Source organism: Carcharodon carcharias, chromosome 21 (genome assembly GCF_017639515.1).
Source record: "Carcharodon carcharias isolate sCarCar2 chromosome 21, sCarCar2.pri, whole genome shotgun sequence".
Classification (NCBI taxonomy): Eukaryota; Metazoa; Chordata; class Chondrichthyes; order Lamniformes; family Lamnidae; genus Carcharodon; species Carcharodon carcharias.
The window spans coordinates 78,369,492-78,502,055 of NC_054487.1; the positions used below are offsets into that span (position 1 = coordinate 78,369,492).

Here is a 132,564-nt window from a genome sequence, read left to right on the forward strand (position 1 = left end):
CACTCCCTCAGCTACACTCCCTCAGCAACATCCCCTCAGCAGCACTCCCTCAGCTACACCTCCTCAGCTACACTCCCTCAGCTACACACCCTCAGCCACACTCCCTCAGCTACACACTCTCAGCAACAACCCCTCAGCTAAACTCCCTCAGCTACACTCCCTCAGCTACACTCCCTCAGCTACACCTCCTCAGCAACACACCCTCAGCTACACTCCCTCATCAACACTCCCTCAGCTACACTCCCTCAGCTACAGCCCCTCAGCAACATCCCCTCAGCTACACTCCCTCACCTACACACCTCAGCTACACCTCCTCAGCTACACTCCCTCAGCTACACTCCCTCAGCTACACTCCCTCAGCAACATCCCCTCAGCAGCACTACCTCAGCTACACCTCCTCAGCTACACTCCCTCAGCTACACTCCCTCATCTTCACTCCCTCAGCTACACCAGTTCAGCTACACTCCCTCAGCTACAGCCCCTCAGCAACATCCCCTCAGCTACACTCCCTATACCTACACACCTCAGCTACACCTCCTCAGATACACTCCCTCAGCTACACTCCCTCAGCTACACTCCCTCAGCAACATCCCCTCAGCAGCACTCCCTCAGCTACACCTCCTCAGCTACACTCCCTCAGCTACACTCCCTCAGCCACACTCCCTCAGCTACACTCTCTCAGCAACAACCCCTCAGGTACACTCCCTCAGCTACAATCCCTCATCTTCTCTCCCTCAGCTACACTCCCTCAGCTAAACTCCCTCATTTTATCTCCCTCAGCTACACTCCCTCAGCTACACCTCCTCAGCTACACTCCCTCAGCTACACTCCCTCAGCTACACATCCTCAGCTACACTCCCTCATCTACACTCCCTCAGCTACACCAGATCAGCTACACTCCCTCAGCTACAGCCCCTCAGCAACATCCCCTCAGCTACACTCACTCACCTACACACCTCAGCTACACCTCCTCAGCTACACTCCCTCAGCTACACTCCCTCATCTTCACTCCCTCAGCTACAGCAGTTCAGCTACACTCCCTCAGCTACAGCCCCTCAGCAACATCCCCTCAGCTACACTCCCTATGCCTACACACCTCAGCTACACCTCCTCAGATACACTCCCTCAGCTACACTCCCTCAGCTACACTCCCTCAGCAACATCCCCTCAGCAGCACTCCCTCAGCTACATCTCCTCAGCTACACTCCCTCAGCTACACTCCCTCAGCCACACTCCCTCAGCTACACTCTCTCAGCAACAACCCCTCAGCTAAACTCCCTCAGCTACACTCCCTCAGCTACACTCCCTCAGCTACACCTCCTCAGCAACACACCCTCAGCTACACTCCCTCATCAACACTCCCTCAGCTACACTCCCTCAGCTGCAGCCCCTCAGCAACATCCCCTCAGCTACACTCCCTCACCTACACACCTCAGCTACACCTCCTCAGCTACACTCCCTCAGCTACACTCCCTCAGCTACACTCCCTCAGCAACATCCCCTCAGCAGCACTACCTCAGCTACACCTCCTCAGCTACACTCCCTCAGCTACACTCCCTCATCTTCACTCCCTCAGCTACACCAGTTCAGCTACACTCCCTCAGCTACAGCCCCTCAGCAACATCCCCTCAGCTACACTCCCTATACCTACACACCTCTGCTACACCTCCTCAGATACACTCCCTCAGCTACACTCCCTCAGCTACACTCCCTCAGCAACATCCCCTCAGCAGCACTCCCTCAGCTACACCTCCTCAGCTACACTCCCTCAGCTACACTCCCTCAGCCACACTCCCTCAGCTACACTCTCTCAGCAACAACCCCTCAGCTAAACTCCCTCAGCTACACTCCCTCAGCTACACTCCCTCAGCTACACCTCCTCAGCAACACACCCTCAGCTACACTCCCTCAGCAACACTCCCTCAGCTACACTCCCTCAGCTACACTCCCTCAGCTACATTCCCTCAGCAACACCTCCTCAGCTACACCTCCTCAGCAACACTCCCTCAGCAACACTCCCTCAGCGACACTCCCTCAGCAACACTCCAGCAACTACACTCCCTCAGCTGCACCTCCTCAGCTACGCTCCCTCAGCAACACTCCCTCAGCTACACTCCCTCAGCAACACTCCCTCAGCTACACTCCCTCATCTTCTCTCCCTCAGCTACACTCCCTCAGCTACAATCCCTCATCTTCTCTCCCTCAGCTACACTCCCTCAGCTAAACTCCCTCATTTTATCTCCCTCAGCTACACTCCCTCAGCTACACCTCCTCAGCTACACTCCCTCAGCTACACTCCCACAGCTACACATCCTCAGCTACACTCCCTCAGCAACACTCCCTCAGATACACTCCCTCAGCAACGCACCCTCAGATACACTCCCTCAGCAACGCACCCTCAGCTACAATCCCTCAGCAACACACCCTCAGCTACACTCCCTCAGCTACACCTCCTCAGCTACACTCCCTCAGCTACACTCCCTCTGCAACACTCCCTCAGCTACACCTCCTCAGCTACACTCCCTCAGCAACACTCCCTCAGGAACACTCCCTCAGCTACAACCGCTCATCAACACTCCCTCAGCTACACTCCCTCAGCAACACTCCCTCAGCTACACTCCCTCAGATACACTCCCTCAGCTACACTCCCTCAGCAACACTCCCTCAGCTACACTCCCTCAGCAACACTCCCTCAGCCACACTTCCTCAGCTACACCTCCTCAGCTACACTCCCTCAGCAACACTCCCTCAGCAACGCTCCCTCAGCAACACCCCCTCAGATGCGCTCCCTCAACAACACTCCCTCAGCAACACCCCCTCAGCTACTCTCCCTCAACAACACTCCCTCAGCAACACCCCCTCAACATCACTCCCTCAGCTACACTCCCTCAGCTACACTCCCTCAGCTACACCACCCCAACAACACACCCTCAGCAACACTCCCTCAGCAACACCCCCTCAGATACGCTCCCTCAACAACAGTCCCTCTGCAACACTCCCTCAGCTACTCCTCCTCAGCTACACTCCCTCAGCAACACTCCCTCAGCTACACCTCCTCAGCTACACTCCCTCAGCTACACTCCCTCATCTTCACTCCCTCAGCTACACCAGTTCAGCTACACTCCCTCAGCTACAGCCCCTCAGCAACATCCCCTCAGCTACACTCCCTATACCTACACACCTCAGCTACACCTCCTCAGATACACTCCCTCAGCTACACCTCCTCAGCTACACTCCCTCAGCTACACTCCCTCAGCCACACTCCCTCAGCTACAGGCCCTCAGCCACACTCCCTCAGCTACACTCCCTCAGCAACAAACCCTCAGCTAAACTCCCTCAGCTACACTCCCTCAGCTACACTCCCTCAGCTACACCTCCTCAGCAACACACCCTCAGCTACACTCCCTCATCAACACCCCCTCAGCTACAATCCCTCAGCTACACTCCCTCAGATACACTCCCTCAGCAGCACTCCCTGAGCTACACTCCCTCATCTTCACTCCCTCAGCTACACCAGTTCAGCTACACTCCCTCAGCTACAGCCCCTCAGCAACATCCCCTCAGCTACACTCCCTCACCTACACACCTCAGCTACACCTCCTCAGCTACACTCCCTCAGCTACACTCCCTCATCTTCACTCCCTCAGCTACACCAGTTCAGCTACACTCCCTCAGCTACAGCCCCTCAGCAACATCCCCTCAGCTACACTCCCTATACCTACACACCTCAGCTACACCTCCTCAGATACACTCCCTCAGCTACACTCCCTCAGCTACACTCCCTCAGCAACATCCCCTCAGCAGCACTCCCTCAGCTACACCTCCTCAGCTACACTCCCTCAGCTACACACCCTCAGCCACACTCCCTCAGCTACACACTCTCAGCAACAACCCCTCAGCTAAACTCCCTCAGCTACACTCCCTCAGCTACACTCCCTCAGCTACACCTCCTCAGCAACACACCCTCAGCTACACTCCCTCATCAACACTCCCTCAGCTACACTCCCTCAGCTACAGCCCCTCAGCAACATCCCCTCAGCTACACTCCCTCACCTACACACCTCAGCTACACCTCCTCAGCTACACTCCCTCAGCTACACTCCCTCAGCTACACTCCCTCAGCAACATCCCCTCAGCAGCACTACCTCAGCTACACCTCCTCAGCTACACTCCCTCAGCTACACTCCCTCATCTTCACTCCCTCAGCTACACCAGTTCAGCTACACTCCCTCAGCTACAGCCCCTCAGCAACATCCCCTCAGCTACACTCCCTATACCTACACACCTCAGCTACACCTCCTCAGATACACTCCCTCAGCTACACTCCCTCAGCTACACTCCCTCAGCAACATCCCCTCAGCAGCACTCCCTCAGCTACACCTCCTCAGCTACACTCCCTCAGCTACACTCCCTCAGCCACACTCCCTCAGCTACACTCTCTCAGCAACAACCCCTCAGGTACACTCCCTCAGCTACAATCCCTCATCTTCTCTCCCTCAGCTACACTCCCTCAGCTAAACTCCCTCATTTTATCTCCCTCAGCTACACTCCCTCAGCTACACCTCCTCAGCTACACTCCCTCAGCTACACTCCCTCAGCTACACATCCTCAGCTACACTCCCTCATCTTCAATCCCTCAGCTACACCAGTTCAGCTACACTCCCTCAGCTACAGCCCCTCAGCAACATCCCCTCAGCTACACTCACTCACCTACACACCTCAGCTACACCTCCTCAGCTACACTCCCTCAGCTACACTCCCTCATCTTCACTCCCTCAGCTACAGCAGTTCAGCTACACTCCCTCAGCTACAGCCCCTCAGCAACATCCCCTCAGCTACACTCCCTATGCCTACACACCTCAGCTACACCTCCTCAGATACACTCCCTCAGCTACACTCCCTCAGCTACACTCCCTCAGCAACATCCCCTCAGCAGCACTCCCTCAGCTACATCTCCTCAGCTACACTCCCTCAGCTACACTCCCTCAGCCACACTCCCTCAGCTACACTCTCTCAGCAACAACCCCTCAGCTAAACTCCCTCAGCTACACTCCCTCAGCTACACTCCCTCAGCTACACCTCCTCAGCAACACACCCTCAGCTACACTCCCTCATCAACACTCCCTCAGCTACACTCCCTCAGCTACAGCCCCTCAGCAACATCCCCTCAGCTACACTCCCTCACCTACACACCTCAGCTACACCTCCTCAGCTACACTCCCTCAGCTACACTCCCTCAGCTACACTCCCTCAGCAACATCCCCTCAGCAGCACTACCTCAGCTACACCTCCTCAGCTACACTCCCTCAGCTACACTCCCTCATCTTCACTCCCTCAGCTACACCAGTTCAGCTACACTCCCTCAGCTACAGCCCCTCAGCAACATCCCCTCAGCTACACTCCCTATACCTACACACCTCTGCTACACCTCCTCAGATACACTCCCTCAGCTACACTCCCTCAGCTACACTCCCTCAGCAACATCCCCTCAGCAGCACTCCCTCAGCTACACCTCCTCAGCTACACTCCCTCAGCTACACTCCCTCAGCCACACTCCCTCAGCTACACTCTCTCAGCAACAACCCCTCAGCTAAACTCTCTCAGCTACACTCCCTCAGCTACACTCCCTCAGCTACACCTCCTCAGCAACACACCCTCAGCTACACTCCCTCAGCAACACTCCCTCAGCTACACTCCCTCAGCTACACTCCGTCAGCTACATTCCCTCAGCAACACCTCCTCAGCTAAACCTCCTCAGCAACACTCCCTCAGCAACACTCCCTCAGCGACACTCCCTCAGCAACACTCCAGCAACTACACTCCCTCAGCTGCACCTCCTCAGCTACGCTCCCTCAGCAACACTCCCTCAGCTACACTCCCTCAGCAACACTCCCTCAGCTACACTCCCTCATCTTCTCTCCCTCAGCTACACTCCCTCAGCTACAATCCCTCATCTTCTCTCCCTCAGCTACACTCCCTCAGCTAAACTCCCTCATTTAATCTCCCTCAGCTACACTCCCTCAGCTACACCTCCTCAGCTACACTCCCTCAGCTACACTCCCACAGCTACACATCCTCAGCTACACTCCCTCAGCAACACTCCCTCAGATACACTCCCTCAGCAACGCACCCTCAGATACACTCCCTCAGCAACGCACCCTCAGCTACACTCCCTCAGCAACACACCCTCAGCTACACTCCCTCAGCTACACCTCCTCAGCTACACTCCCTCAGCTACACTCCCTCTGCAACACTCCCTCAGCTACACCTCCTCAGCTACACTCCCTCAGCAACACTCCCTCAGGAACACTCCCTCAGCTACAACCGCTCATCAACACTCCCTCAGCTACACTCCCTCAGCAACACTCCCTCAGCTACACTCCCTCAGATACACTCCCTCAGCTACACTCCCTCAGCAACACTCCCTCAGCTACACTCCCTCAGCAACACTCCCTCAGCCACACTTCCTCAGCTACACCTCCTCAGCTACACTCCCTCAGCAACACTCCCTCAGCAACGCTCCCTCAGCAACACCCCCTCAGATGCGCTCCCTCAACAACACTCCCTCAGCAACACCCCCTCAGCTACTCTCCCTCAACAACACTCCCTCAGCAACACCCCCTCAACATCACTCCCTCAGCTACACTCCCTCAGCTACACTCCCTCAGCTACACCACCCCAACAACACACCCTCAGCAACACTCCCTCAGCAACACCCCCTCAGATACGCTCCCTCAACAACAGTCCCTCTGCAACACTCCCTCAGCTACTCCTCCTCAGCTACACTCCCTCAGCAACACTCCCTCAGCTACACCTCCTCAGCTACACTCCCTCAGCAACACTCCCTCACCAACACTCCCTCAGCTACAACCGCTCATCAACACTCCCTCAGCTACACTCCCTCAGCAACACTCCCTCAGCTACACTCCCTCAGATACACTCCCTCAGCTACACTCCCTCAGCAACACTCCCTCAGCAACACTCCAGCAACTACACTCCCTCAGCTACTCTCCCTCAGCTACACCATCTCAGATACACTCCCTCAGCTACACTCTTCAGCTACACTCCCTCAACTACACCACCTCAGCTACAATCCCTCAGCTACATTCCCTCAGCAACAAAGCCTCAGCTACACTGCCTCAGCTGCACTCCCTCATCAACACTCCCTCGGCAACACGACCTCAGCTACACTCCCTCAGCTACACTCCCTCAGATACACTCCCTCAGCAACACTCCCTCAGCTACACTCCCTCAGCAACACTCCCTCAGCAACAACCCCTCAGCTGCACTCCCTCAGCTACACTCCCTCAGCGACACTCCCTCAGCAACACTCCAGCAACTACACTCCCTCAGCTACACCTCCTCAGCTACGCTCCCTCAGCAATACTCCCTCAGCTACACTCCCTCAGCAACATCCCCTCAGCAGCACTACCTCAGCTACACCTCCTCAGCTACACCTCCTCAGCTACGCTCCCTCAGCAATACTCCCTCAGCTACACTCCCTCAGCAACATCCCCTCAGCAGCACTACCTCAGCTACAGCCCCTCAGCAACATCCCCTCAGCTACATTCCCTATACCTACACACCTCAGCTACACCTCCTCAGATACACTCCCTCAGCTACACTCCCTCAGCTACACTCCCTCAGCAACATCCCCTCAGCAGCACTCCCTCAGCTACACCTCCTCAGCTACACTCCCTCAGCTACACTCCCTCAGCCACACTCCCTCAGCTACACTCTCTCAGCAACAACCCCTCAGCTAAACTCCCTCAGCTACACTCCCTCAGCTACACTCCCTCAGCTACACCTCCTCAGCAACACAGCCTCAGCTACACTCCCTCATCAACACTCCCTCAGATACACTCCCTCAGCTACACTCCGTCAGCTACACTCCCTCAGCAACATCCCCTCAGCTACACCTCCTCAGCTACACTCCCTCAGCAACATTCCCTCAGCGACACTCCCTCAGCAACACTCCAGCAACTACACTCCCTCAGCTACACCTCCTCAGCTACGCTCCCTCAGCAACACTCCCTCAGCTACACTCCCTCAGCAACACTCCCTCAGCTACACTCCCTCAGCTACACTCCCTCAGCTACACTCCCTCAACTCTCCCTCAGCTACACTCCCTCAGCTAAACTTCCTCAGCTACACTCCCTCATCTTCTCTACCTCAGCTACACTCCCTCAGCTACACTCCCTCATCTTCTCTCCCTCAGCTACACTCCCTCAGCAACACTCCCTCAGCTACACTCCCTCAGCTACACTCCCTCAGATACACTCCCTCAGCAGCACTCCCTCAGCTACACTCCCTCATCTTCACTCCCTCAGCTACACCAGTTCAGCTACACTCCCTCAGCTACAGCCCCTCAGCAACATCCCCTCAGCTACACTCCCTCACCTACACACCTCAGCTACACCTCCTCAGCTACACTCCCTCAGCTACACTCCGTCAGCTACACTCCCTCAGCAACACCCCCTCAGCTACACCTCCTCATTACACTCCCTCAGCAACACTCCCTCAGCGACACTCCCTCAGCAACACTCCAGCAACTACACTCCCTCAGCTACACCTCCTCAGCTACGCTCCCTCAGCAATACTCCCTCAGCTACACTCCCTCAGCAACACTCCCTCAGCTACACTCCCTCAGCTACACTTCCTCAGCTACACTCCCTCATCTTCTCTACCTCAGCTACACTCCCTCAGCTACACTCCCTCATCTTCTCTCCCTCAGCTACACTCCCTCAGCAACACTCCCTCAGCTACACTCCCTCAGCTACACTCCCTCAGATACACTCCCTCAGCAGCACTCCCTCAGCTACACTCCCTCATCTTCACTCCCTCAGCTACACCAGTTCAGCTACACTCCCTCAGCTACAGCCCCTCAGCAACATCCCCTCAGCTACACTCCCTCACCTACACACCTCAGCTACACCTCCTCAGCTACACTCCCTCAGCTACACTCCCTCAGCTACACTCCCTCAGCAACATCCCCTCAGCAGCACTACCTCAGCTACACCTCCTCAGCTACACTCCCTCAGCTACACTCCCTCATCTTCACTCCCTCAGCTACACCAGTTCAGCTACACTCCCTCAGCTACAGCCCCTCAGCAACATCCCCTCAGCTACACTCCCTATACCTACACACCTCAGCTACACCTCCTCAGATACACTCCCTCAGCTACACTCCCTCAGCAACATCCCCTCAGCAGCACTCCCTCAGCTACACTCCCTCAGCCACACTCCCTCAGCTACACTCTCTCAGCAACAACCCCTCAGCTAAACTCCCTCAGCTACACTCCCTCAGCTACACTCCCTCAGCAACACTCCCTCAGCGACACTCCCTCAGCAACACTCCAGCAACTACACTCCCTCAGCTGCACCTGCTCAGCTACGCTCCCTCAGCAACACTCCCTCAGCTACACTCCCTCAGCAACACTCCCTCAGCTACACTCCCTCAGCTACACTCCCTCAGCTACACTCCCTCATCTCTCCCTCAGCTACACTCCCTCAGCTACACTTCCTCATCTACACTCCCTCATCTTCTCTACCTCAGCTACACTCCCTCAGCTACACTCCCTCATCTTCTCTCCCTCAGCTACATTCCCTCAGCAACACTCCCTCAGCTACACTCCCTCATCTTCTCTCCCTCAGCTACACTCCCTCAGCTCCAATCCCTCATCTTCTCTCCCTCAGCTACACTCCCTCAGCTAAACTCCCTCATTTTATCTCCCTCAGCTACACTCCCTCAGGTACACCTCCTCAGCTACACTCCCTCAGCTACACTCCCTCAGCTACACATCCTCAGCTACACTCCCTCAGCAACACTCCCTCAGATACACTCCCTCAGCAACGCACCCTCAGCTACACTCCCTCAGCAACACACCCTCAGCTACACTCCCTCAGCTACACCTCCTCAGCTACACTCCCTCAGCTACACTCCCTCTGCAACACTCCCTCAGCTACACCTCCTCAGCTACACTCCCTCAGCAACACTCCCTCAGCTACACCTCCTCAGCTACACTCCCTCAGCTACACTCCCTCTGCAACACTCCCTCAGCTACACCTCCTCAGCTACACTCCCTCAGCAACACTCCCTCAGCTACACCTCCTCAGCTACACTCCCTCAGCAACACTCCCTCAGGAACACTCCCTCAGCTACAACCGCTCATCAACACTCCCTCAGCTACACTCCCTCAGCAACACTCCCTCAGCTACACTCCCTCAGCAACACTCCCTCAGCCACACTTCCTCAGCTACACCTCCTCAGCTACACTCCCTCAGCAATACTCCCTCAGCAACGCTCCCTCAGCAACACCCCCTCAGATGCGTTCCCTCAACAACACTCCCTCAGCAACACCCCCTCAGCTACTCTCCCTCAACAACACTCCCTCAGCAACACCCCCTCAACATCACTCCCTCAGCTACACTCCCTCAGCTACACTCCCTCAGCTACACCACCCCAACAACACACCCTCAGCAACACTCCCTCAGCAACACCCCCTCAGATACGCTCCCTCAACAACACTCCCTCTGCAACACTCCCTCAGCTACACCTCCTCAGCTACGCTCCCTCAGCAACACTCCCTCAGCTACACCTCCTCAGCTACACTCCCTCAGCAACATTCCCTCAGCAACACTCCCTCAGCTACAACCGCTCATCAACACTCCCTCAGCTACACTCCCTCAGCAACACTCCCTCAGCTACACTCCCTCAGATACACTCCCTCAGCTACACTCCCTCAGCAACACTCCCTCAGCAACACTCCAGCAACTACACTCCCTCAGCTACTCTCCCTCAGCAACACCATCTCAGATACACTCCCTCAGCTACACTCTTCAGCTACACTCCCTCAACTACACCACCTCAGCTACACTCCCTCAGCTAAATTGCCTCAGCAACAAAGCCTCAGCTACACTCCCTCAGCTGCACTCCCTCATCAACACTCCCTCAGCAACACGACTCAGCTACACTCCCTCAGCTACACTCCCTCAGATACACTCCCTCAGCAACACTCCCTCAGCTACACTCCCTCAGCAACACTCCCTCAGCAACAACCCCTCAGCTGCACTCCCTCAGCTACACTCCCTCATATAGACTCCCTCAGCAGCACTCCCTCAGCTACACTCCTTCATCTTCACTCCCTCAGCTACACCACCTCAGCTACACTCCCTCAGGTACAGCCCCTCAACAACATCCCCTCAGCTACACTCCCTCACCTACACACCTCAGCTACACCTCCTCAGCTACACTCCCTCAGCTACACTCCCTCAGCTACACCTCCTCAGCTACACTCCCTCAGCAACACTCCCTCAGCAACACTCCCTCAGCTACACGCCCTCAGCTACACCTCCTCAGCTACACTCCCTCAGCAACACTCCCTCAGCAACGCTCCCTCAGCAACACCCCCTCAGATACGCTCCCTCAACAACACTCCCTCAGCAACACCCCCTCAGCTACTCTCCCTCAACAACACTCCCTCAGCAACACCCCCTCAACAACACTCCCTCAGCTACACTCCCTCAGCTACACTCCCTCAGCTACACCACCCCAACAACACACCCTCAGCAACACTCCTTCAGCAACACTCCCTCAGCAACACCCCCTCAGCTACTCTCCCTCAACGACACTCCCTCAGCAACACTCCCTCAGCAACACTCCCTCAGCTACACTCCCTCAGCTACACTACCTCAGCTACACCACCCTAACAACACACCCTCAGCAACACTCCCTCAGCAACACCCCCTCAGATACGTTCCCTCAACAACACTCCCTCAGCAACACGCCCTCAGCTACTCTCCCTCAACAACACTCCCTCAGCTACACTCCCTCAGCTACACTCCCTCAGCTACACTCCCTCAACTCTCCCTCAGCTACACTCCCTCAGCTAAACTTCCTCAGCTACACTCCCTCATCTTCTCTACCTCAGCTACACTCCCTCAGCTACACTCCCTCATCTTCTCTCCCTCAGCTACACTCCCTCAGCAACACTCCCTCAGCTACACTCCCTCAGCTACACTCCCTCAGATACACTCCCTCAGCAGCACTCCCTCAGCTACACTCCCTCATCTTCACTCCCTCAGCTACACCAGTTCAGCTACACTCCCTCAGCTACAGCCCCTCAGCAACATCCCCTCAGCTACACTCCCTCACCTACACACCTCAGCTACACCTCCTCAGCTACACTCCCTCAGCTACACTCCCTCAGCAACACTCCCTCAGCTACACTCCCTCAGCTACACTACCTCAGCTACACCACCCTAACAACACACCCTCAGCAACACTCCCTCAGCAACACCCCCTCAGATACGTTCCCTCAACAACACTCCCTCAGCAACACGCCCTCAGCTACTCTCCCTCAACAACACTCCATCAGCTACACTCCCTCAGCTACACTCCCTCAGCTACACTCCCTCAACTCTCCCTCAGCTACACTCCCTCAGCTAAACTTCCTCAGCTACACTCCCTCATCTTCTCTACCTCAGCTACACTCCCTCAGCTACACTCCCTCATCTTCTCTCCCTCAGCTACACTCCCTCAGCAACACTCCCTCAGCTACACTCCCTCAGCTACACTCCCTCAGATACACTCCCTCAGCAGCACTCCCTCAGCTACACTCCCTCATCTTCACTCCCTCAGCTACACCAGTTCAGCTACACTCCCTCAGCTACAGCCCCTCAGCAACATCCCCTCAGCTACACTCCCTCACCTACACACCTCAGCTACACCTCCTCAGCTACACTCCCTCAGCTACACTCCGTCAGCTACACTCCCTCAGCAACACCCCCTCAGCTACACCTCCTCATTACACTCCCTCAGCAACACTCCCTCAGCGACACTCCCTCAGCAACACTCCAGCAACTACACTCCCTCAGCTACACCTCCTCAGCTACGCTCCCTCAGCAATACTCCCTCAGCTACACTCCCTCAGCAACACTCCCTCAGCTACACTCCCTCAGCTACACTTCCTCAGCTACACTCCCTCATCTTCTCTACCTCAGCTACACTCCCTCAGCTACACTCCCTCATCTTCTCTCCCTCAGCTACACTCCCTCAGCAACACTCCCTCAGCTACACTCCCTCAGCTACACTCCCTCAGATACACTCCCTCAGCAGCACTCCCTCAGCTACACTCCCTCATCTTCACTCCCTCAGCTACACCAGTTCAGCTACACTCCCTCAGCTACAGCCCCTCAGCAACATCCCCTCAGCTACACTCCCTCACCTACACACCTCAGCTACACCTCCTCAGCTACACTCCCTCAGCTACACTCCCTCAGCTACACTCCCTCAGCAACATCCCCTCAGCAGCACTACCTCAGCTACACCTCCTCAGCTACACTCCCTCAGCTACACTCCCTCATCTTCACTCCCTCAGCTACACCAGTTCAGCTACACTCCCTCAGCTACAGCCCCTCAGCAACATCCCCTCAGCTACACTCCCTATACCTACACACCTCAGCTACACCTCCTCAGATACACTCCCTCAGCTACACTCCCTCAGCAACATCCCCTCAGCAGCACTCCCTCAGCTACACCTCCTCAGCTACACTCCCTCAGCTACACTCCCTCAGCCACACTCCCTCAGCTACACTCTCTCAGCAACAACCCCTCAGCTAAACTCCCTCAGCTACACTCCCTCAGCTACACTCCCTCAGCAACACTCCCTCAGCGACACTCCCTCAGCAACACTCCAGCAACTACACTCCCTCAGCTGCACCTCCTCAGCTACGCTCCCTCAGCAACACTCCCTCAGCTACACTCCCTCAGCAACACTCCCTCAGCTACACTCCCTCAGCTACACTCCCTCAGCTACACTCCCTCATCTCTCCCTCAGCTACACTCCCTCAGCTACACTTCCTCATCTACACTCCCTCATCTTCTCTACCTCAGCTACACTCCCTCAGCTACACTCCCTCATCTTCTCTCCCTCAGCTACATTCCCTCAGCAACACTCCCTCAGCTACACTCCCTCATCTTCTCTCCCTCAGCTACACTCCCTCAGCTCCAATCCCTCATCTTCTCTCCCTCAGCTACACTCCCTCAGCTAAACTCCCTCATTTTATCTCCCTCAGCTACACTCCCTCAGGTACACCTCCTCAGCTACACTCCCTCAGCTACACTCCCTCAGCTACACATCCTCAGCTACACTCCCTCAGCAACACTCCCTCAGATACACTCCCTCAGCAACGCACCCTCAGCTACACTCCCTCAGCAACACACCCTCAGCTACACTCCCTCAGCTACACCTCCTCAGCTACACTCCCTCAGCTACACTCCCTCTGCAACACTCCCTCAGCTACACCTCCTCAGCTACACTCCCTCAGCAACACTCCCTCAGCTACACCTCCTCAGCTACACTCCCTCAGCTACACTCCCTCTGCAACACTCCCTCAGCTACACCTCCTCAGCTACACTCCCTCAGCAACACTCCCTCAGCTAAACCTCCTCAGCTACACTCCCTCAGCAACACTCCCTCAGGAACACTCCCTCAGCTACAACCGCTCATCAACACTCCCTCAGCTACACTCCCTCAGCAACACTCCCTCAGCTACACTCCCTCAGCAACACCCCCTCAGCCACACTTCCTCAGCTACACCTCCTCAGCTACACTCCCTCAGCAATACTCCCTCAGCAACGCTCCCTCAGCAACACCCCCTCAGATGCGTTCCCTCAACAACACTCCCTCAGCAACACCCCCTCAGCTACTCTCCCTCAACAACACTCCCTCAGCAACACCCCCTCAACATCACTCCCTCAGCTACACTCCCTCAGCTACACTCCCTCAGCTACACCACCCCAACAACACACCCTCAGCAACACTCCCTCAGCAACACCCCCTCAGATACGCTCCCTCAACAACACTCCCTCTGCAACACTCCCTCAGCTACACCTCCTCAGCTATGCTCCCTCAGCAACACTCCCTCAGCTACACCTCCTCAGCTACACTCCCTCAGCAACACTCCCTCAGCAACACTCCCTCAGCTACAACCGCTCATCAACACTCCCTCAGCTACACTCCCTCAGCAACACTCCCTCAGCTACACTCCCTCAGATACACTCCCTCAGCTACACTCCCTCAGCAACACTCCCTCAGCAACACTCCAGCAACTACACTCCCTCAGCTACTCTCCCTCAGCAACACCATCTCAGATACACTCCCTCAGCTACACTCTTCAGCTACACTCCCTCAACTACACCACCTCAGCTACACTCCCTCAGCTACATTCCCTCAGCAACAAAGCCTCAGCTACACTCCCTCAGCTGCACTCCCTCATCAACACTCCCTCAGCAACACGACTCAGCTACACTCCCTCAGCTACACTCCCTCAGATACACTCCCTCAGCAACACTCCCTCAGCTACACTCCCTCAGCAACACTCCCTCAGCAACAACCCCTCAGCTGCACTCCCTCAGCTACACTCCCTCATATAGACTCCCTCAGCAGCACTCCCTCAGCTACACTCCTTCATCTTCACTCCCTCAGCTACACCACCTCAGCTACACTCCCTCAGGTACAGCCCCTCAACAACATCCCCTCAGCTACACTCCCTCACCTACACACCTCAGCTACACCTCCTCAGCTACACTCCCTCAGCTACACTCCCTCAGCTACACCTCCTCAGCTACACTCCCTCAGCAACACTCCCTCAGCAACACTCCCTCAGCTACACGCCCTCAGCTACACCTCCTCAGCTACACTCCCTCAGCAACACTCCCTCAGCAACGCTCCCTCAGCAACACCCCCTCAGATACGCTCCCTCAACAACACTCCCTCAGCAACACCCCCTCAGCTACTCTCCCTCAACAACACTCCCTCAGCAACACCCCCTCAACAACACTCCCTCAGCTACACTCCCTCAGCTACACTCCCTCAGCTACACCACCCCAACAACACACCCTCAGCAACACTCCTTCAGCAACACTCCCTCAGCAACACCCCCTCAGCTACTCTCCCTCAACGACACTCCCTCAGCAACACTCCCTCAGCAACACTCCCTCAGCTACACTCCCTCAGCTACACTACCTCAGCTACACCACCCTAACAACACACCCTCAGCAACACTCCCTCAGCAACACCCCCTCAGATACGTTCCCTCAACAACACTCCCTCAGCAACACGCCCTCAGCTACTCTCCCTCAACAACACTCCCTCAGCACCCCCCCTCAACAACGTTCCCTCAGCATCACTCCCTCAGCTACACTCCCTCAGTTACACTCCCTCAGTTACATTCACTCAGATACATTCCCTCAGCAACACTCCTTCAGCAACACCCCCTCAGACACACTCCCTCAACAACACTCCCTCAGCTACATTCCCTCAGCAACACTCCCTCAGCTACACCACCTCAGCTACACTCCCTCAGCTACAGCCCCTCAGCAACATCCCCTCAGCTACACTGCCTCAGCTACACTCCGTCAGCTACACTCCCTCAGCTACACTACCTCAGCTACACCACCTCAGCTACACTCCCTCAGCTGCATTCCCTCAGCAACACTCCCTCAGCTACACCACCTCAGCTACACTCCCTCAGCTACACTCCCTCAGCTACACTCCCTCAGCTACTCTCCCTCAGCAACACTCCCTCAGCTACACTCCCTCAGCTACACTCCCTCATCTTCACTCCATCAGCTACACACCCTCAGCTACACTCCCTCATCTTCTCTCCCTCAGCTACACTCCCTCAACTACACTCCCTCATCTTCTCTCCCTCAGCTACACTCCCTCAGCTAAACTCCCTCATCTTCTCTCCCTCAGCTACACTACCTCAGCTACACCCCCTCAGCTACACTCCCTCAGCTACACCTCCTCAGCTACACTCCCTCAGCTACACTCCCTCAGCAACACTCCCTCAGCTACACCTCCTTAGCTACACTCCCTCAACAACACTCCCTCAGCTACACCTCCTCAGCTACACTCCCACAGCAACACTCCATCAGCTACACTCCCTCAGCTACACTCCCTCAACTTCTCTCCCTCAGCTACACTCCCTCAACTACACTCCCTCATCCTCTCTCCCTCAGCTACACTCCCTCAGCTAAACTCCCGCATCTTCTCTCCCTCAGCTACACTCCCTCAGCTACACCTCCTCAGCTACACTCCCTCAGCTACACTCCCTCAGCTACACCTGCTCAGCTACACTCCATCAGCAACACTCCCTCAGCTACACTCCCTCAGCAACACACCCTCAGCTACACTCCCTCAGCAACACCCCCTCAGCTACACTCCCTCAGCTACACCTCCTCAGCTACACTCCCTCAGCTACACTCCCTCAGCAACACTCCCTCAGCTACACCTCCTTAGCTACACTCCCTCAGCAACACTCCCTCAGCTACACCTCCTCAGCTACACTCCCTCAGCTACACTCCCTCAGCAACATTCACTCAGCTACACTCTCTCAGCTACACTCCCTCAGCAACACTCCCTCAGCAACAATCCCTCAGCTACAACCCCTCAGCAACTCCCCCTCAGCTACACTCCCTCAGTAACACTCCCTCAGCTACACTCCCTCAGATACACTCCCTCAGCTACACTCCCTCAGCAACACTCCCTCAGCTACACTCCCTCCGCAACACTCCCTCAGCTACACTCCCTCAGCTACACCTCCTCAGCTACACTCCCTCAGCTTCACTCCCTCAGCAACACCCCCTCAGATACGCTCCCTCAACAACACTCCCTCAGCAACACCCCCTCATCTACTCTCCCTCAACAACACTCCCTCAGCAACACCCCCTCAACAACACTCCCTCAGCAACACTCCCTCAGCTACACTCCCTCAGCTACACTCCCTCAACAACACTCCCTCAGCTACACCTGCTCAGCTACACTCCATCAGCAACACTCCCTCAGCTACACTCCCTCAGCAACACACCCTCAGCTACACTCCCTCAGCAACACCCCCTCAGCTACACTCCCTCAGCTACACCTCCTCAGCTACACTCCCTCAGCTACACTCCCTCAGCAACACTCCCTCAGCTACACCTCCTTAGCTACACTCCCTCAGCAACACTCCCTCAGCTACACCTCCTCAGCTACACTCCCTCAGCAACACTCCCTCAGCAACATTCACTCAGCTACACCCCCTCAGCTACACTCCCTAAGCAACACTCCCTCAGCAACACTCCCTCAGCTACTTTCCCTCAGCAACACTCCCTCAGCTACACCAACTCAGCTACACTCCCTCAGCTACAGCCCCTCAGCAACATCCCCTCAGCTACACTACCTCAGCTACACCACCTCAGCTACACTCCCTCAGCTGCATTCCCTCAGCAACACTCCCTCAGCTACACCACCTCAGCTACAGTCCCTCAGCTACACTCCCTCATCTTCACTCCATCAGCTACACTCCCTCAGCTACACTCCCTCAGCTACACCTCCTCAGCTACACTCCCTCAGCAGCACTCCCTCAGCAACACTCCCTCAGCTACACTCCCTCAGCTACACTCACTCAGACTCCCTCAGCTACATCCCTCAGCAACACACCATCAGCTACACTCCCTCAGGAACACTCCCTCAGCAACATTCCCTCAGCAACACTCCCTCAGCTACACTCCCTCAACTACACCCCCTCAGCTACACTCACTCAGCAACACTCCCTCAGCTACTCTCCCTCAGCTACACTCCCTCAGCTACACTCCCTCAGCTACACTCCCTCAACTACACCACCTCAGCTACACTCCCTCAGCTACACTCTCTCAGCAACAACCCCACAGCTGCACTCCCTCAGCAAAACCCCCTCAGCAAAACCCCCTCAGCAACAACCCCTCAGCAACACTCACTCAGCAACATCCCCTCAGCAGCACTCCCTCAAAAACACTCCCTCAACAACACTCCCTCAGCTACACTCCCTCAACAACACCCCCTCAGCAACACTCCCTCAGAAACATACCCTCAGCAACAATCCCTCAGCTACACCTCCTCAGCTACACTCCCTCAGCTTCACTCCCTCAGCAACACCCCCTCAGATACGCTCCCTCAACAACACTCCCTCAGCAACACCCCCTCATCTACTCTCCCTCAACAACACTCCCTCAGCAACACCCCCTCAACAACACTCCCTCAGCAACACTCCCTCAGCTACACTCCCTCAGCTACACTCCCTCAGCTACACCACCCCAACAACACACCCTCAGCAACACTCCCTCAGCAACACCCCCTCAGATACGCTCCCTCAACAACACTCCCTCAGCAACACCCCCTCAGCTACTCTCCCTCAACAACACTCCCTCAGCAACACCCCCTCAACAACACTCCCTCAGCAACTCTCCCTCAGCTACACTCCCTCAGTTACACTCCCTCAGTTACACTCACTCAGATATATTCCCTCAGCAACACTCCTTCAGCAACACCCCCGCAGACACACTCGCTCAACAAGACTCCCTCAGCTACTTTCCCTCAGCAACACTCCCTCAGCTACACCAACTCAGCTACACTCCCTCAGCTACAGCCCCTCAGCAACATCCTCTCAGCTACACTACCTCAGCTACACCACCTCAGCTACACTCCCTCAGCTGCATTCCCTCAGCAACACTCCCTCAGCTACACCACCTCAGCTACACTCCCTCAGCTACACTCCCTCAGCTACACTCCCTCAGCTACTCTCCCTCAGCTACACTCCCTCAGCTGCAGTCCCTCAGCTACACTCCCTCATCTTCACTCCATCAGCTACACTCCCTCAGCTACACTCCCTCAGCTACACCTCCTCAGCTACACTCCCTCAGCAACACTCCCTCAGCTACAATCCCTCAGAAACATTCCCTCAGCACAGTCCCTCAGCTACACTCTCTCAGCTACACTCCCTCAGCTAGACTCCCTCAGCTACACTCCCTCAGCAGCACTCCCTCAGCAACACTCCCTCAGCTACACTCCCTCAGCTACACTCACTCAGACTCCCTCAGCTACATCCCTCAGCAACACACCATCAGCTACACTCCCTCAGGAACACTCCCTCAGCAACACTCCCTCAGCTACATCCCTCAGCAACACACCCTCAGCTACACTCCCTCAGGAACACTCCCTCAGCAACACTCCCTCAGCTACACTCCCTCAGCTACACTCCCTCAGCTACACCCCCTCAGCTACACTCCCTCAGCAACACTCCCTCAGCTACTCTCCCTCAGCTACACCATCCCAGCTACACTCACTCAGACTCCCTCAGCTACATCCCTCAGCAACACTCCCTCAGCTACACTCCCTCAACTACACTCCCTCAGCAACAACCCCTCAGCTACACTCCCTCAGCTACACTCCCTCAGCTACACACCCTCAACTACACCACCTCAGCTACACTCCCTCAGCTACACTCCCTCAGCAACAACCCCTCAGCTACACTCCCTCAGCAAAACCCCCTCAGCAAAACCCCCTCAGCAACAACCCCTCAGCAACACTCACTCAGCAACATCCCCTCAGCAGCACTCCCTCAAAAACACTCCCTCAACAACACTCCCTCAGCTACACTCCCTCAACAACACCCCCTCAGCAACACTCCCTCAGAAACATTCCCTCAGCAACAATCCCTCAGCTACACTCCCTCAGCAACACCCCCTCAGCAATACCCCCTCAACAACACCCCCTCAGCAACATCCCCTCAGCAGCACTCCCTCAGAAACACTCCCTCAACAACACTCCCTCAGCTACACTCCCTCAGCTACACTCCCTCAGCTACACTCATTCAGCTACATTCCCTCAGCAACACTCACTCAGCAACACTCCCTCAGCTACACCCCCTCAACAACACTCCCTCAGCTACACTCCCTCAACAACACTCCCTCAGCTACACTCCCTCAACAACACTCCCTCAGCAACACTCCCTCAACAACACTCCCTCAGCTACACTCCCTCAACAACACGTCCTCAGCTATGCTCACTCATCTACACTCCCTCAACAACACTCCCTCAGCAACAGTCCCTCAACAACACTCTCTCAGCTACACTCCCTCAACAACTCTTCCTCAGCTATGCTCGCTCAGCTACACTCCCTCAACAACATTCCCTCAGCTACACTCCCTCAACAACACTCCCTCAGCTACATTCCCTCAACAATACTCCCTCAGCATCACTCCAACAACAACCGTGCTTCAAAAACATTCCCTCAGCTACACCCCCTCAGCTGCACTCCCTCAGCTACACTCCCTCAGCTACACTCCCTCAACAACATTCCCTCAGCTAAACTCACTCAACAACACCCCCTCAGCTACACTCCATCAGCTACTCTCCCTGAACAACACTCACTCAGCTACACCCCCTCAGCTACACCCCCTCAGCTACACTCCTTCAGCTACACTTCCTCAGCTACACCCCCTCAGCTACACTCCATCAGCTACTCTCCCTGAACAACACTCCCTCAGCTACACTCCCTCAGCAACACTCCCTCAGCTACACCCCCTCAGCTACACTCCATCAGCTACTCTCCCTGAACAACACTCCCTCAGCTACACTCCCTCAGCAACACTCCCTCAGTTAGACTCCCTCAACAACACCCCTTCAGCTTCACTCCCTCAGCTACACTCCCTCAGCAACAATCCCTCAATTACACTCCCTCAACAACACCCCTTCAGCTACACTCCCTCAGCTACACTCCCTCAGCAACACTCCCTCAGTTACACCCCCTCAACTACACTCCCTCAACAACACTCCCTCAGCTACATTCCCTCAACAACACTCCCTCAGCATCACTCCCTCAGCTACTCTCCCTGAACAACTCTCCCTCATCTACACCCCCTCAGTTACACTCCTTCAGCAACACTCCCTCAACAACACCCCCTTAGCTACACTCCCTCAGCAGCGTCCCCTCAGTACTGCACCCCCTCAGTACTGCGCCCCCTCAGTACTGCACCCCCTCAGTACTGTGCCCCCTCAGTACTGTGCCCCCTCAGTACTGCGCCCCCTCAGTACTGTGCCCCCTCAGTACTGTACTGTCCCCGTGAAGTATCAGCCTTGATTATTGGGCTCAAGTCCTGGAGTGCATCTTAAAACAGGAACCCTGAGAGTCAGCGGCAAGGGTCGGGATTTTCTGGTCCCGTCTGTGGCTGGGCCGGAAATTTCCCTCCAAAGTCAATGGATCTTCGGCTGGTCTGTCAAATTTCCTCTCCTGCCCACGACCATTCCTGCCATAGACGGGACCGGAAAATCCCGGCCGAGAGTGATACCAACTGAGTTATAGCTGGTTAAAGTCTAAAGGAAGGGAAGCCGGAATGGGATCTTCCATACAAAAGCAATACTCAGCAAATTCCTATGCTCTGATTGCAATTCTAATCTTCAGGAATCATTCAGCTAATCAGTCGGTGTATTTACATCAAATCCTGTCAATTACTTCCTATTAATTAGGCAGAATAAACTTTATGATGTGTTATATTATGTGAATAAACTTTACAGGCGTTTCCATTCAATGCTAATGATTAAGCTGCCATGTGCCGTCGTCAAATGATTTCCTCTTCCCTTGATACACAAAGGCACATGACCGCCTGATAGTGAATACTTTACTCATTCACAGTATCCATTCATCTATGTGTTTCACGGCTGACAGATGCCTTTGAAGGGGAAACTAGATGAGCAGATGAGGGAGAAGGGGACTGCAGGCAACGCAGGCAGGCTGAGGTGAATTAAAGTGGGGGGACAGACGTTCCTCTGGAGTTTAATCAACAGCACAGGGCATAAACTCCAGAGGCTTGAAACTAACCTAACACTCCGAGTGCAGTACTGAGGGTGTGCAGCACTGTCAGAGATGCCGTCTTCCAGATGAGATGTTAAACTGAACCCCCTAAGGTCGACTCCAGGGGAGCTATCACCAGGGGCAGGGGAGCTATCTCCAGTGTCCTGGCCAATATTTTTCCCTCAATCCACATGTAGAACACCTGCGGTCTGTCCGCAAGAATGACCCAAACCTCCCTGTCGCTTGCCATTTTAACACTCCACCCTGCTCTCTTGCCCACATGTCTGTCCTTGGCTTGCTGCATTGTTCCAGTGAAGCCCAACGCAAACTGGAGGAACAACACCTCATCTTCCGACTAGGGACTTTACAGCCTTCCGGACTGAATATTGAATTCAACAACTTTAGGTCGTGAGCTCCCTCCCTCATCCCCACCCCCTTTCTGTTTCCCCCTTCCTTTTTTTTTCCAATAAATTATAAAGATTTTCCTTTTCCCACCTATTTCCATTATTAAAAAAAAACCCACTAGAGCTATACCTTGAGTGCCCTACCATCCATTCTTAATTAGCACATTCGTTTAGATAATATCACCAACTTTAACTTTAACACCTATGTGTTCTATTGTACTATTGTCATTGACATCTTTTGATGATCTGCTTCTATCACTGCTTGTTTGTCCCTACAACCACACCAACCCCCTCCACCTCTCTGTCTCTCTATCTCTCTGCCCCCCACACACACACCTTAAACCAGCTTATATTTCAGCTCTTTCCTGGACTCGAACTCAAGTTCTGTCGAAGGGTCATGAGGACTCGAAACGTCAACTCTTTTCTTCTCCGCCGATGCTGCCAGACCTGCTGAGTTTTTCCAGGTAATTCTGTTTTTGTTTTGGATTTCCAGCATCCGCAGTTTTTTTTGTTTTTATCTCTGTGTAAAAACAGATTATCTGGTCTTTATCACGTTGCTGTCTGTGGGAGCTTGCTGCGCGCAAATTGGCTGCTGTGCTTCCTGTGTTGAAGTGACTATGCTTTGAAAGTACTTCATCAGCTGTAAAGTGCTTCGCGATGTCCTGAGATTGTGAAAGGCGCTATATAAATGCAACTTGTTCTTTTGGATCAGTCTGGCCAAAAGGCCTACTTCTGTGCTGTAACTTCTATTCAATTCTGTGCAATTTTTAAAATTCTTTCATGGGATGTGTGTGTCACTGGCAAAGCCGGCATTTGTTGCCCATCCCTAATGGCCCCACTAAAATGAGTGGCTTTGTTGTAGGGCAGCCGAGTTGTGCCATTAGTGATAGAGTTGATCTTGGGCGGAGACACTGGGCAGAATTTAGCCCTCTGCTGGCGTGTGGGACCCACCGGCTCGGCGTCGGACGGACAGCCAACCCCCGCCATCGAAACGGGGCCTGCCGCCATTTTGAGTGGGGGGTGGGGTGGGGGACAATTAAGGCCCGTCCAGCGGCCTGCCCGACTGGAAGTGCTACGTGCTTCCTGTCCCAGGGCGGGGAGGGATTCCCCGTCTGTCAAAGTGCGCATTGTCTGGCATGCGCAGGAAAGAGAGCACTGCTCCCTGAGGCCACAGGGAGATTCGTGACGGGTAAATTAAGTGTAAAGATGGAAACATTAAAAAATTATTAACACGTCCGCCTCATGCGACAATGTCACACGGGATGGGACACGTTAATAAAAAAACACATAAATATTATAACTTTTGTACAAAACGGACATGAGACCTCATCCCGCCGGTGGATGAAGTTTCATGAATAATCTGCAGCCCGCTGGGGCTCCTGGCCTGCCCGCCAGCCTTAAGCTGGGACGGGCAGGGCCTTTAATTACTTTAATGAGCCTGGTCCATGGTCTCAATCGGTCATCGACAGGTCGATGGCGGGGGGACAGCTGATTTCGCTGTCCGCCCGCCTTCCTGAAAATTTAAAGGGACCAGGATGGCATCAGGGGTTCCTCCCGACATCATCCCGCGTCATTTTCCCCTCGGCGAGCGGGCCCCGCCCCCAAATCGCTGAGTGGAAAATCCTGGCTATTAAGTTTATCTACAATATACTCAGCAGCAACTACACGTGTGCTTTCAACTCCAACTCTATCGCTACACTGACTCTTAAGTAGCCTGCACTACTCTCCTATTCGTTACTACAAATTATGTGATCTCTCCTCACAAGTATTATTCTCAAAGGTACACTGCACACTAAATAAAACCATAATCGCTACATTCCTCCCCCTTTGACTCAGCTATACATACTATATTTACAAGTACTTATTTTTCAAGACAACATCACATTTACACTGGGTAAGGAATTTACAAGTTCAGTCTTTCAGGTGGTTTCCTGGTACGTGTGGAATGTCGCAGCTCCACAGCTTCAGATTCTGTGTCAGGAGCCTCCTTTTCCGGAGTTGCCTGAACATCAGGTGCTTCGGTGGGCGCGTTGCAGTTCTGTATCCTCAACTCTCACAGGAACATCAGACATGTCAGTCCTGGGTTGAGTATCCTCAACAGGAAACCCAGACCCGGTCATGGTCACTGGTGGAACCAAAACTTGATGATTTGTCTCTCTCTTCCTTAAATGGCCCACATGTTTACAGATGATCCAGCCTTCCACCTCCACGTGGTAAGACAGAGGTCCAGTCACCGCAATTATTTCACCCGGAAACCACTTTGGTCCTTCCCTGAAATTTTTCACGTATGCTGGCTCTCCCACGGTAAATTTCCTCTCATGAACATGCCAGTCGTGCCTAGTTTTCTGGCTTCCCTGTCTCCTTTCCACCTCCCCTCTAAATTCAGCATTATTAAGCTCAATCTTGACCTGAGACGGCGTTTCAACAATAACTCCGCAGGTGTGACACCTGTTGTTATGTGAGGGGTAGTCCCATGATGAAAAAGAAAGCATGCTGGCTTAGTTACCAAGGAATCACCAATTAGCTTTGTCATGCCTGCCTCAAACGTTTGAACCGCCCTTTCGGCCAGTCCGTTTGAGGAAGGGTGGTAGGGTGCAGGTTTTGCATGAGTGATACTGTTGAGGCTGATAAACCATTGAAACTCAGCACTCGTAAATGCCGTTACTGGAAGCAACTACTTCTGGTAGTTTGTGAATGGCAAAACTCTGATGTAGTTTCTCAATTGTAACGCCCAACGTTGGTGACTTCACCTCATATACGTCCAACCATTTTGAATGGGCGTCACCAGTGAGCAGAAACATTGTTCCCAGGAAAGGTCCAACATAGTCAATGTGTAACCGCACCCAGGGTCTACCTGGCCACTCCCATGGGTGTAATGGAGCTGTCGCTGGCAACTTTTGCAGTTGCTGACATTACACACAGTGCTTTACTAAACTCTCTAATTCGCCATCCATCCCAGGCCACCATAGATAGCTGTGTGTTATGGTCTACATTCAGGAAATTCCTGAATGGGCACTGTGTAGCTCAAATAAAAGAGGCTCCCTTCCCTTTGGAGGAACCATCACTCGTGCTCCCCACAATAAGATGCCATCCTGACTGGTTATTTCATGTCTTCTGTTGAAGTACGGTTTCATTCCATCAGATATGGGCTCCTGTGACCAACCAGGTAACACTTGTTCCTGTACCTGAGATAGAACTGGGTCCCGGCTTGTCCAGTCTCTGATCTCTCGAGCACATACTGGCAAGGAATCTGAGAAGTTTAACAGTAAAAAAAGTTCTTGTGGAACTGCGATGTGATCAGTATTTTCTTGTAAAGGCAAACGACCAAGGGCATCTGTATTTGTGATTTGATTGCCAGGCCTATGTATGAAAGTGTATTTGTATGTGCCAGAATTAAAGCCCTATTAGTATTTCTGTGTCTTCTTTCTACATACGTTCTTCTTTCTAGCGCAGACTTTAATCTCGGCCTTCTTTTTGACTTCACTGTTGGCCTGACTTCTCTCAGATACAAGCGCAACTTCTCTGAGCTTGAATGACTGAGTCTCCCAAAATTTCATTATCTGTCTGCTTCTTGGAAAATTCAGTAACCCCTTTGGCTTCATTTAGCTGATTCTTCAGCTCCTCCGTCTCTTTTTTGTATTTGTTTGCTGCCTCCTGGAAAATTGAACATTGTTGTGTCTTCTCTGCCAACTTGTTCTTCAGTTTGTTCTTGCTGTTTCTCTTCATACTTTTCCAGAGATACAAACTTTGACCTGAGGGAATCTTGTTGTGTGTGAAGGTCTTTCAACAGGTTTTCTTCTTCCCTTCGAAGGCTGCTCACCTCATCTCGAACTCTGTCATCTAGCAAGGTCTCTTCAAGTGTCTTCTGCTGTTCTTCCAGGTTCTGGCTTAAGACAGCCTGCATTTCTTCAGGTTGTTGAGTACTCACACACTCCTTTTTCAAAACAGGAATGTTTCCAGCTTCCTTTTGGAGTCTCAGTGGCCAATCGAGGTTGACTTCCCTTAGCCAATTTCACCCTAGAAGGCTTGGTCCTCTGCCTCTCAATACTAACACAGGTAGCTTTGCTGATTGGCTTCCATAATGGACTGTTACTCTGCTTATAGAGTCTTGAATGTCTTCGCCCGTCTATGTTTTTAGCTTAATTGATGTTCACCATTATTAAGGTATCTGAAGGTATGTTCCCCAATTACTGTAGTGGAAGCTCCTGTGTCTACTTCCATTCTGACAGGTTTGCCATTTACTTTCACTGTGACAAATATTGGTTCTGTCTTTCCAACTTTCAGATTAAACAGCGAGTAAGTGTCTGAATTTGTTGTTTCAGGCTCCTCTACATTGTAGAAGTCATTGGGTTTCTTCTTTTGTGTACAAGCCTGTTTGAATCTTTCCTTGCACTGCCTCATCATATGTCCATTTCTGTGACAATAGTAGTGTTCGATTTTTTTAACCTGCCAATCGCTGAAAGGTTGTTTGCTTCCACCTCTATGAAACTTATTCTTTGATTTCACTGCTGAGTTATTTTTCTTTATTCTTCGGCCAGCACCTGTTTCCCGCATCTCAGCACAGTCTCACTTTGCCATGCCTCTTTTGGCCGAGGTTTCCCATTCGATGTGGAGGATGGCACCATTTTACACACCCTGTATTGCTTGTGAATCTCTCACTGTGCTTTCCAAGGCCAGCGCTATCTCTGGCGCCTTCTTGAGACCCAGATTGACTTTGGACAATAATCTTTTCTGAATAGTGTCCTCTTTCACACCACAGACTAAACGATCTCTGAGCATGTCGTTCAGAGTTGTACCGAACTCACAATGTTCCGTTAGCCGCTTCAAATTTGCTATGTAGCACGCAATTGTCTTACCCGGGGCTCTATTTTGTGAATTAAACCTGACTGAGGGCTCAGGTTAGAAATGACCCTTCGCGAGATCCACCTATTCATCAAAACTTTTCAAATCTGGGACACTGGGGGCCAGGAAGCTTCAAATCAAGCTGTAGGTTTTGCTCCCACAAGGACTTGAGAGGATCACTTGCCTATTCTCCTCCCCTGTAATCTCGTTGGCTTGTCAAAAGAACGTGAGGTGTTCTATATATCGAGGCCAGTCGTCTGTGGCTGGTTCAAAAGGATCAATTCTCCCAAACTGTGGCATTTTGAGAGGGGATAACGTCTTCAATTCTGACGGAGCCTGCTACTTACCATCACTGGACAAGTTACAGTGCCGATTTCTTTCTAACTTGATTTCTTCTGTTCAATCCTGTTTTACCCTTGTTGCCAGTTTGTTGTAGGGTGGCTGAATTGTGCTATTAGTGAGAGAGTTGATCTGCAGACACTTCTCGGGTGGTTAATAAACTTTAAGTTTATTTACAATGTACTCAGCAGCAACTGCATGTGTGCTTTGAACTCCAACTCTATCTCTACACTGACTCTTGAGGTAGCCCGCGCTACTCTCCTATTAGTTACTATAGATCATGTGATCTTGCCTAACAGGTATTATTGTTAAAGGTATGTTACACACTAAATAAAACCATAATTACTACAGGCTTGTTGGACCTTTTCAGAGGGCAGTTAAGATTCAACTATATTGCTGTGGATCTGGAGTCACATGTAAACCAGGCCAGGTAAGGATGGCAAACTTCCTTCCCTAAAGGACATTAGTGAACCAGATAGGTGTTTACAAAAATTGGTGATAGCTTCATGATCACCATTATTGATAAGAAGATTTTCAATTCCAGATTTATTAATTGAAAGTAAATTCCACTAGCCGCCATGGTGGGATTTGAACCCCTGTCTGCAGAGCATTAAGGTAAAAGCAAAATACTGTGGATGACGGAAATCTGAAACAAAAGCAAAAATTGCTGGAAAGGCTCAGCCAGTCTGACAGCATCTGTGGAGATTTTCGGTTGAGACGAAGAATAAAATGAAGCTGGGGGCAAGGACAGTTTAGAGATAGGGTGAGTCGCTGCTGCTGGAGGCAGTTCTGAAGAAGAGTCATACAGACTCGCAACGTTAACTCTGTCTTTCTCTCCATGGATGCTGTCAGACCTGCTGAGTTTTTCCAGCAATTTTTGTTTTTGTCTCCAGAGCATTAGCCTGGGGCTCTGGATTACAAGTCCAGTAACATTACCTCCGAAGAAGGGTCATATGGACTCGAAATGTTAACTCTGTTTCTCTCTCCACAGACGCTGCTAGATCTGCTGAGTTTTTCCAGCATTTTCTGTTTTTGTTATGACATTACTACTACACTGGATAAATACAAGGTAACATTCAAGCTAATACATGTTGTCAGATGAGTCAATCTAGTATTGACACTCAAAACCCTCAAGATGTTCCATTCTCTACAAGACAATAAAACTGTGCATCTTGCTTGAGCTGAGCATTTGAACAAACAATCTTACCCCATATGTTCCATGTTTCTCAAACTGCGGCTATGTGACAAGATGCTCCTGAGACCAATTGTCCAAGAGGAAGAATCAATAACATTTGGAAATGAAGGGTACGATCAATATTTGTCCAAACTGGTCTTGCATACTTTAAAATGAAACTCCAGTATTACTGATTTTTACCGGAATTTGAAAATTTTGAACTGTTTTTTCCTGCTTAGCTTGTGGTTTTTAATTCATTCACGGGATGTGGGCTTCGCTGGCTGGGCCAGCATTTATTGCCCATCCCTAGTTGCCCTTGAGAAGGTGGTGGTGAGCTGCCTTCTTGAACCGCAGCAGTCCATGTGGTGTAGGTACACCCACAGTGCTGTTAGGGAGGGAGTTCCAGGATTTTGACCCAGAGTCAATGAAGGAACGATATTTCCAAATCAGGATAGTGAGTGACTTGGAGGGGAACTTCCAATTGGTGGTGATTATGGGTTTGGAAGGTGTTGTCTAAGGAGCCTTGGTGAGTTCCTGCAGTGCATCTTGTAGATGGTACACACTGCTGCTACTGTGCATTGGTGGTGGAGGGAGTGGATGTTTGTGGATAAGGGTGCCAATCAAGCAGGCTGCTTTGGCCTGGACAGTGTCAAGTTTTTTGAGTGTTGTGGGAGCTGCATTCATCCAGGCAAGTGGGGAGTATTCCATCATACTCCTGACTTGTGACTTGTAGATAGTGGACAGGCTTTGGGGAGTCAGAAGGTGAGTTACTCGTAGCAGGATTCCCAGCCTCTGACCTGCTTTTGTAGCCACAGTATTTATATGGCTGGGTCCAGTTCAGCTTATGGTCAATGGTAACCCCCCAGGATGTTGATAGTGGGGGATTCAGTGATGGTCATGACATTGAACATTAAAGGGTGATGGTTAAATTCTCTCTTGTTGGAGATGGTCATTGCCTGGCACTTGTGTGGCATGAATGTTACTTGCCACTTGTCAGGCCCAGCCTGGATATTGTCCAGGTCTTGCTGCATTTGAACATGGATGGCTTCAGTATCTGAGGAGTCGCGAATGCTGCTGAACTTTGTGCAATCATCAGCGAACATCCCCACTTCTACGCTCAGTCAAATGCAGCCTTGATGTCAGGGCAGACACTCTCACCTCACTTTGGGAGTTCAACTCTTTTGTCCATGTTTGAACCAAGGCTGTAATGAGGTCAGGAGCTGAGTGGCCCTGGCGGAACCCAAACTGAGTGAATCGGTTATTACCAAGCAAGTGCCGCTTGATAGCACTGTTGATGACCCCTTCCATTACTTTACTGATGATTGAGAGTCAACTGATGGGGCAGTGATTGGCTAGGTTGGATTTGTCCTGCTTTTTGTGTACAGGACAACGACTGTGTGGTGGTGACTCCTACCGATACTGTCATGGAAAGATGCATCTGCGGCAGACAGGTTGGAGACGATGAGGTCAAGTATGTTTTTCCCTCTTGTTGGTTCCCTCACCACCTGCCGCAGACCTAGTCTAGCAGCTATGACCTTTAGGACTTGGCCAGTTTGGTCAGCAGTGATGCTACCGATCCACCCTTGGTGATGGATAGTGAAGCCCCCCCACCCAGAGTACATTCTATCCCCCTTGCCACCCTCAATGCATCCTCCAAGTGATGTTCAACATGGAGGAGCACTGATTCATCAGCTGAGGGGGGGCAGTACTTGGTAATCAGCAGAAGGTTTCCTTGCCCATGTTTGACCTGATGCCATGAGACTGCATGAGGTCTAGAGTCGACGTTGAGGACTCCCAGGGCAACTCCCTCCCGACTGTATACCACTGTGTCACCACCTCTGCTTGGTCTGTCCTGCTAGTGGGATAGGACATACCCAGGGATGATGATGGCAGTGTCTGGGACATCATCTGTAAGGTATAATTCCATGAGGATGACTATGTCAGGAACTAGCCCTCAGATGTTAGTAAGTAGAATTTTTTGAGGGCCTTCGTCAGGGACTGAGTTTGCTGTTGTCATTTCCAGTGCCTAGGTCAATGCTGGGTGATCTGGCTAGTCTCATTCCTTTTATGAGGCTTGGTACAACACTCTGCTGACACATTGGGCAGAACTTTGCTAGGTAGTTCACAAATCCAACAAATCATTGCGCTGCCTTCACACCTGTTTGTTGCTGCATCTCTGCTACAGCTCTCACCTTATCATGTTCAGGGTGAATTCCTTTTGCTGTCAGTACGTGACCGATGTATTTGATTTCAGTCATCTTCAGTTGCAGTTTCTTCTTCATCTTCAGGCTCATCTGGTGAGCTCTCTCTAGCAATCTCACTGGATTCTGATCGTGGTCTGCAATGGCTTCGTCCACCATACCTCCACATCCATAGACTAGCAGATCATCCACGATCACTTCCACTCCTGGAAGGTCATTGGCTGCCTCATGCTGTTGGTATTGATACTCCTCTGGAGCAGTTGAAATGCCAAATGGCCTGTGCAAGCATCTGTCCTTCTGAAAAGGCATCCAGAAGGTGGTCATGAAACTGTTGCTTTCATCCAACTTCACTTGCCAGTATCTATCCTTGGCATCTAGGGTGGTAAAGACCTTTGCCTTGGCAGGCTGTGGCAAAACTTCTTACATGGTCGGCACAGGATAGCGAGGTCTCTTCAAAGCTTTATTGAGGTCTTTTGGATCTATGCACTCTCCCAGCTTTCCAGGTTCTCACTGCTAACAGGCTACCAGTCCAATCTGGAGGGACTGAATTTTACGTTCCGAGATTGGGTGCCCTGTCATCACACGCGTGCGTAAAACCTGATGTAATAACGTTGGGTCATGAACCCAACATCAACGCGCCAGTCTGCAATAACATGGAAGTCAGGTGGGTGCCTGTTAGCCATTTTTTAAAAATATAATTATCAAGCTATTAGGCCTGTTAACAATCCAAAACACCGGAATCATACGCTGCTCATTCCATTAATGCAGTCGGCGTATGGGAAATACATTTGGAGGGAGTGACGTTTTTTTTATCCAGGAGGCTGCCATAGCTGGCAGACTTTGCCAGCGTTGTTAAATTTGTCTGTCGTTACATTTCAACCTGCCCTAGGGCATTTCCTCAGGGAAGGTGGCAAATTTACTCCAGTCAACATTGTGCACTTCAGCATTTGTGGTGGACATCGCTATCCTCTATTGTTCATTCTGTTGGAGATGCCTCCTCCAGTGGGGAGGAGGAGGAATAGGCTGAGAAAAAAAAACCTGGCCGGAGTCAGGTTTGCCATGAGGTGCAGGAAGGTGGGCAACTTGCTGCTGAGCAAGGCACTGTGGAGTGGAGACAGCAACAGCAGGCAGAGAGGTGGTGGTGTAGTGGTATTGTCACTGGACTAGCACTTCAGTTACCCAGGGAAATGCTCCTGGGACCTGGGTTCGAATCCCATCATGGCAGATGGTGAAATTTGAATCATTTTTAAAAAACTGGAATTAAAAGTCTAATGATGATGATTCATAAAACAATTGTTGTAAAAGCGCATCTGGTTCATTAATGCTGAAAGAAATTTGCTCTCTCCACCTGGTCTGGTCTACATGTGACTCCAGACCCACAGCAATATGGCTGACTCATAAATGCCCCATGAAAGCAAGCCACTCAGTTCTCAAGGGGCAATTAGAGATGGACAATAGATGCTGGTCCAGCCAGTGATGCCCACAACCCATGAACGAATTTAAAAAAAGGCACTTTCCTCAATAATGTGACCAAACAGGTTGTGATTATCAACCTGTAAATCCTTCCAACGCACAGCAATGGCAGGCCGTAAGAACGGGAGAGATTCCTGGTCAGCCGTGTGAGAGTACAGGGTCAGGATGTCTTCCATGCAGATGTCGGAATTGTGGTGCCCCCGAAGACTGTGTCTATCGAGGGAGGGAGACAGTTGCATCTCTTTGTGACACACTTTCTCTTGAGGTAGCCTCCAATTGTGTGTGTGGCCTTAAAAGTCATGATCTTATTGGATGGCAAAGGAGGGGCCAAGTGGCCTACTCCTGCTCCTAATTCGTATGTTGTATGTTCCTATGTCTCGTTCATATCTTACCCCATACTCGCTGACCTACACTGGGACTCCCAGTTAAGCAATGCCTCGTTTTTAAAATTCTCATACTTGTTTTCAAATCCCTCCATGACCTCGCCCATCCCTTTCTCATTAATCACCTCCAGCCCCACAACCCTCCAAGGTATCTGTACTCATCCAATTTTGGCCTCTTGAGCAATCCCAATTGTAATTACCCTACCCTTGATGGCCATGTCTTTAGCTGCCTAGGCACTAAGCTCTAGAATTTCTTCCTTTAGACTGTCCATCTCCCCACCTCTCTTCCTCCTTTATGTTGCTTCTTAAAACCTACCTCATTGACCAACATCTTTGTCTTCTGTCCTAATATCTCCTTATTTGACTTGATATCAAATTTTGTTTGAAGAAGTTCCTGTGAAGTGCCTTGGGTTGTTTTACTTCATTAAGGGCACTACAGAAATACAAGTTATTGTTGTTGTTACATACAACCATACGAATTAGGAGCAGGAGTGGGCTTGTTCCGCCATTCAATAAGATCCTGGCTGATCTGATTGTGACCTCAACCCCACATTAGTTAGTGTGAGAATGTAAATTGTCAGGAAACTCTGCCCTACTTGTCACTGTCAGCAGCAGCAACCAATACACATCAAGCGATGGAACCTTTGTAGGATTACTGGATAGGGCTCCGGAGAAAATATCCCTCCCATTCCTGAGTTCAGTACAGCCCAAAGCCACATGGTGGTGGTGTTTACAGCTCACTCAGGGAGTTCAGGCAGCTGTGGCAACATTCATGTTCATACACATGTTGTAGTCTGGAGCTATTGACAGTGATGATAGAGGCTCCAACTTTCTTTCCATCACACAGCTGACCAGGAATTTCTCTCATTCTTACCGCCTGCCATTGGCGTGTGTTGGAAAGATTTGCAGGTTGATAATCAACCTGTTTGGTCACATTATTGACATACCTTCCATGGCCATCAAGTCCTGGGGTGAAACTCAAACCTGGAGCTTCTGGATCAGAGGCAGGGACTCTACCCAGTGCACCACAAGACCCCCCCACTCCTCTTCCACTGATGGTGGAAGCAGACCTCATAGGAAACGTCAATAGGTAATTGAACATGTACTTGAAGATGACCAATTTGAGGGTTATGGGTAAAATGGGATTTTTGTTACATTTTTCATTATAATGGCGCTAATTATCCAATTAATTCTATTCAGCACAACTGAGGTGCAGCAAGTAATGTTTTATCATCCAGTGTTCTTCAAACAAGATATTAAAGTATATTTTCAATTTTTTGGCTGCAGCGTTAAACAGACTGCTCTCTCAGGCAGCTGTAAAAGATCCCACAGCACTATTTTGAGGAAGAGCAGGGGAGTTGTCCCTGGTTTCCTGACCAATATTTATCCCTCAATCAACATCCCTATATCAGTTTATCTGGTCATCATTACACAGCTTGTGGGAGCTTTCTGTGAGGAAATTGACTGAGGAACTTGCTGTGAGGAAATTGACTGCTGCCTTCCCCGAGGTGACAGAAGTGACTACTCCAAAAAAGTACTTACATAGGTAGGGCAGAAATTTTCGCTCAGTGGGTGGGCACACACCCAACCCGCTGGAGCTTGAAATGACTCTCATTTCAGTGGCTGCTGCTATTTAAAGGTAGTTGACACCTCTTAAAGGGGAAGTACACTGAAGCTGTAAGAAGTGTTGGGAGCTTTCTGAAAAATGAAGCTAGTGCTGTGATACTTTGAAGAATGGGTGAAAGAGCAAGCGTAACATTAATTTGCATGAAGGACATCTGCCCACCAGTGCTATTTAAAGGGAACAGCAAATGCTTACAGATTAATTGGTTACAGTTGCTACTTGGTTATAGTTTGAGTGTTCCACAGGGAGTTGTCTGGCTGGTGTTTCTGGTCATTTAAAATCCAGCACTGAAGCAACTTTCTTTCAGACATAGGTAGCCAGGCAGAGCTTCTTCTAGGAATTGAGTGTTACAGAGAGAAGGAAAAGAGGTCATGCAGAGCAGGACACACTGCTGGAAGAGGAAGGAGGAGGAAGGGGAGAAGGGCTCTCAGCAGGAGGCCATAGCTGCTGATGGTTTCCAGGGACCAATTCCTTTTAGCTCAGCTTCAGTGAGGACCAATGCAGATCCTCTTCACTTTAGGTTGTGATTTAAATCTGCCAGCTGCACCAGCCACAACTCCAATCTCAGAGCAGGGTAAGGGCTGCCTTACTTGCCGTTGTCAACATGATTGTGGTTCTTTTATGCCTCTGGTGCCTCCTAGGGTGCTATTGAAGAACTAAGCAACATCTCATAATTTGCAGTACATTGTTGTGTGAGCAAGGCTTTCAAAACACAAAGAAACATTTCCATCTCATTCCCTTTGCCAGAGATCTTTGCTGCCGCCTGTTCCTTCCCCTGCAAGAAAGAGGCAAGTATGTCACAGAGAGTGCCCTGCGCTTTGTTTGGCTAATGTGGTTGTCATGGTTGAATAACTGCCAGCGTCTACTGGTTTGCAACTGTGCTAAGAACATGAGGGTGACGTAAGGCAGATGAATTGAAAGGTTAAGTCCTGATTGTTCAAGAGAGATTTTTTGGTAGGTGGGTGATGGGGGTGTAATGAATTGAACAGCAGATGAAGCTAGTGGTGCAATTGGTAGGATATATCATTTGAAGATTAGACTCGCTCACCTTGACAGCTTGTGCCAAATCGTCAAACTTGTTCTTGGACTGCAAGACGTGCTTGGAGATATAATCCAGGCACTGGCCTCTGCTGCTACTTCTTCCTGCTGCCTTCTAGGCATATGTACGAAAGGTATCCTCTACCCCCATTCACCCCCCTCCCCCACACCACCTCCTCCTCTCCAGATGTAGGACACTTCTCTTCCAAAAATTGTATCAAGGCCTCCAGTGCAAAGTCATAAAACATCTGTTTCTCTCTCTGTGCCTCTCTCTCACTGCTTCTCACTGCATTCCTCTATGTCCCTCCTTCTCTCTGTGCCTCCTTCTCTCTCTGTGCCTCACTCTCTCTCATTCTTGCTTTCTGTATGCTTCTCTCTCTGTGTATCTCTTTTCCCCTGTGTTCCTTTGCATGTCTCCCTCTCTGTCCCTTTCTCTCTATGTGCCTCTCTCTCTCTCTATGTCTCACTCTCTCTCTCTGTCCCTCCTTCCCTCTGTGTCCCTCTCTCTGTGTGCCTCCTTCTCTCTCTGTGCCTCGCTCTCTCTCACTCTTACTCTCTGTATGCTTCTCTCTTTTTATCTCTTTTCCCCCATGTTCCTTTGTGTATCTCCCTCTCTGCCCCATTCTTTCTATGTGCCTCTCTCTCCCTCTCTATGTCTCACTCTCTCTCTGTCCCTCCTTTCCTCTGTGTCCCTCTCTCTCTGTGCCCCCCCTCTCTCTCTGTGCCTCATTCTCTCTCTGTGCCTCTCGCTCGCTGCTTCACATTGCATTCATCTATGTCCCTCCTCTCAGTGCCTCCTCTCTCTGTGCCTCACTCTCTCGCACTCTTGCTCTCTGTATGCTTCTCTCTCTGTGTATCTCTCTTTTCCCTGTGTTCCTTTACATGTCTCCCTCTCTGTCCCTTTCTCTCTATATGCCTCTCTCTCTCTCTCTCTCAGCGTCTCACTCTCTCTCCGTCTCTCCCTTCTTCCCTCTGTGTCCCTCTCTCACTGTGCCCCCCTCTCTCTCTGTGCCCTCCGCTCTCTGTGTGCCTCCTTCTCTCTCTGTGCCTCGCTCTCTCTCACTCTTCCTCTCTGTATGCTTCTCTCTTTTTATTTCTCTTTTCCCCCATGTTCCTTTGTGTATCTCCCTCTCTGCCCCATTCTTTCTATGTGCATCTATCTCTCTCTTGCTCCCTGTGTTGGTCTTTCTCTCGGAGTTCCTATTTCCTTCTCTCCCTCTCCCTCTGTTGTGTTCAGCTGTGCAAGGTGAAACAGGTTAAAACAAGAAGGCATCCTGCAAACTTCCCTGTTGGAAGTGTATATGCACACCTGGGACCCCATTTTCAATCTTTATTTGTCTGCATATCACCAAAAACGAAGGGTGCTAAATGGCCCAATTTAGCCCCCACTGATTTCAATACCAGTGTGACAAAATTCTTCTATGCTCTGACCCTTCATCAATAAATGCATCACTGAGCACTCTAGAGCTGAAATGGTTAAACTATGTTATACTTCACTTGAAATCAAGATATTTCTTTCTCCAAAGACTGAAATTTTCACTGAATCGTAGAATGTTTCGAGCAATGAAGGAGACCATTTGGCCTGGCATGTTCATGCCAGTTCTCGCAAGAGCAATTTAATTAGCCCCGCTCCTCAGCCCTTTCCCCCTATCCCTGCAAATGGTTTCTCTTCAGGTGCTTGTCCAATTCACGTTTGAAAACCAAAATTGAATCTGCTTCCACCACACTCTCAGGGAGTGCATTCCAGATCCTAGCCACCTGCTGGGTAGAATAACTTTTCCTCATGTTGCCATTGGTGCTTTTGCCTATCACTTTAAATCGGTGTCTTCTGGTTCTTGATCCTTCCACCAACGGGAACACTTTCTCCCTACTTACTCTGTCTAGAACCTTCATGATTTTGAATACCTCTACCTAATCTCCACTCAACCTTCTCCTCTCTAATGGGAACACCCCCAGCTTCTCCAATCTATCCAGTTAACTGAAGTTCCTGATTCCTTGAATCAGTCTCATAATTTTTTTTGAACTCTAACGCCTTCATATCCTTCCTAAAGTGCCGTGCCCAGAATTAGACACAATTCTGCAGGAAAAACCCAATGTTTCATAACTTTGGGGCTGAATACTTAAATCTGGCCTTTGGTATCTACACAGTGAGGTTTTTTTTTATTCATTCACAAGATGTGGGCCTCGCTGGCAAGGCCAGCATTTGTTGTCCATCCCTAGTCGCCCTTGAGAAGGTGGTGGTGAGCTGCCTTCTCGAACTGCTGCAGTCCATGTGGTGTAGGTACACCCACAGTGCTGTTAGGGAGGGAGTTCCAGGATTTTGACCCAGTGACAGTGAAGGAATTGCAATATATTTCCAATAAAGTTTGGTGAATGGCTTGGAGGGGAAACTTACAGGTGATGGTGTTCCCATGTATCTGCTGCCTTTGTCCTTTTAGTTGGTAGAGGTCATGGGTTTGGAAGGTGCTGTCGAAGGTGAGTTGGTGCTCTGCATCTTGTAGATGGTAGACACTGGCATCAGTGATGGAGAAAGTGAATGTTTGTGGATGGGGTGCCAATCAAGCAGACAACTTTGTTCTGGATGGTGTCAAGCTTCTTGAGTGAGGTTGGAACTACACTCATCCAGGCAAGTAGGGAATATTCCATCACACTCCTGACTTGTGCCTTGTAGATAGTGGACAGGCTTTGGGGGGAGTCAGGAGGCGAGTTTCTCTCTGCAGAATTCCCAGCCTCTGACCTACTCTTGCAGCCACAGTTTTTATTTGGCTGATCCAGTTCTGGTCAATGGTAACACGCAGGCAAGTTGGGCAAGAAAATGGGGAGAGCCTAGGTTGTCTCGTTGTTAGGCTGGTTCGAATAGTGCTTAACCCCTTAACGAGGCTTTTGAACACTGTGAGGGAACCGGAGGCAATAAGGTCAGGGGTGTTAAGTACAGGGTGTTGACTTGTTTCGTAGCTTGCAAATTTTTAGCCTGTGTTCACCACAATCTCAGCAATGGCAACATTCATTATTTTTGAAGGAGATGGCTTTTTATTTTAACTTGCACTTCTGTGATAGGGAAAAGAAATCCACTGAGCTTATGAAACTCAACACAACGTAACACTTAATTTGCAAAACTAATCTTCACATCTTTGGTCTTGTTTCGGGGTTAAGGGGTAGAATATTTTCATTGGACAAAATACTAGAGTAATAAGGACATCAAAAAGATGTCCGATTTTAACATGTTAATTTATTAAACAGATGCATGGCATTTTCCATTCGATCACATTGAATGCATTTTTTAAAATTGAGGCTAATTCAATTATACAAATAAGCCAACGAAGCCTTTCTATTGCTTTAGATAACTTTTTGTATAATTATTCATTTATTAATATTCATAACCAAAGGCCAATTTATATTCTAAAATCAGCAGATGTCTAATAAATAACTTTTATTAATGCTCACCACTCAATATTTATGCTGGCAGTAACTTCATATTTTACATTCATGCAGGAAGTTTTTTTTGGAATGAATGTGAAAGCGTTAGTTGTTAATGTGGGTAATTCTATGAAATACATTTCCATATTAATAATTGAAATTCTTCAATATAACTCATATTTCTTGAAAGTGTTGCATTTGTGATAGTTTGTCCATTATCAGTTTGCCAGCACGCTTGATCTGCTATTAAATATTAATGTGCACAGACAAACTGATTGGCAACAGTACTGATGCATCACTGCAGACCCTCACTCACTGATCCCAGTACTGACTCTCATTTTGGACCCTCACTCACTGATGCCAGGTGCTGACCCTCACCCACTAATCCTGGTACTGACCAACCCTCACTCGCTGATCCCAGTATGGACCCTTACTATGGATCTTCACTAATCCCAGTACAGACCCTGACTTTGGACCCTCATTCTATATTCCCAATACAGATCACTATGGACTGATCCCAATATTAACCCTCAATAACAAATTCCGGTACTCTTTCTAGAGCCTCACTAACTCAGGGGTGGGATGGAAGGGGGAAGAAAATCTAATTTTTCAGAACTTCATTTGCCTTTAATTCCATTATTTATTCCATTTTTCAGCCACTAAGTATTATCAGATTGCATGCTCTCAGTACATGCAATCTCCTGGAGTCCCACTAGCTAATCCAGGAATTTTTGGACTCTTCTACACCCTTCCTGTACCTCGGCACTGAAAAACCTGATGATTCAACACTCTGCCAAAGCAAGCATCGCAAATTGTAGATAATGAACAAGAACTTTGGGCTCCACCGTATCCTGCCCTCAAGATTATTGCTTATCTAACAAGATATTTCCATTTGTTCAAACAGAATGCACTCAGGGAAAGATGAGTATTGATTTTTGCAACAGCATTTTTCACTGCATTGAAAAAGGCTCTGAAAATGTTGTGAGGGGCGGGGGAAGAGGAGGGGGGCGGTGAGGGGGGTGCAGAACCAGGATGCAATTCATATGGAAACAACCAGACCTTGGGGTGGAATCTTGAGCTATTGGAATTCTAGCCCATTGCAGACAGGAGGGGGAACAATAACTGTGCTCCAGTGGGCATTGGTGTATCATATGCCCGACCCTGTTATGATGTTGATCACTAGGGTGAATTGCCTTAACCAAATTGTGCCCCGGGTGAGATTAATTGCACAGCTCTTTCAAATGCTAGCACAGGAATGGTGGGCCTAGCGGCCTCCTGGTGTGATGGAAGATCTCATTTTATTTTGCAGGCCTCAGCCTCTACTCTCCAGCTCCATTCTCAAGAGGTTGAATACCCCTCTTGTGCCATTATAAAATGCAGATACCTAACTCTCCGCCCCCCCCAACCCTAACCCCAGATATTTAAATGTTCCATCCCTGGGATTTGATACAAAGCCAGAAGCCAGACACGCCAAGGGAAACACCTATTTTACTGCATTTCCATCCCTCATCCATCAACTAAATTACAAAGCCCCATAATGATTGTGGAATCGATTCAAATCCCTCCCCACCCCTAATCTGCACCAGGCTCACAATGAGAGGCTCCAATTCCAGCGTCTTCGATATCTGATTTTAATTGCCCCTCTATTAGTGGCTGTGCCTTCAGTTGCCTAGGCCCCAAGCTCTGGCATTCACTCCACTTTTCCCAAGAGGCTCCTTAAAATTTACACCTTTGACCAAGCTTTTGGTTATTCCGAAACAGGAAATGCAGCAGCCAATCCACGCATAGTAAAGTTCCTCCAAACAGCAATGAGATTGAGTTTTGAGAGAGGTGAGTTGAGGGATAAACAAACATTGGCCAGGACACCAAAAATAAATTCCCTCCTCTTCAAAATAGCACCAAATGTGACTTTCTACATCTGTCCAAGACAGGACCTCGAATTAACGGCTCATCTGAAAGGCAGTGTGTCTGACAATGAAGCACTCCCTCGCTACTGCAATGAAAGTGCACCGCTTGTACTTCTGAAGGCTACTTGACCTGAGTGGGGAGCAAGTTGTTCCGTCATTCACTCAGAAATACTTTGTTCTGTTCGGATATGGGGGCTCGCTTACAGCAGAAACTGCCAAAAAAAAAGGCAGTGTGTCCAGAGGGAGCAGTGGCCTGTGATCTGGCAGCCAAAAGAGAAACAGAGGCTAAACATTCAATGTCAGCTGTCCATTTGTACCCTCCGCCCTGTTACACCCCTTCCTGCCTGGTTTGCCCATCGCTATGAAGGCAATGACTGATCTGCCACCACCATTTTGTAGCCCAACCATGAACTACTGACCTCCACTGTCTCATTTGTAAGAAAACATAGCACATGCTTCCAACATTTGATTCTTCTTTAATATGCAAGTCAATTTGTTTTGTAAAACAGCACATCAGGAACATTTAAATTATATGCATGAATATGGAACAGAGGCAGACGTAGAAAAGAGATACAATTAAAGCAAAAGAATTGGGTATAACCTTTTTAAAAAGTCAAAATCACTCAATTCAAATCTGTAACAGAAATAATTCAATTCTTCTGCATTGTCTAAGCAGTGACTTTTGATGCAAATATACAGTATTAATCTGTCACCATTAGTATGTAAAATTCGTGTAAACTTGAGTGCTGCAAGCAGGCACAAGTTACTCTAATAAGGTCAACATTCCTTGTTCAAGGTGTAACCAGTACTCCCATTGGGCAGCCAACACTGGTTTACAGATTTATGTGCTTCCAGAACAGTCAAACACCAAGTATTAAGGCTAGTCAGTGCTTGGAACTATAATGGCTACAATAATCTAAAGACTAAGGTTTGTCCAATGCAGGAGTTAGGGGCATTAATTATTCCAACTTGGGGTTCAAGAAATAGCTTTTCTCAAAAGTTTCTCCAATAAGCTGTGACAGGTCTAAATCTAGGCTGCAACTGTACTCAGCCTGATGCTTCAGCAAGTATTTTGGCCGCAGGGCATTTCATTCTCTTTGCTCCTTGGCTCTTGAGCCCAGAGACTGAGGAATTCAAGACTGCAGCCTCAAGTCAGAGGCTACGCCAACAGCAGCAGTGCAGCAAGTAGTTTACACACACGCACAATAAAAGTTGCTGTTTAAAGTCAGAGCCTGACTGAATCTTGGGTCAAAGCACAGTGATGCTAGATTCACCACCTCAAAAGTCTTGCTTTGCTCCAGATTTACACCAAAACCTTAGCACAAGCATGAACCAAAACTACTACTTGCACAAACACTCAAGTGCAATGCCAAGCCCAATCTCATTCAATGACACTTTAATGACCTTTAATTTCACCCCCAAAAGAGCCCATCATTTTATTCTAGAAGGCAGGGCTTTGTGTTGTGCTAAATATGGATCCATACAATTTTTATTCTAGGGAGGTGGAGAAAAAGGGACCACGAACCTGGCATATTAAGAGATCTACAAGCAAGCACAGCATCTTGGAGTCTTCACCTTGGAATCTGAGTGAAGAGATGTTTTTAGGGATAAACTGACTCGCTGTGAACCACTAATGCCCAACATCTATGAATGTCGGGGTTGAAATTAGTGCCGTGGGCGACAGTGAACTGATAACTGGGCTGAGAGTGCAAAACAAGTTGCCTGAAAGGCAGCATGAAATAGGTTGGCTATCAACGAATTGCCCAAGACAAAATTTCAGCCTTTTTACACTGAATGCAATGTTAAAGAGAACTAGAATAAATATATTCAGCTTCAATAGTAAACATGATATCTAAAAAGTTCACTCAAACCAAAGGACGTGAACAGAGTGAAATTGAAAAATTACGTAAAAGGAAACTTCAGTGGAAAGTACCCAAAATTCAAGAATATAAATTGGTTTTTTTCTCTTCTGGTTTCTAATTTTGGTCTGCTATTAATGAGTTCTCCAGTGATAGTGGAAGCCCTTGATGTCTGTATTTGCTGGAACTTGCTAGACTGCGCTTGCAGTTTTTCCATCACAGCCTTCCATTCGAAACTGGTTCCAGGCTGGGACTTCATGAAAGCACCAGGTTGATGCCCCTACAGAGCAGCAGCTTGCTTCAGTGGACGAGTAATAACCCCACCATTGTACTAGTTGCCAAATGGAAGTTCACATCACCTCTGCAGAAGATCCCTCAATAATGGAGTGGAACAGGGAGGAAGGGTAGGGTCTTAGCAGGATTGATGGGAGGGGTTTCCAGATCTGACTGGTGTTATTCGAGGAGACAAAGTGATCCATTACGGCAACAGTGACAACGGCAGGGATTTAACCTCAGCAACCAGACTGTTGGACATTTTCACCAGACTGCTTAGTGACCGATAGTGTGGTGAATATCTAAAAAAAAGAGAAATTCCATCTTTAATTAACTACAAATGAGCAGTTATCTACAGCATTATGGAAAACAAATATGGTCTAGTTTTTAAATGATTTACACCCTATCAGAGCTTACCTCAATTGTGACTGTCTTTACAGGTGTTTGAGGGAGGGGAGGGCGGTGGGGGGTAAAGAGAAACAGTGGCAGTTGGCTGGGTGGGCAGTGTGGACCAGATTTGGTGCTGATAACAGTGTTCAATCCACAGTCTGGCCTGGGATGGATTAATGACCTATCTCCTTGTCCTCTACATGGGAGGTTGTCATGTTGTTGATCGGACCTACATTCAGGTAGACTGCTCAGTAAGGGGAATTTCCTAGATTCTCCTGAGTTTTAAAGTTGTTTTTCCTTTAAATCAATCTCCCAGATCACTTGGCTTGGGTGGGGCAGGGAGATATATAAAATAATCAATATTGTAGGTGAGATAGCCTGGATGGATGGACAGACAGACAGACGAGGGTCTTCATCTGTCCATCCTGGTTTGTGTGCACCTTCAGGCATTTCCAAAACGTTTATTGTGCCATCTCTCTCGACATCTTCAAATTCATCCTTAAAGCCTGTGCTTTGACAGCCCTTCAAACCCACTTCAGTACTCACCCTACTGTCAATGTATGACTCCAGCTAAAATAGAAAATACTGGAAAAACTCAGGTCTAACATCATCTGTGGAAAAAAAAAGTTAACATTGCAAATCCGTACGACTCTTCTGAAGACTTGAAACGTTAACTGTTTTCTTCCCTCCACAGATGTTGTTAGACCTGAGTTTTTCCAGCATTTTCCATTTTAGTTTCAGATTTCCAGCATATGTAGTATTTTGCTTTTATCTATGTATGACTCCTTTAACTGTGAAGTCTTTTCCTATAATAGAGACACTGCATAAAGGGGTGTTAAGAACAAACATAGGAACTAACAGTGATAAGGGGAGAGATGGTGGTGTAGTGGTAATGTCACTAGATGAGCAATCCAGGAAGTCCAGGTGAACGCTCTGGGGCCCTGGGTTCAAATCCCACCATGACAGCTGGTGGGTTGAAAGCTAGTCTCAGTAATGGTGACCATCAAACTATTGTCAATTGTTGTATTAACCTATCTGGTTCACTAATGTCCTTTAGGGAAGGCAACCTACCCATTCTTACCTGGTCTGGCCTAGCCTACATGTGACTCCAGACCCCACAGCAATGTGGTTGACTCTTAACTGCCCCCTAAACAAGGGCAATAAATGCTGGCCTAGTGGCTCATCTAGTGACATCCCATGAATAAAAAAATCCTGGTCTTGATTTCCAAACCAATCAAAATGAAATTGAGCTGTGCTATTGTGAAAGGAGGAATCATAGTTTTGAAATAAGTGTGGGCCTTTTGAAGGTACAGCCTGAAAGAAAAATGCTCAAAAGGAATCTTCAAAGTAAGACTCCTCCACAAAAGAATCCAAGAATTAAATTTTCATCCGCAGGGAAAGGATTTAACATCAATATGGATAATTAGCTGAAACTGTTCATTTTAAATATGGAACACAAGAAAAAGGTTCAACTACCTCAGCATGAATCTAATTGAGTGGATGAGGCAAATGCTGTTAATTGAATCATGACAATTTTCCCCTCAAAAAGATTTGCAAATGCTTTAAAATCATTCACGTACAAAATATCTCATCTAAGTCAGTTAGTTATCATGTCGTGGCAAAGGGTAATGAGATGCAAGATTTGTGTTTACAGTAACTTTTAAAAACAAAGGTGTTTTGAATTATAATACCAAGTACATTAAACATTGCCTAATGTGTCTGTAATTTTTACCTACTCATTAAAACCTTATACTTGTTGCCTGACAGTCACAATAGTACAATTGTGCTATAAAATAGCATGGTGGGGCAAGATGAAAGTTTCAAATTAAAGCTAGATTGATGCTGATATATAGATGTCTATTGTTAATCACAATAAGTAATCCTGTACTAATCAGTAACATTGCATTTGTGAATTCAGTTTTATAAACTGCCTTCAGATCTACATTCAGATTAAAGAATTTATAATTAGTTACCAGAACAAGAGTAGGCTATTCAGCCCCAAGCCTATTCAGGTCATTCACTTAGATCACAACTGGTCTGTAACTCACCCACTTTGCCACCCGAATTCCAAAATCCTTGATACCCTTATTATCAGTCTCAGTCCTGAAGGTTCCAGGTGCTCCCAGCATCGAAAGCCTTTTCGGAGAGTGTTCTAGATTTCCACTACCGAGTTCACTCTCAAACAGCCCAGCTAAAATTAAGATTTTATCCCTTTGTTCTCGAATCCCTCACCAGGGTTGAATATTTCCCCATATCTACCCTATTGAATCCCGATTATTTTAAGCACCTATACCAGATCACCCCTCAACCATAACCCATGATAATACACCAGCTGCTGAGACCCTTGTTATGGAATTCTCCCCTTAAAAAACATCACAATCCTCCCAATAGGCTTAAAACCTCTGACCACCTGTGTCCTACTATCTCCTGGCATGGAACGTTAAGTTGCTCCTGTGGAGCAGGGACGTTTTGCTATGTTATAAGATGCCACATAGAGGCAAGTGGTTTCTGTTGTACCTGCTAATGGGCTGCATAGCAAAATCCTCCTCCTTCAAGGTAACATGTCCTAAGAGAGCATTGGCAACCATGGACTTCCATTGGATTGGTCCATGATTATGCTGGCAAAGTATTACAGTGGCTTGCCTTTGCCTTCTGTAGTATGGCTGACCAGGAATCTCTCCCACACTTTACCACCTGCCATCAGGCATATTGGAAGGATTTAGAGGCTGATAATCAACCTGTTTGGCCACGTTATGAATGCACCTTCCATGGCCACCGAGTCCTGAAGTGGGAACTTCAAGCCCAGAGATAGGGGCACTACCCACTGTGCCACAAGAACTACGGGATTAACATCAATACGCTCAAGTATCTCAAAATCAATTAAAAAAAAAACAAACTTGGTAAAATGTTAAGTGTTGTGTTAATACCTCCGCACAGACTGGGTGAATTCCTATTGTACTATCCAACTGCTCCTTGGTCATTCCACATTTCATTGCAGCTCCAAACCCCTGCGTAATTTCTCCTGCATTCGGACCTAACACGTGGAAGCCTATTACCCGATTCTGAAAAGGAAAGTGCACTCTGATTTAATCTCACGCATACAGCTGTAAAATGACTTTGAAAAGAAAAATCAACTCCAAGGTACCTTTTTCCTCCCCCTGCTGTTCTTCCTCCCATCACCCCCTCCCCCACATAGAAGGCAAGGCAGCAGGCACTAGACCAACCTCTCCTGTCTGTGAGCCACGTTTGACACTCACTCCACCACTCTCACTCCACCCTTCCCTTACTGATGTTAGCTGTGGCTCGGTGGGAAGCACTCACCTCCATGGCAATAGGTTGTGGGTTCAAATCCCACTGTAGAAACGAGAGTCCAAAGATCCAGACTGACACTCTAGTGCAGTGCTTTGTATGCAATATTACAGCCATTAAATTTAATCATAACTCCTTTCTAATCAATAACTTCCAACCAGCACTGGAAAAAGACCCATAAATTAACAGTTTGGAATACATACATGATCTTGCTTGTTGCAGATAATCTTGGCATAACATTTATTGTTATCCCTTGATGGAACAGTCCACTCCAGAGGCCAGAAGTAACTGTGATAGACCTGAAAATATGAAAGGCTGGAATGATTAGGGTTACTGAGGGAAAAAAAAAAGTAGCAACATTCTCCACTTGACAATCCGGTGACTTACCTCCACGTTCTCCATGCCATGTTTTTCTATAGCTTTTTCTTCCGAGTAACCACAGGCTCCATATTCCAAGGGAGTGAAGACAGTGGTGGGCACATTTACGTAGTCACACTGTCCAATTATAATCAGAAAGAGAGTTAATCCCAGTGCAACATAGACTCCAAAAACTTACAGATATATTCTTATGGGCATTTCTTTTAGAAGTCTACATTTTTTTTTTTAAAAAGAGATAACTTGCATTTATATGGCGCCTTTAACATCCCAGGCAAAAATTGATGCTAACTCTGAACTAAGTAACCAAAAGCTTGGTCAAAGAGGCAGATTTTAAGGAACACCTTAAAAAGGTGGAGAGAAGTTTAGGAGAGAATTTCAGAACTTAAAGCCTAGACAACTGACACAGCCAATATTGTCCATTTATGGATGACATATAGATGACTTATAGGTCACTTCATGGTTCAAGGTCCTAATTATTCTTGGGGTCACTAATCTGTTGACTGAGCAAATCAAAATTTAAGTGGAACTCTCATTTTTACTGGTATTTTGGAGATCACATTCTACAATTCCATGCAGTTTTCTACAAAAACTAGAACTTGGTGGCTAGTCCAGTTCAGTTTTTGGTCAACGGTAACCCCCCCCCAGGATAGTGGGGGATTCAACAATAGTAATGCCATTGAATGTCATGGGGAGATGGTTAGATTCTCTCACTGAAGATGGCCATTGTACAGCACAAATGTTACTTGCCTGTCCAGGTCTTGCTGTATCTGGATACTGGCTGCTTCAGTCTGAGGAACTGTGAATGGTACTGAACATTGCCAATCATCAGCAAACATCCCCACTTCAGACCTTATAGAGGGAAGGTCTTGATGAAGCAGCTGAAGATGGTTGAGCCTAGGACATTACCCTGAGGAGCTCCTGCAGTGACGTCCTGGAACTGTGGCAGTTGACCTCCAACAACCACAACATTTTCCTTTGTGCTAGGTATGACTCCAACCAGTGAAGTATACAAGAAAGTGAACTTTATAGATATTGTGGAGTGAATTAAGCCTTTGGCCACCAATAGCCAAGGACAATATGAAAAATATATTTATCGAAAAGAAATCTTCACTGAAACACCATCACATTAATTTGTAAAGCCTAGCTAGCTACTTATATAAATTGTCATTGACTGGAATCTAAATGTTTTTAAAGCAGGAGTTCTTAGTGATTTATTAAATTATTTGTTCTTGGATGTCAGCATTGCTGGTAAGACAAGCATTAATTGTCCACCCCCCATTGCTCCCAAAAGGTGGTGAGCCACATTCTTGAAATGCAGTCCATAAGGTGTAGGTACACCCACGGTACAGTTTCTGTAATGGGTTCAGGGTGGTTTCTGGTCAGTTTCAAAGGGCTGTGGGTCTCAAGTCATGCATCAGCCAGCCAGGACAAGGATGGCAGGTTTCTTACCCTGAAGGACATTAGTGAACTAGATTTTTTTTTTTAAATAATCTGGTAGTTTAGTGATTATTATTGGGACAAGAATTTTATTCCAGATTCATTAATTAATGGAATTTAATTTTTCCCTGCTGCCAAGGTGGGATTTGAACACTCTGGATTACTAGTGCAGTAATACAATCACTATGCCACTAAGGTTCTTTTAAACTGCACTTTAATTTAGCCTTAATTCTAGAAAACTATGTGGAACTCACCAGGCAGGGAGCAATTAAACCTGTGCATTCATATTCCTCACTTTTCATCAAATAGATGGCAAATCATTGAGTGGGAGTCTGCAATTCTGTGACATACAGGCTGAAACTTCTACCCCAAGGACACTCATCGAAAAAAACATCAACAATTTTTTGCCCATAATGGGCTTTTAAGCAGCTTTGGGTGCTAAGGAAGATAGCAATTAAAATTCAAGTTTATACCTTGATTGAAGACCCTCCATAGAGCCTTCCGGCAAGTAAGCGACCAGCCTGGATCGCCACAGGTGTGAGTTCCAATTTGCCATCTAGAATGTCTCCAATGGCATAAATGTTGGGTACATTTGTTTGTTCCAAGTCATTGACGGGAATCTTACCAGACCTAAAACACAAAAGAAATGCCGGAAAACATTCATCAGGCTCCACAGTATCTGTGGATAGATAAAAGTTCAGTTCTGCACTCAGGTCAAACCGCAAACCAAGGACCAGGATTAGGCCATTCAATACGATCATGGCTGAGCATCCATTTCATTCCCTTCCCCCTCCTCTCCATATCCTTTTATGGTTCTTTCAAACTCTGTCAACGACAATCTCTGCTTTAAACACACCCAAATGACAGAGCTTCTACAACCCTTCGTTAAAATAAAACTCCCCTCATCCCAGTCCTAAGTGGCTTCCCCCTTATTTTGAAATTGTGTCCCCTGGTTCTAGACTCCCCAACCAGGGGAAACATCTTACCTGCATCTACCCTGTCTATTCCTTTAAATATTTTGTAGGTTTCAATGAGATTACTTCTCATTCTTCCAAATTCTACAGAATACAGGCCCAGTTTCCCCAATCTCTCTTTATAAGACAGTCCTGCCATCCCGGGAACAAGTCTGGTGAGCCTTCATTGCACTCCCTCTATGGCAATAATATCCTTCCTAAGGTAAGGGGACCCAAACTGCACACAGTACTCCAGGTGCAATCTAACCAAGGTTCTATACAATTGAAATAAGGCTTCGCTACTCCCACGCTCAAATCCTCTTACAATAAAGACTAACGTGCCATTAGCCTTCCTAATTGCCTGCTGCACCTGCTTGCTACCCTTCAGTGACTCAGACAAGGACACCCAGGTCCCTTCGTACATCTACGCTTCCTAAAGTTTTACCACTCAGGAAATACTCTACACATCTGTTCCTCCTACCAAAGTAGGAAACCTCATTTTTCCATGTTATATTCCATCTGCCATGTTCTTGTCCACTCACTAAGTCTGTCCAAATCCCTTTGAAGCCTCTTTGCATCTTCCTCACGACACACATTCCCACCAAGTTGTGTGTCATCCGTGAACTTGGAAATATTACATCTTGGTCCCCACATCCAAATCATTGATCTATATCGTGAACAGCGGTGGTCCAGGTAATGATCCTTGCGGTGCCCCACTAGTCACAGCTTACCAACATGAAAATGACCTGCTTATTCCTACTATTCTGCCTGTGAACCAATTCTTAATCCTGCATCTAAGGATGATGGGCAAGTTTCACCACTTTAAATTTAGATTTAAATTCTTCAGTATCTTTGGCTAACCCAATATTGGTAAAACGCAAGCAATGTTGCAATGAACCTTCTGATGAAGAGTCATACAGACTCGAAACGTTAACTGTATTCCTCTCCGCAGATGTCAGACCTGCTGAGATTTTCCAGCCATTTTTGTTTTGGTTTCAGATTTCCAGCATCCGCAGTATTTTGCTTTTATCTTATTGCAATAAACCTTGGCCTCCTGAAGGGATGGTCATGGGTGTCTAAATGCCATGGTCACTGTATCGGCAACTGCTGACAGGCACTGCCATGGAGAGCTTAGCTCTGCAGCAACCCGGCAGGCAAGCCAGAGATTTAAAAACTCACCCACTGAAAGCAGAGCGAATTTGGAACAGAAATTAAGGCCAGGATTTGAAACAGATGCCTGCTCAAGTTGGAACTGAAGTGCATTGCTGCAAAATGTAAATGATCCACAAGCTAGACAGAGCGAGGACGAGATCCATCCTTTTTAGCAATGCACTCCAAGTCAAATTCACCTGTCAGAATATTTAGTATTTGAACAGCTGTAGAAACATTCACAGTTCCACCCTGAGGCAGATCAAATTCTGCCAACTTTACTTTTTGGTTTCGTTGACAGAACAGCTCCATTGAGCTTTTATAGGATTTGAACTTGCCTCAGTTTCCCCAATTGCATTTATATAGCACCTTTTGTCCTGTGGTCACAAGCAAAAGCACTTCTTGAAGTGTAAACACCGTTGTAATGTATGAAATGCAACAGCTAATTTGCACACAGCAAGCTCCCAGGCAGCAATGGTGATAACTACAGCAGACGATCTGGTTATCATAACAAAAACAGAATTACCTGGAAAAACTCAGCAGGTCTGGCAGCATCAGCGGAGAAGAAAAGAGTTGACGTTTCGAGTCCTCATGACCCTTCAACAGAACTTGAGTTGATCTGGTTATCATCTTGATTGAGGGATAAATATTGGTCGGGACACCAGGAATAAACCACCATTCCACCCCATCCCCCTCTCCTCCCCATCCCCCTCTCCTCCTCCTCATCCCTCCCCTCCCCCCCCCCCCCCCCCCCCCCCCCCCCCCCCCCCCCCCCCCCCCACCCCCCCACAAACTTGTAATAGTGCCAGATCTTTCATGTCCATCCAAGGGTATCTTGGTTTTCCATCTCATGTGAAAAATGGCAGCTCTTGGAGTGCAGCACTGCCTCAGTACATGCACTAGATGATCAGCTTTATTTCTTTGTGCTCAGGTTCTGCAGTTGGTAAGATTTTAGAGTCCATTATTAAGGATGAGATTTCAGAATACTTGGAAGTGCATGGTAAAATCGGACAAAGTCAGCATGGATTCATCAAGGGGAGGTCATGCCTGACAAATCTGTTAGAATTCTTTGAGGAGGTAACGAGTAGGTTAGACAAAGGAGAGCCAATGGATGTTATCTACTTGGACTTCCAGAAGGCCTCTGACAAGGTGCCGCACAGGAGGCTGCTCAGTAAGATAAGAGCCCATGGTGTTAGAGGCAAGGTACTAGCATGGATAGAAGATTGGCTGTCTGGCAGGAGGCAGAGAGTGGGGATAAGGGGGTCCTTCTCAGGGTGGCGGCCGCTGACTAGTAGAGTTCCGCAGGGGTCAGTGTTGGGACCACAACTTTTCACTTTATACATTAATGATCTAGATGAAGGAACTGAGGGCATCCTGGCTAAGTTTGCAGATGATACAAAGATAGGTGGAGGGACAGGTAGTATTGAGGAGGCTGCAAAAGGATTTGGACAGGTTAGGAGAATGGGCAAAGAAGTGGCAGATGGAATACAACGTGGGGAAGTGTGAGGTCATGCACTTTGGTAGGAAGAATAGAGGCATAGACTATTTTCTAAATGGGGAGAGAATTCAGAAGTTGGTGCACTAGGGAGTCCTAGTCCAGGATTCTCTTAAGATTAACTTGCAGGTTGAGTTGGTAGTTAGGAAGGCAAATGCAATGTTGGCATTTATTTCGAGAGGACTAGAATATAAAAGCAGGGGTGTGCTGCTGATGCTTTATAAGGCTCTGGTCAGACCACATTTAGAATATTGTGAGCAATTTTGGGTCCCGTATCTCAGGAAGGATGTGCTGGCCCTGGAGAGGGTCCAGAGGAGGTTCATGAGAACGATCCCAGGAATGAAAGGCTTAACATATGAGGAACGTTTGAGGACTCTGGGTTTATACTCAATGGAGTTTAGAAGGATGAGGGGGGATCTGATTGAAACTTACAGAATACTGAAAGGCCTGGATAGAGTGGACATGGGGAAGATGTTTCCATTAGTAGGAGAGACTAGGACCTGAGGGCATAGCCTCAGAGTAAAGGGAAGACCTTTTGGAACAGAGATGAGGAGAAACTTCTTTAGCCAGAGAGTGGTGAATCTATGGAAGGATGTGGAGGCCAGGTCATTGAGTGTATTTAAGACCGAGATAGATAGGTTTTTGATTGGTGAGGGGATCAAAGGTGGGAGAATGGGGTTGAGAAACTTATCAGCCATGATTGAATGGCAGAGCAGACTCGATGGGCCGAATGGCCTAATTTCTGCACCTATGGCTTATGGGACTTGAACTCAACCTTCTGACTCAGAACTGAGTGCTCCCAATGATAACCACAGGTGGTATAGTGAAAATACATTTCTAATCTTGCTTACTTTGTCAGAGGAAAAACATGTAGGGGTAGATTTTCTTCATTGAAGCATCAAATTGGGGAAAGATAGAGACTTCAGGCAACAGCAGCTCTTCAAATTTAGAAGTTTATCCCATTGTCTTTCAGGCATTGCTGTGTTTTAATGGTTTAAACATTGCATACTCTTGATTAAATGAATTAGTCTGAGCTTTTGAAATCTTTAGCAAACAAACCGTGGAGGTCATTGTAACCTAGCTTGTACAGACGGAGTCTGATGCAAATCACTCAGACTGCACACTTTGCGAGAGTCATCAAAAAAAGTCAGTGTGGGCGGAGGAGATCCAGAATTCTCACGTAAAAAGCTTTTGATTCTGGGGATCAACTGAAAACTTCAAAACAGAGATCAGTTGATTGTTAGGCAAGAGTATTATGGGTTATTGAACCAATTCAGGCAGGCCGAGTTAAGGTGCAGATCAGCCACAATCTAACAATGGTACAACAGGTTTGAGGAGCTGAATGGCCTTCTGTTATTATATTCTTCCCTAGGCTTCCAATTTACAGAGAGTTGAGACTTCAGGCCACCCACTAGTCAGAGCCTGAAAATACACTGATTAGTAAAATGGAACAGGATACAGACAAAGTTCTGTAACAACAGCAAGTAAAGGTTATGCACAGGAAGAGCGCATCTTCTAGAGGAGGACTGGATTGTTACTAGGGTTACCAGAAACAGCATCTCACTCACTTTTCATTGATATTTACTCCCACTTTCTCCAAACCGATATTTTTGGTGTTGGCATCCCTCCCAACTGCCAGTAACACCTGCAAAAACAAAACCAGCTTCATGAGAACACTCCAAGGCAAGCAACTATTTCCAGGGACTTGTCATTTACAAAGTCAAACACTGTTGCGAAAGTTTTCCACTAACTTTAAAAGCTTTTTTTTAGAACCTCAAGGGCATATTTTTCCACTGGAGTTTCACTTGACAGGGACAACCTGGGGCATCCAGGCATGAGTGGGACCCACTTTCTGATCATTAAAATGGAGGAACAGCCTTGGGGCCAACTACCCTCCAGACCCACACACCCAGATCTTTTAGGTTAAGCCAGTGGGGAAGAACGAATTAAGCTAGGTGGTGATTCACCATGAGCAGAAACGCTAGCACAGACTAGTTGGGCCAAATGGCCTTTTTTTGTGCTACATCTTTGTCGTACTTCCACCATCAACTCTTCCAGGCAAAGCTCAGTGCCAAGAGCACAAATGCATAAAATACTCTCCAGTAGTGATCTGTCCACAGTTTCGCCCTCACTTACTGTGTTATATTCCTCTTCCATTTTCCCAGATCCATCAGTAGATTGAGCTGTTACTTTCAACTTCCCTGGAGTTCCTGGTTCAATTTGTTCGATCTATTAAAAAAAGGAGAGGGAACAAGTTACACGTGTTGAAGTAGAATTTTTGTGCAGCTGTTTCACTGCATTTATAAATCACAATTATCATTTCAATGTTAAATTCTTAACTTTTACTGCTTAATGGCAAGTGTTAAGTTGTGATATCCTTATTTTTTTTAAAAATTCAGCTTGAAAAAGGGGAAAAAAAACAAACTTATGTTTTCAGGACATTCCAAAGTGCAAACGAAGTACTTTTTGAAGCACAGTCATCATTCATTGCAAAGACAAGGGCAGCAGACATATAGGAATGCTACTGCCTGGAAGTTCCCCTTCAAGCCACACACCATCCCGACTTGGAACTATCGCTGTTCCTTCACGGTCACTGGGTCAAAATCCTGGAACTCCCTCCCTAACTGCACTGTGAGTGTACCTTTTTGAAGCAGTCATTATTCATTAGAAATTAGGAAACATGGCAACCAATTTGCCCACAGCAAGCTCCTACAAACTGCAATGTGATGTTGACCTGACAGTTGTTTGAGTGATGTTAGATGAGGGATGAAATATTGGCCAGGACTCCGGGGAGGACTCCCCTGCCCCGCTTTGGAACAGCACCAGGGGATTTTTACATCTAACAGAAGGCAGATAGGCCTCTGCTCAACATCATTTGAAAGATGGCACCTCCAGCAGTGTAGCACTCCCTGGATTGTACACACATGTCTCTGGACAGGGTCTTTAATCTATAACCTTCTGACTCAGTGGCTAAAGTGCTAAAATTTGCAGGTTAAAAAATAAGTGTTCAAGCAACGTGTTCAGTTGGATGCATTTGGGGAGAAATTTAACCATTTAAGCTGACCAGATTCCTGATGCGCATTCTCTGTTGCAGCCAATGCATTTTCTAAATTAGAAATCAAATAAACACTAAATGAGATACAAATGGAGAGCCTTTTTAAACGCAGCATCCTCACCACTGCTCCAATTCCAGCACAGGCACACGAACACGATGCTTACCTTAGATGGTACAAACTGCCGAATGATTTTGACCCCATGGGACTCTAGGTAGTCTCCAACCAGGTTTGCCATTTGTTGGTCAAACCCCCGGAGCAGGATGGAGCGAACCATCACAGTCACATCCAGCCCCAGTCCCGCGAGAAACCCGGCGCACTCCAGGGCAACGTAGGAAGCTCCGACCACCAAGGTTTTCCCAGGACAGTAGGGGAGCGAGAATAGATCGTCACTAGAATTTGTATGAAAAACCAGAATGAATGAGGGGAACGTCCTTCACTGAGACTTTAAAGACTTGCATTTCTATAACACAAGCACCAGATGTCTGAAAGTGCTTTACAACAATGTACTTTTTGAAGTGCAGTCACCGTTGTAACGCATATAGGAAATGCAGCATCCAATTTGCACTAAGAACAATGTGATAACAGCCAGAAAATCCGTTTGGGATATTGATGGAGGGATAAATATTTGCCAGGACACCAGGGAGAACTCCCTTGCTCTTCCAATTCTGGAAGGAAAAGTCTCCAGCCTCAATTTTATGCCTTTCAATGATATTCCCTCATTCCTTCTAAAATGCCAGAATATTTAGACCTGGGGAATGGGATTGGAATGAGAGGTTTGCTCTATTTTGTAGTTTATTCCTAACAATTCAACTTTTGTTGTTCTGAACAAATTCATTATCTAACTTGAATTAAGCAACATGGCAAGGTAGTAATTTTTTTATTCCCCATATTCATGGGATGTGGGCATCACTGGCTAGGCCAGCATTCATTGCCCATCCTGAACTGCCCAGTGGTGGTGAGCTGCCTTCTTGAACCACTACAGTCCATATGCTGCAGATACGCCCACAGTGCTGTTAGGGAGTTCCAAGATTTTGACCCAGTGGCAGTGAAGGAACAGCAATATAGTTCCAAGTCAGGAAGGTGTGGGGCTTGGAGTGAGACTTCCAGGTGTGGCATTGCCATGTGTTTGCTGCCCTTGTTCTTCTAGATGGTAGTGGGTTTGGAAGGTGCTGTCAAAGAAACTTTGTTGAGTTGCTGCAGTGCATCTTGTAGATAGTACTCTGCTACCATTGAGTCAGTTGTGGGGGAGGAAGTGAATATTTCTGGTGGATGGGGTGCCAATCAATCGGGCTGCTTTGTCCTGGATGGTGCCAAGCTTCTTGTGTTGTGGGAGCTGCACTCATCCAGGTAAGGAATGTATTCCATCACACTCCTGACTTGTGCCTTGTAGATGGTGGACAGGCTTTGGGGAGTCAGGCAGCGAGTTCCCTATTGCAGGATTCCTAGCCTTGGATGTACTCTTGTAGCCACAGTATTTATATGGCTAGTCCAGTATCTGGTCAATGGTAACCCACAGAATGTTGATAGTGTGGATTCAGTGACTAATGCCATTAAACTGCAAAGGGAAATGGGGTACATTCTCTTGGAGATGACACTCAGTGGCAAGTAACATTTGTACCACACATCAGCCCAAGCCAGGAATACTGTCCAGGTCTTACTGCATATGGACATAGACTGCTTCAGTATCTGACGAGTCATGAATGGTGAACATCATCAAACATTCCCACTTGACCTTATGATGGAAGATCATTGATGAAACATCTGAAGATGGTTGAACCTACTATGCTGAGGAACTCCTGCAGTGATGCCCTGGGACAGATGACTCACCAACAACCACAACCATCTTCCTTTGTGTTACGTGTGACTAACCAGGAGGAGGAGAGCTTCCACCCACCACCGCCCTTCCCCAATTCCCGTCAACTCCAACTTTGCTTCTGCTTGATGCCACTGTCAAATACAGCCTTGATGTCAAGAGCAGTCACTCACCTCACCAGGTTCAGCTCTTTTGTCCATGTTTGGACTAAGCTTGTAATGAGATCAGAAGCCCAGAGCCCTGGCAAAACCTAAACTGAGTGTCAGGTTGTCAATGACACTTTCCATCACTTTGCAAATGAGAGTAGACTGATGGGATGGTAATTGGCTGGGTTGGTTTTGTTCTGCTTTGTGTACAGGACATACATGGCCAACTTCCACATTGTTGAGTAGATGCCTGTGTTGTAGCTGTACTGGAACAGCCTGGCTAGGGGCACTGCTATTGCCAGAATGTTGTCCAGAGCCCATTGCTGTATCCAATGACTTCAGCCATTTCTTGATATCATGTGGAGAACACCGAATTGGCTGACAACTGGCATCTGTGATGCTGAGGGCCTCTGTAGAGGCTCAGATGGATTATCCACACAGCACTTATCTTTTGTACTGATGTACTGGGCTCCCTCATCATTAAGGATGGGGATTTGTGAAGCCTCCTCCTCCAGTGAATTGTTTAATTGTCCACCACCATTCACGACTGGACGTGGCAGGACTGCGGAGCCAAGATCTGATCTGTACTTGTGGGATTGCTTAAATCTTGTTTATTGCATGATGCCTCTGCTGTTTGGCATCCAGTCTTGTTTTGTAGCTTCACTAGTTGACGACTGATTTAGGTATGCCTGATGCTGCTCCTGGCATGCCCTCCTGCACTTTAATTGAACCAGGGTTGAACCCCTGGCTTGATGGTAATGGTAGAGTGGGGGCTGTCTCAGGCCTTGAGATTAAATACAATGCAGCTGATGGTCCACAGCACCTCATGGATGCCCGGTCTGGAGTTGCTAGATCAGCCTGAAACTCATTTAACAGTGGTGGTACCACACCATGTGAAGACAGGATTGTGTTTCCACAAGGACTGCACGGTGGTCACTCTTACCAATACTGCCACGGACAGATGCATCTGCAACAAGTAGATTGATGAGGTCAAGCAGGATTTTCCCTCGTTGGTTCCCTCACCACCTGCTGAAAACCCAGTCTAGCAGCTACGTCCTTTAGGACTTGGGCAGTAGTGGTGCTGAGCCACTAGGTGATGGACATTGAAGTCCCCCACCCAGAGTACATTCTGTACCTTTGCTACTCTGTGCTTCCTCCAAGTGGCATTCAACATGGAGGAGTACCGATTCATCAGCTGAGGGAGGATGGTAGATGGTAGCCAGGAGGTTTCCTTGCCCATGTTTCAGCTGATGCTACGAGGATTCATGGGGTCCAGACTCAATGTTGAGGACTCACAGAGCAACTCCCTCCAACTGTATACCATGGTGCCACCACCCTTGGCGGGTTTGCCCTGTCAATGGGGACAGGACATACTCAGATGGTGCTGGGGGTGCCTGAGACTCATCTACAAGGTATGATTCTGAGTCTATGTCAGGTTGTTTGACTTGCCTGTGAGAAAGCTCTCCCAATTTTGGTGCAAGGCCCCAGGAGTCAGTAAAGAGGACATTGTAGGGTTGACAGAGCTGAGTGGTCCATCAGGTGTCATTCCTTTTATTACAATCGATTTGCCAGGCCGTTTCAGAGGTAGTTAAGAATCAACCACATTGCTGTAGGTCTGAAGTCACATGTAGGCCAGGCAAGTTCCTTCCCTAAAAAAGGGAATTAGTAAACCAGGTGGATTTTTACAACAATTGCGTCATGATCACCATTAGACCAGTTTTAAATTCCAGATTTATTAATTGAATTTAAATTCCACCAGCTGCCTTGGTGGGATTTGAACCCATGTCAGCAGATCATTAGCCTGGAGCTCTGGATTACTAGTCTCCTGACACTACCACCTTCCCAAATTTAATCTAACTTGATTGAAGGTGAAATAAATTAAATGATCAGATACTTTGAATTAAGAATATCAGATTTTATAATAACTGCTACAGGAAATGCAGTGTACATCAGCCCTTCAGTACAACACTCTAGTCTACACATCTCTGATTAAGCATCATCCATTTACTATAAACATAGTCCAGTGTTTGTACAACTCAGTAAATGCCAAGATGCAATACCCCTTCACTAGAACAGCCTCCTGTAAGAGTGATGAGAGTTGTAAATGCATCTTCCTCCAGTGTAGCATATACCATTACTATACGATTCTCTATTATAGAATGTTTCCTATGATGTAGTGCCTGAGTTAAGATCAGAGATGCTTTGACTTCTGAAGTGGTTAATCTGCTACTTTCAGACCTCTACAGCTGACATTAATCAAATTTATGCATTTTTAATATATGCTCTGTTTTTCATCTGGTGCTTTTACTCTCCCAACAGATTACACAGCTGCAGAGGAGGCTGGTTGAGACAAAGTGCTTATAGGCTCCAGACATCATGGTATGAGGCAGGATTCCCCCCGCCCACCCAAATAATGGAAATGGGCAGCATTTATTGCCCATCCTGAACTGCCCTCAATGAGGCAGTCAGCTGCTTTCTCAAAGTGGCTATTCCAGGGGCAGTTAAGAGTCAACCACTTGCTGTGGGTCTGGAGTCACACATGGGTCAGACCAGGTAAGGATGGCCGATTTGCTCCAGTCGAGTTTTTAAAATAATAATCTGCTGGTGTCCTAGTCGCTATTGATGCTGGCTTTTTATTCCAGCTTTTTGATGAATTGAATTCTCCAGTTGCCATGGTGCAATTTGAACCCAGGTCTCCAGATCAACAATCTAGGCCTCTAGGTTACCAGAGGAACATCCACCATGTTCCTGTACCCTGCTTGACGACATAGCTGATCTAATACTATGCATATATTCATATCTAAGTACTGAAAAGAATTTGTGTTTGAGATTTTAGGAGTACCTGGTGATGCAATGCTCCTTATCACCCGGAATTCCCAGGTACCGAGGCCTTTCTCCAGTGGCCAATATGAATGTTTCTGCAGTGTAAAATGTTTCTTTCCCTTTTTTATTTGTTGCCTTAAAACAAAAAGGAAAGTTAGTAGATTTGCTACAATCATACCTGGACTCCAGGGGTTAAGCAACAAGGAAAAGGTTAAACAAACGAGGGCTTATTTTCTGCAATTTAGAAGTTTAAGGGACGATTAAATCAAAAATTTTAAAATCTACAAAGGGGAGCATGATAGGGGTAAACGGCTTCTGCTGCTTGGGATTCCAGAAGTAGAAGGCACAGTCTACAAATTCAAACCCGCACACACATGCAGCAAGTGGTCATAGATTTACGATGATCAACTGTTGCAGAATCAAAGATTATCTAAAAAGGGATTAAGGGATATGGGGCAAAGGCAGGTCAGATCAGCCAAGATCGGAGAGAGAAAACAGGCTCAAGGGGCTAAATAACCTCCTCCTGTTCCTAGGTTTGTAACAGCTCATGACAAATGCTTCCTTCAACCAATCCCAGGTGGCTCACAAGGGTAAAGTCACCCTTAGGAGGTAGTTTCCATGGTGCTCAAAATGTGCTATTTTTGTTATTCAAGTTTCTGCTCATTGCATAATGCTAATAAATTTACATAAAATAAACCCTTCAAGAGCCAGCATAATAGAATGTAAATTGCTTTTTATTACATTAAAAATATTCATTGATGTATGTATACTTAAATGTTAACCTGGTGCAGGTTCATTAATACAGCTGAAAATGGGTTTATCACGAACATTTAGTCTTGCATGCCACCTGTGAATAATCACCTTCCAAATTAATGAAAGCAACTTAAAAACGTTTAATCAATTGATCTGAAACATTAACTGTTTCTCTCCACAGATGTCACCATACTGAGCATTCCCTGTTGTTATCCCAGAGTCTGTTTTTGATATATTATCTAGAGAGCTGTAGAGCTATTTACCATTAGCAAATTAATTTTAAAAATGTGTTTTAAAAACTTGGGCATGTTTTTTAAAAAAGTTAAGAGCCTTGCAGTCAGAGGAAGCACATCATGGTTCTTATTCCAATCTGGAGATACTGCCAGAACCTACTTCAAGTACAATTTTTATTTAAAAAAATGAGCATTAAAGATAATGGAGATTACTACTGCTGGGGCAGGATTATTAAAAAATGCATTATGGGGATGCCAATATTTCTTGCCCATCTTCAATTGTCCTCAATGACAGTGGAGAGCTGCCTTCTTGAAAACAACCAAGTGGCCTTTTTAGAGGCAGTTAAAGAGTCAACCACTTTGCTATGGTCAGGAGTCACATGTAGGCCAGGTAAGGATGGCAGATTTCCTTCAACTGGGTTTTTAAAAAATGATAACTCACTATTTTGTCACTATCGTTGCTGGCTTTTCATCCCAGATTTTCAATTAATTGAATTCCCAGTTACCATGGTTGGGCTCGAACTCAGATTTAAAATCCTTGACACTGGTTTTAGCCAGATTGTGCCCATTCTCAGATTAGCAGCAACTCTGGGCCATCTCAGAATGAAGGTTCAATTCCTTCTGTGTCTGGTCTGGGGAGGTGGAATGAGAGCTGCAATTAGCTACAGCATCCCAGTGTTAGGGAAATTTGCATTTATATATGGTGCTCATGACCTCAGGATGCCCCAAGTGCTTTACAATCAACTTCCGATGTTTAGTTCACTGTTTTAACATCAGATATGCTGTAGTAAATTTTATGCACAGCAAAGTTCAAGGGTGTAACATCAGATATGCTGTAGTCAATTTTATGCACAGCAAAGTTCAAGGGTGTTGGATGAAGAATATTGGCCAAGGCACTGGGGAGGACTACCCTGCCCTTCTTTCAAGGGTGCCAGATGATATTTACCTCCACCCAACAGGGCAAATGAGACCTTGATTCAATGTCTCACTTCAAAGGCAACAGTGAAGCACTGCTTCACTGGAGTGTCAGCCTGGATGATGTGCTCAAGTCTCTACTGTTCAAAACTGGGGCTGTTGAAAAAAAATCAAGAGTTCTGTTGTGGAGCCAAGAGCAACAACTCATGCCCTCCAAACCACTCCCATTGCCACTCTACCCCCTCTTCCCCTTAGTGGGGCTTTTGGGCATGGATAGCTGCCAGCAAGACAGCCAGCCAGCCATTGCTCAAATGGTGAGAGCAGCTCGAGGAGGCACCAGTACCTCACCCAATTAATGGGGCCCAATGCTGGACCTCTGCTTGGGTGTACATTATGGACACATTAGGACGTTGATAAGTTTCTACCAGAGGATCAATGAGGTCAGGAAATTTGAGGGTGGAGAAAATAAATCAAGCTACCAACCTAATGGGAGTTGATACAAGACTGAAAATTGATCTATATGGCATCAATGATGTTTGTAAATCAAGGGCTCAGAATGTCAAATAATGGAGTTAAACTTTAAAATTCAACTGGTTCACTCAAACAAGAGGAGGAATTATTGTGATTGGGGAATTCCGAGTGAAGAAAAGTACTGGCAGTGAGTACAGGTTCAGACCCACCAACCAAGTTAGTTCCTAGTAGCTGAGGAACTGCAGCTTCCCAGCCACATAACCGAGTGTCTGCCCACAGGATTAGTCCTTCCTTCACACTCGCTACAGCCTCATAATAAATCTGAGAGAGAAGGTGCAAAGCAAAAATCAGCCTAAGAAGGATTAGTCCCTGCCAAACCTGTGACTTCTACCACCTAGCAGAACACATCACATGGGCACCTGCAAGTTCCCCTCCAAGCCACACATCCTGGCTTGGAACGATATCACCATTCTTTCACAGTTGCTGAATCAAAATCCTGGAACTCCCTCCCTAGCAGCACCATGCATTTAGCTACACCACATGGATGCCAGTAGTTCAAGGCAGCAGCTCATCATCTTCAAGTGTAGTTAGGGGTGGGCAATAATGTTGGATTTGCCAAATGAGTACAAAAAGTACAAAGAAGAGCATGTTGATGAAAAGGGGCTTCACTGAACAATGTGCTACATAGATCAGGGTTGGAATTATGGTGAAGCTTCTCCCATGGTGCTGTCAAATGGGGAGGTCCTGGATTTTGATCTAGTGAGTAAAGAATGACAATACATGTCCAAGTCAAGATGGAGTTGGGGAAATAGATAATGGTGTGCTTATTCATCTGCTGCCCTTGCCCATCTAGATGGGCTGTGGGTTGCAAGATGCTACCAATGAACCCTTGGTGAGTTTCTCCAGTGGTACAGTGCACTGCTGGACATTGGAGACATCTTACTTGAATTTAAATTTCCAGCTGGCTTCATTAGTTACATTCACCAGCACTACCTTAGAAATAACTCATGGAGCAGATACCTTGATCTTGTGAGGTCCAACAAATTCTCCATAAGCATTCACATAGGTAACACCTTTGTCTCTTAAAGCAACTCTGTAGCCCCAGTTCAAGGAGCCTATGTAATCCTTAACCGCATCTTTCATAGTTGTCCAGTCATGACTAACTGTAGAGAAAACAAATGTTATTTGGTAGGTAGAATTTTTTTTTGGTTCTTAACCTTTATGGAGGGGAAAAAACTATGTTTTTTTTTAAAAAAGACAGTAAATACAATATTTATACAATACAACAAGCCATGGGCCAGAGGTTTGCACCAGGTCTACAGATCAAAGAATTGGAGAGAGGTTCATGGTGCTCCCAATTTTTCCCAAACATAAAACCTCAACCATTATGCATTAGCATCAAGAAAAATAAAACTCATTTGGTACCTAGAATTGGTAAATATACTGCTAAACACAGGTGTAGGTGTGTCATTGAAGATCCAATTAACTAGAATTTCAACGGCAAAGTCATATTGCTATGATTGGAAAGTTTGAAAGACCATGGTCACCTATGCCACTCAGCATGGCACTTAGACAATGAGGTTTGGAGCAATAGACTGGGTAACTGGTCCCCTGTCCTTCTACCCCATGCTTGTTTAAGATGGAGCTCTGCTCCAGTGCCATTTAGCTTAGAATACAGCTGAACCTCAGACTGAAGCAGAGATGGAGGCACACTGCACAGCTAACTGCCTTCACTTTGACACAGAGATCCCTAATATTACAAGGTAATTTTGTATGATTTGCCCAATTTCAGCTCATCCAACAAGGCCCTATAATTCCAAAGCCCTCCTTCTCACAGCATGCAATTATTTTAGGGTTCCTTCCCCTCTATTCCTCTAACTCTTAAATCTATTCCACGTGTTTACCTCTATGAAATAGCCCCCAAATTTGCCTTTTATTAGTTCAAACCAGAAGTTTTAATCTTGGAATTCGGCTCAAAACTCTAACCTGAGTTTATCCAGCCTTCCCAAGAGAAATGCAATCAATCCTGGCAATGGTCACTCTTTCCTACACTCCAGGGCTTAAGGTGCCGTTACCAGGGAGTTATATGGTTTAAAGCACAAGTTAGTCTTCTGTCTTGGCTATACACTGCACTTGCATTTTTAATTGCAGATCTAGTGGCTGCATAGTTTGAACATCATATTACAAAACCTTTAAATCTCTTAACACCATTCAAACCATTGCTGGGGACATTTAAGTTTCTTCCTCAAATTTAAGAATTTAAATATTCTTCCTCAAATGATGAATTTTTCATTTATCCATTTTAAGCTCTGCGTGCCACTGTTTCACATTTGCTATTCAATCATTCTGTTACTCCCAAGCGTCCCCCTCAGATTCAACCACTCCTGTTCACTTGGCAAAGTCAATGAGCTTGCATTGGGTTTCTGAGCCTAAACCTTTTATGTAAACTTGAAGCAGGAGGAAGTCCATCATGGATCCTTGGTGCTCCTCAATTCCAACTAGTAACTTTCTTCCTACACTTCCAGTCAATTTCTTGTCCATTTCCAAAATTTTACCTCAACCTCACGACTTGAGTTTGATCAAACTCTCAGAACACTGTCGAGTGCTCTTTCAAAATCTGAATGCACAACATTATAGCCTCCCACAGTCAACGGTCAATGCCACTTCCTCTGAAAAGCTTTCACAGAATCACAATCAGCCCATCATGCCTGTGCTAGTCCTTTGAAGGAATAATCCAATTCCCTGTTCCTTCCCCATAGCCTTGCAAACCTTAAATTTCTTCAGTCACCTGCCCACTTGCCAGAGGAAATCAGTTTCTCATTTAGTTTCTCAAAGCCCCTCAAAAATTTTGAGCACCTCCATTAAGTCTCCCTTCAACCTTCTGTGCTCCAAAAGCAGCAATCAGCTTCAATAACCTCTCCACATATTGAAGCCCCCTTATTCCAGGCACCGCGTTGGCAAATTTCCTCTGCTCCCCCATCCCACCACAAGACAAAAACTGTTTTCAATCTTAACACAAGAATAACTTAAGTTCATTAATTTATTTTCCCAAAAACCAGAGAGAAATGATGTGAATTCTAGATCTATGAAGGATAAGCATTTCATTACCACTAATTAGCAGTGTCTATTGGATTGGACCAATTTGAAGTAACAGCACATTTATATAGACTTTGGTGTTTTACAGGAGCATTATCGAATAGAATTTGACAGAGCCACCAAAGGAAATCATCAAAATTTGGTCAAGGAAGTGGGTTTTACAGCGGGGGGGAGGTTTTCAGCAGATGAGCCATGACAAGGGTAGAGACAGATAGCTTTACTAAAGGTGGAAACTTGCCTTCTTGATAACAATGAGATTGGATGCATGATTAAAACAAGTGAAATATCGTAATACTGCAATCTCTCATCCATATCTGTTTTACAAACCTTGTTCATCAAACATCCAGCCAAACTTCCTGGCATCCTGTAGACTTTGGTGTAGACTTGCAGCTTGATGCATCAGCTTTTTTGGGATACAACCCACATTGACACATGTCCCTCCAAGACCTGATAGTGAAAAAAAATACACAATACTGTAAACTTTCCTTTTCTTTAAAAAAAAAAAATCGGGATTTCACAAACCTTCCTTATTTAAATATTGCCAAAACACCCAACTCCAGGTAAAATTTGGAAGAAATATCTGGGCTGATTCAACCTCACCAGTTGGAAGTGAGATCAAAAAACAAACCGGGGTAATTTTATACAAACGTATGAATTAGGAGCAGTAGTAGACCACTCAGCCCCTCAAGCCTGCTCTGCCATTCAATTAAGATCATGGCTGATTTGATTGTAACCACCATATGGATTCAGGCTGCTAGCAGTGAGTCTTACCCAGCAGCAGTGTGAATCAAAATTAAGCACACACATTGCCTGCTATTTTAGAATCGTAGTAAGGAGGCCATTTGGCCCACTGTACATATGCATGCTCTTAGAAAGTTATTTAATTAGTCACACCCTTCCTGCTCAGAGGGCAAGAAACATGTTGCTATGGAAACAATATTTCAGGTTGTCACAAAACTATTATTTTTCATAATATTATTGTAGGCTTATGGGTGCAAGCGTGGGTGGTTCTGCGTGACTGATTTAGTTAGACTAGAGATGCTTAGGCTACAAGATTGAAATTATCAAGAGAGCTAGGTGCAAAGCAGACTTTTGAAATGGAGATGGATAAGCTAGGTTGAGGGTTCCTAGACGAGGTGTGAGTGAAATTTACATTTTTAGATAAATGAAAGGGTTGTTTGATTTTCAAAGGGATGACACAATGTTTAACTAAAAAAAGCTAAGTGAGGCAAAACCATACATTTTTCCCTGAAAGTGGTGACCACAATGACAACATGAAAGATTTTTATATTATGGGGAAAGTAAATTTCCATAGACATGTAGAATAATGGGAGTTTCCACAATAAAGAGAGAAACAAAGAAGGGTGGAAGGATAGGGGGTGGAGTTGGCAGTGTAAAATCTTGATAGGTAACACCATGTGACAGATGTGGAAGAAGCCCTTGCCACTCTAGTTACTGAAGTGGCATTTCTCCAAAGTTGTGTTAAAAGCCTTTGGAATTTCACTGCCAAGTGGGTGTTCTGGTAACCTTGCTGGATAGCTTATTTAAATTTAAAATTTATGTTGGACTGTTGCCTTAAAAGGGGGTGTGTAATTGGGAGTTAGGTTAATTAAGAATTTTTGAATTTGTTATAATATCAAGTAACTAATCTAGCGTTTAAATTCTTATATGTTTGAATTTAATTTTTAAAATCACTAAAGGTGTTAGTGGATTCATTACTTCTGAATTCAGTGAACAAATCTTTGTAATAAATACAAATTGCAAAACCATTGTAATAGCATGGTCAAGTTTCCCTTATGGGTTTGGTCTGCCTGGCACATATTACCTGCCACACAATAACCAGTGAGTAAGTGGAACAAACTCAGAGGGACAGTGGAAGGAGTTACTATGGCTTCATTCTAATGCAAATTAGATTTTGTCCAGAAAATAACATTTTGGGATACTGGTCAACTGTTTTGGGGCATTGCATGTGGTGAGTGTGGCAGGCTTGGAACCCGAGGGCAGCATTTTCTGTTCAGCATGAGGGGGCAGGCACCGCACGCCAATGTGTAAAATGACGTGCGGTGATGTTGGGCATGCGTCCTGATGTCACTGCGCGTCATTCTGACCCTCCATTTAGTGGGCACATGCTGGAGGCAGCTGCGCGCCCGAACTGTCAAAGTCCTGTTAAGGCCATTAAGGCGATCGACTCCACACCTAGCCACACCCAACCGATGGGGAGAAAATTCCCCCCCAGGGTTCCAAGGTTGGGGCCTTTCTTAGCCTCTTGTTGCCTAGCATACAGGAAAGTGGAGTCGAGGCGACAACCAAAGTAGGCCATGATCTAAATGGCAGCGTGGGCATGAGCAGCCAAGAGGCCTCCGCTGCTCCTAATTCATGTGTGCATGTGATTATGTAGTGCTAACTTCACTGGACTAATAATCCAGAATGCTCTGGGGTCATGGGTTCAAATCCCACTGTGGCAGCTCCTGGAATTTAAATTAATTAACAAACCTGGAATTGAAAAGGTAGTTATGGTCATCATTACTGAGACTATCACTGATTGTTGTAAAAACCCATCTAGCATACCAGTGCCCTCTAGAGAAGGAATCCTGCTATTGTTACCCAGTCTGGCCTATATGTGAGTAACTGCCCTTTGGAATAGCATAACAAGCCACTGAGTTCAAGGGCACTTAGGGATGGGCAATAAATGCTGGCCTCATCGGAAATGCCCACATCCCAAAGAATAAATTTAAAAATTGATTGCCATGAATGGTAAACAACTCCATAGTCATCATGTAACAATCAGGATAGTAGTTGGCAAACTCAATGGGCCTCTGTTTTATGGTTCAGCAATTTCCATGTTCTTAAAATCAGAGGGAATTAATTAGTTTGAATGTTCGGCAAAATGCTAAAGAAACCATGTGCAAAAGGAAAGGCCCTCGCCAAGTCCCTGAAAATCCATTAAAAATATAGTTTCTTGGGTGAAAAGATATAGGAAAGCATTATTAAACATTTACCCCATGTAGTCCCGAGAGGTGTGGGCGTAACATAATCCAAGACCAGTACTTTCTTCCCATATTTGGCAGCTTCCTGTGAAATAATGAGAGCAATGTACATAAGATGTAACCATGTATCAAAACCAAAATCCACTTTTCAGTGCATGAAGAACATAATAGGAGCTAGAGTGGATCACTTGGTTTTTCATGCCTGCTCCACCATTCATGATCATAGATTATCTTCAACACCAACTTCCCACACTGTCCCCATAATTGAAATATTCACTCCTCCTCTGCCTTAAATGTACTCACCAACTGAGCATCCACAGCCCTCCTGGGTAGAGGATCGCAAAGATTCACAGCCTTCTCATCCCAGTCCTAAATGGCTAACCCCTTACTCTGACCCTATGATCTAGATTTCCCCCACCAGGAGAAACATTTACTCAGCATCAGGCCAAGTCAACTTGGTTTTGTGAAAGGCAGATCATGTTTGACCAATGTTTTGGAGTTCTACACGCATACAAAAAAGGGGAACCAGTGGAATGTATTGTAATTAGATTTCCAGAAGGCATTTGATAAGGTGCCACCTCAAAGGTTATTGCAGAAAATAAAAGCTCACGGTGTAGAGGGTAACATACTGGCATGGATAGAAGATTGGCTGGCAAACAGGAAGCAGAGTTGGCATAAATGGGTCTTTTTCTGTTCAGCAGGATGTAACGAGCAGTGTAACAGGGGTCAGCGCTGGGACCTCAACATTTTACAATTATACGAATGACTTGAATGAAGGGACCGAAGATATGGTTGTTAAATTTGCTAGTGACAAAGATAGGAAAGTAAGTGAAAGAGTAGAAGGAGGCTACAAAGGGACATAGATAGGTTAGGTGAGCAGGCAAAGATTTGGCAAATGGTGCAAATGTGGGAAACTGTGGAATTGTGCACTTTGGCAGCAAGAATCAAAAAAAACCCAGCATATTATCCAAATAGAGATTGCAGAGCTCAGCACTGGGACACCCAGATCCCTCTGCATGAATCACAAAAGGGTAGTATGCAGGTACAGCAAGTAATTAGAAAAGTTAATTAAATATTATTTATTACAAGGGAACTTGAATATAAAAGTATAGAAGTTATGCTTCAGTTATTTGGGTATTGGTGAGGCCACCTCTGGAGTACTGTGTACAGTATTGGTCACCTTATTTAAGGAAGGACATAAAGGTACTGGAAACAGTTCAGAGGAGTTTACCAGACTAACACCTGGAGTGGGTGGGCTGTCTGATGAGGAATGGTTGGACAGGTTAGGCTTGTATCCAATGGAGTTTAGAAGAGTAAGAGGTGACTTGATTGAAGCCTTTAAGATCTTGACAGAGTGGTTGTGGAGAGGATGTTTCCTCTTGTGGGAGAATCTAGAACTAGGAAGTCACTATTTAAAAATAATGGGGTCACCCATTTAAGACAGACGAATAGAATTCCCCCCCTCCAAGGATTGCAAGTCTGAACTCGTCCTCAAAAGGTGGTGGAAACAGAGTCTTTAAATATTTTTACAGCAAAGTAGACAGATTCTTGATAACCTTTCACCTCCTTATTTATTGGGCATAGGTGGGAATGTTGAGTTGAAGTTAAAATCAGATCAGCCATGGTCTTATTGAATGGTGCAGCAGACTCAAAGGTCCAAGTACCCCAGTCCTGCTCCCAATGCACATGTCTGAATATATGCAATATCTTCTTTGTTGCATGCCCTCCAGAAGTATGTCCTCCCTTAGCTAAGATGTTGCAAAACTACATAGTTCTCTAGGTGTGGCCCCACCAATGCTTAGTAAAATAGCAAGACCACTCCCTCAGTGTCAACCTAGATTTTGAGCTCACCTTCTCTAGAATGGCAGGGGGGGGGGGCAGGGGGGGGAATTGAACCCACACTTTATGACTCAGTTAAGCATAGGACCAACTAAAGCACCTGGAACATGGTATAGGTTTTACTTCAGGATTTCCAGCTCAATTTCTTCAAGAACTACACCTTCATAGTACTTAAGGACATGAAGAATAACTGATTTATTTAACATTTACTTACTGGGTGTAAGGAGGGAAATATGGGGCAAACAAACAGAAAACATGTTAGTCTTACAGAAACTAAGCCATTGGTCAGTAAGAGTTAAAATAAACTGACAAAAAAGCCAAAGGAGAGGACAAGAGGAGATCGAGGTAACATAAAAATGCAGCAAATTATGATGTAGAATGCACTGCCTAAAAGGACAGAGGAAGCAAATTCAATAGCAACTTCAAAAAGAAATCAGATGAATATATTTGATGTGGGAGACGTTTGTAGGGGCAAGAGTAGGCCTAATTGAATAGCTCTTCGAGAGTCACCAAGGACATGACGGGCTGAATGCACCCCCCCACCCCCCCCCCCCCCACCCCCCCTCCCCCCGGTGCTAGGTGTAAATCTTTGATCTGAAACTTGCTCTACATAAAAAGAAAAGGTCATTTAAAATCAATGCTAATGTGTTGGGCACAGACACAGTTGAGGATGGATTCAGTATCCTGGCTTAACAGTGGCTGAAGCCATCGCTCTGCTGGTGTGGGATTCAGTGCAAGGAGCTGGCTGGCCTTAACAGAAGCTGCAAGGCCACCTTGTGACTGTCATTATCATATACTACGTGTGGCACTGTCACCGAGGGCATGGGAGAAAGGAACCCACTGGACATCAAAAGTGGGCAGCTTTGCTCTGCCGGGACACAACCTCTCCAGAGAATCAGGTGTAGGCTTCATGCTACATTCTGCTTGTTTCTAGCTTCACTGTCCAGGGCAGTCATTGAGCAGGTGTGTCATTGGAATAAAAAACACAAAACAAGCAGAATCAGGAGAAAATGAAGCCTAAAGGTTTGATTCACTGCAAAATGCATTGGAAGGGAGGCAAAATTCAACTTATGGATGGGAAGCAACCACTTCCATTTATATGACACCTTTACCAGGTAAAAAGATCCCAATGGTTCCCAGGAACATTAACAAAATTTGACACATGACACAATGAGATCTCTGAACAAATTTTTGCCCATTGTCCTATAAGCTAGGTTTGATTTTAAAAAAAGTGTCTTAAAAGATGAAAAGTAGAGAGGAAATTCCACGGCTTAGGCCTAGGCAATGGACAGCATAGGCAATGGTGGAGCAATTAAAATCAGGGAGGCACAAGAATTAGACAAGCATAGAAATCTGAGGGTTGTACAAGAATCTTTAAAATCAAGGCAGCAGGCAATATAGCTCAGGGACATGATAAACTTGCACCTAGTCCATGACACAAGCAGGGTTTGTATGACCGGAGGATGGACAATGGAGGCTGGCCAGAGCTCTGAAATAGACAAGTCTAAGGGGTGTATCTACCACCAGTTACTCACCAATCCCCCCACTCCATTTGTCCCCATTGAAGTCAATGGCACTAAATGTTATGTGAGACATAACAGGTGCCAGACGAGATACTACCCATTGTGTTCTGGCCCCAAGAGGAGTTTCACTCCCATGGAGGACTCAAAAATTGTGTAATAATACTTTTGCCCAGATGCAAAAAAAAAAGAATGGATTCACAATGCTGAAAAATATTTAATTTCATGATACATTTAAAAATTCAATTCTCAAAATATATGCAAGATTAATGGGGAAAAACCTGGGGTTTGAGAAACTGGTAAACACCCCTAAAATAACTACCAAAGGATGTTCCATGTTTATTTAAAGGCGTTATAAAGGCACGAAAACAAAAAATATTGTGGTCTTCTTTTAGCTTTGGAGCAAGGTCAGTAAGTCTGGTAAGATTGCAGTTAGTCCCATTCGACAAATTATTCATACTATTTTCCAGAACAAAGAAAGGTTGAAAAGCAACATGTAAAGGGAAGATTTTAAAGTATCCATATACTTTTCAGATAAAAGAAAGGGACAGATTTGGGAAGGTAAAGTTAATTAGTTTGGATCTTTATTTGGGGCTATGAAGGGGTGCCATGTTGCTATGGGGATAGGTTTCATGGTGATAACCTTTTCTGTTGGCTTATCTGTGCATTATCTCAAGGGCAAGTCTGTATCTGGAGCTGTAACAATTTGGAACCAGGCACAGAGCTAGGAGCTGGAGACCACCAAGCAAGACAACGGTGTAGCCTATGCTCACACAGGTGTCTAAAATCCTGAGGTGCTTAAGGAGAGTTGGAGGGTCACCTAGCCAAATGCTGGTGGAAGGACCCCAAAAAATCTCATACCTCAGGAGTAGCAGGAACACTGAGGTATGTGAATCGCTGATAGCTGTGGCACATCTTTGTTTGGCCCCAGGAGAAGTGAATTGAAGGAACCCTCAAGATCCTGTAACATATTAGGGAACTCTTGGGTGGAAACATCAGTAGAATGGGAGAGAGGCCCATTGACACTTTTCGGGTTTAAAGAATAAGCGTTTATGAACGTTAATTGTGCTTACTTTGCTTAATTCTTGTACAATAAAATGTTTTAAAACATGAAACCTTGTGGCATAATTCGGGTTAGTAACTTTAAAAAACCCAAGCTCAGCTAATGGTCTCCCTTGAGATCACAGCAACACAAAGTTATTTTTAAAAATGTTTCAATATTTAGCTGCCCTGAACAATTTTGGTTTAAAGTGTTATATCCTACTCAGAGATATTGTGATAGTCCATGAATAACTTCCTTCTAGTCATTTTTTAAACCCACAAGCCCAGTGATTCCTGTGCATGAAAGACAATGCAGAATCATTCACTTCAATTCTAAACCCTGTATAGTCAGACATCTCGTTCACTTTCACACAAAGCACTGTAAAATATGCTGTGAGCTCTGCGGTTATTTCTACATTACTTCTGCACAGTACCGTACCTTGGAAGCAGCAAGTCCCCCAGAGCCTCCTCCAATGACGATCAGATCATAGTCATAGGGTCCCTTTATTTCATTGGCTTCATTCATCGCCAGTCAATTTCCAAGCTTGTTGCCTTCGTGAACCTTCAGGAAGGAAGGAAGTTAGTTAATACATTCGCCCTCACCACAGGAATCAATTTCTCCTTATTTACTTTATTTTAGAAAAATTGAGGGCTTTGATGATGCAAACATCAAAATTAAAGGTGCATTTGCTGTCTGAAAAATGGTTTCCTCCTTCCTGCCAATGCTAAACTTGTACAGAACAACTCCAGAGTTAACCCAACTCAGGAGTGAGGGTCCCTCCCCCCAGCACGATGTCCTTCCAATTTGATCAAGGGAGATGCGGAGTTAGGCTGCGCTTATATTTTACTAGCAGTATGAAGCAGCAAATGTAGTACTCAAGTGTAAAAATAATAACTTTGTGGAAAATAAGTTGAAAACCTAGAGGAAAATACAACAGGAATTATTTAACTGAGGGATGAAAAGTGGTTGATACACAATGCAAAGGAAACTTGAACTGTATGGGGAGAGAAAGAGAAAGCAAAGAAGGGGGGCATGAAGGAGAGTGGGGGGTGGTGGAAATCATTTAATTCATCTGCATTAAAGACAGTAAAAATTTCTACAGAACACAAATCAAAACATCAATTCTTTATTGGCCTTATGAAAAAAAATCAATTTAAGGCAGTTTTCAACCATAGTGGCTCAGTATCAGTAATTCTGCATTACACAAATCGACAGTAGTTGTACCCTGTGATCTATTACAGGAAGGGGACACTTACTCCCACAAAGGTGTACACAACTGGAGAACATTTATCTTCAGTTTCCTGACTAAAGGATCTCATTTCACAATTGAATTAGCGCATAAAAATCACCAACAGCAAGAAACTTAATAGGCATTTTTCATATAAATTTCTGTATTTAAAAGAAATAAAAAGCTGGAAAACTTGGAAGGCAATTTAAAGTACAACCTGATCATCAGTTAAATCCTTCAAAAAAAAAACATACCTTTAAAATGAGTTTAAGTGATCTTTCTCGGCTGTATTTTTCCACTGATCATCTGTCAGTACTTATGTCCTCAGTCAGCTAAAACCTGTTAGGCTAACAAATTGTCAAATTTCAACAACCAAATTCACAATTTTATATAGCACAGAAGGAGGCCACATGGCCCATCATGTCTGCACTGGCTCTATAAATGAGCATTATGACCTAATGCTCTTGCACTGCCTTTTTCCCCCGTACCTGTGCACATTAGGCTCTTGAATGCTTCGATTGAACCTGCCTCCCCCATACTTCCAAGCAGCACATTACAGGCCCGAACTCCTTGTTGCAAGACAAAGTTTTTTCTCACGCCACATCTGCTTCTCTTGCGAATCACTTTAAAATCTGTGCCCTCTCGTTCTCGATCCTTAAGCAAAGTGATAGCCTCCTCCTTTGCTTATCCAACATCTCTCAGCCATAACGGCACAGAAGACCATTTTCTCTCTCATTCTCAACATGGGAAATTTGCTGTCAACATTCTCCCTCTGTTCAAATCACGAGCAGCTCTGGCATGCTCCACCTGCAGAAACCCATCTAGGTTAGAGAAAGAAACTGAGTCGACAAGTTCAATCTGTTCAGAGAGTGAGAAACTCGGAAGCTGATCCCCCTTGTTTTTTTGTTTAAATTTGGTTCAGGGTGGGGGAGGAACACTCCCCTATGATCTGCCCTAGCAGGTGATGCTCTCAGGCTACCACCAAGTCCACTCCCATCCATTTCTAGGATGCAGGATTCTGGCAGAAATTTTGCTACAGTGTTATCGAGGTTATAAACATCGTCTCCTGGAGCATTCTTCATTTTGACATTAAACTGTGGCCAAGTCACCTGTGCGACTCATTTCAATATTGAAATTGTTACAATTGTGAGGTTAAGATGATTATATTTTGGGACTGTAGCTTTAAATTTAGGGTAATGGAGAGGGTCATGTGATAAAAGCAAAATACTGCGGACGCTGGAAATCTGAAATCTAGAACAAAAACAAAAATACCTGGAAAAACTCAGCAGGTCTGAGCATCTGCTGAGAGGGATACAGCTGAGGTTTCGAGTCCGTGTGACCCTTCATCAGAACTAAGACACATAGAAATGAGATGAAATATAAGCTGGTAGAGGTGGGTGGGTGGGACAGGTAGAGCTCAACAGGGGGCCAGTGATAGGTGGAGGCCAAGAAGAGACTGCTAAATATGTCATAGACAAAATGGTATTGACAAAGGTGATATTATCTAAAGGATGTGCTAATCATGTGATCTGTTCTGCAGCTCACCAGCAGCAAGCCTGGGTGGTTTGCTCATTAGAGTTCAAAGGCTCAGACTGTTTTACTGGGAAAAGGTGCAAGGCATTGGCATTTAGAGATAATGGCAGTCATTTGAGTTCTTATTGAATAGCCCAAGTCTCCCAAAGTCCCAGAAAGGTGTTGTAGGCATCAAGTTGTAAACAATTATGCTGTAAACTGTCCATTTACTTCCAAGATGGAAGGAAGTTGGAAGGAGTTAATTTAGCACTGCTACCCAGATACATGTCTATTATTTTTCACATTGTTACGGGGGGAAAAAAAGACGGCAGAAGAAGCCATTTTTGAGATCAGGTTACGGGTTTCCCAACCAAAAAAAAAACAATGAACATCGCTAACAAAAGTCCTGTGTAGTCAGCAGAGAGAAGAAACTACTTGGCTTTGCGAGCTGCCTCAGCCAGAGGGGGACAATGAAGAGACATCCTGCAGCCGTCTAAGGGTTCCAGGTGATTTGTCCTAGCATGGCTGGGAGAAAAGAAAAATCATTGCAACAGACTTCACTACCGGGAGTGGATTTAAGAAGCAGAAAGCCGTGGAACGCTCTTGGAGATAGTAACTCAAAAGTTAATACTCAGCAAAATGGAGGAACCCATTGAAAGCTGTAATCAACTGTGAACTGCAATTCCATGCAATGGGCAAATGCGTGATAAGTATAAAAACAGGGTGCTCCTCTTTAGTTTAAAAATTATGTTTAGACAATAATGTTAGGCAAAGTTTAAAGTGTGAAAAATTTGAACTTCTGATTAACAGTCTTTTTATAGAGGTGATAGCAAAAGTGCTTCCTCAATTGTGCACGAGGGTTATTTTGACTTCGATGGTGTGAAATGAGTGTAGAATGGGTGACAGCAAGTCAGCATCCAGTTTTACATTCCTCCTTATGCTCATTCCATTGAAGTCAAGGGTGATGAGGGAGGCAGGGGAAGAAATGCAAAGCATGCTGCTCTGTTATCATTCATTTTACACCATTAAGGTCAAGTTCCATCCCATGTGTGCAAGACAAAAATGGATTTAAACTCATAAGGAGCAATTTTAACCCAGCTCACTGGGATCGGGTGTAGTCAATTTTACCCCATGTCCAATTTTACTCATTGCTAATTTTTACCCTTCAGTGAAGTCAAGGTGTGAAACCAGTATTGCATCCAATCCTGTCAGTTTCCCAGCTGGTGGGAAATGTTAGAATTGTCCGCATTGGGAATCTCTTTGACAAAAGAATTAAATGTATCAAGAACAACCTTTCTTTTTTAAAAAAAGTGATTAGGGTCTGGAAACGAAGTGTCCAAGAGCGTGGAGGAGGAAGAGTCAATTTCAGTTTTTAAAAGGGAATTGGGTGAGCACCTCAAATGCTAAAAAGGCTTGCAGGGAATGGGTGGGGAAGCAAGACCATCCCAATTGCTCTGGCAGAGAGCTGGCACTGACACAAACTGAATGGTCTCCTTCTGCACTGACGTTTTTTTTTATTCTTTCACAGGTTGTGGGCATCACTGGCTATTTTGTAAGCACACGCACGCATGGTGGGAGTAGGGATTGTCCATTCCCCTAAAAAGTAGGCTGCTTGAATTTGTAAGGTTTCTCAAAACCATTACTTTTTATTTACAGCAAGTGTTTACACGGTTGGAGCTCTAAGAGTGGAGCTTCTCCTTCCAGATCGCGTGATCCGACATTACACCAGCATCACGTAGTCTTCTGATGTGAACCCTTCACCCTACATTCCAGCACCTTCACCCCCCCTCCTCCCCACCCCCAAGTCATTAACCTTATTCTATTTAAATCCTCCTACAGCAGCTAGGCCAGCATTTGTTGCCCATCCCTAATTGCCCCAGAGAAGGGGGTGGTGAGCTGCCTTCACCAATTCTATGAGTTCCTTACTTGGCAAGTGAGCTGGGGGCTCCACCCGCAAGAACACCCACACATGTCTATTTGTAACAACAAAGACAAAATTTCAGCCTGTTACACATTCACACCACCTGCCTTGTAGCAATGTTTCGCTTTGTCATCCTCAGGAGAGGAAGTGGATATTACTTCCACAGTGCAACACAAGCAGCTCGCCTTTCATTGTGCAATGCTACATGTAACTGCATCCTCAAGTTCCACACCCTCCTCCCCAGGAAGGCATTGTGGGACACCAAACGATATCCACTTTCACCTGGACATGAATGAAGCCATTTCTTTAACCCTTGTTCTGTTATCAGTTCTGTCACTTGTACCATTGAAGGAATGGGTGCACATCATCAGTGGGTAGATCATCCCTCTTTCTACAGTCTAACGAAAGACAGGTCGTAAAGTGAAGATTGGAGGCGGATAACACAGCCTGCCCAGATAAAACCTGTGATAAACTGGTATGAGATGTGGATTTTATCAAGTCACGTTAACAGCCTTCCCAGCTCAATGAAGAAAACAAATCCCCTCTACTTGTCGTTTTAACTGATGTAAAAGCTCCCCCCACCCTTCACGATTTCCCCCTCACCCCGATTCCCAGAATGAAGAACTGCAACTACCAGGATAGATTGGAGAGTTAGGGACAGCTTTCCTTAGAGAAAAAGGCAGCTGATAGGAGGTATTCAAGATCCTGAGGGTTATGGACAGGATAAATGGTGAGAAACTGTTGCCACTCAAGAGACCAAGAATTGGAGAGGCACAGATTCAAAATGATTGGCAAAAGAAGTAAATATAAGGAAATAAGGGGGGGGGGGGGGGGGGGGGGGGGGGGGGGGTGGGGAGTCTTTTCACCCAGAGGGTGGTTGGAGTCTGGAACAAATTATCTGAAAAGGGTGGAGGAAGCAGAGATAAAAACAAAAAAACTGCGGATGCTGGAAATCCAAAACAAAAACAGAATTACCTGGAAAAACTCAGCAGGTCTGGGAGGAAGCAGGTTCGATCGAGGTATCCAAAAAAGGGAGTCGGATTGCTACCTGAAAAAGAGCGAATGTGCAAGATTAGAGGGAATGGGGGGGGTGTTCTGTTGAAGGGTCATGAGGACTGGAAACGTCAACTCTTTTCTTCTCCGCCGATGCTGCTGAGTTTTTCCAGGTAATTCTGATTTTGTTTTTTTTTTTGGGGGGGGGGGAGGGAGTGGGACTAGGTGGAAGGCTCTTTCAGAGAGCCAGCACAGACTGGATGGACCGAATGGCCTTCCCGCTGCGCCGTGACTACATCTTCAGCCCAGAACGCGCGAGGAGGAGCATCAGCCACACCAGGAAGCAAACTGAGCTCGGTCAGACCGTAAAACCCGGTGCTTTATCCCCCCCCCCCCCCCGCCGCAGCCACCCACCCTCCCATGAATGGGCTCTAGAAACCTAACTAACGCTGAAAGCACCAATCGCGCTGTGCCCTTTTCCTTCAAATGTCACCCCGCTCTCTCTCTCTCTCTCTCTCTAAAAAGAAAATGGCTTATGGACTAACTTACCCAGATAAGGATTGCAAAACTCACGTTTAACACTTAGTCGCATTGATTCAATTGCTGGAGACCCGCATCAAATCCGCTCCTGGACAAAAGCCTCAATAGTTTCCGGGCTCCTTACCTGCGGAGTTTTTTTTTTGGTGTTGGTGGTGGTGGTGGAGGAGGAGGGGAGGTGGGGGGGGGGTTTGGGTTTTTTTTTGCTGCTCTGTCTATAGGCGGCTTTCCAGCCAACACATTTGGCACAATCTCCTGCCTTTGTCAGTTCGTTGGGGGTTTCCTGAACCGCTCTCCTCCTTTCCACTGACGAAATAAAGTCAAGCGGCTGCAGCCTACAGTCTCTTCCAACCCCGTGTCGTCAGCACAGGAGGGAGGAGGAGTCTCTTGCTCAGAACCATTTACACTCCAGCCTCTCACACAGATTAAACACACTGTTTAATCACCACCACCACCACCACCACCACCCCTCCCCCCCCCCCCCAACACCGGGTGCTAACTCAGCTTGGCCAGAGCCCAGATAACACTTCATTGCTGAGATTACAGGCGATTTTTAAAACGTGAGAAAATGAAGGCTGAATGAATGAATCAGCAGAATTTCTCAGACGCCCTCATCTTTGGTCTGTGCCTAAAGCCCTCCCCTCTCCCCACCCCCCCCCCCCCCCCCCCCCCAAGGAAAATATTCCAAATCACCGACTATGTTTCTTGTGTATTGCATTTCTAGCCCATGGGAAAACTAATGGGTCCACATTTAACCCCCGTGCGAGTGGATGAGTTGCGAACTTGCATTTATATAGCGCTTTTCACATCACCGGGTTGTCGCGGTGCGTTTACAGCCGCTGGCGTGGCTTTGAAGGGCAGTCACCGTTGTACGTAAGAAACACGGCAGCCAGTGTGGCACAGGTAGCCAGCTCCCACAACCAGCAATGGGATAATGACCGGGTAATCTACAACCAGCAATGGGATAATGACCGGGTAATCTACAACCAGCAATGGGATAATGACCGGGTAATCTACAACCAGCAATAGGATAATGACCGGGTAATCTCTTTTCATGATGTTGGCCGAGGGGTAAATATTGACCCGGACACCGGTGAGATCTCCCCTGCTCTTCCTCAGAATGGTGCCGCGGGGTCTTTTACACCCACCTGAGAAGGCGGATGGTTCTCCAGAGGTTTTGGATGTCCAAGAAGCATCATCACAATCCTGCAACTGCTTCATGATGAAATGACTGCAACTGTCTCGAGTGGGAGATCTGAAACAGATGTCTTGAAAATCCGGCGTGGGACCAAGCAAGGCTGTGTGATAGCCATCGTAAAGTCAGAGGGTTGTACAGTACAGAGAGTGGTGAATCTATGGAATTCATTGCCACAGAAGGCTGTGGAGGCCAGGTCATTGAGTGTATTTAAGACCGAGATAGATAGGTTCTTGATTGGTGAGGGGATCAAAGGTTACGGGAAGAAGACGGGAGAATGGGGTTGAGAAACTTATCAGCCATGATTGAATGGCGGAGCAGACTCGATGGGCTGAATGGCCTAATTCCTGCTCCAATGTCTTATGGTCTAAACAGGATTCGTGTCCATGCCACCATCAAGCCCCTATCTATTCTAATCCCATTTTCCAGCATTTGGCTCATAGCCCTGTGTGCGATGGCATTTCAAGCGCTCATCTAAATACTTCTTAAATGTTGTGAGGGGTCCTGCCCCTCAGGCAGTGTGTTCCAGATTCCAACCACCCTCTGGGTGAAAAAAAACTTTTCCTCAACTCCCCTCTAAACCTCCTGCCCCTTATCTTAAATCTATGCCCCACTGGTTATTGACCCTCCACTAAGGAGAAAAGTTTCTTCCTATCTACCCTATCTACGCCCCACATAATTTTGTATACCTCAATCAGGTCCCCCCTCAGCCTTCTCTGCTCTGAGGAAAACAACCCTAGCCTATGCAGTCTCTCTTCATAGCTGAAACACTCCAGCCCAGGCAACATCCTGGTGAATGTCCTCTGCACCCTCTCCAGTGTAATGACATCCTTTCTATTGAGTGGTGACCAGAACTGCACATCGTATTCCAGCTGTGGCCTAACTAGGGTTTTATACAGTTCCAATGTAACCTCCCTACTCTTATATTCTATGCCTAGGCTAATAAATGCAAGAATCTCATTTGCCTTCTTAACCACCTTATCTACCTGTGCTGCTACCTTCAAGGATCAATGGACATGTATACCAAGGTCCCTCTGATCCTCTGTACTTCCTAGGGTCCGACCATTCATTGTGTATTCCCTTGCCATGTTAGTCCTCCCAAAATGCATCACCCCACACTTCTCAGGATTAAATTCCATTTGTCACTGCTCTGCCCATTTTACCAGCCTATCTATTACCATCCTGTAATCTAAGGCTTTCCTCCTCATTATAGAACCTTGGTTAGGCCACACTCGGAATATTGCAAGCAATTCTGGTCACCACATTACCAGAAGGATATGGAGGCATTGGAGAGGGTGCAGAGGAGGTTTACCAGGATGCTGCCTGGTCTGGAGATTATTAGCAATGAGGAAAGGTTGGAGAAACTCGGATTGTTCTCACTAGAGCGAGGGAGATTGAGGGCGACTTGATAGAAGTTTACAAAATTATGAGTGGCATGGATAGAGTAGATGGTCAAAAGCTTTTTCCCAGGGTGGAAGAGTCAATTACTAGGGGACGTAGATTTAAGGTGAGAGGAGAAAACTATAGAGGAGATGTGCGGGGCAAGTTTTTTACGCAGATGGTAGTGAGTGTCTGGAATTCGCTGCCAGAGGAGGTGGTGGAAGCAGATACGATAGTGGTGTTTAAGAGGCAGCTTGACAAATACATGAATACGATGGGAATAGAGGGATATGGACCCCGGAAGTGCAAAATGTTTTAGTTGACGGGCAATATGATCAGTGCAGGCTTGGAAGGCCGAAGGGCCTGTTCCTGTGCTGTACTTTTCTTTGTTCTTTGTTCTATTTACAACACCACTAATTTTCGTGTCATCTGCAAACCTACTGATCATATCTCCTATATTCACGTCTAAATCATTAAGGTACACTACAAACAGCAAGGGTCCCGGTACCGATCCCTGTGGTACACCACTTGTCACAGGCTTCCAATTGCAAAAACAACCTTCAACCATCACCCTCTGCCTCCTGTCATTAAACTCATTTTCAATCCAATTTGCCAAATTGCCCTGGATCCCGTGGGCTGTTACCTTCTTGACCATTTATCCATGTAGGGCCTTGTCAAAAGCCTTACTGAAGTCCATGTAGACTACATCCACTGCACTACCCTCATACACACAACCGGTCACCTCCTCAAAAAATTCAATTAAATTTGTTGGACATGATCTCCCCCTGACAAAGCCATGCTGACTATCCCTGATTAATCCTTGTTTCTCCAAGTGGAGATTAATCCTGTCCCTCAGAATTTTTTCCAATAGTTTCCCTACCACTGATGTTAAACTCACTGGCCTGTAATTGCCTGGTTTATCCCTACTGTCTTTCTTGAATAATGGTACCACGTTCGCTGTCCTCCAGTCCAATGGCACCTCTCCTATGGCCAGAGAGGATTTGAAGATTAGTGTCAGAGCCCCTGCAATCCCCTCCCTTGCCTCACATATCAGCCTGAGATACAGCTCACCTGGGCCTGAAGATTTATTCCGTTTTAAGCCTGCTAAAACTGCTAATAGCTCCTCCCTTTCAATGCTAATTTGTTCAAGTATATCCCAGTCCCCCTCCCTGATTTCTACACCTACATCAGCCTTCTCTATACTATACTATTTGCAATCATAAAGTCTTACAATAGATTACCTAGATACATTTTAAATGTGACTGAGGATGCACTATTTCAGAGTGTACAGGCACTGGCCCTAGCATTATGTACCTAATTCTTCCAAAAACATCCTGACTCTCAGCACATTGACTTCAAAATCCTCACGCTTGTGTGCAAATCACTCCACGGCCTCAGTCCTTCCCACATCCCAGTGCTCGACCACCTGCATTGGCTGCTGGTTCATCAATGTCCTGAGTTTAAAATTCTCACCCTCATGTTCAAATCCCTCCGTAGCCTTTCCACTCCCTATCTCTGCAACTGCAACCTGCTCTACAACATTCCATGACTCTGCATTCCTCCAAGTCTGGACCCTTGTCCATCTCTCTACTTCCTCCACCCTGTCATTGGCATCCCTGCTTTCAGCTGTCGAGGTCCAAAGTTCTGGAATTCCCTCCTAAACTTCTCTGTACCTCTAGCACACTCTTCCCCTTTAAAATATACCTTAAAACTTACCTCTTTGGCCAAACATTCAATCACCTATTCTTCTTTGGCTGAGTTCCAATTTCCACCTGATTATGCCCTCTATGGTGCCTGGGGACACCTGCTTATTGTAAAAGACACTCGATAAAGGCAAGTCGTTGTTGTGAAACATCTGCAAAGTGTACAAGTCCTGGGTTGCCGACCACAGTCACCCCTCTTCCAACTATGTTCCTCTCCCTCTTTTCTACTATGGTCAGTGGTCAAGTCTTAAGTTATCCGAAACTAGCTCCCCAAACCCAGCACCCCGCACCCTGCTCCACCTTGCTACTTCTCTCCACCTTAAAAAGATCATCCTCCGCCATTTCCGCCAACTCCAGCATGATGCCACCACCAAACACATCTTCCCTTCACCCCCCTTATCGGCATTCCATAGGGATCGCTCCCTCCGGGACACCCTGGTCCACTCCTCCATCACCCCTTACTCCTCAACCCCCTCCTATGGCACCACCCCATGCCCACGCAAAAGATGCAACACCTGCCCCTTCACTTCCTCTCTCCTCACCGTCCAAGGACCCAAACACTCCTTTCAAGTGAAGCAGCATTTCACTTGCATTTCCCCCAACTTAGTCTACTGCATTCGTTGCTCCCAATGTGGTCTCCTCTGCATTGGAGAGACCAAACGTAAACTGGGCGACCGCTTTGCAGAACACTTGCAGTCTGTCCGCAAGAATGACCCAAACCTCCCTGTCACTTGCCATTTTAACACTCCACCCCGCTCTCTTGCCCTATTGTCTGTCCTTGGCTTGCTGCATTGTTCCAGTGAAGCCCAACGCAAACTGGAGGAACAACACCTCATCTTCCGACTAGGGACTTTACAGCCTTCCGGACTGAATATTGAACTCAACAACTTTAGGTCGTGAGCTCCCTCCCTCATCCCCACCCCCTTTCTGTTTCCCCCTTCCTTTTTTTTTCCAATAAATTATAAAGATTTTCCTTTTCCCACCTATTTCCATTATATAAAAAAAAACCCCACTAGAGCTATACCTTGAGTGCCCTACCATCCATTCTTAATTAGCACATTCGTTTAGATAATATCACCAACTTTAACTTTAACACCTATGTGTTCTATTGTACTATTGTCGTTGACATCTTTTGATGATCTGCTTCTGTCACTGCTTGTTTGTCCCTACAACCACACCCCCCCCTCCACCTCTCTGTCTCTCTATCTCTCCGCCCCCCACACACACACCTTAAACCAGCTTATATTTCAACTATTTCTTGGACTCGAACTCAAGTTCTGTCGAAGGGTCATGAGGACTCGAAACGTCAACTCTTTTCTTCTCCGCCGATGCTGCCAGACCTGCTGAGTTTTTCCAGGTAATTCTGTTTTTGTTTTGGATTTCCAGCATCCGCAGTTTTTTTGTTTTTATTCCTTAAAACTTACCTCTTCTGCTGTAATCTTTGCCACCTCCCCCAGTTAACTTCTACCTCTACTTGAGTCTGACTCCAAAGAGAAATGCCTTGGAATTATACATGTTTATACAGCATGTTCTGTGTACAGAATTATTACTATTGAAAGCTCTTAGCAGTAATACCAGTCAACCAGTATAAGTGGTTTTATGCACTGTTTTGCAGCTGTGCATGTAGCTTGTACTCTATTAACTGCAATTTAAAAATATGATTATATTCCAGTGATTCTGCTGCAGATATCACAGCAGTTTTAGCGGTTAACATCAGAATGTTTCTTTTGTGTCAGTGACGACATGAGAATTGCCTCCCTAAATCTAAACCTCTCTCTCTCTCTCTCCTCCTTTAAGGCACTCCTTAAGACCTACCTCTTCACCTGTCCTAATTTTTAAAACATTCATTCATGGGATGTGGGCATCGCTGGCATGACCAGCATTTGTTGCCCATTTCTAACTGCCCTTGACAGCAGTTCAGAGTCAACCACATTGCTATGGGTCTGGAGTCACCTGTAGGCCAGACCAGGCAAAGCCTCCTTCCCTAAAGGACATTAGTGAACCAGTTGGGTTTTTATGACAATCGATGATAGTTTCATGGTTACCTTTACTGAGACTAGGTTTTGCCACGTTCCTGTATATTCTGAAATTAAAACCAATTTTCATATTTTAAAAGCTGACCACAAAAGGCTACAAAAATATGGCCGCTTGAGAATCACCTGACTTCTCGTGATTGAAACCAGTGCCTTCCCTCAAGAGGAACCTGCCAGACTGATGTTGCCACAATGCCTTTCCTCAAAATAAATCAAAAGGGTAATATCAATTGAATGGTTCTTTCAAATACAAAGACCACTGGCCGTCTCAAACACTCAAGGTGTGAAATCCAAAACACAGTATGTATAATTGGCCTAACCACCCACTTTATTTAAAAAAGGACTTTGAACTTGTACAAGTCACATCATGTGACAGCCATACTTTCTGTTTGCTTTTAAAAATAGTGGAAGCTGGTCTACAAGGTCCCACCGAAAGCCATCAAACCCATTGTAAGTCATGCGAGCAGCTGAGGTAATAAACAGCAATTCTTTGAAAGTGGGAGAATGACTCCTTCAACTTTTTCTAACTTCAAGTTCACCTGAGAACCAACATGCTGGAAATTCAGCTATAAGAAGCCTCACAGCTTCCTGAGAATCCTCTGCTTTACAAGACCTCCACTTCAACCAACGTATCTAAGAAACTACAGAGTTTGTGTGTTTTTTTTCTCTGCCCGTGATAGTATTTTTGTATGTAAGTGTCTGTTGTGTTTTGTGTGCTTTCTTACCCTCAGAGCGATTGTCCCAATTAAATAATTCCAGCAGCAAGCTTTTGGTGAACTATAAAATAAATAAAGTTGTTCATTATCAGACATTTACCCCGGATGTTTAAAATGTGTTTAACGTGAGATATCACGAAAAAAAAGACTAGATAAAGATGAAGGTAAAACAATATGGTTACAACTTATAATTATCTCAGTCTCTCAGTTGTAACCATATTGTTTTACCTTCAACTTTATCTAGTCTTTTTGTGTGTGATATCTCACTTTAAACACATTTTAAGCATCCGGTGTAAATGTCTGAAAATGAACAACTTTCTTTATTTTATAGTTCTTTATTTTATAGTTTTATTTTTATTTTTATAGTTTTATTTTTATTTTATAGTTTTTTGCTTTTAACTTTCTTTATTTTATAGTTCACCAAAAGCTTGCTGCTGGAATTATTTAATTGGGACCATCAAACAGAGGGTAAGAAAGCACACAAAACGCAACAGACATTTACATACAAAAATACCGATCATGGGCAGAGAAAAAAAAACACAAATTCTGTCCATGACACTTTTAATTCCCAATTTTTTTTTTAATTAATTGAATTTCACTAACCACTGTGGTGGGATTTGAACCCATGTCCCCAGAGCATTAGCTTAGGTCTTGCTAGGCTAGCAACATTACACTACACCACCATCATTATTTCCTTAACAAAAACAGAATTTTACCTGGAAAAACTCAGCAGGTCTGGCAGCATCAGCGGAGAAGAAAAGAGTTGACGTTTCGAGTCCTCATGACCCTTCGACAGAACTTGAGTTCGAGTTTTATGATTATTTCCTTACCTGGTTGTGTACCAATTATTTTCAACAATGCCCCTGTTAAGTGCCTTGGGGCATTTTACTTCTGGTTGACGTCCCACATTCTACCTTCCTTAAGCTTGAGGTCATCCAAAACTCTGCAGTCCGTGTCCTTACCACACTGTCCTGTTCACCCATCACCCCTGAGCTCCTTGACCGACACTGTCTCCGGTTCAAGCAAAGCCTTGATTTTAAAATTCTCATCCTTATTTTCAAATCCCTCCATGACCTTGGCCCTCCCTATCTCTGTTGCCTCCTCCAACTGTGCAACCTGTAAAGATATATGCGCTCGTCTAATTCTGGCAACATGAGCGCCCCTGATTTTAGTTGCTCCACCATTGGTGGACATACCTCCAGCTGCCTGAACACCTAAACTCTGGATTGTCTCCCTGAAATCTCTCCACCTCTCTCTCTCCTCCTTTAAAACCTACCTCTTTGCCCAAACTTTTGGTCATCTGCCCTAATATATCATCCTGCCTGACTATCAAATTTTCTTTAATCACACTCCTGATGAAGAGCTTTGGGATGGAAAGAATGAGCGAACTGAAAGAAGGAAGGATGAAGGAAAAAGAATGAATGGATGAAAAGAAGAAAGGAAGGGAGAAATAAAGGAAGGAAGGATGAGAGAAGGAAAGCAAGAAAAGTAGGTGCTTTTCATGCCAACGTAATGTCTCAAAGTGCTCTTAAAGGGCCTATATAAATACAAGTTAAAGTTGTTGTTCAATAATGCACAAAGCACATAAAAACATCTAAAACAAAGCAGATTTTATATTGTCGGCATTAGGCTTTTGAAAGATCACTTGCCGGTTTATAAGTGTTGATTCCAACCGCACAGCTCCTTTACTTCCTGGATACTGGGTGCACTGATAAGGCAAACAAGTCAGCAGCTGCTCCTTGAAGGATTAGGCTGACTGCCAGAGTCACGATGACAATGCAAAAAATCCACAGTGAACTCTAGCAAGCAAGCACAATCATTTCTGCGTGAGTGAACACTGAGAGTATGTTCGACCCTGAATCACCCCTGAGCATATAGCAAAAATATTTAGCATTTAACTGTCAGCCATGTCTCAGTTGGCTGCACTCTTGTCTCCAAATCAAAAGGTTCTTGGTTTGTGTCCTGCTCCAAAACTTGAGGGCAAAAATCCAGGCTGACATGCCAGTGCAATACACAGGGAATGCTACACTACCAGAGGTGCCACATTTTGGATGAGATGTTAAACTGAGGCCCTGTCTGTAAAAGATCCAATGGTGCTATTTTGAAGAACAGCAGGGGAGATAGCCCTGGTGCTCTGGGCAATATTTATCCCTCAATCAACATTACAAGAACAGATGATCAAGTTATTACCTCCTTGCTGTTTGTGGCAGTTTGCTAAGCACGAAATTGGCTACTGGGCGTCTTGCATTGCAACAGTGACTACGTTTCAAAAAGTACTTCACTGGCTGTAAAACACTTTGAGATGTCCGGAGGTCAACAAAGATGCTATATAAATGGAAGTTTTTTTTAAATATTTTTTCCTCAAGTGAATTATGTCCTGAATATTATGTCCAGCGGGAGGGTTGGAAGTGTGCATGAGGTCAGTGGGCGGAAGAGGCACTTGCGAGGCTTTGATGACATCTGCCTGCCACATGTAGGAGGAAGCTTCACCTGTCCGGTCTCTTGTTCACGCCCTTTGCCAGGCTCAAGCCCCAAAAGAAGTGCCAACATTCACCCTTGGAAAGGTTGGGGGTGCCTCCATTGCTCAGTGTGTGTGCCAGCTACCACTGATATCCCGAATCTAGGCTGGAACGGGAAACACCAACTCCCTGGCATTCCCCCACCCGGTGGTGGTTCTGACTCTTGTTAGGTGATGCAAAAACAGTGGAGACCAGAAGTAAACAGCAGCTTGAATTTATAAAGCGGCCTCAATGTAGAAAAACATCCCGCGTTGCTTCGCAGCAGCGATATCAAACAAAGTTTGACACCGTGACGCATAGGGTGCCCAAAAGCTTGCTCAGAAGGGCGGGGGTCTTAAGGGTTGTCTTGAAGAAAGAGAGAGAAGCAGAGGGTTTTAGAGGGGGAATTCCAGAGCTAAGGGCCTAGGCAGCCGAGGGTATGACCACCAATAATGGAGCAAAGGAAATCAGGGGTGTGCAAGAGTCCAGAACTGAGGGGGAGTAAAGATTTGAGAGGGGAGGTAGGGCTGGGGAGAGAGGGATGGGAGACGCCATTTCAGAATCTGGAAGATATTTAAATCGAGGTGTTGCCAGATTGGGAGCCAAAATTCGGGCTTTACCGCCCACCAGCCAGCGGTTTCCTGAGGGGTTCTATTGGGCTCCTGCTGAAGCTCTGTTGTAAGGCAAGTGCCCGAACCCAATTTCGTGCCCTAAGACTGCAAATTGATTTTCACATCAATAACAAGAGGTGCAGGTCAGTAGGTATCTGGTCAAAATCAATGTCAAAAACAGCATTACCTGGAAAAACTCAGCAGGTCTGGCAGCATCGGCGGAGAAGAAAAGAGTTGACGTTTCGAGTCCTCATGACCCTTCAACAGAACTGATTGAATATTAGGAAAAGGGTGGTAGTTTCCCCTTTCCTAATATTCAATCAGTTCTGATGAAGGGTCATATCAGACTCAAAATCTTGCTCTGTTTCTCCGCAGATGCTGCCAGACCTGCTGAGTTCCTCCAGCATTTTCTTTTTTATGCCCTAAAGCACTCTTTGGTTGGCTCTTCACTGCCACTCGGTTGCCAGCGACGCCCACATCCCATGGAAGAATTTTTAAAAAACGAATGAACTGCTAAAATTTGAGGAAGCACAGAAGCCAATTTACGCATAGCAAGATCCCATGAACAGCAGAGAGATCAATGGCCCATATTTTGACATTGCCACAGGTGATTGCAAATAAATAGAAATTGGAAGATTTTTTTTCCTCAGTTATACCTAGTTCCAGGAAAGAAGTCCTTGCTGTTACATACACATTGTTAATCCACAATAAACACAGTTAATTAGAGGATGTGGGTGCTTGAATATGTTGGACGAACGAGCCACTATCTTTCTAATTCTTACCCATCACCCACCTAACGAAAGCAATGTCCCTTACTGACATACACTCCAAGAATATTAACCTCCTCTAACATATTAATCAGGTGTCTGTTCTTCAGGAATGAAACCAGATGGACCAACCAGCATCGACCTAGGCACCAGAAACAACAACGGCAAACTCAGCCCTGTCGACCCTGCAAAGTCCTCCTTACTAACATCTGGGGGCTAGTGCCAAAATTGGGAGAGCTGTCTCACAGACTAGTCAAGCAACAGCCTGACATAGTCATCCTCATGGAATCATATCTTACAGATAATGTCCCAGACACCACCATCACCATCCCTGAGTATATCCTGTCCCACCAGCAGGACAGACCCAGCAGAGGTGGTGGCACAATGGTATACAGTTTGGAGGGAGTTGCTCTGGAAGTCCTCAACATCGCCTCTGGACCCCATGAAGTCTCATGGCATCAGGTCAATCATGGGCAAGGAAACCTCCTGCTGATTACCATGTACCGCCCTCCCTCAGCTGATGAATCAGTGCTCCTCCATGTTGAACATCACTTGGAGGAAGCTCTGAGGGTGGCAAGGGCACAGAATGTACTCACAGAACGTATTAGTGGGGAGCTTCAATGTCCATCACCAAGAGTGGCTCGGTAGCACCACCACAGACCAAGGTGGCTGAGTCCTAAAGGACATAACTGCTAGACTGGGTCTGCAGCAGTTGGTGAGGGAACCAACAAGAGGGAAAAACATACTTGGCCTCATCCTCACCAACCTGCCTGCCACAGATGTATCTGTCCATGACAGTATCAGTAGGAGTGACCATGGTGCACTCGTTGTGGAGATGAAGTCCCGCTTTAACATTAAGGATACCCTCCATCATGGTGTGTGGTACTACCACTGTACTAAACAGATCTAGCAACTCAAAAGTGGGCATCCATGAGGCACTGTGGGCCATCAGCAGCAGCAGAATTGCACTCGAACACAATCTGTACCCTTATGGCCCAGCATATCCCCCACTCTACCATTACCATCAAGCCAGGGGATCAACTCTGGTTCAATGAAGAGTGCAGGAGGGCATGCCAGGAGCAGCACCAGGCATACCTAAAAATGAGGTGTCAACCTGGTGAAGCTATAACACAGGACTACGTGCCAAACAGCATAAGCAGCAAGTGATAGACAAAGCAAAGCAATGTTATAAACAACAGATCAGATCTAAGCTCTGCAGTCCTGCCAGATGCAGTCGTAAATGGTGATGGACAATTGAAAAAATCACTGGAGGAGGAGGCTCCACAAATATCCCCCTCCTCAATGATGGGGGAGCCCAGCGCATCAGTGCTGAAGATAAGGCTGAAGCATTTGCTACAATCTTCAGCCACAAGTGTAGAGTGGATGATCCACCTTGGCCTCCTCTGGATGTCCCCAGCATCACGGATGCCAGTCGTCAGCCAATTCAATTCACTCCACGTGAAACATCTGAGGGCACTGGATACTGCAATGGCTATGGGCCCTGACAATATTCCAGCAACAGTACTGAAGACATGTGCTCCAGAACTTGCCGCGTCCCTAGCCAAGCTGTTCTAGTACAGTTACAACACTGGCATCTACCCGGCTATGTCCTGTACACAAAAAGCAGAACAAATCCAACCCGGCCAGTTACAGCTCCATCAGTCTACTCTTCATAATTAGTAAAGTAATGGAAGGGGTCACCAACAGTACAATCAAGCAGCACTTGCTTAGCAATAACCTGCTCGCTGACGCCCAGTTTGGGCTCTGCCAGGGCCACCTAGCTCCTGACCCCATTACAGCCTAGGTTCAAGCATGGACAAAGAGCTGAACTCCAGAGGAGAGGTGAGAGTGACTACCCTTGACATCAAGGCCACATTTAACTGAGTGTGGCATCAAGGAGCCCTAGCAAAATTGGAGTCAATGGGAATCAGGGGGAAAACACTCCTCTGGATGGAGTCATACCTAGCACAAAGGAAGATGGTTGTGGTTATTAGAAGTCAGTCATCTCAGCTCCAGGACATAACTGCAGGAGTTCCTCAGGGTAGTGTCCTAGGCCCAACCATCTTTAGCTGTTTCTTCAATGACCTTCCTTCCATCATAAGGTCAGAAGTGGGGATTTTCGCTGATGGTTGTACAATATTCAGCACCATTCACGACTCCTCAATACTGAAGCAGCCCACGTCCAAATGCAGCAAGACCTGGACAATATCCAGGCTTGGGCTGACAAGTGGTAAGTAACATTCGTGCCAGGCAATGACCATCCCCAACAAGAGAGAATCTAACCATTAACCCTTGACGTTTGATGGCATTACCATCATTGAATCCCCCACTGTCAACATCCTGGGAGTTACCATTGACCGGAAACTGAACTGGACTAGCCATATAAATACTGTGGCTACAAGAGCAGGTCAGAGGCTAGGAATCATGCAGCGAGGAACTCACCTCCTGACTCCACAAACTGTCCATCATCTACAAGTTATAAGTCAGGAACATTATGGAACACTCCTCACTTGCCTGGATGAGTGCAGTTCCCACAACGTTCAAGAAGCTTGACACCGCCCAGGACAAAGCAGCCCGCTTGATTGGCACCACATCCACAAACATTCACTCCCTCCACCACCGACGCACTGTAGCAGCAGTGTGTACACAAGATGCACTGCCAAGATTCCTTTGACAGCACCTTCCAAAATCATGACTACTACCACCTAGAAGGACATTAGCAGCAGATAGATGGGAACACCACCACCTGGAAGTTCTCCTCCAAGTCACTCATTGCCCTGACTTGAAAATATATCGCTGTTCCTTCACTGTCGCTAGGTCAAAATCCTGGAAGCCCCTCCCTAACAGCACTGTGGGTTTACCCAAACCACATGGACTGCAGTGGTTCAAGAAGGCAGCTCTCCACCACCTTCAAGGGCAACTAGGGATGGGCAATAAATGCTGGCCCAGCCAGCGAAGCCCACATTCCCTGAATGAATTTTTTAAAAAGTCAGATTCTAGTTACTCAAAAATGATGAACATTACAGCTGAACCTGGTCATCAGCACAAGAATCGGCCAGTCAGCCTGTTCTGCCATTCAATTTGATCATAGCTGATCTGTACTTCAACCCATTTATACACCTTTGCTCTATATCCCATACAAACGTCCAAACAAAAATCTATCAATCTCTGTCTTGAAATCTCCAATTGTCCTCATCATCCACCACCTTCTGGGGGAGCAAGTTCCAGATTCCCACTATCCTTCAGAGTGAAAAACACCTCCTTGATTTCACATTTAAAAATTCCCAAGCTCTAACTTTAAACCTATGGTCTCTTGAAAGTAGTTTCTCTCTATCTACCCTAACAAATCTCTTAATTATTTTATCTTGTACGCACGCACATACAATTCCAACAGGGATCAATAGATATGACTAAGATGTAAGGATGCTGGCTAATTTTCATCCCCATAGACCGGGTTGCCATGGCACCAGCTTTCCTGGCTCAACACAAACCCATAATTACTCCTGGTCTATACTGGCTCAGTTCGTTGTTCAACTAGAGTAATCATGGGTTAAGTCAACTGTTTGTGACATGTAAAACAAAAACAGAATTACCTGGAAAAACTCAGCAGGTCTGGCAGCATCGGCGGAGAAGAGTACAGTTGACATTTCGAGTCCTCATGACCCTTCAACAGAACTTTGTTTTTATCTTTATGTTTGTGACATGTAACCGGACTAAAAACCTCTAGATCTTAGATACCTAACCCTGACCATCAACCACTGTTTCAACACGAGGGCATCATTCAGTCATGTAAAGATCATTGAACTGTGCCGAAGGACAATAAAATGAAAGCAAAATACTGCAGATGCTGTAGATCTGAAATAAAAAGAGTAAGTGCTGGGAAAACTCAGCAGGAGCTGGAACAGCTCCAAAGATGAGCCATATTAGACTCGAAACATTAACTCTGTTTCTCTCGCCACAGCTGCTGCCGGACCTGCTGAGTTTGTCCAGCACTTTCTGTTTTTGTATTGAAGAGCATTCTGAATCTTACCAGCTTGGTCCAGCTCCAAAGACATATAAAGATTTGAGGAGTTCCTTGACCGCACCAAGAAAGCAGTGTTGGCAGAGCTTCAAGGAGGTTTGGAAAGATAACAACAGACTAACCACAAAGGAAGATGGAGGTCAGTCATCTCAGTTCCAGTACACTATGACCCATGATTATTGGGTAACATTTCTTTGCTGCCATTTGCACTCCTTTACAAGTTTTCTTCTCTCGCACATTTTTTTTGTCATCGTCAATGAGTCTAAGTAGGGTTGCCAACCCTCCAGGATTGACCTGGAGACTCCAGAAATTAAAGATTAATCTCCACAACGTAGCTGAGAGTGAAACCCTGGAGAAAGAAACACCCACAGGAGCATTAAAAAGTTTATGTGCGTTTTTTTTTTTCATTTTCTTTGAGCAATTCTGTTTATTGGTTATAAAATACAGATTGTGGAAGAGAAAAGGCTGTTTCACTGACACTCAAAAATCATCCAATTGGCTAACGAACAGTCTGCTTCCCTACTGGCGTGGGAAGGCAGGGCACCATGAGGATGGACATGTTGGACAACCAATTACAGGAGAGTAGGGGCAGGGCAGCTGGAAGTAGAGGATCATGTGATGAAACCTTCAGGAATATGGCCAGCCAGAGCTGGCAATCCTGGTCTTGTGCCTCGAGAAGCAGCACCCCTGCCTCAAAAGGCAGAATGCTCTAGGTTTGAATCCCGCTTCAGGATTGCTGGCCCCAGAAGAACCCAGTACTGGTGTAGAGAAGCCAATGTGTATCGGTGCTGGGCTCCCGCCTGCATAAACAGGGAGCATTAATGGCAAGAAGGGCATCTGGTTGTAAAACCACCCAACAAATCCAAAGATGATGGTTGATATGTGTGGAGATAGGGGAAGGTGATCAGCTAGCATTGTAGTGACCCCATGTAACATGGGGAAGCCAGGAAAGAAGAGTTTGCAACCGTAATGGGAACTGATCCATCAATAAGTGTGTGAATTGTTTTTAGTTTTTGACATACCTGAACTTTTAAGACCATGACTGGGTTGTTCTGGATATAGGTGGGACTTTTGACTTCAACTCATCCTTCTTACCTTAGCTGAGAGTGATGGTCATTCCAATCCCTTTGCTTGTAGCATTGTTAATGTTCTGGAGTTTCCGCAGCTGGTGTTGTACATTTTATATCTTGGAGCTATGTAGAGTCGACACTAATTTCTATGCAAGTAGGAACTTCATTTACATGAACTTTATACAACACTTTGAAATGTCTACTCCATGCTTCGGTTCTGGCTCCAGCTCTATCAAAGGCTTTGTTTACTTTTTTTCTAAGTCCACACCTAGGCTTAATCAATCAAGGGCATAGTGAGCATCATTATTAAACCCACTCCATAATCAAACACAGAACAATTGAACACAACAGCTGGTTTTCATTGGGATGGCTGTCACCTAGCATCTTCCTCCAGGTGCCATACCCAAAGAGGGCAACAATGGACTTCCATTGGATTGGTCCATGATTATGCTTGGTAAAGTACTGCAGTTGCCTTTTGCAATATAGCTGAGCAGGAAGTTCTCCTGCTCTTACTCCCGGCTATCAGGCATATTGGAAGGATTTACAGGCTGATAATCAACCGCTTTGGCTATGCTGTGAACACATCTTCTGTAGCCATTAAGTCCTGGGGTGGGAGTTGAACCCAGAGCTTCTAGCCCAGAGATAGGGACACTACCACTGCGCCATAGTGTAAAAACATGACAAAACTGGAATGTTTAGTGCTTAACCTGACCAGTGCTTACAGATTTGAGCCAAAGGTTAGCGCAGATAATTTTGTTTCCTGTTTTCATCTACACCAGTGGCAGCCAGCATACAATTCCATGCCAGCCAACCCCTGAGACTTCAACCAAATATGAGTCTGACAGTCAGTATCCTCGCGCCATTCGATAGTGAAATGGATGCGTATCCACTTCTGATCCGCCTCGAACCAGATGTTCACACATGCAGTGGGTAGCACTTTTGCCTCTGAATCAGAAGATTGTGGCTTTGAGTCCTAACCCAGAGACTTAGGCACAAGAATCAAGGCTGACAGACTCAGTGCAGCTCTGAGGGAGTGCTGCGCTCTCTGAGGTGCCGTTTATCAGATTTAGACATTAAACCAAGATCCCAGGTGGCTTTTTTAGTGGACAAAAAGATACCAAAGGCACCAATCAAAGAAGCCCAGGAGAATTTTCCCTGGTGTTCTGGCCAATATTTATTCCTGAATCACTATCACTGAAACAGGTTATTTGGTCACTATCATATTGCTGTTTGTGGGGGGCTTGCTGTATGCAGATTGGCCACTACATCCTACATTGCCAGTGACAACACTTTAACAGTACCTCATTGGCTGTAGGGCACTTTGAGACATCCTGAAATCATAAAAGTCGCAATATAAATGCAAGTTTTTCTTTCATTCAAATTAATTTGCTGACTGTGATGTGCTTTCAAACATTTCTGAAAGATTTGAAAAGAGGCGCTACAAATATTCTTTAATTACAGAGTTTATTTCCATTAGGAGCCTCCCAGTACAGGGGAGGGAGGCATTCCATGTTTTAAGTACAGCTTTTTTATATTCCCCTAAGTCTACGCCACATTTCCAAATTTCTGCCAATGCCAGTATTCGGCTAACAGCAGTATATGAACGGATACGATAGTGTACTGGCATAGTAAGCCTGGACTAATAATCAGGAGGTGTAAGTTCAAATTCCACAATGGTGCGTTGTGACTTTATACTCAGTTTAAAGACAAAACAGCATTTTTTAAAAATGTGAAATGAAAAAGCTGGTATCAGTAATGGCAGTTGTAAAAAAACAACTGCCTCACTAATGCTCTTTAGGGAAGGAAATCTGCCACCCTTACCCTGCCTGTCTTTTATGTGACTCCTGACCCACAGCAATGTGGTTCATTCTTAACTGCCCTCAGAAATGACCCGGCAAACACCTACAATACAATATAATCACTGCATGGGCTGCAGCGGTTCAAGAAGGCAGCTCACCATTTCTCAAGGGCAACTAGGGAGGGGCAATAAATGCCCGCTTACCAGCAATGCCCATAACTCAAGAATAAATCAATAAGCAGGACTATGCAGAGCAAGCTCCACACAAAGGAGCAAGAGATGAATGCTGCAATTACTCTTAAAGATAATGCAGATCGTCATGTCATGGGGAAGGGTTGTAACTGTGTGCAAGGGACAGCAGAGGGTGCTAAAATTGAACATAAAGGACACCAGAGCCAGGAAGTCCCTGCTGGCAGTTTGGTTTTGTGCTGTTGGCAATTTGGTAAATTCATCATTTCTGTCTATCCTGAATTTCTATTGCACTAACGCGCTTCCTACTTGTCACAGAAGCAACACAGGGCATTTAAAAGACATATCATCATCCCTGGTGCTCCTTATTTATAGGATGGATCCTACAATCCCCGATCTCCTGCAAGGGTCATCTCCGCCTGACACATTAACTCTGTTTCTCTCTCCACAGCCGCTGCCAGACCTGCTGAGTATTTCCACCATTTTGTGTTTTAATTCCAATCTTAACGGACTGTGCGCAAGTTGCTACCTCCACATGTCTGAAACGGACATTATAGCTAGGGCAGGACAGCTTCTTCTATGCTGGGATATAGAAAGGAACTGGTTGCATCTTCATGTGGTTTATGCAGGACATCAGCACACTATGATACTGATTGTTTTCACTACTTCCTTGGTCTTTTTTTATTCATTCAAGGGATGTGGGCATTGCTGGCTAGAAGAGCATTTATTGCCCATCCCTATCTGCCCTTGAGGGGGTAGTGGTGAGCTACAATTCATCTTGTATAGGTACAGCCACAGTGTCATTAGGGGCAAGTTTCAGGATTTTGACCCAGCGACGATATTTGTTCAAGTCAGGGTGGGTGTGTGACTTGGAGGGGAATTCCCACACATCTGCTGCCCTTGTCCTTCTAGGTGGTAGAGGTTGCAGGTTTGGAAGGTGCTGTCAAAGGAGCCGGAGTGATTTACTGCAGTGCACCTTGTAGCTGGCACACACTGCTGCTATTGTGCGTCAGTGGTGGAGGGAGTGAATATTTAAGGTTGTGGATGGGGTGCGAAGTGAGCTGCTTTATCCTGGGTGGTGTCAATATTCCTGAATATTGTGGAACGGACTCATCCAAGCAACTCACCTCTGGACTTTCAGGACCAGCTTTGGGGAGACAGGAGATGAGTCACTCCTCACAGAATTCCCAGCCTCTGACCTGCTCTTGAAGCCACAATGTTTATGTGGCTGGTCCAGTTCAGTTTCTAGTCAATGGTAAAACCCCCAGGATTTTGATAGTGGGGAATTCAGCAATGGTAATGCCATTGAATGTCAAGGGGAGATGGTTAGATTCTCTCTTGTTGGAGATGTTTAGATTCTTATTGGAGATGGTCACTGGCTGGCACTGCGTGGTGTGAAGGTTCTTACCACTTATTAATCCAAGCCTAAATGTTGTCCAGGTCTTGCTGTGTATGGGCACAGACTGCTTCAGTATCTGAGGAGCAAACACCCCCTTTTCTGACCTCAGAAAGAGAGAAGATAATTGATGAAGCACCTGAAGGTGTTTGAGCCTTGGGTATTACTTTGAAAAGGCAAATGTCCTGCAGTGATGTCCCAGGGCTGAGATGATTGGACTCCAACAACTGCAGCCATCTTCCTTTGCACTACATGACTCTAGCCAGCGGAGAGTTTTCCCACACTTCCCATTGACTTCAATTTTGCCAGGGCTCCTTGATGCCACATTCGGTCAAATGCGGCCTTGATGTCAAGGGCAGTCACTCTCACCTCACCCCTTGAGTTCAGCTCTTTTGACCACAACTGGACGAAGGCTGTAATGAAGTTTAGAGCTGAGTGTTCCTGATGGAACCTCAACTGAGCATCGGTAAGCTGGTTGTTGTGGCCTGATTAAGAGGAAGGCCAAAAAAGAGGGGCAAAGGAGATCTTCCAGATATCAGGTGGCATCAAAGATACACTGTCAGCTTACCACACTGCCATCCATCAGTTATACAGATCTTTGGAAGGACTATCTAGTAAATGCCGAGCACCTTCTCCTGAGACTCTGATTTAACAAAATTGTAGTTATAAATCCATATTATCCACTTCAGGAAAGTCTATAGTCAACATTGAATATAGGGATGCCTACCACTGCCATCTACCATCTCCGGTTCACTCATCAGTCCTGTCCATGTTGCTCCACACCAACTCCTGATCCCCCAACACTACCAATTTTAAACATTCATATCTGTGTTTAATTGCCCCCATTATCCTGATTTTCCCTATCTCTGCAGCCTTTCCAAACCCTACAACCATTCCCACAACTCCATTCCTCCGACCCTGGCTCCTTGCTCCCTTTGCCTCACAATTGGCGACTGCACCATCAGCTGGAAATTCTTCCCGAACTCTCTCCCTGTCCCTCTCCTCCTTTAAGGACACACGCCAGCCCACTGTACGGGGCACCTGATAGCAAGGTTGATGCAGCCGAACACAGGAATTTTGGGGTTAACTGGCAAGGGTGAACTCTTCCCAAAGTGTCTAATGACCACTGTTAAACACTGAAGAGTGCACCAAATGTATTTTTTTTAGGATAGGCAGACACACAGGAAGTAAAATCCGTTTTCCCATTGATCCTGTTGCTTTTGGCTGCAGTCTCGCCAGTGTCTTTAATCTCCAGCAAGTCCAAATCAAAGGCAACATTCCCAAGAAAAAGAAGCCTCTTGTGAAATACCTACCTGACTTCCCAAAGATAATGTATGTTACAAATATTAGATAATCTGATATTACAATATATACTGAAAAACTTAAACAGTTGGATTCAGCAGATATGGTCTCAACATGATTGAGACTATTGTGTTCCTGGAGTATGGAATCACCCACATCTCGCCTTAAAACTTCCAATCTTTCTTAAGCAGATATCCATTAACCCCTTTCTTAAAAGATACAATCAACATAACGATAACAGCTTTCTTAACATATGACATATTTAATAGACTGAGTGAGAAAAACTTTCAAACTATAATCTATAATCATCATGTAATGGTGTACTTATTACCTTCAGTTCTGTAACCTTACATATTAGTTAAGGTCAACCACCTTTGACTCAATATTGTCAAGTTTGATTCAAATATTTGAGTGATAGTTAGGCAGTAAAAGGGAGCTGATTTCTCAAAATTATAGTTCCCTACTATAACCAGAGCCTATCAATTTGGATGATTAGATAATTACTCGGAATCACTTAAGCTATAACTGTCCCCTTGCTAAAGTTCCCAAATTATAAGATCAAATTATAATAAAACTACTGGGAAAAAAAATTTCATTTTGTTCCCTGATACAACCAGTTTGTCTGTTCTAGAGGTGCAGCTCCACATTGAGACCTCAGCAGAGAGGGTGTATGTTCAAGAGGTGCAGCTCCACACTGAGATCTCAGCAGAGAGGGTGTATATTCTAGAGGTGCAGCTCCACACTGAGATCTCAGCAGAGAGGGTGTCTGTTCTAGAGGTGCAGCTCCACACTGAGATCTCAGCAGAGAGGGTGTATGTTCTAGAGGTGCAGCTCCACACTGAGACCTCAGCAGAGAGGGTGTCTGTTCTAGAGGTGCAGCTCCACACTGAGATCTCAGCAGAGAGGGTGTCTGTTCTAGAGGTGCAGCTCCACACTGAGATCTCAGCAGAGAGGGTGTATGTTCAAGAGGTGCAGCTCCACACTGAGATCTCAGCAGAGAGGGTGTATGTTCAAGAGGTGCAGCTCCACACTGAGATCTCAGCAGAGAGGGTGTATGTTCAAGAGGTGCAGCTCCACACTGAGATCTCAGCAGAGAGGGTGTCTGTTCAAGAGATGCAGCTCCACACTGAGATCTCAGCAGAGAGGGTGTCTGTTCTAGAGGTGCAGCTCCACACTGAGACCTCAGCAGAGAGGTGTCTGTTCTAGAGGTGCAGCTCCACACTAAGACCCCAGCAGAGAGGGTGTCTGTTCTAGAGGTGCAGCTCCACACTAAGACCCCAGCAGAGAGGGTGCCTGTTCTAGAGGTGCAGCTCCACACTGAGACCTCAGCAGAGAGGGTGTCTGTTCTAGAGATGCAGCTCCACACTGAGACTTCAGCAGAGAGGGTGTCTGTTCTAGAGATGCAGCTCCACACTAAGACCCCAGCAGAGAGGGTGCCTGTTCTAGAGGTGCAGCTCCACACTGAGACCTCAGCAGAGAGGGTGTCTGTTCTAGAGATGCAGCTCCACACTGAGACCACAGCAGAGAGGGTGTCTGTTCTAGAGGTGCTGCTCCACACTGAGACTTCAGCAGAGAGGGTGTCTGTTCTAGAGGTGCAGCTCCACACTGAGACCTCAGCAGAGAATGTGTTTGTTCCAGAGATGCTGCTCCACACTGAGATCTGGGACAGAGAGGGTGTTTGTTCTAGAGATGCAGCTCCACACTGAGACCTTGGCAGAGAAGGTGTTTGTTCCAGAGATGCTGCTCCACACTGAGACCTCAGCAGAGAAGGTGTCTGTTCTAGAGATGCAGCTCCACACTGAGATCTGGGACAGAGAGGGTGTTTGTTCTAGAGATGCAGCTCCACACTGAGACCTTGGCAGAGAAGGTGTTTGTCCTGGAGGTACAGGTCCTTAATGGAACCTGGGCAGAGAGGCGTTTGTCATGGAGGTGCAGCTCCCACACTGATTTCTGAGAGAGAGAGGGTGCCTGACTTATAGATGCAGCTCCACTCTGGGATATGGAGAAGAAGCTTTTTTTCATTTGTTCATGGGATGTGAGCATCACTGGCAAGGTCAGCATTTATTGCACATTCCTAATTGCACTTAGTGAGGTGATGGTGAGCCACTGAAATCCATGTGGTGTATGTACACCAACATGGCTATTAGGGTGGGGAGTTTCAGGATTTTGACCCAGCGATAATGAAGGCAAAATAATATATTTTCAGGTCAGTGTGTGGCTTGAAGGGGAAATTAGACATGGTCACATTCCCCTGCTCTTGCTGCCTTTTTTCCTCAAGGGGCTATGGACGTTGTGGGCTTGAAATGTGCGAAGCAAATGAACCTTGGCAAATTGCTGCAGTGCATCTTCTATGTGGGTGCATACTGCAGCCATGGTGCACCAATGGTGAACAGAATGAATGTTTAATCTGGTCATGGGTGGGGTGCCAATCAAGCAGGCTGCTTTGTCCTGGGTGGTGTTGACCTTCTTGTGTGTTGTTGGAGCTGCACTCATCCAGGTAAGTGGAAAATATTCCATCACACTCCTGACTTGTATGTTGTAGAAGGCGGTCCAAGCCTCTGAACAGCTCTCGTAGTCACTGTATGTATGGCCCAGGTCTTTCAGTCTCTGTATGGTCAGAGACTGTGTGTACTCCCCCGACACCCGGGCCCTAACTACCCCAGGACCCGACCTGACTAGCCCCTGACTTTACAACCTCTCTCGACCTGACTAGACCCCCAACCCACCTGCCCAATCACATACCTGCCACTCTACACACCTGCCACCCTACTCACCTGCTTTCCTGCCACCTCATCAACAATCTCCCTCCCTGTCACCCTACCCACCTTACCCCATTGTCACCCTACCCACCTCACCCCACTGTCACCCTACCCACCTCACCCCACTGTCACCCTACCCACCTCACCCCACTGTCACCCTACCCACTTCACCTGCCATCTTGCCACTCTACCCATTTGCCATCCTACCCCTTTACCTAATCCACCCTACCCCTTCACCCACCATACTCCCTCCACCCCCCCTTACCCACTTACCTTACCCAACCTACCCCCTTATCCACTTACCTTCTCTTCATAGCTTTTCAAAGAAGTTTTGGGACATTTAAACTCTTTACTTACCAGCCAGTGCTGTTAAAAGGGGACATGGCTTCTGCATGGATTCTCTCTGAGGTTTGCCACACTCTCGGTTTGGAAGGATCCTCCATCAGAAGATTGCATAGGAAGATTGGATGATGGTAAGTGGTTATTTTTTTGTCTGATCACTGTCAGAAATATGGGTTCAGATCCTGATTGGAAGATTTGGACCTGTATGCCTCGTCCAGTTAAGTTCCTGTTGATGGTAGGGGAATTCAGCGATGGTAGTGCCATTGAATGTCAAGATGAGGTGGTTAGATTCTTTTGTTGGAGGTGGTCATTAATCTGGCATTTGTGTGGCACAAACACCACGTGCTAATTATCACTGTGGGTGTACCTACACGGACTGGAACAATTCAAGAAGGCTGCTCACCACCACCTTCTCAAGGGCAAAAAGGGGTGGGCAACAAATGCTGGCCTAGCCAGTGATGCCCACGTCCCATTAAAGAATTTTTAAAAAGCGAATTCATAGACTCCTCGAAGATTGACATTTGTGCTGAGTCCGGTTTGTTCCTTTCCTTGATTTGTTTCTTTGGTTTTGCTTCCAGCTCCAGTACTTTATTGTCATTTTCTTCTAAGGACAATAAGGTGAGGGACTTCAGATATATAGAGAGACTGGAGAAGACTGAGGTCATTCTCCTTAGAACAAAATAAGATAAGGGAGGGTTTAATAAAGGTGATCCAAAGGGATTTGGATAGAGTAAAACGGGATGTGGGAAAGAAAATACGAAAAGCAAAGAGGGATAATGAAGAAAGACTGGCAGCTAACATAAAAGGAAATCTCAAAGTGTCCTAAAGGGCATCAATAGTAAAAAGGCGATAAAAGGAGGAGTAGGGTCGATTAGGGACCAAAAAGTGGATTTACACATAGAGGCAAGAGGCATGGCTGAGGTGTTAAATGGAATACTTTGCATCTGTCTTTACCTACGAGGCAGGTGCTGCCCAGGCCATGGTGACAGGGGAGGAAACCCAGTCACTGGAAGGGTTTAAAATTGATAAAGAGGAGATATTGGATAAGATGTCAGTACTTAAAGTTGATAAGGCACCAGGACCGGATGAGATGCATCCAAGAATATTGAAGGGAGTGACAGTGGAAATTGCAGAGGCACTGGCAATAATCTTTCAATGTTGCCTGGATTTAGGGGAAGTGCTGGAGGACTGGAGAATTGCAAACATTATGCCCTTGTTCAAAAAAGGTTGTAAAGATCTGCCCTGCAATTAAGATCAGTCAGTTTGACTTTAGTGGTGGGGAAACTTCTAGAAACAATTATTCAGGATTGAAGGAATATCCACATGAAAAAATGTGGATTGATTTGGAAGAGTCAACATGGATTTGTTAAAGGAAAATCACATCTAACTAACTTGCTGGAGTTTTTTTTAAGAGGTGACAGAGATGGTTGATGAGGGCAAGGGCATTGTTGTGGTGTATATGGACTTCCAAAAGGCATTCGATACAGTGCCACCCAACACACCTGTGAGGAAAGTTATAGGTCATGGAATAAAAGGGACAGTAGCAACATGGATACAAAATTGGCTGAAGGATAGGAAACAGGCAATAATGATTAATGGGTATTTTCAGGCTGGAAGAAGGTTTATAGTGGAATTCCCCATGGGTCTTATTGGGACCCTTGCTTTTCCTGGTATATATAAATGACCTAGATCTTGGTGTGCAGGGGACAACTTCAAAGTTTGTGGATGACACAAAACTTTGGAGAATTGTAAACTGTGAGGAGGACAGTGTAGAACTTCAAAAGAACATTGGCACATTGGGGGAGTGAGCAGATAGGTGGCAGATGAAGTTCAATGCGGAGGAGTGTGGGGTGATACACTTTAGTACAAAGAACACGGAGAGACAGGATAAAATAAAGGATACTATTCTAAGGGATGTGAAGGAGCAGAGAGACCTGGGTGTATATGTACATAAGTCATTAGAGGTGGCAGGACAGGTAGTTTCTAAAGCATACAGTATTCTAGGCTTCATTAATAGGGGCATAGAGTACAAGAGCAGGGAGGTTATGATGAACTTAGACATCAGCTGGAGTATTGTGTACAGTTCTGGACACCACACTATAGGAAGGATGTGAACGCATTGGAGAGGGTGCAGAAGACGTTTACGAGAATGATTCCAGGGATAAGACACTTCAGCTATGAGGAAAGATTGGAAAAGTTGGGACTGTTTTCCTTGGAGAGGAGAAGGCTAAGAGGAGATTTGATAGAAATTTGCAAAATCTTGAGGGCCTGGATAGAGTAGATAGGGAGATACTGTTCCTGCTTGTAAACAGATCGAGGACCAGAGGGCACAGTTTTAAAGTGTTTTGCAAATGTGAGGTAAGAAAAAACTCATTCACACAGCGAGTAGTTCAGGTTTAGAATGCACTGCCTGGAATTGTGGTGGAGGCAGGTTCAATTGAGGCATTCATGTGGGCAATGGATGATTATTTAAATAGAAACAATGTGCAGGTTTATGGGGAAAAGGCAGAAGACTGGCACTAAGTTAAAATGCTCAGATAGCTGGTGTAGATACGATGGGCCGAATGTCCTCCTCCTACATCATAACAATTCTGTGATTCTGTGTATAACTTGTAACCAGAGAGATACAAAATTATGATTATTGGAAATAAGGTAGGGGAGATGAGAATTTCTTTTCGTCAGGAGCGAGGAACTATGATCTCGAATGCACCTGCCTGAAAGGGTGGTAAAGCAGATTAATAATAACTTACAAAAGAGAATTGGATCTATACTTAAAAAGAGTACGCAGGGCTATGTTTAGAGGGCGGGGTGTGGGACTAATTAGGAATTCTTGCAGGAAGTTGGCACAGGCGTGAAGGGCTGAATGGCCTCCTCCAGAGCTTCATAATTTTATGATTCTTATGAATTTAATCCTGCCCTCGCCACTCACATACTGACAATCCAGCAGCAGGGGTCACTACTGGATACATATAAGTAGCAAGAACCTTAATGAGTTTGCAACTTCTTGAAGCTAATTGCACTTTTCCTAGACCCACATTGGCTGGAATTAGTAATTCACCCCTCTCGGTTACTACTTTTCTGCTCTGCATGGTTGTGCTAAGTCATCAAAGGAATTTTAAACTCAAAGTGACAAAAGATTGTTATCATTCTGTTTGCCATGAAATGTGCTTATGTTTATATTTTGCTCTTAGATCAAAATTGCGGGTTTACGTTTGTGACATTTGTAGGATTGGAAGCCCCTCCAACTGGGAAATTTATGGCATATGAAACACAAACCCACGGACATTTTTTGACCTCATGTTTATTACCACACAGTACAGAAACCAAGCTGCAGCTAAGAGCGCAGGGCTGTGCAGCAGGAGGCTAACTTAGGCATTTAGCAAAAGACAGTAGCTCATCAAGAGGGTTTGGACATTGACTGATTACTATCATTGAACAATGGTACCAGGGAAATACCGTTACCTGCCATTGACTAGCGCAATTAAGAGACTGATTACCCGATACAATGGCACAAGGAACAGGCCTTTAATACTCAAACCACGATTGACCTTGGGGTTAGGTGCTATCACTGCATTGTGTCATAAACAGCAGGAAAATTGTTTAAACAATGTGAGAGCTGATCATATTTATCCGGGATATATCACCACGGAAAGGCTATTGTTCCGACCAGCGTGAGCTGATCATATTCGTCTGGACTACATGCAGAATAAACTAAGAGTGCTAACTACTGGACTTTGAAATGTGTTGGTCAGGCCAGCAGCCAATATGGTAAACTTGGGGACAGAAATCATTGGACACCACTGTTGTCTGCAGGCAGTCAACAAAGTTGGTAGAGTCCGGTCAACTCCACCAAGGCACCTACAACACGATTGGAAGATTAACTAGGGGTGATTTAAAGTATTAAGTTAGAATATAAAGATTTAAGTATTAAGTTAGGAACTAAGTGGGGGTTTAGCCTCTGATAAGACCTGTTGTTTATGGGATGTGGGCATTGTTGGCTAGGCCAGCATTTATTGCCCATCCCTAATTTATCTTGTTCAGAGGCCATTTAAGAGTGGGTCTGGAGTCACGTGTAGGCCAGGCCAGGTAGATTTCCTTCCCTAAAGGACATTAGTGAACCAGGTGGGTTTTTATGACAATCGGCAATGGTTTCTTGGTCATCATCAGACTTTTAATTCCAGATTTTTATTGAATTCAAACCTCACCATCTGCTGTGGAGGGATTTGAACCTGGGTCTGCAGAGCATTACCCTGGGTCTCTGGAATACTAGTCACTGCCTCCTGTATTTCATGATTGCTTAATGCAGCCCTTGTCTGAGGGCTGTGGGTAATTCGATAAAGCAATTGTGAATTATCAGAAGAAGCTGGTCTCGCTGGCCATTCTGTTCAAGCCATAGGCTTGTGAATCTGGTGTCACGAGCCTGAGTGCGGGGAGGGTCTCTGAGAGAGAAAGGGGGCATCACCCCTACACATTCGTCAATTCAGGTGGAAACAGTTTCTTCAAATAATGTGGACTTCTAACCAAGGACCTGCAAATTAAATTGTATTCAGTTAGTGCATTCAAATACATTAGATCCTCATACTGCTGCTCCGGGCTGGGAATTCAGCAGGTCAGTAATGTCTTCGAAGTGAAGCTCCGTGTGGGGAGGCTGGAGAGGGGTGGAGAGCAGCGAGACGTTGGAGGTGCAGCTCCGAATTGGGGACAAGGGGAGGCAGGGTGACCAGTAGGGGTTCTAGAGTGTCAGCTCCGAATTGGAGACAAGGATAGGGAGGGTGATCAGCTGGGGTGTTGGAGGCACAGCTCCAAGTTGGGGACAAACGGGGGGGGGGGGGCGCAGCTGAGTGTGACTACTGGGGGTGTGGGAGGTGGAGCTCTGAACTGGGGACAAGGAGTGGGTGGACAGGGAATGAATTTTTTTCCCACAAATGGTTTGTCAATTGGGTGGCTTTTCATTGCCGGCACGATGTGGGGGAGAGGGGAGGGAGGAAATCATCAATATACGACTGGACAACATCCCATTCAGATTTTCTGGCCGCCTCAATGGAAAATAAAATGGAGGAGCCTTAAAATGGGCAGTCAATCCAATTCCTTTAGGTTAAACTTCCCCCTCGCCCCCATAAGAGTGCCACACCTCATGTTCTTACCTGCACGTTCTTGGATTAAGCCCTAATACTGTTTGTATTAGTGCTCATTACACTGGTCACACCACTCCAATGCAGAGTGCTGTGTCACATGAAATTTCTTCATAGCTCTACTTTGGTTAACTGAAATGATTGATGGAGGCCAGAAGAGATACTGAAACCTGCAGAGCTAGTGCTACCATGTAGTGCCAGGTTCCATTAGCTGTTTTACAAGAGTCACAGCAAACCATTGAAACATTAATTGCATATAGTCTCAGAGTCAAACTGGAGGGGGAAATTAAGCTACTTCATAAGTGTAACCTGTTAAGTCCAGTTAGTACACTGGTCACTCACTCCAGTACAAATTGATAGTGTAGGTGTATTGATTCCTGAATAAATCTGCATGCAGTGCAGTAAATCACCATTTAATGGCCACTTCTATTTGGAAAGGGAAAACTGAGGAAAAGGCCACTGTTTAAGTCCAAAGATTGTGCTGAACAAAGTATTTACATAGACTGACCTCCAACTTGTAAATTGTTAGTGAATGGGACAGAAACACGAGCTTTCATACTCTCAAAAACAATTTATTATACACCTGTTTTATTAAAAGGGTACATCTAGTGAAATTACTTATTTGAATTACAAAAGGAGCAACATGATTCAATATGAAAATAAGATACTGCCCAGTAAGTTCTGACAGTAATAAATCAGACACACAGCGGCCAATGACATCAGCTTCCTGCATGTATCCACACAAAACTGAACAACTCTTGTACAAAACAAAAGTACTTTGTAACTGTGATACATTATAAAGATTCAGTTTTTTAAAACTGGTAAATAAGAAATGATCCTTCAGGTGGGGTCAGAAACTGGATTTCTTGGTCGCACCCCAGGAACCTGTCAAAGCATCTACAACTATTCAGAAGAATATAATACAAGAGCAGCTAAAGATCATCATCTTCGGCTCAGCTGACCATTCAACTGCTCTTATCCTTGCTGATCTGTTTGCCTTTCTTTCAGCCAGTCATCTTGTTATCGTAGGGCTTGATATGTTTCTAAGTCTTCAGTGTGATCCATCAGGAGAACTGTATGGGCTGTACACCCGAAATCTGCCAGAACCAAGAAGATGCAGTCAGTTTCCATTCGGCACCATACACACTTTCTAAGTGAGCTAATTTCTTTTATCTTTTTTAAAACGAGAACTCAGATTCAGAGAATCACAGAATCTTAAAGCCACAGTATGAGGACATTCGACCCATCGTGTCTGCACCGGCTCTCCAACAGCAATTGTAACACTGAACTGAATTTAAACGGAGTAAACAAAAAGGAAAGGTAATGCTGGAAAACCGAAATCAAAATAAAAAATGTGGAAATAGCGGGTCAGACAACAGCAACTTGTAATTATATAATGCTTTTAATGTAACAAAACATCCCAAGGTGCTTCACAGAAACATATCAATCAAAATTTAACATTAGGCCACATGAGGTATTAAGGCAGATAAGCAAAAGCTTAATCAATGATAGAGGTTTTAAGTAGCATTTTGAATAAAGTAGAGAGGTAGAGAAGTTTAGGGAGTGAATTCTAGAGCTTATGGCCCAGGTAGCTGAAGTTACAGCCACCAACAGTGGGAGCGATTACAATCAGGGATGCCCAGAGGTCAGAATTAGAGAAGCACGGGTATCCCTGAGGGTTGTGGGCTGGAGGAGATTACAGAGATGGGGAGGGGTGAGATCATAGAAAGGTTTGAAAACAAGAATGAGAATTTTCAAATTGGGACATTGCTTCACTGAGAAAGAACAAAGGTCAGTGAGCACAGGAGTGATGGGTGAACAACACAGCTTCCTTTAGGACCCTGGGGGAGACATTATTCTGTCTTTTTCTCTTTATATAAGTTGACCCATGTGATCTATATTCTTGTCTTTCTAAACACTTTGATATTTGCAGTATAAAAGTCACTGAAAATTGTAATAATGATGCTAATGAAGTCCACGTCAGAGCGGACCCAAGCTTAAAAATAACTATTAAACTGAGTATATTTACATGTTCTTGATTTCTTCTAAGTGGTGATAAGGAATTATGGCAGAAATTTAGTTTTAACTGGTAGGATTTAACTGTATTTGATTAGCCAATAGTTAACATCTCCCATTGAGGTTAATCTCAGTGCATACAAAAGGGTGAATTATCCAAGTGCCAACGCAGCCCAGCCTATTGGTAAAGTGTAGACACACTGGGCATGATTCTGATATATGCAGCCAAGGGGTGAGATTTCCCAGCAGCAGCACCTGATCAGATAAATCAGGCCCAAGTGGTGCAGGTAACTAAGTATAACTGGGTAGGAAAATACACATTAAGGTTTGGGTGAAGGTACTCACATGTGAAACTTCATTGCATCTTACTTCCAACTGGCCCAGCATTTTGACCCTTGTATTGAGGAGTTTCTCATTCCCAATCACCACCCTCAGGGTTTACTTAAGAGTAGACCATTCAGCCCCTCAGGCAATTCCACCCTTCAATTAAGACCACGACTCATCTGTACCTCAGTTCCATTAACCTGTCTCAACACCATATCCCTTAATACTCTTACTTAACAAAAATCACATTTTCAATTAAACTCCAGCCTCAATATCTTTTTCTGGGAGTGGGAGAAACAAAGTTCCAGATTTTCACTACCTTTTGTGTGAAGAAGTGCTTTCTGGCATCTTCCCTGAGTGACCTGGCTCTAATTTGCAGACTCTGCCCCCTTGTTCTGGACTCCCCCACACCAGAGGTAATAATTTCTCTCTACCTTACCTATCAACTTCTTTAATGATTTTAAACACTTCAATTAGATCACCCCATAATCTGCTACATCTGAGGGACTACGAGCCTGGTCTATATAGCTTGTGTTCATAATTTAACCTGTTTAACCCAAATATCATTCTGGTCAATCTGCGCTGCAGCTCCTCCAAGGTCAACATATCTTTCCTGACGTGCGATGCCCAGAAGTGAACACTACTGGAGATGTGGTCTAATCAGAGCTTTATACATTGGTAACATAATTCCAATCCCCTTGAAATAAAGCTAACGTTCCATTAACTTCTTAATTATTCTTTGTATCTGTCCACTAGTGTTTAGTGATTTCTGTACATGTACCTACAAAATCTCTCTCTGCTCCTCCACAATTCTTAACTTCTCATCATTCCCATCTGATCTTTCTTGGATCTGTATTAGATGTGACTCCAAAGCATAAAACACAGAGAATGAATTTCTTTCCCTTTTATTCTTCCTCTCCTGAAAATAGTGGCTGCTCAAGTGCTGACATCTCACCAGCACCTACCTCACCTCAGCGATTATTCCACAGGCACGACCCTGGAAAGTACCACAGAGTCTGCTGCAGCCGAGATCAGGCTCTTCCCCCTTTTCCAATCAGGGAAAGGAAATCCTCTTCATTTTTTAAAAATAAATTAAAAACGCTGCTCTCCCCAGTTCAGGAATATTGAAGCCAAGCAGTTCACCAAAACCTTGGCTGCAATGAGTGAAATCAGCACAGACCAGAGCCTGATCCTGCAACCTACATAGTTTATGTAGCTCACTACCAAACCACAAACTACGTTTGCCCTCACCTCATCTGATCAGCCGGAGGGTTTATATGAATCATTTATAAACTATTGTTTGCTTGCAGTCAAACTGACTTCTCTGGAGTTTTACTTTCAAACTTGTCCATTTTTATATTACTTAAAGGAAAAAAAATTGTATGGTGGTTTAATGGGGAGCATTTTCACCTCAGAGTCAGGAGGTTGAGGGTTCAAGTCCCACTCCAGAGACTTTTGCACATAATCTAGTCTGACACTCCCAGAGAAGCACTGTCAGCTATGGCTCCTTTCAGAGGAAACATTAAACAGAGGATCTCATGGTATATCAAAGAAGAGGAAGAGATTTCTCCCCAGTGCCCTGGCTAATATTTATCTCTCGACCAAGATCACTACAAACGTTACCTGGTCATTATCACGTTGCTATTTGTACGACCTTGCTGTGCATAAATTGGCTGCTGCATTTCTTACAGCAGTGATCACACTTCATAAACATATCGTAGGCTGTAAAATGCTTTGGAATGTCATGAGGTGTGAAAGGCACTACAGGAATTCAAGTCTTTCCTCCTATTGGGAAACAGAAGGAAGTGGGACTAACTGGTAGCTTTTTCAAAGAGCTGGTGTAGCGATAATGGGCCAAATGGCCTCCTGTTGTACAGTTTGATTTAAAACTCTGTGCATTAAAGAGAATAAATTCCACCATTAAGAAAATGAGAAACAATGTTATAAATTACAAACACTCATCACTTTTGCATAAAAATATTTGAACATTGAAAAGGTGAGCACTCACCTGTTGATATGATGTGGTATACACCATGACATTTTGTGGCTGGCCATCTGCAGTGATTAATCCCGTTGTTAACTGATTAGCTGTTGATGGTAATAAGAAATGTATTAAGGGTTTGAAAAGTGCAGTTGTATTTTTGCTGTAATTAAAGTGACATTAGTATTGTGCATTAAAGCAAAATGTTCACTGGGCTGATGCATTTCTCTGACTGAAATTAATATTCACAGAAAACACTTAATTTGGCTGCTATGTGACTAAAACCAGACAGATAGTTTGGATCACAGGGTGAAAACATGCTAGGAGATAAAGATTTAAGTCACATTTTCTAAGGAATTTAACCACACAACACAGACCTCTGATTTATTTTAATATTCAGAGGAACATTCTCTTCTCATCAAAAACATTACATAACACAGAATTTACAGCACAGAGGCAGGCCATTTGCCCCAACAAGTGTATGCTGGTTGTTTTGTGCTCTGCAGCAGCCAACTCCAGCCCTACTTCATGGAACCCCAGCACCTCCTCTAGTGTCTAATCGACCCCAGAAATTCCGAAATCGGAAACGTAAACTACTTTTAGTGATTTTGCACCCCTTTTACTGGGTGCAAAACTTAAACGATGAGGGACTTCAGTTACGAGGATAAACTGGGGCTGTTCTCCTTAGAGAAGATTGGGAAGGAGATTTGATAGAGATGTTCAAAATCATGGGGGTCTGGACAGAGTAGATAGGCAGAAACTGTTCCCCATTGGCAGAAGGGCCGAGAGCCAGGAGGCACAGATTTAAGGTGGTTGGTAAAAGAACCAAAGGCAACATGAGGAAAGCCCTTTTTTTCATACGTGACGATTGGCTCGTATTTCGAATGCACTGCCTGAGAGCGTGGTGGAGGTGGATTCAATCATGGCTTTCCAAAGGATATTGGTTAAATATCCAAAGTGAATAAATTGCAGGGCTACAGAGAAAAGGTGGGGGACAGGGACTAGCTGAGTTGCTTTAGCAGAGAGCTGGCAAGGACACAATGGGCTCAATGGCTTCCTTTTGTGCGATAACCATTCTACGATTGTTTAAAGGAAGAAGTGGTGCAGTAAAGGGAAAAAATAACTGCCAGATGCAGTTCATCTCCCAATTTTTCCACCAGTTTTAACGCCAATGACTGCTCTCCCTGCTGTTAAACAGAAATCAAACGCAGGGAAGCTACTTGTCCCTCCTACACTCATGTTAAACAGCAGCGGAAAACATCCCTAGTAATTTCATGGGATAACTATTCAGAGGAAGGTTAGGGAACAACCAAGTGCAGGAGTCCAGTTCATCCAACATTCAGCCATGTCTGAATCGGCTGCCGCAAATCTCCACTAAAAAGGAAAGAATACAGCTTTCAATTAAAAGTCAGGAAAATAATCATCTCCCTCTCCAGATGGAGGGACTATCTTGTGAATCCTCCCCTTTTGCCTCACCACTGTCAGTTGGGCCTTCATCTGCCTGGGTCCCACTCTGTGGAAATCCCTCAACCTCTCCAACTTTCTCTGCTTCTCGAAGTCTGCGCCATTTACAACAAAGCTTGTCCCTCCTACACTCAACCTTTTTTGACTCAGGATCACACATGTGTGAATTACTGTTGAAATGTGTTCTCTGTGTTAAAGTTGCTGTATAATGCAAGTTGAATAATAGCAACGCACTGTAGAAAGATGGGTTAAATATGAACACTGTTCTGATCTGACAGCATTCTGTCATTAAGATGGCCTTCCAAAGTGACTATCCTTTGTTTAAAGAAACAATTTATTCCATTTCCTTCTGGTTCCTTTTTTGTCCAGTAGACAGTCTTGAATAAAAGTTCTTTAAAAAATTCAATGGTCATATGCAGCACTTACAGAAAGTTTCTTCTGTGAGTTCTTCGCCAAGGCCATCTGTGCCTCCACCTGTTGATGTGTTTAATCCTTTCTCCCCCTTCATTGCCTGCACAATTCAATTCAGTTTTATTTTTTTTTATTTAAATGAAAAGCGTGATTGGAAAAAAAAAAGGTTTACTTTTAAAACACGAGCCAACATGGTTTTAGCACTCTCTCCACAACAACTTGCATTTATATAGCGCCTTTAACATAGTTAAATGTCCCAAGGCGCTTCACAGAAGTGTTGTCAAACAACATCTGACACTGAGCCATGGAAGGAGATATCAGGACAAGTGACCAAAAGCTTGGTCAGAGAGGTAGATTTCAAGGAGTGTCTTGAGGAGAAGAGAGAGCCAGAGAGCTTTAGGGAGGGAATTCCAGAGCTTAGGGCCCAGGCAGCTGAAGGAATGGCTGTCAACGGTAGAGTGAGGAAAATCAGGGGTGCACAAGAGACCGGCATTGGAGAAGTGAAGAGATCTTGGAGCGGGTTACAAAAACAGAGACGGGCGAGGCCACAGGAAACGAAAACAAGGATGGGAAGTTTAAAACTCTCATAAAATATTCAGATGGCGTAGTGCCACAGCGATCAAGTAGAAGGACCACAGCTGGTGTCTTTGCTTCCCCAGACAGCTCCTCATTTCCGGCACGTTGACCGTGACGGTCCTGAGCAAGCACTTCACCACTGGGCGGGCTAATATCCGAGGGTGAATTCAATTCACAGAAGCATACCTTCTTTTCTGGTAGGCTGACAGCAAAAATGCCCCAACAGGAGTGTGGAAGTCTGCCTTCCCAAAACAACCAGAAATCAAACACAAGGAAGCTAATTGTTTACCAGCATACTAACATTTAACACTAACAATTTTCAAAGGCCACTTAAATACTGGTTTATTAAAATATAGCAGTGAAAACAGTTTCACCTCTCTGAACTTCTGCAGGTAGAGTTTTAACGGTTCCACATAACTATCGAAGCCCAGTGTGGACATGGCAAAAAGGATATCTTCTCCATTGATGGTTTTGCGCTTTTCTTGGTGACATCGCTCACTAGCCTCAGACGTTATGAAGCTGATAAACTCACTCACACACTCTTGAACACATTCTTTAGCATCTTTAGCGATCTAATGAGAGACAGTTTCATTAGGCACAGCGAGAGAGACAGCAATGCTGCAATTTCACATTATAATTTTCTAAAATTCATCATCAACTTCCCACTCCAGCACAGGAAAGAATTTTCCACACAGCAACTTTAAATGGCCTTCTTAGCTCTGAAGGGCTTGGAGCTGCACTGGAAGATGTGAAAAGCCAAAAAGTATAAGCTTTCTTTTTTATGAATAGCTATGGAGAGTACGATGTACTGAACATTGCGCTTAAACCCGAAAGGATATTCTTTTGTGTTTCAGAGCAAACAGTTTTACTTTATATCCAGATCATCATTTTGCATTGAGGCACTGTGGGAGGAGATGTCAAACCAATGCTCTGCCCCTTACTCAAATAGATATTCCACGACACAATTCAAAGTGCCTTAGTCAACCTTCTGACCACAACTAACAGGTTCAGAAATCAATTATCTGCCCATTCATTTGTTCTTTGTAGGGTCTTATTGAGCAGAAATTCCATGGTTTGCCTACATTAACAGTGGCTGAATTTCAAAAGTACTTCATTGTCGCTGAATCACTCAGGTATTCTGTGGATGTACTAGGGCACTACATAAATGCACAAATGCAACCCCAGTCAGGAAAGGTGCCCCAGGTCAGAACATGGAACAGCAAGGCTCAACTTGCACTTCCAGCATGCCAGCGTTTTAACCCGAAGCTGAAATTCATTGGAAATCTATCTTGGATATTTCTTCCAATTTGATTCCAGCCTTGTAGTCCCTAGTAACTTAACAGACAAATAACAGGGGATATGGCATCCATCTAACTGGGGCAATTAACTCTGTACAGTTTGTGTCTCTCCAAGAGATTCCCCTGCAAAGTCACTAAGGGTATTTTTGTAATGTAAAAATCTTAATGTATCACTGGCATTAAAATCTATTACTTATTGAAACTGACACATTATAAACAGAATGCCTGGGATTTCCAAATGAAATGCATGGATCTGAGTTTCATGGCTTTTCTGTATTTTGTAAGAACTGACAGGACCACCCCAGCTATTTTTATTACAGTTAATTAATTTATTTCCTCTCAGTCTATTCTAATTTACTGCTGTTTTACTTTGACCCAAAAAAGCGTGATGTCTGATGGGAAATAAGTAGGATGCTTATAGGAAGGGCTCATTATAGAGTTTTAACATCAAGTGAAAAAGTTGTACACCACCTTCCCTGTTGCAGGTACGGCTGATTTCATTATCCGGGCGACGTTGGCAATTGGAAGATAGATGTCTTGTTCCCTGTAGGACTCTTTGGAACCATTTGTGTCATCATGATCACCAAGCCCCTCATCGGTGTCTCCTGCAAAAGAACAACTTGGTTATTATACACAGAGATAAAAGCAAAAAAACTGCGGATGCTGGAAATCCAAAACAAAAACAGAATTACCTGGAAAAACTCAGCAGGTCTGGCAGCATCGGCGGAGAACAAAAGAGTTGACGTTTCGAGTCCTCGTGACCCTTCGACAGTTGAAGGGTCACGAGGACTCGAAACGTCAACTCTTTTCTTCTCCGCCGATGCTGCCAGACCTGCTGAGTTTTTCCAGGTAATTCTGTTTTTGTTTTGTTTATTATACAATTCCCCAAACCAGCAAATCAGGCACTTGAAGTTTCACTGGAAAATTAGAATCAGACAACCCATCATGCCTTTGATAGAGCTATCCAGTTAATCCCACTTCCCTGCCCTTTCCCTATTGCCCTGCAATATTTTCCTTTCCCAAGTACATATCCTAATCCATTTTGAAAATTTCTATTGAATCTACTTCCACCACACTTTCAGGTAGTGTAATCAGAACAGAAGTTGCTGTGTAAACAATTCTCACCTCCCTTCTGGTTATCTTAAATCTGATTCCTCTTTTATCAAAACCTTTCACATGTGAACACCCCTATTAAAATCTCCCTTAGCCTTCTCTGCTTGAAGGAGAATCAAATCTCCACTTCTTTAGTCGCTCTACATAACTGAATTCCCTCATCCCTGGTATCATGCTGGCGAATCCCCTCTGCACTTTTTCTAAGGTTTTGACATCCTTCTACACAATAGATGCCCAAGGCTCTGTTCGTCTCATTGTTACTAGATGGCTAAATTTTGTATTCAAGCTTGGCCCTTGAACAGCTGAAAGGTATCCACTCTGACCCAAACACATATCTGGAAAAGCACTTTCTAAAGCATCAGCATGATTTTTCTCCTCCACTACCCATCACTACCAGCCTTCTGGATGTTCTGCAAGATTGACTAAGAATAGTTTTGAGCTGTGGACTTGTAAGTATTGATCACTGAGTTAAGATTTCTCAAAATCATTTTATGCAAAATCACTGTAGTTGTTGGAGAGGTCTGTTTCTATCTCAGTCTGTGTTGGGTCAACTACAGGTGACAAGTGGTGAAACAGTGACACTTAAGTCCCCTGGTCTGAACATTTTAAACATGACTAATTTTCTTCAGAGCTCATTTATAATTATTTAAACTATCCTCAACTAATAGTTCACACCATCCGTGATAGTTTGTTAAAAACCAAACATGTAACTTAAACTATTTTTTTTAAATCCTCCTTAAGCATCTGTGATTAAATCACTGAGCACATAGCTGTATCCTCCTCAAAATTTCCAGATGTTCTGATTCTCAAATCTACAGTTTAATATGGAGTTTCCAAATATTTGGTCTACAGCATGTTGATTCTTTCACATGAACATAAGAACATGATATCCCCATGGTAAACGTATATTGACTTTTTTACTTTGCAAGATTTTAAACAGAACCAATTCCCTTTCCATTGGCTGTCAATTTCATGGAATCCTTGCTGCACTGTGACAACAGCAACAGTTACAGATGCAACTCACCAAGGCTCCTTCAACAGCATCTTCCAAACCCGTGACCTTACCACCTACAAGGGCAAGGGCAGCAGATGCATCACCTTCAAGTTCCCCTCCAAATCACATACCATCCTGTCTTGGAACTATGTTGCCGTTCCTTCACTGCTGCTGGGTCAAAATCCTAGAACTCCCTTTCTAACAACACTGTGGGTGTACCTACAAAACATGGACTGCGGCAGCTCAAGACAACGGTTCACCACCACTTTCTCAAGGGCAGTTAAGAATGGGCAATAAATGCTGGCCTAGCCAGTAATTACCACATCCCATGAACGAATATAAAAAAAAAATCATAGGTCTTCACCTAATCCTAGCACTCTCGCCTCCGAATCAAAAGCTTGTGGGTGCATGTCCCATTCCAGAGGCTCGAGCATAAAATCAAGGCTGACACTCTAGTTAGTATTAAGGGAGTGCTGCACTGTTGGAGGTGCTGTCTTTCAGGTGAGACATTAAACCGAGGCCCTGTCTGCCCTACAGCACTTTTGAACAGGGGAGGTCTCGCTGGTGTGCCAGGCAATATGTATCCCTCTATCAATAATCATTAAAAACAGATAATCTGGTCATCACCGCATTGCTGTTTGTTGGAGCTTGCTGATTTCTCCATCTTCCTACATTATAACAGTAACTATGCTTCAAAAATTATTTCATTGGCTGTAAAGTGCTTTGAGATGTCCTGAGGTTGTGCAAAGAGCTACAGGAATATGAGTTATTTCTTAAACATGGGGACAGTCCACGTGGGATAGCAACAGCTTACCTGCACTGGAGGTTGGCTGAACACACAGCATGACTGGATCGCTAAAAGAAAATGCTGTCACTTTGCAGTGTGCATCACCAGCAGCCGTTTCTGTTGTGTTCAGGCTCTGCCTGTGGGTATTTAAGGGGTACAAAAACAGAAAAGACCTCTTGAAATGGCTCCATGTAACACCGGCACAACTAACTCATCCACATATCTGCACCAAGGCTAGCAGTGGCACAGTGATGAAAATGGAATTGAGCCCATTTCAAACAGGGAGCCTTGAAGAGTCATCTTGGCTAGATCAGTTCTGGGGAGAAAAACCCATGAGAGTATTTTCAATACTCCTTTACTCAAAGGCAAAACATTAAGTCTTACCTTCGTGAGACTGTAAAACATAGTGACTTCCACTAATGTAATCACCCGCGATTCCTAATTGGGAAGCATCTGTAGTGGAACTGTCACCATCCATCTGAAAAATTGAGAAATGTTGAGGCAGAAACAGTTAAACCAAAATGCTTTTCAGGTGTATAGAAAATAAACTGAGGCTTCTGCAGGAAACTGTTTACCTTCATCAGTTTATTTCTGTGATAGCACTATGTCCGCATGCATGTAATTTATACAAATCAACTCACCCTATTAAAATCTAGAATAATGCAAAGTATAAAGGATTGGTTAACAGATAGAAGGCAAAGAGTGAGCATAAACAGGGGTTTTTCAACCTGGCAGCACTGAATAATGGAATGCCACAAGGATCGATGCTGGGGCTGTAGCTATTTACAATCTATATTAAATGAAGAGACAGAGGGTATGCATCAAAGTTTGCTGATGATACCAAGCTAGGTGGGAAGATATGCTGTAGAGAAGATACAGAGAGGCTGCAAAGAGATATAGACAGGTTAAGTGAGTGGGAAACAAGATGGCGGATGGAGTATAACGGAGCAAAGTGTAAAGTTATCCACTTTGGTCATAAGAATAGAAAAGCAGGATATTTTTGAAAAAGTTTGAAACCCATAAGCGTTGATGTTCAAAGTATCAGGAACGCAAAAAATTCACATACAGGTTGGAGCAAGAAATTGGGAAGGTAAAAGGCATGTCGGCCTTTACTGCTAGGACATTGGAGTACAAGAATAAAGAAGTCTTGCTACAATCGGGTTTTGGTGAGACCGCATCTGGAATAGTGTGTGCAGTTTTGGTCTTCATAGAAAGGAAATACTTGCATTGGAGATGGTACGGCAAAGGTTCACTAAATTGGTCCCTGGGATGAGGGGGTTATCCTATGATGAGAAGTTAAGTAAATTGGTTTTATGTTCGCTGGAGTTTAGAAGAGTGAGAGGTGATTTCATTGAAAGCTACAAAATTCTGAAGGGGCTTGATAGGGTAGATGCTGAGAGATTGTTTCCGCTGGATCAGGGAGTCTAAAACACAGGAGCACAATCTCAAGGTCAAGGGCCAATCATTTAGGACTGAAATCAGGAGAAATTACTTCACTCAAAGGGTTGCGAATCTTTGGAATTCTCTATCCCAGGGGCTCTGGATGATCCATTGTTGAATACATTTAAGGCTGGGATAGACAGATTTTTGGTCTCTCAGGGAATTAAGGGATAAGGGAGCAAGCGGGAAAATGGAGCTGAGCCCAAGATCAGCCATAATTGTGTTAAATGGCGGAGCAAGCTCAAAAGGCCATATGGTCTATTCCAGCTCCTATCCCTTGTGTTTTATAGGCTATTAATGATAGATAAATGCGAGTGATGGAATAAACATGTTAAACAGAAACACTTTCATTTATAGCGCTTTTCATGATTACTGGGCATCTCGAAGCATTTTACAGCCAATGAAGTACTTTTGAAATGTAGTAACTGTTGTAATGTAATTATCATGACAGCCAATTTGCCCACAGCAATATCTCACAAACAGCAATGTGATCATGACCAGATAATCTGTTTTTGTGACGTTGACTGAGGGATAGATATTGACCAGAGTGCCGTGGGGTAACTCCATTCCTCTTCTTTGAAGTAGTGTAACTATGTTAAAATTTCCTTTTGACTGCAAATCTAAGCATGAGACAAATAACAAACAGAGGTATTGTTAAACTATTATGTCACATCTTTTACTTCTGTAACTTTACCTGTACAAATTGCATAGCTCAAAATATTTTATAAATGTGCAACACCTGCTTCAAATAGATTTGAGAATAGTCCAGAAGTGCAGTAGGTATTTTATAGTTGAGATTATAAGAAAAGCTTAGTCAGTGAGGAGCATCGAACTGATTCCACAGGGAGCTACGCCAAAGAACTGTCTATTTAGTCAGTGAATTCTATAGCACATCCACCCCTGTTTTAACTGAAGTTATTCACTTACACTGACTGCATGCTTTAGATGGGATGAACTGAGGGGCACAGCAATAATTAACGATGTAAATGTGGGACAGGAGGCAAGAACTCATCTGGGAAAACTGACGAAACAAATACAAACCAAAAGAGAAAGGACTGACAAATAAACTGGTGTCCAAAAGACCCTCAGCACTAATGGTTTAAGCACTGGCAGAAATTTGTCTCGAGTGTACTGGGCTACTTTGAAGTTAACTTGTATTTCCATAGCTTCCTTAATGTTGTACAATATCAGAAAGCACTTCACAGCAGCCTCTTCAGACAAAATGTAACACCAAACTGCATGATGCAAATTAGGAACAGGTAACCAAAAGCTGGGCCAAAGAAGCTTTTTGGAGAGATGGAATGATTTAGGGAGGGAGTTCCAGATCTTAATGCCCAGGCAGCTGACGCATGGCTGGTAAAGCTGAAGGAAACTGGGGGTGCCGAACAGGTCAGGATAAGTCGACTGCAGATGTCTCGGTGAGTTACAGGGATGACAGCGAAGGGAAGGGATAAGGCCCTGGAGGGATCTGACATCAAAATGGGAAATTTTCAAACCGAAGCAATGTAAGACAGGGAACTAAGGTAGGTTTATCATTGCGGGGGTGATGGGTGAATGGGACTTGATGCGAGTTAGAGCGTGGCAGCAGAATTTTCGATGAACTCAAGAATATGGAGGGGGCAAGGTGTGGGAGGGTGCAGTCAGGAAAGCATTGGAATTGTCGAATCTAGACGTATCAGAAAGGAATAAAGGTTTTAGTCGAACTGAGGTAGGGACAGAGACCAACGATATTACAGAGGTAAAAGAGAAGCGGTCTTGGTGATGGAGAGATACAGAGGATGGAAACTCAGCATCACATCGGATACCAAGGTTGCGAATGGTTTGATTTAGCCTCAGGCAGTTGCCAGTGGGAGGGATAGAATCAATGGCTAAGTAAGAGTTTGTGCTGGGGACTGAAAACAATGGCCTCAGTTTTCCCAAAACTTAGTGCAGAGAATATTTCTGCTCATTTAATACTACATTTCAGAGTTTAGAGCTCTACAAATCAGGGGCAAGGACAGACTCGAGTGAGATGGTAGTGAGAAAAAGCTGGGTGTCATCAGTGTATACACAAAAACTGACCCATTTTCAGAGGATATTGCCAAGGCAGCATGCAGATGAGAAAAAGCTGGCAGTCAAGGTTAAACCTTTGAGGGGGACTTCAGAAGCAATGGTGCAGGAGTGGGAAGAGAAGCCAACGCAGATGATTCCCTGGCTATGAATGGATAGATGGGAATAGAACCAGGCGAGGACAGTCCTAACCAGATAGACAATAGAGAGGGGTCAGAGGGGGATGATGTAGTCAACTGTGTCAATGGCTGCCAACAGGTCAGGAAGGATGAGCAGAGATAGTTCATCATGGTCACAGTCACAGCAAACACATGGGAACATCACCACCTGCAAGTTCCCCTTCAAGCCACTCACCATCCTGATTTGGAAATATATCACCGTTCTTACACTATCACTAGGTCAAAATCCTGGAACTCCCTCCCTAACATGACTGTGAGTGTACCTACACCACATGGACTGCAGAGGTTCAAGAAATCCGCTCACCACCGCCTTCTCAAGAGCAATAAATGCTGACCTAGCCAGCAATGCCCAGATCCCATGAATGAATAGGAAAAAAGTCACATTGGGCGTAATACGTGATTGAGATACACACTGTTTCAGTATTGCGGCAGGGATGGAAACCTGATTGGAGGAGTTGTGGAATGCATTAAGGTGCAATCGGATGCCAGGGACAAGCTATAGTCACACACAGATGATGTTGTTGATAGACCGTCAACAATATTGCGCATTTCAAAAATAACTTAAGACAGTCACAAAAACTGTGGCCGATTTCTGGGCAATTTCATGCTGATGTTGTTTTGAGGCATTTTATTTAGACAGATCTTCCACATTTGAGGCAACTCAGAGGACTTTACAACCAATGAATACATTTTTAAATTGCAGTCACTATTACATGGCAGCCACTGGCACACAGCAAGGGCCCGAAACCAGCAAACCAACTGAGTAACCAATTGACCTGTTATGCATGGTGTTAGTTGTAGGGAGTGTTGACCACAACACCTCCTCTTCACATACAGCAGCTAGATTGTTTACAGTCCTTTACTAAAAGGCATATATGGCCCCGGTTTAATGCCTCATCTGAAATACGCCAGCTCTGGCAATGCAACATTCTCCCAGATCTACTGAGGTGTCAGACTAGCTTATCTGCTCAAAGCAACAGCAGAGTCCTTAAAAAAAAATAAACAAAAGAAAATGACTGAGCACACATAACTTTAAATATTTAATGCTTATCTGATAAATAGGTTTTGAGCAAATATAGATTTTAATGAGGACCTGCACTGCTCAGAGAGGCTTCTAAAAATACTAGTGTCAGAATAAAGCTAGAAAACTGAGGTAGATTCATAAAACGCAACTATAAGCTCTGCACACTGAACTTCCTCACAACATCTGCACCAACTGAAATCTATTAATTCAATACAGTGATCTCCTTGCCTAGGCTTGTTGTCAGGTGAATCAAATAGCTTGTAAACTGCTTGCAGTGTTTCTAGTGGGATCCAGTGCAATTAGCTTGATTAGAAACCATGTAAAATCTATTATTAAAAGCAAATTAGTTTGATTAGAAACCATGTAAAATCTATTATTAAAAGCCAATTAGTTTGATTAGAAAGTCCATGTGACTTGTCTCAAAAGGACTCGAAACGTTAACTCTGTTTCCCTCTCCACAGACACTGCCAGATCTGCTGAGTTTTCCCAGCATTTTCTGTCTTTATTTTCTCTTTAGATGCAGACTGACCTGTATTTATCCCCATGTTACACTGACTGCTGTGAATTGTTAGCTAACCTGTTCTGTTAACATCATTTTGCTCGGTAACTTAAGAAATTGCAAGTCAACAGAAAAAAAACCTTGATTCTCAAAACCTGTTTTGAAATATGACTAAAATGACATTGATGACTGTTAAATTCCTTGTGTATTTTTAATTGAAATAGCAGAATCATATCACAATGACAAAAGCCTGTAACAAATCTCCCCTATGGAATTCAAATAAATAGAAGGAAAACAAATGCTGGAAATCTGAAATTAAAGGAGGTGAAAACACAGAGAATACACAACTGGTCCTGTAAAGATAGAAAACGGGCTAAAATTTCACGTCAAACGGAAACATTTTCAGTTTGAATTTCATATACCCAAAATCTTAACCTGCTTTCCTCCCTAGATGCTGACAACCTGCTGTGTATTTTCATGGCTGCACTCTGATTGGAAATGTTCACTTGAAGATCTTTATACTGAAGATAGAATGATTGCGATATTAGATGTATCAGATAATCCACATTATGCATTAAATACTGCTTCTATGAAAACCTGCAATGGCTTCTCGTTTCACTCCTGCACAGTGACCTCAGGTCACTCCGAAAGGGGAGCGAAGACATGGTAGCTAAATTTGCAGATGACACAAAGATAGGTAGGGAAGTATGTTGTGAAGAGGACATGAGGAAGTTGAGGACAGATATAAATAGGTTGGGTGAGTGGGCAAACATCTGGCAAATGGATTTTAATGTGGGAATATGTAAAGTTGTTCACTTTAGCAGAAAGAACAAAAAAGCAGAGTACTCAAATGGAGGACAGCTGCATAATTCTGAAGTACAGAGGGATCTAGGTGTTCTAGTACATGAGACACAAAAAGTTAGTATGCAGGTACAGCAAGTAATTAGGACTAATGGAATGCTATCCTTTATTACAAGAGGGATTGAACATAAAAGTAAGGATGTAATGCTTCAGTTATACAGGGCATTGGTGAGACCGCACCTCGAATACAGTGTACAGTTTTGGTCTCCTTATTTAAGGAAGGATGTAAATGCATTGGAGGTGATTCAAAGGAGATTTACTGGATTGATGCCTGGAGTTAGTGGGTTGTCTTATGAAGAAAGGTTGGACACACTGGGCTTGTTTCCACTGAAGTTTAGAAGAGTGAGGGGTGATTTAATTGAAGTATACAAGAACCTGAACGGCCTTGAGAAGGTGGATGTCAAAAGAATGTTTCCTCTTGTGGGTGAGTCCAGAGCTAGGGGGCACTGTTTTAAAATCGCCCTTTTAGGATAGACAAGGAGAAAATTTTTCTCTGAAGGTTGTGCAACTTTGGAATTCTCTGCCTCAGATGGTGGTGGTGGTGAGGTCATTGAATATTTTTAAGGCAGAGGTAGACTGGTTCCCTTGCCTAGCAAGAATCTAAGGTTATTGGGGTTAGATGGGAATGTGAAAATTGAAACACAAGATGATCAGCCATGATCTTATTAAATGGTGGAGCAGTCTCGGGGGACCAAATGGTCTACTCCTGTTCTTATTTGTTATGTTCTTATGTCTCCCCGCAAGGTTCAAGTCACTTTCTATTTCTTATCTATATGCTGCCCCCCCGTGACATCATCCGAAAGCACAACATTGGTTTCCACAGTTCATGGGTGGCACCTGCTTCTGCCTCCACCACCTTGCCTGACTCTAAATTGTCCCACTGCTTGCCTGATGAGCAAATATTCCTTCCATATAAGTAGTGGGAAGACCAAAGCCATTGTCTTCAGTATCCACCAACTCTGTTACTCTAGCCACCAACTCCCTATCTCTCCCCTGGCAACGGTCTGAGGCTGAACAGACGGCTCAAAACCTTGTCATATTGGACACTGAGATGAGCTACCTATCATATATTTACCACCATCATTAAGGCAGCCTATTTCCACCTCAGTAAGATCAACTCTGTTCCAGGCCTCAGCTCATCTGCTGCTGAAACCCTCATCTGTGCATTTGCTGCCTCTAGTTTGACTATTCCAAGCCACTCCTGACCAGGAGGTTGTATCCTCATCCAAACCTCTGCTACCTGTGTCCCAACTTGTACTAAGTCCCTTTCACCTAATGCCTCAATTTTAAAACTCTCACCCATGTTTCAAATCCTTCCGTGGCCTCAACCTCTCTAGCACAATTTAATCTCCTCCCAACTAAACTATGGCCCCCTCCCTCCACCCAAAACAGATAGACATCTGCTTTCTCTTTTTCTGGCCTCATGAGCATCCCCAATTTTACTCACGCTACCATTGGTGGCCGTACCTTCAGGTGCTAAGGCCCTAAGACCAGGAATTTCCTCCCTAAAACCATTTGCCTCTTTTTCCCCCTTCACAATGCTCCTTTAAACCTACCCCTCTTGACCAGACTTTTGGTTATCTACCCTAATAACTCATGTGACTCAGTGTCATGTTTTGCTTGATAATGCTCCTGTCAAGCACCTTGAGGTGTTAAAGGTGCTGTACAATTGTGTTGTTATTGCTGAAGCCAATTTCATTCTAATTCGGGTTATGAACAAACCAACACGGCCACACTGAAGTGAATTCGTACCAAAATGAGGACAAGTGCTTCATATGCTCATGTGAAATTCTTCTTCGCCATTTGAAGGAAGATGTTAGCATCTCCAGTAAAACAAGATAGGAATCACAAACATGCTTGCTAAACATACATCCACCAATGCAACTAAATTCCACCCCACAAAATGACTTGAACAGGGATAAGAAAGAGGTTATGCGAAGGTCGTTAAGATTGCTGCATACAGGGTGTGATATCCAGTTTGAAAAGGCAAAGACTCATTTTAATACAGAGGAGGAAAATATAAATCAGTAAAAAAAAAGTGACAAATGATTCTTAGAGATATTGTGTATCCTTCCCATAACTCAAACATAATCAAAAGAAAATTCAGTTGTGCTGATGAATATCTCACTAGATGGATGATACTTTCTCAGATTCACATTCCCTAATTAAATCTTTAATTCAGAAAATAGTAAATCTGTAGCTTTCAGACCTGAAACACAAGCCATCATTTACATCGTGCAGTATACATTAAAGAGTAGAGGCTTCAGAAGTGCTTTTTTTTGCCAGGAGTATCTAAAACACCATTATTATAAGACCCTCAGCAACTTCCTGTGCTCTTCTACAACTATGTGTGAGGCTGCCACAACATTCAGGAACTCTCCTCGAGCTGTATTCTTGTCAGTCATCTGAAACTATCAAAAGAGCAGGTGCATCCGATCCGTTTGTCTTTGTGGCCATTTACATAGAGTTTACAGCCCCGTAACACACCATTCAGCCCAAATGGTTCATACCAATGTTTATGCTTCACATTAGCTTCCACTCAGCCCTCTTCAACTTGCCCTATCTGCATTTCCTTCTATTCCTTTTTCCCTTGTGTTTATCTTATATGCAACTATAATGTTCACCTCAGCCACTCTACATTCTCACCACAGTAAAGATGTTTCTCCTAAATTCCCTGTTGGAGTTATTAGTGCCTAACTTACATTTATGTCACAAGCCGTAGATCAAGTATAAATCGCTGTTCTGTGCAGCACCAATGGGGAGCTGCATTGTTGTCAGAGCCATCCTTCAGGTGAGCTAAGGGAATGCTAAAGCTCCCACGGGACTGATCAATAAGAGGGGAGGGGAAGAGATCTCCCAGTGTCCCAGTCAACCAACCGCGCCAAAAAATACCAATTACCCACCCTATTCACATCATTGCTGGTTGTTACAAACCAGCTTCAGCATTTATCTGCACAACAATGACTGCACGTCAATAGTAACTGTTGTTTGGTAATATAGAACTTGGGTATTGCTGAAAAAAAAGACATGTTGCAGCTTTTCATCTTACACTCATCAGGACACTTCACAAGAATACCAATATAAGAGGAAAACAATTTACATTGCTAATTGGTTGGAAAATCGACTGATTGGTAGAGGCGTTGCCATGGAGAATGCACCAGTAATGATGACTGACAGTCAACTACTAAGCATTGTTTGAAATTTAAACCAGGCAGCCAGATCCTGGTTTGTCAAGGCATTGCACTGAGGAATGAGTCAGCAAATGGCTGTCACTTATTTTGTTTAGCTGAAACAGGTACAACGGGTGTACATGTTCTTTCTTTCTGTGAGGAACAGGGCCCTGTGTTTTAATGTATGTAGCTTCCAGTACCCGTAAATGTGTCACACTGCGAGCCCGACTGACAATCTTAAATTGATTGTCAGCGTAATTCTTAGCACACAGAGGATTATTTAGCAAATGTTGTCCAATCGCTGTGAAGGATTCCTTTACATTTGCGGAGGCCATACAAGACTTGCATATCGATAGCAATGCTGTGTCCATGTGCTTGCTCATTTGATATTGCTAGGCGCAAAGGCATCCTGCAGGATAATGGCGATCCTGATCAGATCATTTTGCGCTGTATATCACACAAACTCATGAACAGGTCTAAGGCCGTCACTTTCAGCCCTGAAAAGTGCCCAGCCTACCTCAGATTACACTGGAAGGGCAAGTTATCACAAAAATTTGAGCAACAGATGAAGCTAGCTATTTCACGCTGCTACTATGCAGTAGCAACATGAGTGGTATTCGCCACTAACAGGATGCTGCCATCAAGCCAAAAAGACGCTGTCATACAAATGAGTAATGCAGTATATGAATTTTAGAGCCAGTGTGATGCTTGGTGCATAGGTGGATTGTATCAAACAGCTGATCACAACATGCAAGATACAAACCATACCCAGCCAGCCTGTGCTTGCAAAACTCACAACGCTGTGTCCAACATTAGATGTGATCCTGTAACTGAACAACATTTGCTAAATAATCCTCCACGTGCTAAGAATTACATTGACAGCCAACTTAACATAGTCAGTCAGGCTCGCGGTGTGGCACATTTGCATGTACTGGAAGCTACATATATTAATACACAGGGCCCTGTTTTATGCAGACAGCAAGAACATGTACGCACATTGCGCATGTTTCAGCTAAACAAAATAAATCTCAGCCATCCATTGACTCATCCCTCAGGGCAATGCCTTGACTAATCAGGGTCAAGCTGCTTGGTTTAAATTTCAAACAATGCTTGTCAGTCACCATCACTGGGGCATTCTCCATAGGAACAGCTCTACCAATCAGAAACAAAAACAGAATTACCTGGAAAAACTCAGCAGGTCTGGCAGCATCGGCGGAGAAGAAAAAGAGTTGACGTTTCGAGTCCTCATGACCCTTCCACAGAACTGGGAAGGGTCATGAGGACTCGAAACGTCAACTCTTTTCTTCTCCGCCGATGCTGCCAGACCTGCTGAGTTTTTCCAGGTAATTCTGTTTTTGTTTTGGATTTCCAGCATCCGCAGTTTTTTGTTTTTATCTACCAATCAGAATCCACTTGCCAACCAATCGGCACTCTCTTCACATACAGTGTAAATTGTTGTTTTCCCCTTATATGGATATTCTTGTGAAGTGCCTTGATGAGTGTAAGACAAAAAGCTTCAACATGTCTCTTCTTTCAGCAATATTCAATAATAATTCAAACACTTTGGGACATCAGGAGGGTGTAAAAGTACTATTTAAATGTAAGTTCCTACTTCTGTCCCTAGTCGATAGCCTGCAACAAAATACAATTGTAAAAGGTCATAAATGATCCCAGATCATTTAGTCACTAGCCTCTTATGCATCTGCCACCAACATGCCTTTAGACATGTGCCCTCCACATTCTATATTTTACTCCCAGAATTGCTCTGCGTCCTTCTCCACTGAACTATGGCTCAGAAGGTTACTGCAGAGGCTTGAGCCCATAATCTAAACTGACACTAGAGTGCACAGCTGAGGGACTGCTACGCTATTTAAATGCCTTCTTTCAGAGGTAACATTAAAGTGAGGCCCGGTCTTCCCCCTCAGGTGGGTGTGGAAATCCCATGGCTACTATTCAAAGAACACCAGGGAACTTCTCCTCAGTGTCCTGGAAAATATTTACCCATCTTCATTAAAACAAATGATCCAGTCATTATTTCGTTGCTATTTTTTTGGGATCCTGCTGTGCACAAATTGGCTGCCACATTTCCTGTTGCAATAGTGATTACATGCAAAAGTGATCTTTGGCCAAGCTTTTGGTCACCATTTCTAATATCTCCCCTGTTAACTGGCACAGGGGCCCAATTTTGCCTGACTACACCTGAAAAATGCCCTGGGATATTTTTCTATTTTAAATGCGCTGTGATCGCAAATTGTCATTTGAGATTAGCACATATAATCACTAATACAATGGATAGCTTAAACTATCACGGGTCACTGGGTTTGGTAGCACTGACACGATCTTGGTGTGCACTTGGTGGATGAATGGAAGGCTGAAACACTTTGGGTGACCTGTTTTTGGAGTCAATGTTAACATTTTATGGGATTAATTCTAGAGATGGAAAAGAACAAACCACTGAGAATTTAAGTGACATTTTTTTGTAGTCGCCTTTGAATGTCTCTTCAAAATACAGAACATCAGGTACAAGTCAAAGGGTTATCACTGATGTTTTTGACGCCTGAAATAAATTGCTCATTCCTGTCCACAGCGAGTTATTCTTTTGTTTTTGGCTATTTCATCTAACTAAGGTGACCATTAAAGGAATTTGCAAGCTAAACACACACAAAGCCTGCCACTACAACAGGTGGTAAGGTAACCCAGTCAACAAATAATGCAGCGCTCAAGATAAAATATTAATGGCTAGTTGTCTGAGTTAATGGAAATCAAACAATTACTTAGTACATTTTCTATGTCTGTGGACAATTAGACTTCCCCCACAGCCCAATCCCACACCTCCAGCTATCACACAAGCTATCAAGAACCAGCTGTAGTTTGATTCACTTTTAAATGATTCTTTCATGGTTACCAATAGCAAAAAGCTGCACTCTGGGTTAAGAAACACCACGCCAAACATTCTTAAAAAAACATAGGCTCTCTAGTCTCTAACTCATTGTTATTTGTGGGAGGGGAGCTAAGGAGGCAGGTGAGGGTGGGGAGCTGAGGGGGCAAGGGCAGCTGGGGGAGGGAGCAGCTGAGTGGGGCCCCTGACTTGAAAGGGGTGGGAAAGAAGGTGACGGGGGGGGAGGGGGCGGAAACTTTTTGGCAGGTGGTGATAAGAGGGCAGCTGATGGGACCTGGACATTGGGGGGGGGGAATGATGGCAAAGAGAGCCCGGGCCCTGGGTATGCAGGGGAAGAAAAGTGTGGCCGAGCTACGGGAGGGGGTGGGGAAGAGGCGGCCGGACCGGGGGAGGGAGGGGGAGAAGAGTAAAGAGAGCGGCCAACGGTTTCGGGGAGGGGGAGAAGGCCGTGTTTGGTAGGGTGTAGGGGAGGGCCTAGGTTCGGCGAGAGCAGCGAGGTTGGGGGTAGAGATGGCGGCCAAGGGAGGGCAGGGAATAGGGTGGCCGACCGGGGGCAGGGGGGGGGGGGGGGGGGGGGGGGGGGGGGGGGGGGGGGGGGGGGGGGGGGGGGGGATGGCCAAGGGGAAGAGGACGGGGTTTGGGCCGGCAGGGCACCCAAGGTGGGGCGGGGGGGCGAGAGAGAGAGAGAGAGAGAGAGAGAGAGAGAGAGAGAGAGAGAGAGAGAGAGGGCGGCCGAGCCTGGGAGGGGGGGGAACAGAGAGAGGGTGGCCGAGCCTGGGAGGGGGGGAACAGAGAGAGGGCGGCCGAGCCTGGGGGGGGGGGGGAACAGAGAGAGGGCGGCCAAGCCTTGGGGGGGGGGGGGGGGGGGGGGGGGGGGGGGGGGGGGGGGGGGGGGGGGGGGGGGGGGGGGGGGGGGGGGGGGGGGGGGGGGGGGGGGGGGGGGGGGGGGGGGGGGGGGGGGGGGGGGGGGGGGGGCGCCATCTG

The 132,564-nt window shown here is 45.7% G+C and overlaps 2 protein-coding genes across 10 annotated transcripts; both read right to left on the reverse strand.

The window, feature by feature from the left end:
• Positions 1–41,915: 41,915 nt before the first annotated feature.
• Positions 41,916–88,347, reverse strand: LOC121293012 (thioredoxin reductase 1, cytoplasmic-like). Of its 9 annotated transcripts, none has more exons than XM_041215573.1 (15): positions 83,875–83,890; positions 74,875–74,967; positions 73,831–73,953; positions 69,004–69,076; positions 66,332–66,451; positions 63,929–64,071; positions 60,556–60,671; positions 55,918–56,143; positions 54,835–54,927; positions 54,267–54,343; positions 49,575–49,731; positions 47,674–47,781; positions 47,490–47,585; positions 46,905–47,039; positions 41,916–43,889 (listed from the first exon to the last, which is right to left on the reverse strand). In XM_041215573.1, the coding sequence occupies exons 3-15, from the start codon at positions 73,915–73,917 to the stop codon at positions 43,827–43,829; spliced, it is 1,494 nt and encodes a 497-aa protein (XP_041071507.1). In that variant the 5' UTR covers positions 73,918–73,953; positions 74,875–74,967; positions 83,875–83,890; the 3' UTR covers positions 41,916–43,826. The 9 variants fall into 9 exon arrangements, with proteins under 9 accessions (XP_041071507.1, XP_041071502.1, XP_041071504.1 ...); XM_041215568.1 differs by lacking the exon at positions 83,875–83,890 and adding an exon at positions 79,620–79,751; XM_041215570.1 differs by lacking the exon at positions 83,875–83,890 and adding an exon at positions 79,711–79,747.
• Positions 88,348–109,046: 20,699 nt separating this feature from the next.
• On the reverse strand, positions 109,047–121,481 carry LOC121292900 (nuclear transcription factor Y subunit beta-like). Its single transcript, XM_041215362.1, has 7 exons — positions 121,443–121,481; positions 119,844–119,937; positions 117,037–117,170; positions 115,642–115,839; positions 114,707–114,791; positions 112,844–112,923; positions 109,047–109,592 (listed from the first exon to the last, which is right to left on the reverse strand). The coding sequence occupies exons 1-7, from the start codon at positions 121,464–121,466 to the stop codon at positions 109,560–109,562; spliced, it is 648 nt and encodes a 215-aa protein (XP_041071296.1). The 5' UTR covers positions 121,467–121,481; the 3' UTR covers positions 109,047–109,559.
• Between the last annotated feature and the right edge of the window lie 11,083 nt (positions 121,482–132,564).

What these genes read in the sequence shown, in the direction of transcription:
- LOC121293012 (XM_041215574.1), bottom strand. Translation starts at nt 73,917, where the DNA reads ATGAATGAAGCCAATGAAATAAAGGGACCCTATGACTATGATCTGATC. An exon ending in AAGGAGCATTGCATCACCAG is followed by an intron (nt 56,144 to 60,555) that starts GTACTCCTAAAA and finishes TACAAATTCTAG; the next exon opens with TGACGATCTATTCTCGCTCC. An exon ending in GGAGTAAATATCAATGAAAA is followed by an intron (nt 49,732 to 54,266) that starts GTGAGTGAGATG and finishes TTTGTGTTTTAG; the next exon opens with GTCTGGTAAGATTCCCGTCA.
- LOC121292900 (XM_041215362.1), bottom strand. Translation starts at nt 121,466, where the DNA reads ATGGAGTTACCCCACGGCACTCTG. An exon ending in AGTTACCCCACGGCACTCTG is followed by an intron (nt 119,938 to 121,442) that starts GTCAATATCTAT and finishes TCAATTTTTCAG; the next exon opens with ATGGATGGTGACAGTTCCAC. An exon ending in ATACCACATCATATCAACAG is followed by an intron (nt 109,593 to 112,843) that starts GTGAGTGCTCAC and finishes TGGTTCTGGCAG; the next exon opens with ATTTCGGGTGTACAGCCCAT.